The sequence below is a fragment of the Sceloporus occidentalis genome, unplaced genomic scaffold (genome assembly GCF_023333645.1).
Source record: "Sceloporus occidentalis isolate IW3139 unplaced genomic scaffold, rSceOcc1.0.p SCAF_6, whole genome shotgun sequence".
NCBI classification, from domain to species: Eukaryota; Metazoa; Chordata; class Lepidosauria; order Squamata; family Phrynosomatidae; genus Sceloporus; species Sceloporus occidentalis.
In genome coordinates this window covers 52,369,777-52,493,626 of record NW_028316986.1, presented here as the reverse complement: position 1 = coordinate 52,493,626, position 123,850 = coordinate 52,369,777, and the positions used below count along the sequence as shown (strand labels likewise).

General features: G+C 40.9%; 2 protein-coding genes across 4 annotated transcripts; one reads left to right on the top strand and one right to left on the bottom strand.

The window, feature by feature from the left end:
- The first annotated feature begins 3,292 nt into the window (after positions 1-3,292).
- CMTR1 (cap methyltransferase 1) lies at positions 3,293-91,778 on the top strand. 3 transcript variants are annotated; one of them, XR_016281702.1, is made up of 26 exons: positions 3,293-3,502; positions 9,202-9,336; positions 12,085-12,236; positions 17,448-17,606; positions 18,234-18,326; positions 19,524-19,565; positions 22,807-22,878; positions 23,575-23,669; positions 23,751-23,823; positions 24,025-24,223; positions 24,346-24,464; positions 27,390-27,486; positions 29,331-29,463; positions 30,262-30,441; positions 31,633-31,689; positions 33,432-33,489; positions 38,310-38,378; positions 39,030-39,161; positions 42,337-42,459; positions 43,076-43,167; positions 44,296-44,364; positions 45,289-45,336; positions 46,424-46,536; positions 49,684-49,792; positions 52,896-53,267; positions 91,524-91,778. XR_016281702.1 is itself a non-coding variant. In XM_089529605.1 (25 exons), exons 2-25 carry the CDS (start codon positions 9,207-9,209, stop codon positions 53,095-53,097), a joined length of 2,616 nt encoding a protein of 871 aa, XP_089385731.1. In that variant the 5' UTR covers positions 3,293-3,502; positions 9,202-9,206; the 3' UTR covers positions 53,098-55,273. The 3 variants fall into 3 exon arrangements, 2 of the variants coding, with proteins under 2 accessions (XP_089385731.1, XP_089385733.1); XM_089529605.1 differs by lacking the exon at positions 91,524-91,778 and having other exon boundaries at positions 52,896-55,273; XM_089529607.1 differs by lacking the exons at positions 19,524-19,565; positions 91,524-91,778 and having other exon boundaries at positions 3,294-3,502; positions 52,896-55,273.
- On the bottom strand, positions 58,922-109,007 carry CCDC167 (coiled-coil domain containing 167). Its single transcript, XM_089529608.1, has 4 exons — positions 108,763-109,007; positions 72,937-73,031; positions 67,221-67,273; positions 58,922-59,507 (listed from the first exon to the last, which is right to left on the bottom strand). The coding sequence occupies exons 1-4, from the start codon at positions 108,847-108,849 to the stop codon at positions 59,404-59,406; spliced, it is 339 nt and encodes a 112-aa protein (XP_089385734.1). The 5' UTR covers positions 108,850-109,007; the 3' UTR covers positions 58,922-59,403.
- Between the last annotated feature and the right edge of the window lie 14,843 nt (positions 109,008-123,850).

Genomic DNA, 123,850 nt, shown 5'->3' with positions numbered 1-123,850 from the left:
GGGACTGGTGAGGGGGAAGGGGACCAGGTCCAGCAGTTCTTCTTTCCCTCTGAGGCCTGGACCAAGGCAGATGGACTGGAGGGAGGGCTCTTCTTCTTCCAGGCTAGCCCTGATGGAGCTGGGCCTGCCTGGTCAACTTAAAAATCTTGTGCCAGATTCCTGTCTTACCACTATTGTGATGTCCTGCCAGGACTGTTTTAATCTCCCCCTGCATTTTCTTTCGTGTTGGTTCAGGCCATAGAATATTTTAGTGTAGGAAAGTTCATTGTATTAGTAGTGGGAGAAGCTATAGGATCCCCTGCATTTTTTCCAGGTTTGGTTTGCCCTTTCCCAGCATGCTATGCTTTAGCTAGAGGCTTTTTAGTTTGGAGCAGTCTTTGCTGTGAGCAGACAGAGAGCTGTCTTTTGGTGGCAAACAGGCCCAGGCAGCTGGAAAGGGCATTTCTTACACCTTAGCCATTTTAGTTACCAACAGCAAGTGAATAAAGGAATTCAGGAGCTGAAAGACCCTGCACCAGCTCCATTGAGAGAGGAGAGCAAACCAACATCAGACCCAGAAAGATGACACCCTGAAGATTGCTGAAACTGTAAAGTATCTTTTATCTAGAGCTGGGGAGGAGGAAACTATTTTTGTTCTTTAAATTAAATTTCCCCCTTTTTTGAACTTTACATTCAGCATCAGAGGCTTTTTGGGTAGAAGAGTTTGATCTCACCAGGGTACCGGCGTTGCACACCCAAACCTGCCACCACCTTTAGTTGGGTGTGTCTTCACAACTATGGTTGGCTAAAAGATTTTTACACAAACAATTATACTTTCTCAAAGGTTGTGCCCCTCCGTGCGGTCAGTGTTCTCAATCACATACACTTTTCTAACTTTTGACTGAGAGGTAGAGAGTAAATCAATTATTGCATAATAGATGTGATAAAAAATGTGGCATCATTTCCAAGTAGTAAGAGCCAACATAACTATGCTGGTGGATATTTAAACTATACTAAAAGTGTCTAGGATTGATTGTAATAACCAACTTTCTCTGGCTTTACTTCGCAAACGAAGATTCAGGAAGGACTCATCCCACGCTTTCTACAAGCGTGTTGATAACTGAAAAGGCCAATCTGAGATAAACAAGTCCAGTTGCAGAAAGCACAGCAGAAAGTCTGCTTGGCTGATGTTTTCGGGTTGTGGTTCTTTCTTCGTTGTCGTTTCTCTTCGAGACTCGTTCAGCGTGAGCTTTCAAAAAAGGCTGCAGCATCGTGGATAGTGTGTCTCCATGCCTCCCGGTGCGAGGCCAGGGCGGGCCATTGTTGGTGATCAATTTGGCTGAGCCTGAGATGTTGTTTCAGGGACTCCCTAACCAACTATAGTATCAACAAAAAATACACAGTACTATTCAAAATAGTAACACTGTAGGCTGGGAAATGTCTCATATAGCTGAAGGAAAAATCAAAATGCTTGAGAGAATAAAAACATTTCAACCAAGTTGCCTAAAATTTAATAAAGCTGGACTTTGATGGACCAGTTTGACAAATGTTTTTCACAACTTTGATGCCATGGACCAACCCCACCTCTTCTTTGATGTCCACAATGTTGTTTGTATTAGCAGGGACAGCCTAAGGAGGACGTCAGTAAAAGATCTGAATCCAGGGACAGGGGCAGAGGAGCAGGCTCTGGATTGGTTTTCACTTTTGAACCTCTTCATGGCTTGAAACTCCATGATGGTTCCAAGCCATGAAGGGATTCAAAAGTCAAAACCAAGCCAGACTTCTCAGAACTGGTGAGATGTGTTTCCAGCAAGGCACACATTCAGGGTTAAACTTCCTGCCTTCAAGAAAACTCACATGGGCAACACGCTACAGTAGTATAACCATCAGGTTATCAGAAGCAGAGTATCCTCTGTGAAGTAAGATGAATGGATCTGTCCAAGATTTCCAGGGTGTGAATGTTTTTTCTATACACTATGGCTAAATTCTCTCTCATATCCTGATAATGTGCGATTTGGAAATAACACTGTTGATCTAATTTATAAGAGATATAAGATTGGCAACTGCTACTTAAGGAACCCCAACGGCACAGTGGTTAATGCCTGTACTGCAGCCACTCACTTGTAAACCACAAGGTTGTGAGTTCAATCCCAGCCAGAAACTCAGGGTCAACTCAGCCTTGCATCCTTCCAAGATTGCTAAAATGAGTACCTAGCTTGTTGGGGACAATTAGCTTACACATTGTAAACCGCTTAGGGGGTGCTTAAGTGCACTAATAAGTGGCATAGAAATGTATTTGCTATTGCTATACTTAACCTGCGTCTTCTTGAGAGTTAAGTCCTGGTTTTGATGCAATTTGTATCTGAATCTGTTTACTCGGGATTGCAATTGTAGTGAAATAATGCACATCTAGCACTCAAAGTTGAATTCTGTACAACTCTACCCTGAAATATACCCCTGTGAGTAGGGTTGCCAGGTCGACTATACCATGTCTTGAGATTTCAAGGCCAAAGCCTAAGATGTGTGTGGGGAACATCTTACAATATGACAGGATGCAGACTGTGGTGATGTGAATGTTACAAAAGGCAACCCCTAGTAATAACCATAAACATAATAAGCATCAACCACCAGGATTGCACAGGGTGTGCTATTTAAAAAAGAAAAGCCTGGGCACATCTTTCAAGACAGTTCTCTCACCCTCAGCTTCCTCCCCCTTTCCCTGAGGATTGGAGAAGTGGGGCCAGCCTCTGAAACATATAGCATCAGGCTCTGAGACCTAATAGCTGCTCACAAATTAGTAGGACTAACTTCTATGGATTTGTGTTTGGCCCTCCACATTTGCCCCTTTGACTTTTGCAGCTTTGATTATTCACGGATTTGATTAATATGTTCTTTCTAGGAATCTCAGGGCCTCCAGGGCACACTCCACTCAAAATCTGCCAGGTGTGGTTACGGGAAAAGAGATTCCACCTCAACATTAGGAGGAACTTCCTGAGAGTAAGGGCTGTTCGACAGTGGAACACATTCCTTCGGAGCGCGACGGAGTCTCCTTCTTTGGAGGTCTTTAAGCAGAGGCTAGATGGTCATCTGTTGGGGATGCTTTGATTGAGAGTTCCTGCATGATTAGTGCTGTAAATAATACCATTAGCTATGTTTTATTTGTATGTTATAAAGGTTATAAATAAAACTATTATGATTATGATTATTGTGTTATTCAGCCTCCCGCCACCAGGGGGCGCTGAAGGGGATCGGCGCCGCCGCTCTAGGCCTCGCAGCCATCCCCGCTGCTGACGTCACTCGCGCGCGCCTCGCTGGAAGGAAGGGACTGGAGCGGCTGGGAAACGAAAGTGAAGTGTGGCGGCGGCAGCGGCGCAGAGTTGAAGGGAGTTGGTCGGCCTTCTTCGCTCGCTCGCTCGCTCGCTCGGCTTCTGGGAGGCTGGGAGCCCCTCTCCTCCTTCCTCCCTCTCCTCCTTCCTTCCTTTTGGTTCCAGCCGGAGGCCGCGCTCCCTTCCCTTCCCCTCCAGTGAGTGCCACCGCAGGCGAGGAGCCCCGAAAGGAGACAAGGAGCGAGAGCTTGGCCTGCTGCGTCGCCCCTCGCCCCTCTTCCTTCCCTTCAGACCCTTCAGACCCTTTTAGCGCCCAGCCTCCTCCACCGCTGCGTCCCCCGCTCTGGCCTCCCTCCTCGCTCCTGCCAGGGTCCTCTGTTGTGTCGTGTGCCTTCGAGCCCCCTCTGGCTTATGGGGAGGGACCCTGTCATGGGGCTTTCTTGGTTCACAGAATCAGGGAAGAGACCGCAAGGGCCCCGATCCAGTCCAGCCCCAGCCCGCCATGCAGGGACTCTCCATCAACGCATCCCCATTGACAGATGGCCATCCAGCCTCTCTTTGAAGACCTCCAAGGAGGGAGTGTGTTCCACTGTCGAACAGCCATTACTGTCAGGAGTTCCTCCTAATGTTGAGGTGGAATCTCTTCTCCTGCAGCTTGCATCCATTGCTCTGGGTCCTAGTCTCTGGAGCAGCAGAAAACAAGCTTGCTCCCTCCTCAATATGACATCCCTTCAAATATTTAAACAGGGCTATCATATCACCTCTTAACCTTCTTTTCTCCAGGCTAAACATCCCCAGCTCCCTAAGTCGTTCCTCATAGGGCATGGTTTCCAGACCCTTCACCATTTTAGTCACCCTCCTTTAGACACATGGCTCCAGTTTCTCAATGTCCTTTTTGAATTGTGGTGCCCAGAACTGGACACAATATTCCAAGTGGGGCCTGACCAGAGCAGAATAGAGTGGAACTATTACTTCCCTTGATCTAGACACTATACTTCTCTTGATGCAGCCTAGAATCACATTGTTCAGAGCAGGTTTGCCATTGCCTTCCCCAGAGGCTGAGAGAGTGTGACTTGCCCAAGGCCACCCAATGGTTTCCATGGCCAAGCTGGAAACTGAACCCTGGCCTCCAGAGCAGTTGCATCCCTAGGATTGGTGTCACCCCATTGACCTCCTCCCATTTCACACCATACAGACCAATCCTTAGCAGTGTTTTTTTTGGGGGGGGGTTAATGTTCCTCATAAAACATAATTCCTATAGATGACGCTAATTGTTTCAACAAAAAAAACTAGCCCAGTTAAAAATATACCGTCAAATTACACTCATCCCTCCATATTTGCAGCTTTGATATTTGCGGCTCTGATTATTCACGGATTTGATTAATATGTTCTCTCTAGGAATATCTAGGTCCTCCTCCAATGCAACTCTATGCTCAACTTTAACTAAAGGTTGTACTGAAAGACGTAGGGATTCCTAGAGAGAAGACTCTACTAGGCCTTTGTAGCTCCTCCAGCGCAGTTCTATGCTCAGTGTCTGTCGGACGTTGGCCACAGAGTTGAACTGAGGACCTAGAGATTCCCAGAGAGGTAAAAACATGGTGTTTTTGTTATTTGCAGTTTTTCCATATTCACGGGGGTCTTGTGCCCCTAACCCTAATGAATATGGAGGGACAAGTGTACAATATCGTATGAGCATCCTAAATGTGTTTACATACGCATAGTGAAAGTTTGGTTAAAATGTGATTTAAAAAGATAAAATTTAAAAAAGTAATTAAATTTTTTAAAACATTAAAAATTGAAATTTTAATTAAAAAACATTCTGGGGCCTCTCTGCTGTCTCCTCCCACCGGGTTTGACCCCACTCCCACCATCTTTTAAAGCAGTGGTTCTCAGCCTAATGCCTCATGTTGTGGTGACCCCCCCAACTGTAAAATTATTTTCATTGCTACATCATAACTGTAATTTTGCCACTGTTTTCCGATGGTGTTAGGTGACCCCTGTGAAAGGGTCGTTTGGCCCCCAAAGGGGTGGCGACTCACAGGTTGAGAACTGTTGGTTTAAAGCATTTTAAAGGGAGGCAGATGAATACCACAGACCGTTTCTGCCAAAAAGTAGGCGTTTGAGGAGCAGTGGTGTCACCTCCCCCCTTAGGATGTCACTTGGTACAGTCTGAACCCCTTGCACCTCCCTAGTGACACCATTGCTCTGGAGTCATAGTCCAACACTCAAACCAATACACCAGGCTGGCTCTCACAATCACTAGCCCCCCCCCCCCCTTATTATATGCCCCACTCATCTTCCCTGACAGCCCCCATGTAAGATGTCTGTGCTTCCTCCCTCCCTCCAGGACAGCGGTTCCCAAACTTTGGTCTTCCAGGTGTTTTGGACTTAAGCTAAGAAGAACTTCCTGACACTAAGAGCTGTTCGACAGTGGAAGACATTCCCTCGGAGAGTTGTGGAGTCTCCTCCTTTGGAGGTTTTTAAGCTGAGGGTGGATGGCCATCTGTTGGGGATGCTTTGATTGAGAGTTTCTGCATGGCAGGGGGTTGGACTGGATGGCCCTTGAGGTCTCTTCCAACAATAGTGGCGCAGTGGTTAAATGCCTGTGTTGCAGCCACTCACTCACAGGTTTGTGAGTTCAATACCAGCCCATGGTATTGAACTCGACTCAGCCTTGCATCCTGTACCCAGATTGTTGGGGGCAATTAGCTTACACTTTGTAAACTGCTTAGGGAGTGCTTAAGTGCACTGATAAGCGGTATAGAAATGTACTTGCTATTGCTGTGAACTTTCTGACTGTTGACCAAGGTGACTGAGGATGCTGGGAGCTGAAGTACAAAAAATCTGGAGGACCAAAGTTTGGGAATCACTGCTCTAGGAGAGTATCTCACTACACTGCTATAGGGCTATGATTCCATTTTTACTGCAATGGCTGCTTCATGAGTTTGTAGCTTATTTCTGCACAGCAGAAATAATCCAATTTGACACAGCTTTAACTGCCATGGTTCAGTGCTGTAGAATCCTGGGAACTGTAGTTTTGTGAGACATTTAGGCCTTCTCTGTCAGAGAGCTCTGGTGCCACAACAAACTACAGTTCCCAGAATTCCACAAGATTGAGTCATGACAATTAAAGTGGTGTCAGACTGGATTATTTCTGCAGTGCGGATGTTGCCCCCTTGAGGCTTAAGAGCTCTCTGGATGAAAATTCTAAATGCCCGTTCCTACACTACAAATCCCATGTTTCCACAGGAGGCAGCTATAGCAGTTAAAGTGGACTCATAGTTCTACAACTGTGTTGTGCAGTATTGGTCAGCTGCCGTTGCTCTGTGTGATAACTCTCCAGCTCCCTGTTCACCAAAGTTTGGGATTCTAAACATGTTGCTTTTGTTGTGTGCCTCCAAGTAATTTTTTACTTATGGCTTTACTTGGCAAGTTTTTTCAGAGGGATTTTTTAACACTGCCATCCTCTGAGGGTGAGAGTGTGTGACTTGCCCAAGGTCACCAAGTGGTTTTTTTATGCTCTAGTGGGGAATCGAATCCAGGTGTGTAAAGTTTTCCAGTGCTCTAAACATTACATCGTGTTGCCCCTCTGATTCTAAACATACTTCACAAGATATAAATTCTGTTGAACAAAGTGGAGTTTACTCTAGCCTAGTGCCTAAACCTCTCTGGTGAAATGCCCTGTTCTGATCCTGTCTTTAGTAATATTGCTCCCCTTCCAAGTCTGTGGTAAAAAAAGAAATAAATCTACCTTAGCTAGACATCTGAATTAAAACCCTTTGTTGTTTTGAATGCTTTGTTGTCTTCTTCTGAAAAGTGCCTAATTAAAGACCAGTTAGTTGGGTGAAACTGAGGTTCAAAACACACCTCAGAAATAATCCGGTTTAACTGCCCTGGCTCACTGGTAGGGAATTCTGGGAACTGTCATTTTGAGAGACATTTAGCTTTCTCTGTCAGAGAGCTCTGGTGGCATAATAAACTACAGTTCCCAGGATTTTCTAGCACTGAGCCAGGGCAGTTAAAGCAGTCTCAAACTGGATTATTTCTGCAGTATGTTTTGGACCTGAGTAGAAACCATGCCTATAGGGTTTCTTCACTTTCTTTTAGTTAAGCATGGCGTGGAGGACAGCATAGTCCTTCAGAATAAAGTTTTGAGGCTATATCTCAATGGCACTGTAGTATGTTTCAATGGTAATAAAGCTGAGAGCTCTTTGATTACATTAACCTGAGTTGGAATCATAAATCTATTCATCTGTGAGTGAAATGAGAATGGAATGAATCTAAGTGTGTGTATGGGTTTGTGCTGTGAAATTTACATCAGAGTGGCTGAAGAACAGTTTGTAAAATTGGCTGCAACATCACTTTCTGATACTCAGGAAAGGATAATTAGAACCTAAGAATCTTAATATTATCCGCATACATTTTTGCTTTTACTTTTCCATTTATTTAAGTTTTATTCTTTGTACAAATATTATTGGTTTCACTTGTCCCATGCAGTTCAATATAGTATAGTAGGTATTTTCTTCTGCAAGTTTTAATAACTCAGAGGATTGCAAAGTTTAGGAACAGATTGTACAGCTCTTGCTTGGTCATAGCTATTCAGCTGCACTTTTCATGCTAGAAATGATGGTTTTGATTATTAGCAATTGTATTATATATATATGAACTCATCTGTCAGGGGTGCTCTGATTATGAACACCTGCATGGCAGGGGACTGGACTTGATGGCCCTTGAGGTCTCTTCCACCTCTATGAGTCATATAGTATTATAATTTCACACTTCAATGTGTTCTGGATTCCTTATTTAAACTGGTTCATTATGTGGTTTTCAGAACACAAAAGAGATGTCAAACTGGCTATATAGTTGGGGTCTCATTTGTTTTTGGCATTCTGTGATATTGAACATGTTTACAGCTTAATCCTGATCCATATTTAGTCATAAATGACTCTACTGAATCTAGTGAAATACATAGTATTGTTTCATGTACTGTATGTTTATCCAATAATAAGTCCCACTTTAACATAACTTTCTTTTTAGAAAGTGTGTTTAGAATTGCAGTCTTGCATTGCATTTGTGTGATAGTTACTTGGATCTAAGCCTCACTGAATGTAGTGAAACTTCTGTGTTAGGCTGCATTAACACTGCAGAATGAATGCAGTTTGACGCTAATTTGATTGCTATGGCTCATTGCTATGGAATTCTGATGAGTTTTGTGAGATACTTAGTTTCTGTCAGAGAGCTCTGGTGCCACAACAAACTACACATCCCAGGGTTCCATAGGATGGATCCACAACAGTAAAAGTTGTGCCAACTGCATTCATTCTGCAGTGTGGCAGCAGCCAATGTAAATAAGAATGACGGCTGTTTTTCCCTTCCAAGTGTGGTTAGAATTATAGCCTATGTTACAAATAAGCTCCACTAAGTAAGTGGGCTGTCTTTCACATATAATGATTATTGTATAATGAAATAATATAATGAAGTGTATTCTGACTTTGCTATCTGAACCGAGAGGGGCACTGTTGAGATCATCATTCCCTTTCTTTTTTGTTCATTTTTTTTCTGGCTTATTTTCTTCATGTTTCAGACAAATAGTCTTGGATAGCTATTCTCACTCTTTTTACCCTGGAGGAACCCCTGAAATAATTTTCACATCTCAGGAAATCACCCCTATAAAAACGCTCAAAAAAGATTCCTCCAAAAAAGAATCCTCAGCAACATGTCATGGAACTCTAAGGTTCTGGGGAGTCCTAATTGAGAAACTCTGGCCATTCATATACAGAGAAAACTTTTTATTTGTAATAAACACTGTCTACAAAAGAGCTGATATTCCACACCCCTAAAGCTATATGGTGGTTTTAACTGGAAATGTATGTTCTATTTGGTTTCTTTCTTGAAGTAAAAATGAAGCGAAGAGCAGAACCTGAATATAGCAGCCCACAAAAAAGACAGAAGAAAAGGATAGAAGAGTTGGGTCTGACTCTCAGCTCCACGTCAGATGATGAAACTCAGCTTACTAATCATGCAGCTCAAGGTAATTCAAGAGGTTTCTTTGCAGCTCTCTTGTGTTCAGTATGTACTGCTGTTTTTATCCTCAAGGAGGAGAGGGATTTTTTTTAACAATTTAGAATTGTAGTTCTCAGTGAGCTGGTAAACCAGTGGTTGGCTATAATCTGCAGGTGATCCAGCCTGGATATCATTTATCCCTCCATTGAAATTGTGGTGTAAATCTTCATTTGTGGACCATTCCAATCTAGGCATTTTTAGGTCCTCCAGTACAATTCTATGGTCAACGTCCATAGAGTTGTGGTGGAGGATCTAGAGATTCCTAGAGGTAAAAAAATAGTGAGTTTTTTATTTGTGGTTTTTCCACTTTGATGGGGATCCTGTGTTCCTAACTCCAGCAAATGTGGAGGGGCCACTATATATCTAATTTTGGAATACAACATGAAATGTGTATTAGCTTTCTAAATGGAGATGCAAGATAGGAATTGGTGCTGTTACCTAGTAGTGACACCACATTTCCAGATTCCCAAGTGACCTTTCTTCTTAATGTACATGTTTAAAAATGCAGAGTAGGATGGGGGGGGGGGGGGGGAGAGGCTCTGTGGCACCATAGAACAGTGGCCAAGGTGTTAAAAATCATCCAGCTGCTGTTTCTGAAATGATTTGAAGATTAAGAAGAATATAGTAATAAGAGTAATAAAAGTAAATTCAGAAGATGCTACCTATCAGAGGAATTTACGTTCTTCAAATTTTAATTTTGTTCCCCAGTTAATGTAACATGTGAAATCAGCAGGAGAGGTTATTCTTAGTTTATTAAGTTTGGTGCCACCAGTATTCTGGTGATACTTTCCTTTCTTTCTACTTTCCAAAGTAACCCCCCCCCCCAAGTAAGCTGTTGTAGTTCAAAATCAGTATCTGATATTAATATTGGACTGAATGAGGGTGAACAAACTGAAACTTAATCCAGATAAGAGAGGGATATGCCTTGTCATGGAATAGGGATTCAATTTGTGTTTGATGAGTTTATGCTACCTTTGAAGATTCAAAGGTGTCATCCTTGAGCCTTGTTGTCCAGGTTCAGGTAGTGGCCAAGGGTAGATTTGCACAGTTATAGCTGGTGCCCCAGTTATGACCATTCCTGGGTATGTCAGCCCTCGTCATAGTGATAAATGCTTCAGTTGTGTTACATTTGAACTACTCTAATATACTGTATATGGGGCTGCCTTGGAAAAGCTTCTTGAAACTTTAGCTTGCTCATCACGCTACAGCTGGACTCTGGACTGGAGTTGTCTGCATGCATCTCTTGTTTCAGTGGCTTCAGTCACTGCTTGTATGTTTTGAGGCACAACTCAAATGGTAAAGCCAAACTATAATGCCTTATATAACTTGAGATGAAGTTTGAAAGACTGTATTCTTCCACACGAGCTTATTTTGGATTTAAGATCTTTAGAGGAAGCTCTTCTCTGGGTTCCATCATCGTCAGAGATGCATTTTGTTAGGATGCAAGATAGAATACCCGGAGTGGTTGCTAGAACTTACCATCAGCAGCAAAAGTTGTTTCTATTCAAAGAGGCTTTTGCATTTAAGATGGCTTCTTGAAAGGGATTTGACTGGTGGATGATATTGTTTTATTTGATGTGTTTTATATGCAATGTTTTAATTGTATTCTTGATTTTGTTTTAACTTTATTATTATTATTAGGTGCCTTAATTTCCATTTTAATCAAAAATCAAGATATACATTTAATAAATAAAATATAATGGATTAAAGTAAACAGTGTAAAATAGTGGATGTGACAGAAGTATGAGTCAAGAAATCTTTTGATTTTGATAATGGTGTAGAGCTGATCCTGAATTTGGTTGTACTCCCACTAAAGTAGGTTGAGCAAAGTGCAGTCATGCAAAGTGCAGTCATGTGGTTGCATTACTGCAGCTCCCATCATCCACAGTCAACATAGTCAGTGGTGAAGAATCATGGGGATTGATGTAGGGCTGCATTTTGCCCACTGATGTCCTAAAGTGACAGATGTACAGTTTGAGAATATGTCCAAAGTTGATGCTTTCTATGAAGGTGCAGGTGTTAACAGTGGCCAGAAGTGGTTTTGGCTAGCTTTGGCAGATTTAGCCAACTAATGGTTTTGGCGTTATCTGGAGAAGGCACATTTTGCTTCAGCAGTTATGTACTGATTACATTCTGGGTTACTGTCATGTGCTTTAGGTAGGGCTGTTGTTCATGACAGTTCAGAAGCTTTAGTTGGTGCAAAATAAAGCAACATAATGTTTTTTAGGATTTAGAGTGGGTTGGTGATTCTTAACCTTTTCTCTCTCAGTTGGATGAAAGATAGGAAATCCTCCCTAGAAATACATGCACTGAAAATTGATTTCATTTGCATGGACAGAATATAAAAACAAATCTTTATGCAGAACTAGGTACCTTTTTTGTTTCCCATACAAAAACTAATGTCCACTTCTTGAAAACATTTGAAGTAAATCCAGATTGTGCAAATGTTACATATAACTTCCAGCTTTTTAATGAAATCAAATGACAGTAGCCTTCGTATTGACAGTTATTATCAAGTCAAATTAAAGTTGATGTTTTGCACTTCAGTTGTAACAAAATGTCTTACAGGCCAAAGGTTCCCCATCTGTGATGTAAACAGTACTATGGTAGATAGACTTGTGTGGTTTGACGTGGTGACCTGTGTTCCTAGACTGTGAATAACAAAATATTGAGACAGTGCTGCTCAGGAAATGCTGTGTCTTTTCTCTGTTTTCAGAGTCTTCCACAAGCAGCAGTGATTCTGACACTGAGAACAATGAGAGACGCCCAGTCCTTGGCTCGTTCAGCAATAAATTCAGCGCTGAATCTCTTGTGGAGGGCACATCTTCCCGCTACTCCATGTATAACAGTGTGTCTCAGAAACTCATGGTAGGCCCAGTCTCTCTCTGGAACATGATACATAAACCAAATGGGAAAATATGTGTAGTGTCCTTGCCATATGTTTGGGAGGTTTTCCCTTTTCAAACCAAGGTAGATTCAAAGAAGTCCTTCAGTAAGGGAAGCTCTAAATTTGCATGCTCATAAGTCATGCTGCATATTGTTGAATTCCAAAAGTGTAATTATAGCTATAAGACCTAAGTAGAGCAGTGGAGGATAGGAGGCTTGGAGATGTCTCCTCCATAGGGTCACCATGAGTCAGGATCAACTTGAGAGCAGTTAACAACAACACAATTATAGCTTTCATATTAGAAGTCTGTTTCTAACTGCGGCAGATATGGGAAAATAGTTTTAAAAAATGGACATATTGGAAGGTGGTTTAGAAACGAGTGAATATTATTCTGAGTAGCACCTTCAGTTGCTACTAGATGGAAAGTACTCACTGAGCCAAACAGGTTGTATATCTCTGCCCTTCCATATGTGTTTCCTATCAGTATGCCCTTTTATCTTTTTACACATGTTTGGGCACAAGACATATGGTGTTGTTGCTGTGTGTGTGTTCAAGTTGTGTCTGACTTATGGCAACCCTTAGGTGAACCTGTCCCATGGTTTTCCTGGATAGATTTCTTCAGCGGGGGGTTGCCTTTGCTTTTCTGTGAGGCTGAGAGAGTCACCCAGTCGGTTTTCATGGCCAAGTGGGATTCAGTCTCCAGATTCATAGTCCAGTGCCAAAATGATTACAACATTGGCTCTCATAGAGATAGGTATTAGAATTAAATTGGGTTTATCAGTATAATAAACACCATTATTTTACAAGGTGTTAACTCTCTCAGCTTTGATGCTGGCATGATATGGTGCCTTAGAGATCTGAATTAGAGACATCTAATAGATGAATATAATATTTTCTTACAAGTAGTGCAGTCTTCATTATTTTCAAAGTATGTCTGAGCCCATTTCTACTGCTTACACACATGCTCACAGTGTAGGCCCCCTCATTCTTATGTTCTTTAGGTTATCAGAATTTCAAATGGATTCTGAGCTCAGTGAATCTTTGAAATAGATTTTTATATAAATGCAGTTTATTGTTTGAGGCCAGTGGGATTGTGTTGCAGTCTGGCACTGTGTGATTTAACATCAGAGATAGAGAGAGAGAGAGAGAGAGAGGAGGAGAAAGAGAGAACTTTCAGTGACCTTTTTGAAATTCAGAATATTTCCTCCTTGGCAAGCATGGAAGACTTCAGTGAAGTGTTACTTAGGTTTTATTCTCTCAGAACATCAGTTCTGACTACCCAGATTTTGTATAAAAATATAATTGTGTTTTTATAATGCCTTATAGCAAATGTAATGTCTTACTGGGCAGGTTTGAGAACTGAACATGGATCAGCAGGAAGGGAACAAAGGTGGTGAGTGATGCATGTAGAGAGAATGATACATTAAACTCAACTGGGTCACCCACATAACTGGAGCGTTCTGTCCTCCAGTTTAGGACTGACATCTTAGGCTTTGACATTTGCATAATAGGTAGAACCAGTGTAGTGTTTTGTACTCTGAATACAGCGATAAGTAAAAATGTACTTGTTGAATTTCAGCATCACACAAATGTAGTGGAAAGAGAGGAGACCTCCTTCGTGTCTGTGCATTGTAAAAACAGCTCACGGAAGACAGAAAAGCTCTGAGCTAAACCCTCCTTTTTCCTCTTCACCGAAGTGTACCATCATGAGAATAAGGGGAAAATATATCCATGTTAAAAGTTTTCATAATGATTTTTTAAGAAAAAAAGGAAGAAAAATATTTAAAAATTAGATAGAATGAGACTATAGTAGATTGATTATATCTAATTCAGAGCTTTTCTGTCTTCATGGAGCTGCTTCACAAAGACTTATCTATTGATAAATCCTTGTATTTCTTTCATAGGATGTTGAAATGCAAATATTAATTTGTTTTAGGGAAGTGAAACAAAAAGTAATTTAGTGGTACTTTGATAATAATAATTTGGCCTTCTTTCTTAGTTGCACAGGCAGAAAATTATGTTATTTTTTACATGTGATAAAAACTGAGGAGAAAAGCAATTTCTTTAAAGTCTCCATTTTCAGAGAAGGAGCTGTGCTGTAATCTGGTCTGCATCATTTTGGTTCTGAAATGTGGAAAGAACATATTGCAATCTAAGATCAGGAACAGAATAGCTGAGGTTTTGGAGAAATGGAAACTGGCTAACGTTAAAACATTGATAGTTAACCTGATGGAAAGAATAAAATGTGAGTTAGGTACACCTGATATAGATATATATCTGCTTGAAGAAAATTTTAATTTGCTGATAGCAGAGGAAGAAATTCTAGATCCGAACATTGGGGTTTTGATAACTGAGCTGAATGACTTGGAGAGGCAACTGGAGGCAGCACAGAATTACAAGATCCATATCATCACATGGAAGACTTTGAGGCATTAGAGCAATTAATAGAAAGGGACAGAGTTGTTCTTTACCTTCAGGGACAGGAGAGTCTCTGGTGATTAAACTCAGAGAGTGGATTTTTAAGAGATTTTATAGCAATAGCAGGTACAGCCCAGAATTTTGAAGCAAATCTAAAACCTCTGTTGAACAGAAGATCAGATTAGGAAAGGCAGGTAAATTTAATTTCCTAAAATGGAGTCTCCCAACAGAAAGCTGAATGAAATTTAGTCCTGACAAAAAATGTTGTTAAGCCAAAGATGATGATAGTTCGCTGAGCTGTAAAATTAAGACAAATACAGACTTATCTAGGATAGCATAAAAACTGGGCTGCTGCGTGGTATGCTGTAGCATTGAATACAGTTGCTAAAAAAATAGTGTACACTTGCTGTGATAATGAATCACAATGCAGAAGGGTGTTATGCATTTCCTCAGAAAGAAATAGAAGCCAAAGGAACCCAACAGATGGTTTATATATCTAGGAGAGGACCAGACAGTTTCAGCTTGCCCCTGAGGTAATTTTGACACTTCTGGATCTACTTTTGTCTCCACCTCACCAAAATTGTGATGGGGTAAAAGCTGGAAGTGACTAGAAATCTATTGGAAGTCTTCCTTTTCATAAAGCAAGACACTGTACCTTGCTTTAGAGCAGAGATAGGCAATTGTGGAGGGCTATGGCAGGTGGAATTTAATCAATTTTTACTGTCTTGCACTAGCTGTTGTACGTTTCTGGTGTGTGAATTTATATGAGAATGAAAAAGAGATTAAGAATCAGTCTGTAGTCATTACCATAATCTTATCCTGTTCCAATGCATTCTGTGTCATCTGCCCAAAGTTTTTAACACTTTATGACATCTTACCAAAGTGATATACAACAACAATAACAACAACAACGGATATCTGTCCTTTCTCCCAGTTCAGGAATTAAGGCAGTTTACAACAGTTAAAACACAAAGAGATGAAAATTACAACATACAAAGCTGAGATTAACTATCAAAAAAATTAAAACTTGTTAATCATAAGCCATTAAAAGGAAAAATAGCATATAGATTCCAGCACATTATGTAAGGTCCTTTCCCCTTGAGCAATCAGCCTTCTCAGGCTTCCCCAAACAAACAAACAAACAAACAAACAGAAGGATTGCTTGGGGAAAGCTAGCAAGAAGTGTTCCAATCTAACTTCTCTGGGAAGGGACTTCCAGAGCCTGGGAGCATCCATCAAGAAGGCTGTTTCCCATATTCCACCTGGATGTACCTGTGAAGGTGCTGGGACAGAGAGAAGGGCCTCCACAGAAGATCTCAAAACATGAGTAGGTTCATATGGGAGATTATAGTCCTTCAGATAACCTGGAGGTGAACCCTGTAAGGCTTTAGAGGTCATAGCCAGCACTTTAAATTGTGCCTGGAAATGGAGTAGTAGCCAGCAAAGTTGTTGCAACGTGTACCCTGTAAACAGCCCCAGTAAACCCAGGGCATTAATGTATTTATTGAATAGGATGGGGGACAGAACTGAGCCCAGAGTGGACCCCTCTGGCCAAGGGGTTGAAGTGGTTCCCCCCAGTACCAGCTTCTGGATCCATGCCTCCAGGAAGGAACAGAGCCACAACAAAATAGTACCCCAGGTCCCATACAAGCAAGGCAGCCCTTAAAGATACCATGGGTGAAAGTCTTAAAAGTTGCCAAGAGGTCCAGCAGAACCAAAAGGGACATATTCCTCCTGTCATGTTTCTGGCATAGGTCATCCATCATGATGACTGAATAGCCAGGCCTAAACCCATATTGAAATGATTTAGATAATCCTGGGACTAGATGGCCACCATACATTTGCCCACAAATAGAATATTGGAAATTGTCCACTAGTTGTCCAGTACAGTTGGATCCAGGGAGGACCTTTTCATCAATAGTCTTAGAACAGCCACATTTGTCGTGTTGGAACTCTTCTTTGTTTTAAATAGGCACTGACTATTCCTTCAGAAACAAATTTTTCATATATTCGAAAAAGGTGGATATAATCAGTATACAAGAAACTAGAATAAGGAAACAGGAGACGAAATATCTTAAAAACCCTAAATTAGGACAAGCATTATAAGTGCAGGTGGAAAGAAAAAAAGTGGTGTGTCATTATACGTTAATAATCAAACAACAGAGAAGGAAATCCCAAATGATGTAGGTGCCTGGTCATGTGGATGGAATTCCTGTAGACCACTGCGCCTCCATCCTGCCCTCAGAATTCACCTGCTTCTGCACAGAGAATGCCAGTGGACCAAGCTGAGAGAGATTAACGCGCACAGCCAGCTTTACCCAACCAGGTGTATGTGACACCTATCCAGGATCAGATCTTGAATGTCAGTGGTTTTATTAGCCACCAACCTGGCATTCATCAGCAACATTTTCAATTCAGGGAGGCTGTTGCCAAGGCTATCCAGGATGTTTCAGTTGGGGGGACAGTGAGATGCAACTAGCATTCTATTCCAAAAAGCTGCTGATATTGCACATTTGTAGCACAGTCATTGTTTTAAGATGTAGTTTTTAAATGCTTTGTGCTGTTGCTTTAGTTTCATTTTTCTATTTAAGTTGAATGAGCTTGAAGGGAGGTACAGTTTTTTGTTCTGTATATTCATTAAATATCTCCACCACTTTTTAATCACAGCACTCCAGTTACCTAATTTAGTAAGTTGGTCCTTAGCCTGAGCACAGACAGATGTATTTACATGCTTGCAGATGTTACTGAATAACTTTTTCTGTGTTGGTCCACAGGCCAAGATGGGGTTTCGAGAAGGTGAAGGACTTGGAAAATATGGCCAGGGGAGGCAGGAGATTGTTGAGGCCTCACAACAGAAAGGAAGACGAGGATTAGGGTTGACACTGAAAGGATTTGATGGAGAGGTGAACATTAACTGGCAGGATGAGCCAGAGGTTTGTATCATGTCTTCTATATTTGTATTATGTCTTTCCTTCTTGTCTACTGTTCTGCCATAATTTCCTTTTCAAATGTCCTGTTCATCCATTCTCTCAGTTTTTCTTGTATGTTGGAAAGGTCTGATGTATTTCCACTTATGTCACATGCTTAGGTAATGGCCATTACAAAATAACTCTAGGGATTTGCAGCCTGAAAACCAAAGACTAAATGTAGTATTAGTCCCACATAAAGTACCATACAATTTAATGAATGGGATTTATTAATTATAATTAATGCAAATCCCACTGATTTCTGTGGAACAAGTTCGGGCAGGACTGAAATTGTATAGTGTTTAGCTCCCACGTAAACCTTTGGCATTCTACTTCATCTTGCTTATTATTTTTTATTGTGGCCACAACAAAATGTTTTCCTGCTCATGTGTGGTGTTAAGAAATCATCAAGATTCTTAGAATCTTTATTTGAATTCATTCAGATTCATTATTTATTCAGTTTCATTGAGTGTCCAGCTAAAAAAAACCCAAAACTGTGTAGGAAATGGTTTTGGCATTTGTATCCAAGCACGAGATTATTTTTTTGCTGTAATACACAGTTCTCTTCTGAAATTTCCTTTTTCTTGTTTGCAGGCTAGTGCTTATGAGCAAGTGGATTGGTTCCCAGAATGCACCACTGAAATTCCAGATGCTGAGGAAATGAAGGATTGGATGACCATAGGGAAGGTATTTATAGTTGCAAAGCAAGGGGGGGGGGGGGAGTAAGCACTGAATGAATCAAGAATCCAAAAAGTTTGCTTAAGTCCACAGGTACTGTTGGATTTGCCAAAAAGATAATAGAATTTTAGGGTGATGTCTTTCTTCATGTGTAAGTACAAACAGGTCAAGACAAATCAAAATACTGTCTAAACATGATTAGGTATAATTAAAATTATGGAAGTATAGAGAAACAAATTAGTATGTTCAATAAAGGTAGCTGTATATTTATAAAAACATTTTGTTTAAAATTTCTGATGAGTTCAAAACTTTGCATTTTAGTACACTGGCCACAATGAGTTTCTAATGAAATGAATTCACAATTAAATGAATTCTCACTTACTGAGCATTTATAACATACTTATTCTGTCTATATTTCAAGGAGCTTGGGGTAGTTTACATGGGTCTATTTCCATTTTGTTTTCATAACAGCCCTGTAAGGTTGGTTAAAGTTAAAGAATTCTTGTCTCCCATTCATCAAGTGAACAGGGCCATAGGAATTTGAATGGAGAAGCCTAGAATAAATCACTATTTCTGTATTAACCTTAAATAAACAGAACAGCTTTTTTATTCTCTAACCAAAAGAAACTTTGCTGAGTGTTACAGCCTTGGATCCCAGGCAAGCAGATGAGTTGTATTCATTGCTTTTTGGCTCTTTCTTTTCTCCCTAAGTCCATATCTCCTAGTGAAATGGGTGGATTAATACACTTGAGTGTATTGGGGTAGCTGCCCCCATTCTTCAGTGTGAACTTGCAGTACAGTGGAACCTCGCCATACGTGGGGGCTCGTGCATGGCGGCGCGGAGGTGTGCAACAGGCGCGTGCGCCCATTCAACTGAATGGGACATGCTGCCCCTTCCGCCCCCAGCGGCTTGAGCGCGTACGCTCAAAGCCGCTTATAAAAAGTCCACGTATGCGGAGGCCCCACTGTATATATAAGCTTCATTCATTTAATTACTGCATTTGTGAAAGCTTGAGTAACTTGACAAGCTGTTTAAACATGACAGCAGGAAGCCACATTTTCTGCAGGGATGTTTTCATTTGGTCTAGAACTTTGCGTCTGGCAATGTTGCTCCTCAAAATTTACATATTTTGAAAAGCAACTGCCTAGCCCGAAGTATAAACAATAGCAGTAAAAGGGTTTTTTTCTCTCCTTTTCTTTACTCAGATGCTGGCAGTTCTTCTTAGCGACGTACTGGCAACTGCTGATGTATGCCAGAGATTCTTAGGGTGTTCATACAAAGCTGGCTTTCCCACTTTGGCTCATGTTGCACATGCACTATATTTACCACTGCTTCTGCATCTTGTGTGGATTTTGTGGCTGTTCATGCATTGAAAGCAGGAGTTAAGATAGGCACATTCTCCCTATATTTCTTTATACATGATTTCCGGTTGCTCTGAAACAGACTGAGAGTCTTGATCAGCATTGCACCAAACTTAAGCTCAAGTGGCTAAAACAAGCTTTTCTTTTTCTTTATTTTTGCACTTAGGAAGATGATTGAAAAACATAATCTCTCTGATATTTTGACTTGCTAGCAATGGTGGCTGGAATCCTGTATTGGATTTATGTATGTAATCTAGTTACAGTGCTGAGCAGCAAACCATGACCTGATACCTATCCCCCAATCCCTATTTACCAGCCACTGTGATTGATGGGGATCTGTTTCCTTGTCACTTGGGAAGCAGTTGATGCTGTTTGTCCTACCTGCTGACATGAGCACTTTCCAGTGTGAGAGGCAGAACCACGGTCCCTGAGTGGGGAGTGCTCATGTGAGAGGGATACGGGAATATCTGCCAGCTGTTTCCTGATTAACAGTGGAATAGATCACACTCGATCGCAGTAGCTATTGATTTGAAAGTGGGGTTTAGGGGACTATCCTGGTCCCTAGTTTAGGAGCTACATAGGGATCATAAATATATAACTGTCATTAATGCATAACTGTTGGTTATGCATTTGTAACTGCCATACAGGATTCCAGTCAGTGAATTTAAGAAAAGGCTCAGTGACTTTTTGAAAGTATTATTGACAAGCTTAGTCCTGCAAAATATATATTTTGCCCTCATCCTTTTAGTTTCTGTTGCCCTTCATCCAGGAACAAGATGCTGGTAATGATAGGTAGTGAAAATGCACTGGGGAAATTGTATATTTGACTGAAGCCTTTTGCCTTTGTGTCTGCCTTTTCTTGATCAAGAACCATGAGCTAAAACTGGTTGCATGTTCAGTTTTGCCCTTGATTTTTCAAAGTGTGAGAGGACCTTCTTTCTCACATTTCAATGAATCATACATGGGAAAAAGCTTGTCTGCAGTTCCAGTCCCCAAATCCTCTAATGGTGAAAGAAAATGCATTCTTCTTGAGTATAATATCCCAATCATTGAAGCCTGGCTTGCTTAATTCCCAATAATAGTGGGTGTAGGCTGACACAAGTTCACTGGCATCAGAAAAGCAGTATGCATGCACAGCCTTATCTCTTCAAGTCCTTGTTTTGCTTCCCAATATTTGTCTATTACAAGGGGGTGCTGAAAAGTTCTCGGCCCAGCCCACTTCCTAAAATCTGAGTGTTCACTGCACCCGCCCCAACCGTGGACTAGCCATCTGCAGTTTGAGCTTTCACGGATGGCAAGCCCCGGCTTTTTCAATGGGTGTGCATGCATAAGGTGGCGCAAATGGGAGTGTGCACCCATTGAAAAGAATGGGCCTTGCGACCCCATGTCTTTTGCTACCTGCAGGGGTGGGGTCCAGAATGGATCTCCGTGGATACCAAGGGCACACTGTTATTTTGTCACTGTAGCTTGAAAGAGTGTCCTTTTGTATTGTAAACTGCCAATTTGCAGTATCGTAGCTCTCATTTCTGAACTTTTTCAGATCATTAATAGTACCATGTCAATGAAAAATGTGGAATTTTCAAGTGTTGAACTCTGGGCCATCATGAAGTTCCTGTTGCTGCAGAAGAAAACTCTAAAGGAAATCCATGAGCGTATGATGCAAACATTGAGTAACAAGTGCCTGTCATACTCAGTTGTGAATATGTAGTGTGCCAACTTGAAGCATGGAGATTTTGAGACTGAAGATGCAGCAAGATCTGAGAGACCTTCAAGAATGTCAACTCCTGAGATTGTAGAGCGTGTTCATGACCAGATTTTGGCAGATCAGGAAATCTGAACTAAAACAATTGCTGAGACACAAGAGATATTCCCGGAACACATTGGGTTAATCATGAACAGTTGACTATTCAGAAATGTCTGAATGTTGACTAGAAATTAAATCGAGTGGATAACTCCAAGCTGATTTTGCAGCATTTTGAGTTATTTATTGATAATTTTTTGGATCTACTCATCACTCTTGAATAAACATGGTTACCTCACTGTGATCTGGAGACTAAACAACAATCCTTGCAGTGGTGGTACTAAAGTTCTCCATGGTCAAAGAAATTCAAGCAGGAAAGGTCATGGGCACAGTTTTTTGGAATAAGGAAGGTATTTTGATGATTATCTTTAGAAGGACCAAACAGTTATTTCAGAATACTGCTCTTGGTGTTCCGATTAAAGGAGTCATTAAAGGAAAAACAGCAAAGGATGTTCTCTTTTTTTCAGGACAGTGCACCTGCTCATAGAACTGGGAAGATGGTGGATGTTTTGAAGAATTGGGGTTTTGAGTGCATAGGACATCCACCCTACTCATTAGATCTTGTTCCATTTGACTTTTTCTTGTTTCCAAACCTTAAAAAGAGCTTGAAAGGAAGGAACATTTTGAATGATTCAGAGGTGATAGCAGCATCAGGGTAGTATTTCAGTCATCAGACACCAGAAAACTTTTTTTTGGAAGGGCTAAAGAAACTTGTGCATTGAACTTCAGGGTGAATATGTGGAATAGCATGAAAGTTCAAGGCTCTAGATTATTCTCTTATTTTTCAGGTTGATAATTTTTCAGCACCCCCTTGTATTATAGATTCTTTATGTGGTGTAAGAAACATAATACATATGATAATGTAGAATGTAATTTATATTATGAGGATAAAAGACACTGGCTTTGTTTGCCAAATTTTTATTACTAAACCCAGCCACCTCACTTACTTTGGGATAAGTGTCAGTTGTAAGTGATACTGCAAGGAATGTGCCACAGTTTCAGCCTGAGAAGAGGTATACATCTCCTATTGGTGGATTTTCTCTTTATTTTCTTGAGGCATGCCCTATCTTTATTGCCATTTCCTTTTAAGTCATAGTGATTCTTTTGTGTAGTAAAGTTGGTGGCTAGATTTCCTTATTTTGCCACTGCTGTTTCATGTGCTTGCAAAAAAGGTATGGTGAAGTTGGTGTTGGGTCTTACATTTGTTCCACTGTAATGATGACCTTCTGGTCACTAGAGCTTAAGTGTCATGGCAGGTTGCTTAATTAAGAGAAAGAATTTCAAGTGATTAATTCATTCCACCCCTTCTGCTGTTTTCTTTTCTAGAGGAAGCTAGTGATAGATGACGAAACAGAATTCTGTGGAGAAGAACTTTTGCATAATATGCTCCGATGCAAGGTACATTTTGCTTGTTAAAATACATTATACCTATCAGAAAAAAAGTATGATAGAAAGATATGGAGGCTCAGAGACGTGGCTGCTTTGAGACATTTGGGGGAAGGTGGCAAAGGCATGTAATCAGTTAGATATGAAGTGTTCATTTTCAGACTGGAATTGACTGGCTCAGATCCTGCTGAGGTACCCTTTTGTTTTTGATTGACTGTGAAATTATGATAATCTGTTCTTTCTAGCTTTGTCTTCTTCCATCGTGACACTATAGAGCAGGAGTTCCCAACCTATGCTCCGAGGAGCCCTTAGGGCTCCACATGCACTACCCAGGTGCTCTGCGGCTGCTCCAGGAAAATGAAAGAAATAAAAATTGAATTAAATTAAAGAATAATAATATATTTTATATATACTCGTAAACACCAATAACTTGTAAGACGTAGGGTAGGCCTCTTAAGGGCTCCACCATAGAAATAAGGGCTCTGTGAGTCAAAAAGGTGGAAGCCCCTGCTCTAGAGGTAGTTGTAGCATGGGGAAAATTTGCCGCTGCCACCACCTAAGCTGTGCTGTTTTGCTACCACTATTTACAGAATGATTTGTCTCTCATTGGGTTCCCTCCATAATAAGATTTGTGTAATTTGATGTTGCTTATTATAGCAATGATGAAAATGAAAAAAGTTCTGTCTGTCTGGCCCCTCCTTGTTACAGAGTGTCTTTGATGAGCTGGATGGAGAGGAAATGCGCCGAGCTCGTACAAGGTCCAACCCTTATGAAATGATCCGTGGAGCCTTCTTCCTAAACAGGTCAATGGAGGTTTTCTGATTTGCAGCCCTGAGGTCAGTAAAAGGGCAAGCTCTTAACAAGTGTCCAATTTACACTTCCAGAGCTGCAATGAAGATGGCAAACCTAGACTATGTCTTCGACTACATGTTTACAAACCCAAAGGATTCTCGTGGGGTGAGGGTTTCTCTCTATCTGTACATCTCAGGCACCTTTCCTGGATAGAGGAAGTGGGTTGGTAAAATCCTCAGAAGTTCTATTAAAATATTTAGTGATATTTAAACTATCCCAGTAGTTGGATGATGTAACAACAGTTGCTTTGGTTAGATGGGTTAGATGGGACAGTTAAGATGTTTTAATGTTCTTCCATCTTTGCAGAAACCGCTGATTAAAGAACGTGATGCAGAGCTCCTGTACTTTGCTGATGTATGTGCTGGCCCTGGTGGTTTCTCAGAGTATGTCCTTTGGAGGAAGAAGTGGCATGCAAAAGGTTTTGGCATGACCCTAAAAGGACCAAATGATTTCAAACTGGAGGATTTTTATGCTGCCTCCAGTGAACTCTTTGAACCTTACTATGGTAAGTGCACCAAGCCTTTATTGAGAATTTTCTTGGTAGGGGAAGTCTTTGGAAATGATTCTGTGCTAGGTAATTTTAATAACATGTTATCGCCAGATTTAAATTCCTTGCTTTCCTCATAGGTGAAGGAGGGATTGAAGGTGATGGGGACATCACCCGTCCTGAGAATATCACTGCCTTCCAGAATTTTGTGTTGGACAACACAGATCGGAAGGGGGTACATTTCTTAATGGCTGATGGGGTAAGTTCTTTATCTTTTTTGTTTACTCCCTGAGGTACTAAAGTCAGCAACTTAGCTTTTGTGCATTACGATATAACACTACCTATTATAAATATGATGGTATGCAGAGTTTATTGGAAAGAGAGTAACATTGGTTTACTTTTGGAAAAGGGTAAGGAATCATTTTGGTTTATTTTATTAGAATGGAAATCACTAATTGAAAATTAAATTTCTTTGGTATATCCCTTGGTGTATAGTTCCAGTGAGCAAAGGATAATTATCCGTGAACCAGCATCACACTCAAAAGTAAAGCAAATGTACCATTTATTGAAATGATAGACAAGATGGTGAAAACTAATATATGATTATAAAAGCAGTGAATAATATAAAAATATGAAGTCATAGTAATAATAATAATAGCAATAATAATGGTTGTAGCATAACAACTTAAGCAATTATAATGTGGCTAGCAAATATGAACATCAATACAACATCTAAAGCATAGCTACTGAAGATAAGAATTAAACTAGTTAAAATGTGACTAGAAGAAAGGGCTATGATGAAATAATGAAATAGTATTTAAGTCATAATGGATGGTAATTATGATAAATGAAAATCACCTCAAATATTAAGCATTAAATTCTAGCTTGGTCTAACATTTACTCTAGGCTAACAAATCTAAGCATTTTAAATATCAAGTATAAAAGAAATTCATATGTACTACTCATGTAGTCAGTTGAAGATTCTCAGACAGTTCCAATTAACAAGTTCAAAAAGAAATAAAAAATCTCTAGGCAATAGTTTTCGAAATATTTTAAAATTCAACAAAAATAAAAATATATAAAAGAGAAATAGATTTTCTCTAAACATGTAATCCAGTCTTTAAGAAAAGTTGAAATAAACCAAAAGAAATAACATAATGGCCACGGAGGATCTGCCTGAATTCAACGTAGATAATAAAGAAATTGAAATAGTTAAAGATTTGATCAAACGTTCATCAGAGTTGAGACTGCAGCCAAGAAATAACGAGAAGAGTAGGAATGGGAAGGGGAACCATGAAGGAACTAGACAAGATCTAAAGAGTAAAGAGTGGAGCACTAAAGTTAGAATCGTCCAAGCCATTATGGATAGATTGAATCAGAGAGGTCACAGGCCTGAATTTACAGGACTTAAGCAGAGCAGTGGTGGATAAAAAGTCTTGGAGATGTCTCATCCATGAGGGTCTACATGAGTCAGGCCAACGCAAAGGCAGTTAATAACAATAATAACATTTAAGAGCAAGTGGCCTCTTTCTCCATCTTGAAAGAGAGAAGACCTCAAGACAGCTGTTAAAAACAGCTTAAAGCCTCAAAATCCTAAGTAGAGATTTTCAGTAATAGTTTTTTTGTGGGCTTTTCGGGCCATGTGGCCATGTTCTAGAAGATTTTCTTCCTGACGTTTTGCCAGCATCTGTGGCTGGCATCTTCAGAGAATTCTCTGAAGATGCCAGCCACAGATGCTGGTGAAACGTCAGGGAGAAAATCTTCTAGAACATGGCCACATAGCCTGAAAAACCCACAAAAAATCATGGATGCTGGCCACGAAAGACTTCGACTTCACATTTTCAGTAATATTTTGCAGTCTGCACTGTTGTTTGTTTCAGCCACAAATATAAAAGATATTTTAGGGTGGTAACACCCCCAAACTTTTGCATATTTGACTAATTACACCATTTGTATTAAATTACTTCTGTAGTGATTAATTACTTCACTAAAGTTTACTAGACTTCATTGATGTGTCTTGTTTAATTGTGAAGTCTCTAGCTTCACTATCAAAACTCAAAAAAGACATAAATCATAGTGTTCTATTTGATCAGAGGAGAGTTATCGTGTGAAGGGGCCCAAAACAAGATTCACAAAGTCCCCCTGACTTTGGTAGTCACCCCCACATTTGTGACTTTTCTGACTCTTTTCCAAGGGACAGGCCTGTAATATTGCACTGAACTCAGGAGGCACGAGCCTCTGAAACTCAGTGCAAAGTTAGCAATGAACTCTGGCTGCACCCTCTTCTTTTCACTTCATACAGCATGAGCTACTGTTATCAGAAACAAGGGCATCCTTGCCTGTTCCTTGTAGCAGTTGTTCTAATTTGTTGTGAGTCATGTTGGGTCCCATGTTGGAAGAAAGGTGTAATATAAGTAAAATATGATTAAAACTAGATTGGAGCTGATCAGAATGGGTACGTGTGACAAGACACATGTGGCCCACATTGGTAGTATTTCCTTCCATGCTCCTTGTTTGTAAGTGTTATTGAGGAATGAGGTAAGACAAGATCTTTTTATGAGACAGATAATGCCCCCCCCCCCTTTCTTAACTTGGTACTGGGGGCGGGGGCAACTGCTGTTTCCTTCTCTTCCCTCCTTTCCATCTATCCATCTAAATGGCTGCCACTTTAGTCAAGCTGATCAGTTCTGGGAAGAAAAGAGGAATTCTATGTGTTCAGCACTTGTTCCTTTATTTGTCTGTTTTAAAAATATTTATATCCCCACCTTGTATCACAGGACATAAAGGCAGCATACAAATAAAATAAATTAAAAACAATTTAAAACAATTTAAATTTAAAGCAGCAGGAATAATTTAAAGAGTCTAAAATATACTGATGCTTAATTTAACAATTAAAACATTGTTTAAGAGTTAAACAGATTAAAACATTCAATGATATGAGCAAAACCATTCAGCCCAAATCTTTGGTAATTAAGAGGTAGCGTTGTAGGTAGATGTTGACTTGTCACACTCTCCGAAGAGGGGAAGGTCTCCCTTCATGAAGTGCAGTGGGTTGACATCTGGGCCAGAAAAGCTTGTGATGTGAAATGAAGTGATCTGTTGACAGCTAGGCCAAAAGTTTGTGAAGTGATACACAGGTCTCAGTTATGGAGAGCTTTGCACCAAGTTTCTCTCTATGTTTCAGGGTTTCTCTGTGGAGGGGCAGGAGAATATCCAGGAGATTCTAAGCAAACAACTGACACTATGCCAGTTTCTTACAGGACTCTCTGTTATACGAACAGGTAGTCTCCTACTTTGTTTTATCTATCTCCATATTTCCCTTTCTATCCCATGTAGTTGTTGTTGTTATTATTATTATTATTAACATTTATTTATAAAGCACTGTAAATTTACACAGCGCTGTACATACAATATTTTTAATTGAACGGTTCCCTGCCCTCAGGCTTACAATCTAAAAAGACACGACACAAAGGGAGTGTTGGTAGGGAAGGGGCCTCTCTAGTAGGATAATACATATAAAATACATAGCAATACAGGAAATGATTCAATAAAACAGGCAACAAAAGAACATCAAATAGCAAGTGACAGTTATGCAATGCCTGGGAACGCTGCCCTGAACAGGATGGTCTTCAACTCCGTTTTGAAGCTGGTTAAAGAGGTGATGGCTCTTGCTCGCGGGGGAAGAAGGTTCCAGGAGTGAGGGGCAGTGAGTGAAAAGGGGTGAATTCGAGATGGGGCAGAGGAAATCATGGGCTGGGACAGCAGACCTTGACTACCAAAACGGAGGGCCCTAGTAGGAAGGTGAGGAGAAATAAGGTCTGATAAGTAAGGAGGGGCCAGTCCATGGAGGGCTTTAAATGTCGACAGCAGAAGCTTATACTGAATGCGGAAAGGGAGGGGGAGCCAGTGAAGGGATGCCAGCACAGGAGAGATGTGGTCAGAGCGGTGGGTGGAAGTGATAATGCGTGAAGCTGAATGTTGGACAGAAATTAAAGGATGGAGGTGAAAAAGAGGAAGCCCAGCCAGGAGGACGTTACAGTAATCCAGTCGTGAGACCACTAGGGCATGGACCAGGATCTTGGCAGTAGAGGCGGAGAGATATGGTCGGATTTTGGCAATATTGTACAAAAAGAATCTACAAGCCTTGGCTGTGGTCTGGATCTGAGGGATACACGACAAAGAAGAATCAAAGATAAAACCAAGACTGCGGGCTTGCTGGACTGGTTGAATAGAAATGTTGTCCACAGAGACAGAAAAGGAGTGTTGAAGGGTGGGCTTAGGAGGAAAGACAAGAAGCTCCGTCTTGGACATGTTGAGCTTCAAACGCCGATGGTGCATCCACTGCGAGACAGCTGTGAGACAAGACGAGACTTGTTATCCATGTTCTGTCTAGTCTCTCGGTGCTGGTTTTTCTGTCCCTCTAACAATTAGGTAACACATTCCTCAAAATTAAATTTGGATCTGGAAACTGCCCTTTTGCCTATCAGCATATCTTCAGTTAAGGCAGTTGGCTTATTTTGAAATTCTTGTAGCAAGCTATGGTGATCTTAAGCTGTAGGAATTCTCATCATACTCTTGGGGATATTCATAAAGATAGCATACAGATAACTGTATCCATCTTAATTGGCAGATATTCCCAACTTCCTCCTTTTGGATCCTATTTTGTAAGAAAGGTGGGATATAACTTCAAATAAATAAATAAATAAAATTTGTTTTTAGGAAACTGAATCCAAGTGGTAAATGGGATTAACATTGTCTGCCTTGAGTGAATGAATGATTCCTGAAAATGTGCCTTGAAATGCTCAAGGTAATGCCCTGTGAGATCTCCTTAACATGGTCCCCCCAAGCCCATGATCAAGGGGAGCTACTTTGATAAATCATGTGGTAGAAATCATATGTTCAGATCACTGTTCAGCGACAAAGCTATTGTCTAGGACCTCTGGGCCAGCCACATTTACCTCAGAGATGTTTTGAGCTTAAAATATGATAATACATTGAATATGTAGTTTTTTTAAAATAGAAAATGGGGTACAATTTAGTAAGTAATAAAATTGTGTGCATGTATCTTTCTTTCTAAAACACTAGCTTTCTTTCTTCCCTTTTTTTAAAAAAAATTCTGCTCCAGGAGGTCACTTTCTCTGTAAAACTTTTGACCTGTTCACACCATTCAGTGTTGGCCTTGTGTACTTGCTGTATTGCTGCTTTGAGCATGTGTCAATCTTCAAACCTGTGACAAGCCGCCCTGCCAATTCTGAGAGGTGAGTCAGAGAAGTGTGACAGCTGAAGCACTTGGGAAGCACTTGCCTCTCTGAATACTACAGTTGCACGCTAAAAGGTTTGAAGTAGCTGGAGTTTTGGTGACAAGCTCTGCAATATGCTTCACCTGGAAACATATCATTTTTGGAAGAGGAGAAAGCAGAGGAGCTGCACTTGGGGGGGGGAGCTATGGGGGAAAAGAATATCTGACAGTTATGGGGCACTGTTGTCCACCTAACTTCCGGAGAGTTTTTTTGCTCTTTTTTTTTCTGTATAGCACATGTTTTCCGGGTTCAGCAAACACTTTAATGCAAGACAAAATATAAACATATGTTGGCCCATCTTACTGAAAAGTGAATCAGTTTATTTTTGTAGTTAGAGAGTCACTTGTAATCCTTCTGCTTTCACCAATTTTAAAACAAAATCAACCAAACAGGAAGTGGACTTCCAGTCACTTTTAGTTTTATGTTTTGAGGTTGGTATGGCTCAAAGCAGATCCCAGGATGTCAGATTAGTCCATGCTCTCTCAGAGCTTGCCCATCTATGGTTTAAGCTGTACCTTTCAACTTTGATCCCTGACATGTTAGTCTGAAATTTCCATCATCCCAAATTAGCCTGTCTGATTGGTGTTCTAAGTTGTGACTTAATAACATGAAAGGATTCAGGGTTTCAAGTCCCTGATGTTTAAGGCTGAATGTGATAAAATGATAATGCACTTTGTGCTACTAGTATAAATAGCCAATAAATGTGTCAAAAGATCATGATGTTACATGAACAAGCAGAGCCTGTCTTGCCTGCAGGTATGTGGTGTGTCGTGGATTGAAGTCTGGAACTGATGAGGTGAGAGACTACCTTTTCACAGTGAACATCAAACTCAACCAACTGCGCAACACAGACCAGGATGTAAACCTTGTTGTCCCCCTGGAAGTCATCAGAGGTGACCACGATTTCTATGATTACATGGTCAGATCAAATGAAAGGTAGGTGGGAGAGCAGCATTACAAAAAAAGAAAACCCGTAAGAGAAAGCACAGGATTTTGATGGCTTTTATAGTATTCTTTCTGCAAGTGACTTTTCTCAGGCTTACTTTCAAGGAATATTTCTCAGAGAATCCTTTATTTGGACATTGTTTGCAAGGGGGAAAAACCTGGCTGATGAGGCTATTAGACACACTTCTCTGTTGTTCAGACTAAATAGATGTGTGCGTTTGTCAATGGGTAAATACTGAAGTGGCATTTCTCATGTTAACTGCATCCCTTCCCTTCTACTCTAGTCTTATAGTCCAGGATTTGGGGATTTAATTACTGCTCCCCGAAAGTAATGTTTCCCAAATTCTGACCTCTGTGAGCTGAGTTGGAGACAGTTAATTGCAACATACACGTTTCGTTCATTCTCAGCTTCTGCATTTTTCTTAGTCCAAGGAAGAGGGGATAGGATGAGGCTGACTTTTTTCTGTACTCTGTGGTGCTGTTTTATCTTAGTAGAATTATGACATCATAAGAAATCATGCTGAGGTAATGACACCTTTGCTTTTGGATGGTTCAAGGTACATAAACTTTGTTTCATGCACAAAGTTATTACAAATATTGTGTACAAAATTATTTTCAGGCTATGTGTATAAGGTGTATGCAAAACATAAATAAATTTCATGTTTAGACTTGGGTCCCATCTCCATTATGTTCAGTACAGGTAAATATTTCAAGATCCAAAAAAAAATCCAAAATCCAAAACACTTCCGGTCCCAAGCATTTCATATAAGGAGACTCAGCCTATACTGTATTTTACCATGTGTGTCTTTATCTTATCTTGGCTTCTTGTCCAAACAATAATAGCCATAATATTTTTTGTGAGCCACTTTAGGTCTTATTTGGGAGAAGGCGGCATATAAATAAAATAAATAATAAATATAACTACTACAAAATAGGTTTTCTGAAACTCCTATTGTGAAGGAAGAGTGTAAGTGAAGTGCTTCCAAATGTTTCAATTATACTACTGCACTGTGGTTAGTTATAATATATCAGACCCCATTACTTTGGGTAATTCAGTCTTAATTCAGTATTGTGTATTATTTGCTTGTTTTTCATGCTTTTTTCTAATTCACTAAACCTTCAGATAACAAGTGTGGCTGGATGGCGTGTAACCTCCTCTAAAATAAACATTCTGTCTTCCAGATTCTGTGCTGTTCAGATCAAAGCACTGGCCAAAATCCGTGCCTTTGTTCAAGACACGTGAGTATATATATATATATATGTATATTAAAAACTGTTCTTAATTGGTCTGAGAGCAGTAATTAAACATTTTGCTAGGACATCGTTTGTGTTGCTTGAATTGGTATAGAATCAGTCTTACTGTGTACAACTTGCACTTGATGATAGGAAATTAAACACGGGATGAACAAACTTATGTACAGTACATGGAAGGCTGCAATCTAGAGAAAGTTAGTAAAATTAAATGTCTTTGAAGTCAGTGTGATCCAGTTTATTATGGTCTACAGTCTCCATTCATTTTACTTTTCTCTAGACAAATGCCAGTGTTTTCCTATGTTCACAGTCTTTAATTACTTTGAACTGCAGGTATCCCTAAGTTAACAAAGTGGATGTATTTCTGGGCATTACTTCTTTAACATAAAATTTGCTGCCAGAGTCAGAAATAACATGGAAAGACTAGGAATAAATGTATACACTACAGTAAAGAAGAACAGTACAACATGTTTCAGCAAACTTTTTATTCCAGAATAACAGTATGCACAACGCCCTGTGAGTCTGTGTTTCTCCAGTTATTCACCAACTTCCAATGCCCATACTGCTGAAAAGTCCTTCCAGCTAGACAGAGAACAAGGATGAAAAGGGAGGTGGATGGGTGTATAAAAAAACTTTGTAAAAAAGAGCATCACTATCAGAAGGTTAAACCTTGCATAAATAAACAAAAACGTTCAGAACTTTTGAGAGACCTCCTGAAGGCTTTTTTCTAAAAACAGTAGGCCCTTGGTATCTTCTGGGGTTTGGTTCCAGGACGAACCCCCCCCCCCCCCCCATGGATACCCAAATCTGGGGATGCTTAAGTCCCATTAAATACAATGGCATAGTGAAATGGTGCCCCTTATATAAAAATGCAAAATCAAGGTTTGCCTTTTGGAATTTGTATTTCTTTTGAATATCTTCAAGCTGTTGAAGACTGAATCTGTGGATAAGGACTCCATGGATATGGAGGTCTGACTGTACTGTACATCCAGGCATAAGTTTTCTTTCACCAACTTGCATTTTTCTTATTCTTTCCATTTTGGTGAAGAAATATCTAATGTAGTGGTGGGCAACTGTGGAAGACTAAGAGTCCACATTAACCCTTCAGGATTCCTTGGAGGGCAACACCCCTCACTTTACCTCCCCAAAAGAGCAGTTTTTTTAACATGCTGGGAAGCTAGCTAAAACATGCTGTTTTTTTTTAACATGCTGGCAGTCTTATTTGGTGTCCCCACTTTATACAGGTACAGTAAGGGATTCTGGAGTGACTGTTTCCTTTGCCTGCTGTAGGCAGACACACAACTACAGTAGGATCAGCTAGAGTAGAATCCCCTTCTTTCCAAGCTCAGGTTTTATTGCATTTATTACGGACTTGCTGCTGTAGGACTAATACTAAAAGTCTGTGTTTCTCCAGTTATTCACCAACTTCCAATGCCCATACTGCTGAAAAGTCCTTCCAGCTAGACAGAGAACAAGGATGAAAAGGGAGGTGGATGGGTGTATAAAAAAACTTTGTAAAAAAGAGCATCACTATCAGAAGGTTTGTTAATTTAGGTATGCCTGTAGACTGTGTCATTGCCATGAACAGTGCCTTTTCAAAGATAGAAAAATAATACTTGTTATGCCAAAGGAATTATAATCTAGTATGTGAATGGAGAGCTAGAATCTTTGTTGGAGGTAGGAGGAGTCCTACTATATTACTTTGCTGGAAATTTGCCTTATTCTTTTAGGACCTTGAATGAACCACGGCAGGCTGATATCCGAAAAGAATGCCTCCGGCTCTGGGGAGTGAGTACCACCATGGAATAGAGAGCTATTGTTACTTTTTCTTGCCCTCATCCTTTTTTTAATACAAGAAGAGGTTGAAGGTCCTTGCATTCAAAATATGGGCAAAATAGACTCTATCAAAGAGTTCTATCTTACCTGCAGAGATCTTGGGGCATGCTATGACAGATATTTCACTTCATTGGATTTACAGCTATTGGAACTGCCCAGCCAAAATGGCCAGTGACTATGATGGCTGGGGAATTCTGGGTATTTCAGTCCAGAAAAGAAATTTCCAAGCTCTGCGCTGTATATGGAGACCCTTGATAATCAGATGGTGTCAGTTATAAGAATGCAAAAAATGAATTGGATCAATAATCTACCTAGCTTAGCATTTTATTACTTAGTTACTTAAATGAAGTCAGTAATTATGAGTAAACAATCTTGGTGTGGTGTTGTTCTTGATTGATTAACCTAAATTATGAAATCAAGTTCTCAGCCAGCAGAAAAGGAGCCAACTAAGAAAGGGTTAATTCTAGTTGTCATGCAGGTGAGGCAAGGGATCATGTATTATTTTTGAAGAGCATTTCCTATTGGATACCTATCCCCTCATTTTTTTTCTCCTTGACTTACCCAGGAAAAGTCATAGACTTGTCCTCTGATTTTCTTGACTTTACTTTTTTTCCTCTGTCTTTCTTGGGAAGCAAAACTAAAAACTAAGGGCACCTGTGGCCTCAAGAGTCCCTCTGTGAAGCATGTGAGAGTTGTCTGGGATTGTGGCACTCCTAACAGGAACCCTGGTGGTGCAGTGGTTAAAATGCTGGTACTGCAGCCACAAGGTTGTGAGTTCGATCCCAGGGTTCGAAGGGTGACTCAGCCTGCCTTTCTTTTGTAGGTCAGTAAAATGAATAACCAGCTTGTTGGGGGCAGTTGTCTTACAGATTGTAAACCGCTTAGAGAGTGCTGAGTTAATTGATAAGCAGTATAGAAATGTAAATGCTAAATGCTTAACCAACCCACCCACCCCCGGTGCTGTAAAAACATGCACTCACCTATAGCCCTCCCCTACAGCGTCTGACTCCTCTGGAACCACTGTTGCAGTTCTGTAGCTTGAATTGATTGAGGAAGAAATAAACCTTGGTGAAACTGAAATTTACTCTGCCTCCAACCTCACTGCAGCTTAGGTTGCCGAGGTCACTATATTGCCCCAAATCGCATATCCTAATGGCAAAGTTACTGCTGTTAGCATGGACAAGCAGTCAGAAGGGGTGTAGATACAGAAGAGAAGGCTATCCTTAATTTTCCTTCCCCTTCTCCAACACAGAGGTTAGTCCACTGAGGAATCCTGATAAACACAGAGAAGGGTCACATTGCTCCCTCTCCAGAGAGAATAGGAAAAAATCAGAAGGGAGACTCTTGTTTGCAGTAAAGAGGTCTGCAGACCCAGTGACACTGACACATCTATTGGGGTTGATGATTTCTTGCTTCCACTTGGGCAAGGTTCCACTCTCATCCATTTCAGTGCCTACTCTGACTTATTCATATCCTCATAGCAACATGTCAGCATGTCAAGATTTGTCTAACTAGGCATGTTTAAGCATCCCTCCTATGGTGGACAAATATAACCTATCTCTGAGAGTCCCCTTACAAGACCCTCCTAAAGTAGTTATCACTACAGATGTCAGCCTCGTGGACTGGAGAGCTCATTTCTGGGGCCTTCTCAAATCAGGGGATTTGGAATTAAATAGAAAAGCAGCAAGCATCAACTGGATAGCTTTGTGCCCTCAGATTAGTTTGTCTTCTTTTCCAGCAAGCCCTTAGAGGAACACCTGTCCTAGTCCGAACAGACAATGAAATCACAAAATCGTATCTGATCAGATAGGGAAAAGCTCGCTCCCTCTCCCTATACAACGAAGCATGCCACCTCCTTTCCTGAACAGATGGAGATGCACTCTCTATCTCGCACCACAGCACTTCCAGGGCACTGTGAACACAGAAGCATACTTCTGCCACACAATAGGGAATGGAGACTGTACATGTCAGTCTTTTGTCAAATATTGACATGCTTTGGGAATCTGCAGGTTGAATTCTTTGCAGTAGACATAAACCACAAACTCACCAGGTATTTTACCAGGTTCCATTCTGTCAGAGCAGAACCCCAGGATGAACTGGCTGCGAGACCTACTGTATGCCTTCTCCCTGACTCCTCTAATCTGCAAAGTTCTCAGGAAGATCAGACAGGAAAAGGCAGCAGTAGTTCTCCTAACTCCACATTGGCCCTGCAGGCCTTGGATCTCCCATCTGCTGGCCTTAGCAACCTGGGAACCTCTTCTGTTTCCAGTCCTACCAACCTCCTCTACACACCTGACAACTGAATGGAGGTCTTATCTGAGAGCAGACTATCTGGAGAAGGTGATAAAAACACTTTCAGCTTCCAAATGAAGTTCCACCCTCCAGATGTATGAGACCACTTGAAAAAATTTTCTCCAATTGGCTTGGAGAAAACCTGTCTCCTGGTTCTGCTGGAGTGAAAGAGGTTTTAGAATTTTGGCAAGCAAGCCTTGACCTAGGTCTTAAACCTAACATTTTATGATGCCAAACTTCAGCTTTGGTCTGCATTTTGTCACCTAGCCAGAAGCACCATATTTCTTCCCATTCTCATGTAAAGATGTTCTTACTTGGGAAGGGGTGGTATTTCTCCACTCATTCAATTGGTAGCTCATTGCTTCCCTTCTTGGGATCTCTACAAGGTGTTGCAAGTTCTTTCCAGTCTGCTGCTTGAACCTCTAAAAACTTTTCCACTTTGGATTCTGTCCCTCAAGAATTCTACTTTTCACAGTGGCAATTATTTCAGCCAGGAGGGTCTGAGAACTAGCAGCTCTTTCTATGGACACTGTTTGCTATAAATTCAGTACTCAGACTGTTTCTGACTTGGTCTGTGTTTCATAACTAAAATAAATTCTCCTTTTCATTACTCACAGCCCATTGTTTTACCATCCTTCTGCCCTCATCTAGTCACCCTTTAGAGGAGCAATAACACAAGCTGGATCTTAGGGGAACCCTGAAGTTGTATATTAGGTGCACTAGACCATTTGAGAGAACAGAAATTCTCATTGTCTCCTTTTTGCCTGCCTCTCAAGGCAAGAGGGTGTCCCCATCTGCACTAATGAGATGGATTAAGGTATGTTTCTTCCAAGTATCTGAATCCTTTGGCTCGGTGTGACAGCATATTCTACTAGATCAGCAGCCACTTCAGCAGTCTTCTCAGCTAATGCCCCCTTGGAGGAAATTCGCAGAGCGGCAACTTGAGTGATCCCTTTTGCTTTTACAAAGCATTACAGGCTGGGTAAATTTGCCTCTGTTTGGCAGAAGGTTACTCCAGCAAGTCCTGTAGGAATACAGTGGACTTCTCCACTTTGGGGACTTTGACTTTTACGGATTTTATTAGTATGTTCTCTCTAGGAATCTCTAGGTTCTCCAGTGCAACTCTGTGGTCAAGGTCCACCAGAGGTCGTGCTGAAGGACCTAGCAATTCCTAGCGAGAATACTTCTCTAGACATTTGCAGGCCCTCCAGGCCAATTCTCTGGTCACCTTCTGGCAGATGTTGACCAAAGACCTGTGCTGGAGGACCTAGAGATTCTTAGAGAGGTGTTCTCTCAGGTAAAAATAGTATTTTTTATTTGTGGTTTGTCCACTTTCACGGAAGTCTTATGCCCCTAACCCCAGTGAATGTGGAGGGACCACTGTAATTGAATTTCTTGCCAGTTTCCCTCCTGGGATATACTAGATAATCCCCTTTCTTGAATGGTTCATTCTCAACTTGGAGAGAATGGCACCAGGAGAACTAACTGTAAAGGTCTATTTTAGTGAAGAAGGAGCCACTTCACCTATATGCAGCAAGACTATTTTTCATTTTTTTCTGAGGGTTCTTTCTGTTCATTCTTTTTTCCTTTTACTCAGCTTAGGAATAAGCTGAGGAGGAGCTAGGCATCCAGTAGAAAATACTTTTAAAAATAACACATGATCCCTTGCCTTGCCTGGGCAGTGGCTGGAATTAACCCTTTTTTGGCTAGAATGGACCTTCATGGTAAGTTCCCTAATGTGCCAGTCTTCTTTTAATATGATTATACTGTTTGAAAACTAAGACCAATTGCTTGGTATACTTCAGAGAACTCTCAGATATCCTAAAGATTTTGAATCCTATTGGCTTGAGCAATTTTCTCCACAAGAACATGAAACTTACACGGACATTATACTGCAGATGGTGCTACAGGATTAAATGAATATCACAGCTCAGTTTAGAAAAACGGTGGGGATGGGGATAAAGGTTCATACTATAATTGCTGTAGACTGTGCAGCTTGACACAGTATGAGGCTTGGATTGTGTGGGTTGTTTTTTAATGGTAATATATTTTATAGGCTAATTATTTTCATTGCATGAAAAAATATTTTTTTCTTTTTTGTGTGAAAAGGAACTGTTGATTTCATTATTCACATTTAAATGAACTACCAGAGTCTACTAGGTATTTTAGAGGTGTGTACAAAAGCAGCATGGGTAGCTTGTAATAATACTTGAAACCCCCTTCTGTGCATTGTATTCTTAAATTCATGAGGAAGAAAGAACGAGGATAACAATACTGGTGGTAGAGGAAAGTTTTGATCCAACAATAGCATGAGAGAGACAAATTCCATTAGATTTTTTCTTTATTATAAAATTTGAATCTTTCAGCTTGTGTTTGCTTCTGCTTTCTTTTCTTTTCACCTGTCTATGATGAATGTTGAGGAAAATTTAATGGAAGAAACAAATACTTCTAGATGTTAATTGCTTCTTTGACTGTACTAGATACCAGACCAGGCCCGAGTTGCTCCATCTTCTTCTGATCCCAAGTCCAAGTTCTTTGAGTTAATACAGGTGAGACATTCAGCTTTTGTTTGTTCTGTATGGTCAGATGAAGTGCTTGCATTTCATAATGAACCTGGACAAAGCAAAAATGCAAAAAGTTGCAAGATTTTGTTTTGGTTGCTGTTAGGTTGCTTCCTGAAGTGAGGTTGCTAAGGTTGTTTCTCAAGTGAGCTCACGTTGTCCTTTTGCAGTTGGATATCAACGTGAAATGTATCTGCTGTTTAAACCCTTCCTTAATCTGTGCAAAACTTGAGATTCCTCTTATTTTTCTCTTCCAAAGAGTGTGCTTATTTATTTATTTTTGCTTTTTACTATAAAGCTCACCCTGTATCCCCAAGGATCAGTGGGACAATTTTGCAATTTCTCACTTTGGGTATCTTAAGTGCAAAGGAGGCCTTTTTCAACTAAGAGGTAATCTGGAAATTGACATTTACTTTACTTCCTGAAACAATCTGGGGAGGCCCTCCAAACATGGTGAAATTGTCCCCATGACTCCCAAGGGGTGTAGGGAAGGCTTTTTAGTGGGGGGAGGACTTAAAAAATGGGGGTCCAGAAGGGATGGTTGTTGCCTTCCAAGGTCCCACAGATGCAAAAGTGGTCTCCTAATTCTCCACCCTGATGTATGTGATAAAGTCCCAGTCTTATATGTTTGTGCTTTAGGGTGCTGACATGGAGATCTTCAGTTACAGACCAACCCCTCTCATCTCAAAAAACTTGGACAAGATCCGCCCTGTATTGGATTACAGATGTATGGTATCAGGAAGTGAACAGAAGTTCCTTCTGGCTCTAGGGGTAAGTAGTGATAATTAAACATATCAGCAAGTTTCAGTAGGCCCAAAGCATTCTAAGCAAGATGACGGTTCAGTTTGGAATTTCATTAGACCTATGCTGCTGCTCTGTATGCTCTAGAATAGATACATTTTACCTTCTGGCTAATTTTTGTGGCAGTTCTGTCAGTGGATTCATTTCACCAGTCTTTGGCTAAGCCCACACCTGTAAAATAGTACTTACCTTGATCCTAATCCTGTTTGAACATACAATCATAGAATCATAGAATAATAGAGTTGGAAGAGACCACAAGGGCCATCCAGTCCAACCCCCTGCCATGCAGGAAATCTAAATCAAAGCATCCCTGACAGATGGCCATCCAGCTTCTGTTTAAAGACCTCCAAGGAGAGAGATTCCACTACACTCCGAGGGAGTGTGTTCCATTATCGGACAGCCCTTACTGTCAGGACGTTCTTCCTAATGATGAGGTGGAATCTCTTTTGCTGTAGCTTGCATCCATTGTTCCGGGTCCTAGTCTCTGAAGCAGCAGAAAACAAGCTTGCTCCCTCCTCAATATGACATCCCTTCAAATATTTAAACAGGGCTATCATATCACCTCTTAACCTTCTCTTCTCCAGGCTAAACATCCCCCACTCCCTAAGTCGTTCCTCGTAGGGCATGGCTTCCAGACCCTTCACCATTTTAGTTGCTCTCCTTTGGAAATGCTCCAGTTTCTCCACATACTTTTTAAATTGTGGTGCCCAGAACTGGACACAATATTCCAGGTGGGGCCTGATCAGAGCAGAATATAGTGGCACTATTACTTCCCTTGATCTAGATACTATACTTTTATTGATGCAGCTTAAAATTGCATTAGCCTTTTTAGCTGCTGCATTGCACTGCTGACTCATGTTCAACTTGTGGTCTACTTGGACTCCCAGATCCCTTTCACATGTAGTTTCATTCAGCCTATATCTGTGCATTTCATTTTTTTGAATTTCATTTTGTTAGCTTTGGCCCAGCTTTCTAGTCTATTCAGGTCATCTTGAATTTTGATCCTGTCCTCTGGGGTATTAGCTACTCCCCCTAGTTTGGTGTCATCTGCGAATTTGAAATGTATGCCCCCAATTTTGTCCTCCAAGTCATTGATAAAGATGTTGAATAGCACTGGGCCCAGGACAGAGCCCTGTGGGACCCCACTGGTCACTTTGCTCTAGGATGAAAAGGAGCCATTGTTGAGCACCCTTTGGCTTCGGTCAGTCAACCAATTACAAATCCATGTAACAATTGCCTTGTCTAGCCCACATTTTACAAGCTTGTTTGCAAGAATGTCATGGGGAACTTTGTCAAAAGCCTTACTGAAATCAAGATATACTATATCCACAGCATTCCCTGCATCTAACAAACTGGTAATTTTATCAAATGTTCCTTGGGATTCAAAGTGAAAGCATGTCTTTTTGATGCCCGAGGGTTTTTAAGTGCTATATATATATATTTCCATGGTTCTTTGGAAAAACTGTTGTTTTTTTAAATGTATGCCCTGTACTCTGAATCCGGATAGAATTGGGGGTAGGGTGGAGGCTGGGACAGATTGGTGGCTGGTTATATTTGCATCCTGATCCAGCAAATGTGGTGTTGCCATTTCCCCCCATTTAGTGTATGTGTGAGGTATGAGATTCTGCTCGCTGTGGTGTGTGTGTTACATTTTATTAAAATTAATGGGAATTTAATCCAGGGTTCTAGTAAAGATTTCTTGGATCAGGTTGCACTTCTAAACCCATTTACATTTAGTGTATGTATGCAACTAACTGCATATTTGAATGTCTGAGATTCTCTGCTTACTGGGCTGTATTTGTTACATTTTAATACATATTTATTGTTTTATTAAATTTTATTTAATACAGTGATCCCTCCACATTTGCAAGGGTTAGGCATGCAAAAGCAGCTGCCATATGCTAATTTTAATAGGGACTTTGATCATGCTGGTGAAATCAGTGGTCAGATCTTAGGCTGCTAGGAGGAAATCAAACTGGTGGGTAGCTGGGGTGACTGCACACATGCTTGCTTGCTTGCCCCCTCAGGCAGGCGTATGGATGAGGAAGAAGATGGGACAGGGGAATAGAAGGAGGATGGGTGAGTGGTGTGCAGATCTCTGGGCAGACATAAGGAGCAGGAGGGGAGGAGGAGTGAACCAGTGCCACAGCCCCTTCCTGCTTCCCTTGCAGTGTTGGCCTTGATGGTTCTGTATAAGGTGCAAGGGAAACTAGAAGGGGCTATGGTGCTGTGTTTCTCTCCTCCTCCTCTTCCCCCATCTTGCTCTCTTTGTCCATCTGGGGATCAATGCACCACCACCCTGCAGTCCCGTGGGTGTATGTGTCTGCCTGTCTGTCAAGAGTATTAAACACCTCCTCATTCAGTTTAGGACTCAACGGTTTAAAGTTTAAAGTCCCTTCTCTTGCTTACTCACCCAATTGGGAAGGGGGAAGAGGATGGAATTGGGGGAGCCATCCAATGGGAGTGTTGTTGGGTGGCCAAATTGACAAGAAAACAAAAAAGGCTATTAGTTGATATGGATATGTGGATATGTGTCTATTCGCATGCATTCTGGGAAGGAAAAAAGTGCACCTACTGTGGTTGTGTGACTCAAAATAATTCAATTCATTGAAGTCATGATCATGGAAGAAACACTCCTTTATACGATGCGACTTTGGGTGGAGGAAATGTATGACTTTCAAGAACTGATTTGAGTTAGGATTAAAACGGGTGTGTGTAACCATAACATAGTCAAACTGGGACAGGATAGTGTGCACTGGAGCTGGATTATAGCCCTCATGTGGGTTCAGCCCCTCTTTATCTTTCGAGCACTTATGCCTTGTTTAATAAATGAGTTAACCACATGTACTTGCCTACCTCATATTTTATTCTAATAATCATTTTTTTCTTTTGTGGCATTTATTGTGTCACTTCTGAAGAGGAGAAGCTTGTTTTAAACAAGCTGAATAATGCTTTGCACTCCCCCCCCCCCCCCCCCGCTGCTGAAAGTCCTTTTGGATACTTCATTGTAAAGCACATCCCACTGTGGAAAAGACTGTCTTGTCTCTCTGTCATCCCAGTACTAGCCACATTCAAGACTGTGTGGCTTCCTTGGTGAATTTGCTTGCTTCCTGATCTTACTGCCTTCCTCTTTGTTTACATGCAGAAGTCTCAGATATATACTTGGGCTGGTCGCACATCAGATCGCTGGAATAAACTGGACCTGAAAACAGAATTGCCACGGGACACCCTTCTGTCTGTGGAGATCGTTCATGAACTGAAAGGCGAGGTCAGTTTTTCCTTTAGAAGGGGATTGTTTTCTTCCAAATGAGTGCATTTGACAGGCTAGGGCTTCCTGTAAAGAAGGTTGCATTGAATGACCCTTCTTCTTTGGATGAACTTCAAGTTGAAATTAAGACCATGGATACTCTGGGACATAGTAAGTGCCTCTAAGCCAAAGATTCAGAAGGGGAAGTCCACCAGTTCTTTATCTTGTTCTGTTGTAGATTTATTATTCTGTGAAGATACCACATAATAGTTTCTTATTTAGTAATAGGGAATTATTTTAAATATCTGAAAAATTAAGTATATAGCTGAGGGCTACGTAGGCCAGAACTGGGGAACATGGGGCTGTCTGAAGTTGTTGGGCCCCACCTCCCATCATCCTTTACCATTGGCTATGCTAGATAGGGTTGAATTGCAGTCCAAAAGCATTTTGAGGGCTTCATACATGAGAACATGTATAATCCATAGAAGGTGGTTATTTTGTGGGGAGAATTTGATAGAGGTACTTTTAAAAAAATTCTGCAGTTTCTGTCACCAAAGAAGCAGGCATGCTCAGATACATGTGTCCTACTCAAAAAGTATGGTAACATTTTGTGTGGTACCCATTTTCCTGTATTTAGGGGAAAGCACAGCGAAAAATTAATGCCATACATATCCTGGATGCCTTGGTACTAAATGGCAGTGATGTCAGAGAACAACATTTCAATCAACGGTAAGTAGAGCTTGATGAAATAATATAGCTGCTTATGGCCCATTACAGACCGGCTAGAAAGTACGCGCGGAGCGCGTACTAGGGTTAGAAAGGGGCGATGCTTCTGCACCCCCCCAACCCTAGTGCGCGCTCTGCTTGCACAAAATGAGGACATCACGGCTGCGCTGCCCCTATACAGGGTGGCGCGGACGTGACGTCCTCGCTCCGCACCAGGGCGCTTAGTGCGCCCTTAGCGCGGAGCAGGAAGGAGCTCCGTTTCGGAGCTCCTTACAGGTTTGGTCCGCTGGGCGCAGCCTTCACACAGCTGCGCCCAGCGGACCAAAGGAGAAAGGGGCCAAGTGGCCCCTTTCTCCTCCTCCCCGCCTCCGCGGGGTGTCCTTGGGGCTTGAAGCCCCAGGGACACCCCTTTTCAGGCTGCGGGGAAGGGGCCTTTTGCCGCTTCCCCGCAGCCCGAAAAGCGGCGGATCGGGGCCTCAGCGGCTGCCGCTCTGGACACTGAGGCCCTGATACAGCGGGGAAAGGGGCGGGTGCAGCCCGCCCCAAACAGGCGGTTTGTAACCCGCCTATAAGTATTTTGCAAAGTGATAATAGTATTTGTGCTGGTTAAACAACTACTGTTTTTTCAGCAGAGTACCTGAAGTAGACTGGAAGGACTTGTGAGAGGAATCTAGCTTCAGAATGTGACACACCAGCTTTCCCCAACCCAACATCCTTCAGAGATAGGGACTGTAATTTCCACAATCCCTAGTCAACATGACAGTGATGACTGTTATAGTCAAATATCACTGGAATGTGCCAGGATGGGAGAAAGTGTGGTACAGATTTTCTTGGTCTCCAGTCACAGTGCAGGAAACTTAGTGGTGATGAATGCAATTTTTTCACAAAGCAAATCTTAAAAATTGGGCATAGATCAGGACCAAAGGAAGCTTTTTACTGAGAAAGTGCTAATAGCCCTGCTTACTTTGCCCCTAGAGTTTTAATAAATGAGTGGAATGGTTACATTACTAAGTCTTCAGAATTGTTACTGAATAAATATACCCAGTAAAAGCTAGGTAGAACTATTCCATGGGGTATAATGTTCTTATTTCTAGAACCACAAACTGTAGAAATCTTTCTTTTTGTTTTCAGAATTCAGCTAGCAGAGAAGTTTGTAAAAGCTGTATCTAAACCTAGCCGGCCAGATATGAACCCAATCAGGTGAATAAAATCTCTTGGATACTTTATGGCTTCTGGGACTTGGGGTGATTTGGGGTGGGTAGAGCCATGATGGGCCTCACATATTAATCTCAATATTCAAAAGCTGGCAAAGCTGATTGTTAAGGCTGCTTCTGAGAAATACTGTTTGAGATCAGTTTGTCAAGATACTGTATTAGTGACCCAGGTGCTGCCTACACAATTCTATTTCTGTGTCCATGGGCTGTAACCTCTGCAGAGGCCAGAGGAGGTAGATGAGCCAAGCCACAGGAAAGAGTAATCTGTTCAGCACCAAATATCACCTTTGAAGCAGACTGTGTGCTGTAGAGAGGTTATGCCTCTTCAGTTTTTATATTTTTCTTTTCTTTTTAAATGATAGGCAATTTAACTTGTGTGGAGCTTGCTGATTGCTACCATATTTTCACAATCCAGTTTAATTTTCTGTATAGGAGCTACTTTAGATTTCTATATTTTTCTCATACTTAGACTGACTTAGAATAAATTTATGGCAAGATAGCCAGTAACAGTTCTGTTCTCACCCAGCTGACCATCAACCACCTGAAGTCACAAGTGGTGAGGCTAACCCTAAATGTTCTGTTCAGAGCTGTAATTCCTTAGAATGCTCTGATGACTTTAAAATGTTTTAAGATTTGAATGTATAACTAATGTAGCATAATTTTAAATTGATGTCTAATTTATTGGTCTTTTCCCCAAATCTTCTCCTCATGCATGATGTCTAGTAATTTCATTTTTAAAAGGATGGGCTTTTAGGAGTCTGGCAACCAAGTAAGGACTTTAAATGCAGTCTCAGCAACAATTTTGTAGCTTTCCTGTCATTTTGGAATATTTAGTTTAGAAGACCATGTATACCAACTCTAGTTCCAGCTAGACTTACACGTTAACCATATTTTGAACTTTTCTTGCCAGAGTTAAGGAAGTATACAGACTAGAAGACATGGAAAAGATCTTTCTGAGGTATGTTCTCAGAAAATGTGGACTTCTTATTATACTTATTCATAACTTACATTCCTGCCCCACTTTTTCTTCAGTGTGCTCAGGCTTGTGTATATGGGCTTGTCCTCTCTATATGTTATCCCTGCAAAAACTGTGTGAAGTATGTAAAGCCTGAAAAAGGGTAGTTGGCTCAAAGTGACATCCAGTGGATTATTCTGCCAGTTGAAAAGTGGGGTGATTATAACTATGCTGATAGCAAAGATCCACTCTTTTAAAAAAAAATTACTACTGGAATAATGGTTTGGCTATTGAAGGGAAACGTACTTGGTTTCCTGTATCCAACTCTACTAATGCTGCAGAGCATTTTATTTTTCTCTTTATTACATGCAACAGTGCCTTTTAGTTGAAATAATCATGTTTTACATTATGGGATTCATAGATAGTACTAACATACTCAGCCATTTTTAAACTTGCTGTTTTTTAGACCTTAAAATCTTTTTAATGGTAGATTTTCCCACTTTGCAAAGCTCTCCACTGAGTCTTCTGATGGGTTATGCTACATTCTTCTAAATAGTTTCTGGAGCTCTTTATCAAACTGAAAGTTCGTGATCACCTTTATTCAAGGCTTCGTTATTTCATTTGCCACTTGTCATGGCAAGCATTGAAACCAGCCTTTGGCAAGTGCCTCCAGTCCCAGGAAAGAAGTAATCCCTAGGACTTGCTTGGGATCTGCACTTTGTGGGTGCCTGGAATACACAGTGAGTGGATTGGCCCAGATGTCATACTGGTGTCTTGAGGTGCAGCATTAATCAGAGACAGCAGCCTTTCCCTTCAATGGTCCTGGCAACCTAGCCAAAACAGGGAAGCTAGAATGCCCACCAAAACCAGCTAAATTTTTTGGATCCTCTCCTTTTTATCTTGGTTGTTTTCTAAGGGTGGATCACTGTTACTATTGAGAGAGAATTAGAAATTGTGCTAGCAATTTGAACAAACCTGAGCTGATACCTGAACAGAAATTTGAGCTGGACCAGTTGCTCCAAGTTTCTGACACCTATGGTTTATGAATGTACTGTTTAACACACCATTTCTATATTTTTTGGTCCCTCAGGTTAGAGATGAAGATTATTAAGAGCTCAGGTGGAATACCCCGGCTGTCTTACACTGGGCGTGATGACCGGCACTTTGTACCCACAGGGTTGTACATTGTTCGGACAGTCAGTGGTAGGTCATATTCTGTCTGCTTTGACATTCAAGTTCATAGTCTGGAATACGCACACTTTGCTTGTAGCAATGTTACTGAAAATTATTGGGAGACTTTTAAATTGAAGCTTTTGTTTTAAGAAAAAATTAAACTGAGCTTTTTCTTATTACAAGAATATTTGTTCAGTTATAATAATAATAAATAATAAAAGGTCTATTTCTAGCCCGCCTTATCACAGAGAATCTGGGCGGGTTACAACAGTAAAATACATCAAAGTTACAATAAAATCCAAAAAAGAAAAACAAATCAATCTCTATGCCCACCCAACAGTCAACATGAATTTTTCAGGAAAGGTAAGTGAGTAGGGAGTAGTTTTTAAAATGCTCTTCTCTATGGATAGTTCCTCTATGCATTTCTCCGATTGTAAATGTGATATTCGAGTTGGCCAAAGCAGCAGTAGTTTGCACATAGGATCTTTTGAGGGAAATAATAGGAAAAAAAATAAAATAAAATGTGGGATCTTGTTTTAGTGTCCCTACAATGCATGAGTGAGGATGTTGGCCTGCATACACACATGCACACACACACTTATTTTGTGTTTCTGTATTTTGTTTCTGGGCATAATTCAAAGTGCTTTTTAAATAATAAACTAATAAAACTTTTATTTATACCTTGCTTTTTATTAAAACAATCAAAGCGGTTTACAACAGTTAAAATAGTACATCCATGTATACAAAGCATCCCCCATTAAAAAAGACTAAACAATATAAGATTTAAAATTACTGTACATAACTTAAAAACCAATAACCATGGCAGAGTCATCACATATATGTGGGAGAATCACCACATGGCTGAGTAGTGTGTTTTGGAAAAGTCTGCCCGAAAAGATCCATCTTGACAGCTTTCTTGAAGCTGTCTAAGTTGGTAATTTGACGGATCTCGTCTGGCAGGTGATTCTATAGACTGGGAGCGGTTGCAGAAAAGGTCCTCTGGGAAGTCACAGTCAGTCTGGTTTTTATAGGTTGCAATAAATTCTTCCCAGTCTGAGGATCTGAGTGTACGGAGCGGATTATATGGAAGTAGGCAATCTCTTAGATAAGTTGGGCCCAAGCCATGTAGGGCTTTAAAAGTGATAACCAACACCTTGTACTGTGCCTGAAAACTAATAGGCAGCCAGTGGAGTGACTTTAGTATTGGTGTTATATGGTCACTCCTGGATGTTCCAGTAATCAACCTGGCTGCCACATTCTGTACCAGTTCAAGTTTTTGTACTAGGCACAAGGGTAGCCCCATGTAGAGCGCATTGCAAAAATCAAGTCTTGAAGTTACCAGTGCATGTACTACAGTTTCGAGGTCCCCCGGTTCTAGGAAAAGGTGTAGCTGGCATACCAGCCAAAACTGATAACAGGTGCTCTTGACCGTCGCATTCACCTGATTTCTCAGGTGAAGCGACGAATCAAGAAGCATCTCCAGATTGCAAACACAATCATTTGAGGAGAGCGTGAACCCCTCTAGGATTGGAGGTTGCAACCCGATATCTGGTTTGGGACCCCCGACTGTGAGTACCTCCATTTTGTCTGGATTCAGCTTGAGCCTGTTTTCCTTCATCCAGTCCATTACTGCTTCAAGAGACTGATTGAGTGGAGAAATGCCATCTGTCATCATCGCCGATGCCCAAGACATAATAATAAATAATAAAATTTTATTTATATACTGCTTTTCCAACAGATCAAAGCGGTTTACAAAGATGCATAAACAATGACATAAATAATTACATTAGCAAATATACAACTAAAATTCAACCCCTTACCTTAACTACTGTTAAATTAATCAAAATACAATTAAACTAAGAATATTAAAGTCTATTAATATATACTCCCACCCCAATATCAAATATACAAATACAATAACAGCAGCAAAAAACTCATTACAATACAATAAAATATAAAAAAGATAACAATTAAGACAATACTATTAAATATTATCAAATACTATCAGACAATGCTATCAGATTCTAACAACCACCTTGTACTACTATATCCTCCAGCTGTTATAATATTAGTTCATGTTGACTTGGAGGCTTCACTGGTGAGCCGGCTGTGAAGGGTGCTGCTCCCACCAGTCCCTGCCTCCTCACAGCTGCGCATGATTTTGTTGGCGCTGGGGCTGGAGTACTCTTGTGTCCTGGCTGGCTTGGAGGCTTCACCGGTGAGCCGGCTTTGAGGGGTGCCGCTCTCACTGGTCCCTGCCTCTTCACAGCTGTGCATGTTGGTGCTGCTGCTGGCACTGGTCGTCTGGGGATGCAGCTAGCAAGGTGGTTTTAAAGGAGCCGCTCTCACCTGGTCCCTCTCCCTCCTCAGTCACCTCAGCCGCTCTGGTGCTGGCACTGGTCTTCTGAGCCAAGTGGGGATGAAGCTAGCAAGGCGGTTTTAAAGGAACTGCTCTCACCTGGCCCCTCTCCCTCCTCAGTCACCTCAGCTGCTCTGGTGCTGGTGCTGGCACTGGCCTTCTGAGACAAATGGGGATGCAGCTAGCAAGGTGGTTTTAAAGGAGCCGCTCTCACCTGGCCCCTCCCCCTCCATGGAAAAATATATTTGGGTATCAGCGTACTGATAACACCCCGCCCCATGTCCCATTCAGCCCTACATGGCTCAGGTCCAAGCTATTTGGCAGACTGTGTATCTCCCTGTATGAGTCAGCTCAGCCTCTGAGGCCATCAGGAGAGGCTCTTTTCTCAGCCCCACCACCATTGCAAGCACGAGAGAGGGGTCTTTTCAGTAGCTGCCCCTAGACTCTTGAACTCCCTTCTCAGGGAGGCCAGAATGCCCACCCCCTTGTTGTCTTTCCATCATCAGGCTAAGACATTTTACTCATGCTTTTAAATCAGAAAGTATTTAAAGAACAGGCTGGGGCTGTTGTACTCTTTTTAACTGCTTTTATCTTTTCTAAACTGCATTTTATTAGCAAGTGATTTCTTGTAATACTATAATTTAATTTATTTTAATACTCTGTTTTGTATATTTTTAATTGTATATTTTTAATTGTACTGTTCATTTAAATTGTAAGCTGCTGTGAGTCCCAATTTTGGGGGAAAAGCAGGATGATGGTGGTGATACACGTTTTGTTTGTGTTCTGCTCCCTTTAATTTCTTTAATTTTTCTTCACAGATCCTTGGACCATGGCATTTAGCAAAAATTCTTACAGGAAATTTTTCTACAACAAGACAACACAGAACGCCACATATGTGCTGCCTCCAGAATCTGTTGCACCATTTCAGTGAGTACTATCTAGTTGATACTGCCAGGTTAATCCAGGAGAACAGGCCAGTAGTGGCATAATATCACTACTGTAGTACAGGATCACTTTCTACTCTCATTTTAACTGTGTAGAGGTAACCTACTGTGGTCCACAGAATTGACCTTTCCAGGCCTTGCACTTTAAATTATGAAAATATTCTGAAATCTTTCACAGTCACATCTGCTTTGAAATCACTGAGGGGAAGAGGAGGCTTACTCTCCCAGAAACTCAATGGGGATTCCTGCTTTGGTGTCATGAAGCAGCACTCATTTGCTTTTGTGTCTCAGTGATGTGATTGGGGTCATTGCTCAGGAGCTGTCATTAATAGCACTGAAACAGTGATTCAAGGAGATGGAAATAAGGCACATGGTTTTGGAAGAATGCATGTGTCATGAGGTGAGCATAATGTTAGATGTGGTATGATAGCCTTCACAGTAGGAATGCTAGGATAGATCTAGATTCTTAGTCAGCTTCTATTCTTTTGTAGCAAAAGATGAAACAAAAGTAAACCTTTTACATCTGTTTGGGAATAGTTCTGTCACATCTCTACTGTCCCTTCTTCTTTGGTACCCTGCCCCATGAGCTATAAGCTTGCTGTTTTATCCATTTTAATAAATAATAAATTTAATAAAGCTTTCCCCGTCTATAAAGGGGACAATGTCCACAGGACTGTATCACAGTCATAAGGCCTATCAGTAATGTTTGCTACATTGAATACAGAAGAATTGTAGTTTATCCGAAGCTAAGAGGGTGAAGAGGAGGATTAACAGCTTTTGTAAAAATATGGATTGGGCAGACAATGAGGGTCTCATTCTCAAGATTTTTTTTAATCCTATGAAAAAAGCCAGCTTAGTTCTCAGATCTGAAAGTACTTGAGACCTGGGAACTCCTATCAACTTGCTTCTCATCTCCCACTTCTTTTTCACTGAAGGATTTAGAGAGAATCTGTGGGAGCCCTATATTTAAACTTCCTTTTGTCAGCTTGCTATGCAGGCAGCAAACAGCAGCTCCCCCTTTCCCACATTATCTCATGACAGCATTTCAGCAGAAATCTCAAGGATGACTCTAAAAATGGGAAGGAAGAGGCTTATGCGTGACTTTGATAATGGATGTGTTGCATTATCATTTGGGAGCATTAATGTGACTGTAATTAGACACTGATCTATTTTCTTGTCACAATGCTAATACAGCTCTGTTAGAATAGCGTAGCAAAATAGACTGTGAATATTAAATGCCAGTAATTGTTGGACTCGAAGGCTGCCATGTCTGTGGGCAATTAGGTACTCAGTATTTCTTCAGAGTGATAGCACTTTTAACTAGGAGGAGAATCTGAGTTTAACAATCTGTCACTGACCAATGGAACAGATTCAAGAGAAGGATTTTTAAAATAAGAACTGAATGGACCAAATATCTTTATCTAAAATTCTAAACTTCCTGAGCAGTCAGGAATTACTGCAGCTTCTGCTGTGCATGTTCTGTTTGTTTTACCCTTCTGAAGTCTCTAGTAGGGTCTTTTATAAACTGTTATGAGATTATTTTTCCATACCATCTCAGAAGCCTGAAAAAATGTTCTGTTTTCTCTGTGTTGGTTTTAAATCATATAGCTAATGGGCACTGACTTTTAACATTTGCAGGCTATGGTACATCTTCAGTATGACGACTATTCCTAGTCTGTAATTGGCATACACCCACCCAGGCACAATACAGAGGCATGGCCATAGTACAAATGAAATACTGTATGTTATTTGCTGCATCTCAGTACTAAGAAGCAGCAGAAGTTGAACATGTGTGGGTTACTTGCGTAGTTACCTTGGCAGTAAGTAAGGAGACTTACGCCCAGTAGAGGCTGGTGCAAAGCACTGGCCTGGGGCCGATTTTATGGTTACGGAGGGCTGGGTGTCCATATGCACCCAGCCCTACTAGCAGTGCCTGTGCACCATCTTGTCATGGTCCTGCCCACATGGGGCCCGTGACGACGAGGCACGGCTGTCCGTGCACCCAAATGGTGCTTGCCTGAAGTGGTGGCGTCTTGGCGTGTGAGCACCATTATGGGGTTCCTAAAAAGAAGCCGCTCTAGGCAGCTTTTTTAAAGGGAGTGCGTTGGTGCCGCCCCGTGCGTTTGGTGCAGTACCGACAAGGGACAAAGACGGGCGGCATGGAGCTGTCCATCTGTATCCTCCCTTAATGATATAAAAGGGCCAGTAGTTAAAGATGTAGCCTGTAGGTCTCAGATACTTTCACCTTTGACTGAGCTTTAGCTGGGCCACATTCTAGTAGATTTTTTGTAGAAAATTCCAATGGAGAACATCTTGCACTGGCCTTATTTTAAGTGTTCAATTGAAAAGGGTAGTGGGATAGTGCAGTAGTAATTAAGGTGAGAAGTCAATATGCCCACCTCCAGTTTCCTTGCTCACCCATAGTGGCAGCAAAAGGACAAGGGAATCATGCTTGAGTACCATTGTTACTAGAATACAGTATGACCCTTATATCAGCAGGACTGGTACCTGCGGTTTCACTGACTTCTGTCTCAGAAAATATTGTTTCTCTATGCATTGGGAGGTCCTCTAATGCAATTCTCTGGTCAACTTTCACTGAAAATATGGGGTTCACTATTACTGTGATTTTCACTATCTGTGGTAAGTTTGGGAACATAACAACTGTGGTTATGGGAGTCGTACTGTACTAGATTTTGCAAAGTAACCAAACATAATAATGTGAAAAAGTGTGCATGGTTTTTGGGATTTGTTGTTATCAGTCAGGCTTTGTTGCTTGCGATTTTTCTGCACATAATCTAGGTTTCTCAGAGACCCTCTTATATTTCCTGTGAACATGAACATTCTGCCAAATGAAGGTTAATTATAAAAACTGCTTTATTCTGTGAGTCAGGATAATTTAATCTGACACCAACCATCCTGATCTGCAGTGCCTCTCTAGCAATTCAAACAGAAGCCTTTGCCTGCCTGCTACCAGGATTTGTTCAGCTGGAGATGCTAGGGAGCGAAGGGAATTATTTGCAATCTTATGTACCTCTTATTACCTTGGTCATGGTGGCCGTCCTTATTTCTGTCTGCTTTGTCCACAGCATTTGCTACTTCAATCGCCTCTTCTGGGAATGGGGGGATGGTGTCAAAGTACATGATTCTCAAAAAAGGGAAGATCCAGAGAAGTTGTCCAAAGAAGCTGTTCTGTCGTTCATCAGGCAACATTCGCCCTATGACCAGTCTGTCATCAAGTCCTGGGGGACAGGGAGTGAACCTGGATTGGAATCAGCAGCAGCAGATTAGCATGAGTTTCTCCAGCCACTTACAGTGATCCATGGAGGACTGTTGCCAGAGGAAGCTGGGTCAAGGGGAAGGAACTCAGTGGGAAACAAATGAGACAAGGCGGCCAATTGCAAAACAGCACTGTACATATGCACCTGCTCCTGGCAGTTTTTGCTGCTGGTATTACAGAGGTAAGACTCCTGTATCAGTGGAAGTTGCTCTGAATTGATGCCCACCATACCTTCCTAGGCTCCTTCCCACCCCTGTGCTTTGAACACTTTGCATTTGGATTCCACATAGCAGATAGCACAGCAAAACTAAAGAAGCATATGCACACAACTCCACAGTGTCATCTGTAAGGCGTGAGGACCACATGGCTGCTGATGGAGCTGCTGAAGGGTGGGTGGGAATGTGGACAGAAAGGAGAGGTAGCTTTTAATGACTTCATTTTGCTGCTTGGTTTCTTCCCCCCCCCCCCCCCCCCCCGGGTATGAGCCAAACATGAGTTTACTGGGAAATTTTTATTCTTGCCCTGTCTGTGGACATGGCTCTGTTCTTGAGAATTCTAGCGATGTCTTGGCAGGAAGAAAACAAACAGATGGAGTTCTTGATTGTTATAGTTTGGTGTACCTACTGCCAGCAATGACATGTAGGTCTGGTTTTATGTTTCTATGCAAAGTAAATGTGTTATGCTCATTCCCACTGTTCACCTTCCAGTTTGCAACTCCAAGTAGTTTTCTTTAATGGAATCCACATACTCTCACTATATTGAGACCCTTGGTCTGTGCTTGAGGCATGCTTAGCAGTTTTCTTTTGTTCCGAGTTGGGGAACTGCAGAGCTGAGAACAATGATGGTCTTTGAGAGATGTGTGGTTTAGGTTGAAAGAAAAAAGACTCTTGCATTTAAACTAGCCAACCCTCTTGCAGAGAGGGCATTTTCATTGTCGTTTTTAATTCTTAAAATAAGCATAGAAACTTCTATGTGTTTAGATTGAAAATCCTGTCTTGGGCAAAAGCACATAAACAAGTGTTGTCCAATACCCATGATATATCCTCTGCTTTTGTATTTCAGCATTTGGTTTCTTGGGTGCAGGGAACAGAGTGTCAGTAGGAGCAGGACTGTGCTTTTCCCATATTGTAACTTCATTTAGAATGGAAAGAAAACATACATTCTGTGTTTTCTAATTGAGCCAGCCAGTAACAAGCTACAAAGGGTTGACAAGTCAGTAGAGATACTAAAGTATTTGTCCATGTTGGCAAGAAGGGATAATTTATCAGTGTGTGTGGTGTGGTGAGGCTGAGTTGTCTCAGTTGTGCCTTAATGAAAACCATGAGGACTCCTGTTGCAGAAGGCACCATCCAAGTCATAACTCCCCTCATATGAAAATGGAGAGCCAAAGAGACCCAATGTTCAAATGTGGAGAAGTACAATCAACTGAGTAAGGTGCAGCTTCAACCAAACTAAACTATCCATTTTAAAGCCCATACAAACCTCTTTGTAAGTAGTACCTGTATCTTGTTTCTGTTTGTTGTATTTAAGAAAACTCAGGCAAGTTAAATTGGTCCATCCTTTTATCCTACTGTACTTTGGGCACAAGGTCAACATGCATCCAGACTTCATTTTTGCCAGTGTTTTGCATCATTGGCCCATTTCATTAGAAACTGGAAAAATGAGAAATGAAGGAATTCTACTTTGAAATTTAAACCTGCCCTTTTACAAGTGCTGAAGTCTGTGGATCAAGCATGGGGATATTTTATATTAGAACATGGATGGGCCAGCCCTGGAAATCGCAGTTGCATTCCTGCCCCTGCCCCAGACCTGTAGGCTTCACACTCACCACAAACTAAAACTGCCTGGATGTAAACTTCTGTTTTTATAAAAACACTCTTGGGCCACACTTTATTTATCTCTACTGTAACTAGTGTTCCTTGCCTGTAGGACTGGGAATCACAGTTAAATCCCCAGTATAATTTTGGAGTCAAGATACGTTCATTGTAAGGTATATTAGGGTCTGACTGTTTCAAAACCTATTTATTTAAAATCCATGTACATGAAGAGGACAAAATACATTAATGAAAAGCAGAAACATTTAATTTCAGTACTGAAGATGGCTTCTCTCTGGTAATTCAGAACAGACATGGCCATTGTATGGATAGAATATTAAAAAGACTGGGTCTGTCCCTGTGGATAATCTAACCTGTTCTCACCTGTCTTTTTTTAAACTAGCCTGTGGGGGAGAAGGTCACACTCAATGAGATGCATGTTGACAGAACATGTTTTGTGAAGTCCTGTATCATTTGTGGTTATTCCCCTTCTCTTTTTGTCTGTGCCTTGTCAATACCTCCATTATAATTCCAAAATATCCATTCTTGGCTCAAATGAATTTCCTGAACTGTTCTAAGAAAAACGCAACTCTGGCCTGAACATTTTATAAACAAATAGTGTGACAAATGGGACTCTGCCCCTCTAAACTATGTGTAGTAGGACAAACTAAATACTGGATTTATCAGACCTAGATTAGCGTAACTCATTCTTTTTAATGCCTGTCCTGCACATGCAAGGATCCAGACTTAGAGGTCTTTTTTAAAAAAAGAGGATAAACCAGTTTTCTATAGTTGCTTTTTAGCTCCTTAAAAACAGTGTAGTATGTAGCAAGTAGGTAGTCAAGACCAATTTCAGCCTAATTAAATGTGAATAGTATATTTTTAGTTTCAACTTGAGTATTTTTATTCACAAAAACTGAGCAAAAATTAAAAAATGTTTTGTTGCTTTTAAAATAAACGTGAAACATGCAATTAGCCAACTAAAACTTCCTTAGCTTCAGGACACCTGGGACTTTGCAGCATGGCTTAGCCATATCATTGTCAACTACTCTAAGGCAAAGCAAGATTCAGAAACAAAGGTATTTCTTTAGAGAAATAATGAATTTTTGAACTTTTTCTTTCAGGCCAGAAAATTTGCTGACAGGGTAAATTAAAATTAGTACCAAAGCTACAACTGCAATGTTTCTACCTTGAAAAGCACACTTTGAGTATAGCAGCATCCCAAGTTATATATGAAATAGATTAATGAGCCTACTGTTGGTTAAAGTGTATGTTTCCAGACATTAAAGCACAGTGACACACATTTTAAAAAAACATTGGCTTATAAATGATTTGGATTATATGCAATCCAGCAAGACTAGATTGCACTTCCAAAAAATCTAAACCAGTTCTATTAATGTATAGTAATGTAGATTTTGATGCCTCTAGTGATTGACCCCATCTGTGCATGTCTAGTAGTTCAGATGGGAAAAAAAAAGACATGTATAGCTGAGAAGCATCAGAATGCAGTCAAAAGGATGTGGCCAAGCAACAAGAGGGCAAACATTTTTAAAGATGAAGAATATACCAAACCATTTTAAGCAGAGAAATCTTTGAATTTTTGTGTACTGAGGTTAAAGGAAGTCTGAAAAGGGGGATGGGGTGGGTGGGGAGAAAACCATTTATACAATACTCAAGTGAATGAAGTAGGCACACACGGAATGATTAACAATACATGTAATTGGCCAATCAAAATGCCTTTATTAGACTTGCTCAAAATTAGTGCTGTCTCAGATCAAAAGTCACTACATGAACTCTGTGTTTACACCCACCCCTCTGCCCAGTGTACATTATAGATCAGGTCAAATCTGAGCTTCCTCATAACAGTACTCTAACATATTTCACATAGTTATTGTTAGGATAAAATGGGGGATGCTGGGTAGGGAAGAATAATATACAATGCTGTTACCCCCAAGAGATAAATGAAATGAAATTAGGAAAGATATAGTTGAGGTTCCATGCATTCCAATAGCCTTTTAGAAGATCTCAGGCTGCAATTTTGTACACATTTAGTTAGGTGTAAGTCCCACTGAACTCACTGGCAGTTACTTCTTTGTAGATATATGTGTGATTACATTGTTGGTGTATATGGAACAATTCCCTGCGGAGGGAGGAAAAACCCTTTCACGCACAGAAGATTACTAGTAGGATGGAGAGAAGGAAACCAGTAAAACTGTCTTTAAAATGTGTAGATCATGCAAAGCTCAATAAAATGAAGGAGAAAAAATATTTTCAAATCATGAATGATTTTCTGTAAGAGTGATCCTATTTTAGGGAAAACAAAAATGAAAGGATACTCTGAAATTCATTTAGGCAGTGAAATCTGTGTATATGTGTAAGAGAGCTCACAATTTTGCACATTCAAAGAAAACCCCCTCAAAAACTCTTAGTTGTTAGGGCTCTCCCACCTTTCCACTTTGTACAAACTGTGTATTCCTTTTGCCTACCTACCATGAGAAACAATTCACGATCACTGAACACAGGCAGTTTCACTACAAAATGGCTGGCTTCCATTTTTTCCTTTTGACTGGGAAGGGAAAGAGTCCACTCTTTCAATTATACAGGCTATCTCCCTGCTGAGTTGAGTGCAAACTACTTTTTACTCTGAGAGTCTGCAGCAGTTTAAGCAGTGAGAGAGGGAGGGAAAAACAGGACATTTTAAAAGCAACTGAAAAAGTGAGAAGTCAGAGAAACATGCATAGCTGCCCTGGTTGAACTAAGAGTTGTAGGTTATGCAGCTACCATTTTCATAAATGGGCAAGAGGAAATTGGGAATTCACAAATGAGAAGAGTGATCCAGTAATCTGCTTAGCTTTAACCATCTTGGAAGCTAGATAAACCCTGCTGTAAAACCTAGAAAGTTTGTGAATGTTGTCAGCTTCAAAAACTTGTATGGTTATATGGTGATAAACATTATGCCATACTATGCCAGCAATGCCCTTCAGCACTGTACACGGGACAATCCCTGTGCCAGAAGATAAATGGACATAAATCAAACATTAGGAATGGGAATACACAAAAAACAGTTGCAGGACACTTCATTCTTTCTGAGCATTCCATCTCAGACCTCAAAACAGGAAAATTGGAAAGAAACAGCAGCACTGAAATGTATCCACAGACTCGAGTCCATCAGCAATAGGCTGAACAGAGATAATGGTTTCCTGGCACAATATGCACATTTCAACACAAACCCCCATCCTCATGAGGGTGCCCTTGACCCATCACATCACCCTCTGTTCCCTACACTACACTCCTACACTCATTCATATGGTTATCTACTCTGCCTAGCTGTAGGCAACAGCTTTATTATTGCCTTTGCCCCCTAACAACCTTCATTAAAACTCTACTTGCCACCTCATCTCCATACCTGCAAGGTTTTGAATTTAATTTGCACAAATGACTTATATAGGTCTGTCTCTGGATTCTCCACTCCAACAACATGCATCTGAGGAAGTAGGCTCAAGTATACAAAAGCCACCAACTTCTTTCAGTTAGTCTCAACGGTGCTATAAGATCCCTTTGCATACTAATATTCCTGACTATCGGCTATATCTTTGAATTTTATGGCATTAATTACTGTTTTACTGAACTTGGTTTGCTCTGTAGAAGGTGGACTATTACACTGAGTTCCATTATAGACCTATATATACCAACTCAGCATTTGTACATGACACTATGATCAATTAAGGCAGACACAGAAGGGAGCTGCATCCCTTTTCAAGCTTAGGGGCAGTGTGTGCTTAACTTGTGCAAGCTTGCTCTCTGTCTTGAGAGCTCTAGGAAGTACTCATGGTCTGTGTTGCATGTGGCTTTTGGTGATGTATATGAGCAGGGAAAGGTGCAAGGACTCGAAATGAGAAGAGAAGGCATTAAGAAAAAAAATTAGCCAAGGGAGAGGATTTCAGCTTTCAAATGACTAATGCTGGAACAGTTAGAGGCATTTATTACAGGTTTCCTAATAGCAGGCAATTCACAACATTGATTACTAGAATAAACTGTATTTATTAACTGTTTCTATGGTTGCTCTGTAACAGAAATTCTCTGACTGGATCATAAAGAGACAACACTATTAAAATAAACACAATACAAAAAAAAAGGTTAATTAAAAAATTGTGAAGACCCCCAGAGTAAGGCCTATGTGTACAACAATGACCACATTTTCACCTCTGTGAGAACAGACAGTAAAATAACCTCCCTCTGTCTCTCTGCAAAAGCTATTCCATAACTAGGGCTCTCCTACCAAAAAGCCTCATTCCTTAGTGGTCAGTTGGAGGATATCAGCTAAACCTCAGCTGTTTCCTGAAAACTGCTCTGTTAAATTTTCTTCACTTGTCAGCAATGAGTTGCTTGTGATGAATTAGATGTGCCAAAGTGATTTGAGAAGATGGCCATACCCTTCAATTAGTCTGGTAAGGGGAGGAAGAGGTTACTGTTAAGTGATTAGGAGATCTCAGCCAAAGGCTGTTACATGGTCCAGCAGGTGTAAATAACAACAACCAACAGCACAATGGCTGCTGAGAGTGCAACAATCTTGCGGTTCTCCTGGCGAAGGCCTTTTAGTTCTTTCTCTGAAAAAAAAACACAGCAAAACCATAGTCATGATGCCACTTTCACTTAAAAAAAAATACAACTTCCACCAAGGTCTCTTCCTTAAGCTTTTTACCAATATTAGTAAACCAGGATTATAGGCACCCCTTAAGCAGTTCAAGATAGCTGTTCCACTGCCACAGGCATATTCTATTGCTTTCAATGCCTCATGTACCAACTACTGCTGTAGACCTGGCAGTGTATAAGCCTTTCAGTGTTCCTTAAGCAATTCCTTCGTCATCCTTTGTAATGTGATTATATTTCTCTTATTACAAATACACACCCTACAGAAGGATAACTTTTTGAAAGCAAAACAAGTAGATTACAGGGCCTGAATCATAACAATAGCTCTGAATAAGGGTCAAGCTGGAGTATAGAAGCCTTGGTCTATGCACTGTGTGAGTCTTTACTTTGCATTTGATGTACATCTGCCTGAAGTTTTCAAACCATTTTATGAAGATGGAATAAATTAATTCTTTCCATTTTGTGGTGGGATGGGAGCAAAGTATCCCTGCACATTTAGACCTCCTGTACTGATGTAATTTTTATGGTCAACCTGTGGCTTCTGCTTGGTAATTAATCCTCTTAGAAATAACTAGAGAACAGAATAAAGAAAAATTGCTCCTGGACAACCACAGATGTGGTGTTGTAATTTAACTCCTGGAGTAACTGCAGGAGGATTCTGCTGGTGGGATTTGCTCTGGCATTTGAGAATAAAACGTGTATTTCTCAGCAGCACAGTGGTTCAAGTTTGGAGCCCAAATTATTCTTGTTAATTTTATTTATACCTTGCCTTCCCTCAGAAAACTAGGAGTCAAGATGGCTATAGTTAAAATGTAATCTTTTGTTAGTCTGACTGCTTTGGAAACAGAGGGAAGTGGCCACAAACTTTTAACATACCTAAGAATCTTTAAACCCAAATCTGTGTGCTGCATATTAGAAAAGCTTGGTGCAACCTAAAAGCTTACCTTTAAGTCACAGCTGATCCTAGACCAGAATGTGGAAAGGTTCTTGGGCTACATCCCCTCCAGCATGTCACACACTGACCTACTCTTACTGACAAATATAAGGATTGTATTTATGTGCTGTAGAATATCTTGAGCTAAAGTAGACCAGTCAGCTCAAAAGTAATTATTAGATGACAGACGGGTGGCTGCTGGACTAGTGAACTGCATGAATGGTCTGAATCCTGTCTAGGCTCTTTTGCTCAGGGGCCAGCATGTCTTTGCTAACTACATAAATTGGACTCTTCCATGCTAATTTAATTGCCTGCCAGCCCAGATACTTTACAGAGAAGACTGTGCTCCTTTGCTAATTATTTAGAAAACAGCTGCCATGAGTTCTCGGCAATAGCTCAGCAGTTCCCCTTAGCTGCAGATTAAACCTGTAAGTCGCCACCTCAGTCTAACATCAATCAAGGATAAAACGGGATAATCCTAGATATTATTATTATTATTATTATTATTATTATTATTATTATTATTAACCTTTAGATATTCCACCCTAAATTCTTTGGTAGAAGGTTGGAATATAAATGTAATAAAGCTGGCTTCAGAATAAGTCAAAGGCTGTTCAAGGACTGCACTGCAGTTGCTTTTTCACACCTGCTTTGTGGCACTACTCAGCAATCAAGCCTTTTCAGAGACAATTTCAGTGCTTTTGTAATTCCTGGGAGAGGTTAGACTGTGGGGACTGCTTATTTGACAATAGAATTATTGTTGCTGACTGCTGCAGTAGTAGAGGTCAGAGCGCGGCTCTGCGTGCAAGTGCCACAGGAGTATGATTTTAATGGGAAGTCTTGGGTGTTAATACAACAGTTCAGGCGGATGTCCCTTTATATTTGCTAGCTTCCTGAGGGAGGCAGCTTTAGTGAGATGAGCCCTTTGCATTAAAACATGGGCAAAAGGTCTGGCCTTTGGCTGGCTGATAGTTCTCATTTCAACCAGGTGGCTATAATTTCTCTGCAACAAAATGGCATCTAGCTCCTTTCCCTGTGACAAGAGACACTGAAATTTCCTTTCTCTGATACACTTAAGAGCGTTTCATAGACATTTATCATGAGTAATACTAGAGGCTGGAGAATATGATCCAACAGCCCCAGGAGTTCTTTCTCATGCCAGGAGCAAATTTACACATCAACAACTCTGGATTCTACTTTGGGAGAAGTACATTAAGTACATTAAATAAAAAGATTTTCCAAAGAGCCTCTAAAGGAGCCCTTTCAGCATACAATCACATCTTCCTCCTGAGTTTACTTGCATATAAATATATCGCTTTGTAAACTTTAATATATTGAATGGTGTGAAAGGGTGGGAAATAAGACATGATCCTTAAGTTGTTTCCAAATCCAGAGAGCCGAAGAAAAAGAAAATACCTTTTCTTTTCTGTACAAATAATCCAGCAGGTGGCAGCCCAACCTAAATAGCCAAGGATAGGTAATAGGCAAAGAAAGCAATTAAGTACTGTATTATCAGAGCCTTAACAGACATAAGGGAAAAGAGCAGGCATTAGGGTAGCACTGGCTCTGTCAAGGCTAGTATAATGTTGTGTCTGTCCATGAGTGGGAGCAAGTCATTTTCCTGCAAATGAGGCTGCTGATCTTCAACCATTCTTTGTGTTTTGAAGAACATTGTTTAGAACGAAAACCAAAGTTTATGACACGGAAGAGCTATGGAAAGGACTACTGTCTTATTTGATTTTCTGTGCATATTCAAAAACTGTATAGTGCACTTAGACCAGGAGTAGGAATTGTACGGCCTCCTTGATCTTGTTGTTGAACTGCCATTCCCAGCAACCTTACCCAGTAAAGCCAGTAGTGAAAATCAATGGGAATTGCAGTCCAGCAACATGTGGAGGGCCACAAAGGTCCCACTTTGAGATAGCTTTCATGTAGGAACTAAAAGCATAAAACCTCAAATAAAAATCTACAGAGTGAAAGGGTCTCACAAAACCCCAGTATCTTGCTACATAGTCAAGTCTTACTTAAGTACAGCAAACAAAGTGATATCAAATGTAAAGGGTGTGCCTTATGGAGGAAAGAGTATTTTTTTCAGGCTGCATTCACACTTCAGAAATAATCCAGTTTGACTCTACTTTAACTGCCATAGCTCAATGCTATTGAATTATGGGATTTCTAGTTTTGTGAGATACTTAGCCTTCCCTGTCAGAGAGCTCTGACAATTCCCAGAATTCCATGACATTGGACCAAGGCAGTCAAAATGGTGCCAAACTGGATTATTTCTGCAGTGTGGATGCAGTCTAGGTTGCAGAATACTGAAGACTGGTTGCTCAGAAAATTGACTTTTCTGGCTATGAAAGCCCATCAAGGTGAGCGGAGTAGAGGGGAGGAGACGTTGTCATTCCCTGTAGTTGCTAATGACAGTGCATTTCTTGATGCCATTGCTTTTGAGAGATGTTTCGACTCTAGTAATTTTCTTTTTCTCAATTAGGCTCTATTGATTTTGTTGGTGCACTCCTCACTGCTGTCTCTACCAATTACTCACTGCAACTCTATAAATCGCCTCTTTCACCTAAGATGCTGCCATGTACCAACATGGGGCAGGTGTTTTCAACCACAACCTGAAACAGTCACCTCCACCATCCTGTTAAATGTTTGGAGCCTTCTTGACCAACAATTTAAAAAGGATGTTGAGAAACTGGAACGTGTCCAAAGATGGGCAACTAAAATGCTGAAGGGTCTGGAAACCATGCCCTGTGAGGAACGACTTAGGGAGCTGGGGATGTTTAGCTCGAAGAAGAGAAGGTTAGGTGATATGATAGCCCTGTTTAAATACTTGAAGGGATGTCATATTGAGGAGGGAGCTAACTTGTTTTCTGCTGCTCCAGAGACTAGGACCCAGAGCAATGGATGCAAGCTACAGGAAAAGAGATTCCACCTCAACATTAGGAGGAACTTCCTGACAGTAAGGGCTGTCCGATAGTGGAACACACTCCCTTGGAGTGTAGTAGAATCTCCCTCCTTGGAGGTCTTTAAACAGAAGCTGGATGGCCATCTGTCGGGGATGCTTTGATTTAGATTTCCTGCATGGCAGGGGGTTGGACTGGATGGTCCTTGCAGTCTCTTCCAACTCTACGATTCCATGATTCTATAACTTTATCCAAACTGTTTATCTGTGTATATACTCTGATTACCTTGATGGCTCCCACAAGAAAGAATAGAGTCCATTTCTCAAAGGCCATTTTTGGATCTAGAAACTACTCTAGCTGTGTTTTCTTGTGTTTGATGCAGAACAGATTTAATGTGACTGTAAGCATCTTTTATTTTCTCACTAGGGGTATCCAGAAGTTGGAAGCTTAGCCGCTGCAAATTACTACAGCTGCTGCTTTACATACTAAACAGAACAAGCCTACAGTATACAAACCTGCCTCCCAAAAGAGATCACTCTCAGTGGTCTATAAAGGACAGGAAAAGTGTTGAGATGTGGCAGAGTATTTTATATGCCCTTTAAGGGGGTAGGCAACAGCACCAAGGCTGAGGCCATTTTTTCCCTCCGAGACTCCCCCATGGGCTGCACCCTCCAACATGGGTTTTCTTCTACAGTCCCTGTCACAATGGCGGCATCAAGTAACATTGCATCACTTCCTTTTGCCATTTTGAGAGGGATCTCAGAGAAAATAGAGGTACTGGGGTTTAGTATGGGGTTCTGTGAGTAGGGCTATTTTCACAGGTTATCCTCATGGTTTGAGGTCAAAAATTGCCTGAAAAATCATGTCAAAAATTGGGGAAAAACCTGTTTGGGAGGGATGGAGAATTTGGGGGGGGCATAGCAATGGGTGCATGGACTGCATGTGGATCATGGACTGCAGTTTGCTCATTCCTGCTTTAGAAAAGCACAACATGGTGGGTTTCTTTGAGATGATGCTCCCAACAAGACTTTGGCCTTCTGCTTCTGCAGCTACAGCATATAGCCTGTTTTATTAAGGATTGTCAATGGACTTAATTTATATTGATTCATTAAATGAAAATTCTCCCCTCCCCCAAATGTAAAGCTTTTAGATGTGCTTTACTTTTTGTAAATCCTGGAACTAAAACCAACTTAGTGGAAAAGAGGCCAAGAGCATCTGGTGGCATTTGGTAGATGTATGTGTTTGTGTGCTGTTTGCCTTCAATTTTTTTCCGACTTATGGTGACCCTGATGTGAATCTGCCACAGGGTTTTCTTGGCAAGTTTCTTCAGAGCGGGTTTGCCACTGCCATCCTCTGAGGCTGAGAGACTGTGACATGCCCAAGGTCAACTAGTGGGTTTTTGATATCAGATGCTGAAGTAACAGGAATGATACCAGTCCTATGCACGTGAAAAAAAAGTCTGAGGTATATTTGAATTCAGAGTAACATTTTGCCTGAAGTACTGTAGTGAAGTGATGGGTTAAGGGAATAACCAGACAAATATTTCAAATTATCTGCACTTACTGCATTCATGTCATGGGTAAGCATTCATGTCATAGGGATACGAGACCATGCAACTAGATAAAGCAAAACCAACAGGGAGACACACACCCTTTCCAGATGCCAATGTAGGCCATTCACTAAGGCTGTTTCAGTCCTCCAAGCAGGCCTGAACTCAGATTGGTAGAATGCAGAGCTCAGCTTCACACAAGAAAGCTTGTAATTGCTTTGCAGCCAGCCATTTCATTGGTTTTTCAGTAAGATTTGAGACTGGCTGATAGTTATTTAGCATAGCAAAACTCTAATCTAATGATGATTTCTTCAATAATAGTCTTAATAACAATTTCTTTAGAGGAATGGTCACACAGCTTTTATACTTTTCATAACCCATAACTGGCCAGCTTCCTTCTGACAGGTCTTACCCATCAGGATGAGCAAGGGGCTGTGAAAGAAATAGTTGGCTTCACTCCTTCAAACAATTTCTCCACATCCTCTCTTAAGAAGATAAAACTCATCCATAAAAAAAATACAGGGAGATGTCTTGGTCATCACCCTAGAATTGGCTCTTAATGGAGAAACTTCCCTGTAGCACTGCAAGCTATAACTTCCATTCTGGGCAGCAAAACCTAGATCAAAAAATGCACCACACAGGACCAGATATTAAATGAGACAGGTCCATGATTGCCATGTAATTCTGAATTCTTCCAGATAAAAGGGCCTTAGTGTGGATAGTAAAATCTCCCAGAACAATCAGTTGGAAAATCAACACTACTGCCAAAACCCTCTCATCTCAGTGAAGGAGACAATTAGGCAGGGTGTTAAACCAATAGATTTCTAATCTCATGTTTCTATCCATTTTACTCCAAACACCTGGTGCAAACCCCCAAATTTTGGAGGTTGTCAGACAAGGTATCTTAATACAGATGTCTATTCAAATAGATCATTATGACTGGAATTCCTTTGGTTAGTCCTGACTAGAGACGAGCTATTGAAATCAATTGTTGAATGGTGAGTCAACACACAAGTAAATTCAATTGATTCAGTGGGTTTACTCCAATTAGGAGTAACAAGAGGATTTTGGCCTATGAGTCCTATATCCCTGCCTATATGTTCTTGCCTGTAGCTTCATTCCAAATCTAGTGAGGACGGTGTCAAACTGAGCCCATTCTTGCCTAACCAAGCCTCAGTTATACATGCCAGGTTGAGCTCTTCACTCAGGATTATTGTCCTGGATTGTAAAGCCCTTCCCAGTTATTAACCTGACATTATGGACCAACATCTCACAACCAGATGTCACAGCTTCCACTACAGCAGTCTAGAATCTGTTGGTGTGATTGTAAGTCAGGAAGATTTACAGCCGCAAGAGGTCTCTCTCTTCAATCCTTTCTTCACTGGCCTGTTCCATGGTCAGATGTCCTCTTGATTTATATAAATGTGTGCTCCTGCTCTCCACTCTGAGCCTGGAAGCCCAGATTTCAACAGTGGCCAGGAGTGCATTTGCACAGTTAAAACTTGTGCACCAGCTGCAACCATTCCTTGAGATGTCAGATCTGGCTACAGTGACACATGCCTTTTGGACTACTGCAATGCACTCTACATGGGGCTTCCTTTGGAAAATGTTCAGAAAATTCAGCGTGTGCAAAACATCACTTCCAGAATGCTGACTGGGGCCAGTTATAGGGACCACATAACTCCCTTGCTGAAACAGCTTCACTGACTATTAGTTTGTTTCCAGGCACAATTTAAAGTGCTGGTTATGACTTATAAAGCCCTACACAGCTTAGATCCAGTAGCTGCTCCTGCCCTCTGGAATGCGCTTCCATGAGAAGCAAGGTTGGCCCCTTCCTTGCTGGCATTACGTCAGTAGGTAAAAGTGGCTCTGTTCAGGCAGATTTTTAATGGGTAGTTATGGGATATATATATATATATAGATAGAGAGAGAGAGAGAGAGAGATCACCCACTGTGGATTTTTAGTGCTGAATTCTAATGCTTACACTCTCGCAAGGAGCACTCCAGTTTTGACCTGCAGAAAACTTCCACACCCATCATCTTTCTTCATTGTAACTCTAAAGAAGCGATATGTAGAGCGATACCAGACCTGGTCCCTACCATGTTTCAGAAGGCATCAAGGATACATCCTGTAAAACACATTCTCCAAACTAAAGCATGGTTGAATTAATTATTTTAATTTCCCTGCTCCTCTGTTTCCTAAGTCTACCATATCAAATGGTGGATGCATTTTATGTGATAGCAGTTTCAAAAGAAGTGACCATGATGCATTTCTTACCATATGCTTCAGCTTTGGTTACTAGTAGACTTTTCTCTTTCTCTAATGACTCTCTGCAAGAACATGAGAAAGATTATTTAGATACGTACTCTGGAAAAAGACATAAAATATAAGGAAAGGCTTCTCATCCTTGACAGAGAACGTAGTCTTAACTAGGCTAGATCCACTGAATCACTGAGATTTAGCATTCAAGATTTGGGTCTATTCTATAAGGCACTACCAATACTACTAATACTAATACTAATAATATTTATTTCTGTCTCGCCTCTCCAATAAGATCGAGATGATGATGATGATTATAAATTACTATAAATTTGCACAGCACTGTACAGAATAATCAGATTAATTAAAATAAATAATTTAAAACATGCAGGAGGCGTACATTCATGCTTAGGGCTGATCCTACAACAGATTAACACTCCTCTATACAAAACTGACATGTTTGAGAGAAGAGACCTAAGCTACCCATATCTTTCTAGCACTTTAAAAAAATGCATATAGCATCTAGCACTTTAAAAAAATGCATATAGGAATGAGTCAAGTGATAGCTACAGCTACATTCTGAAATTGTACAGCCCAGACATGAATTCACTACCTTATCTGCTATTTATAAAAGCTGCACCAAAGTCTGCTCCTTTTCATCGATTTCTGAGACAACCTTAGGGTGGCCCGGTCTATGTGCTTCATGAACAAACAACTATCCTAAATTGAATCATCTTCTATGTACTAAATTGTATGGGAACATACATGTAAGATATCACACAAAAAATGTGTACGTCACTTTCACCATACATCTGCCGATCATGCCTCATTTCAAACAAAGTTTTAGCAGCTAAACAGTTACATGACATTTTCTAAGGAGAAGAACAAATCCAAGGCTTGTATTGTTAGCTGTATAGCAGATAATTAATTAATCCAATTTTTAAAGCATGAGAACAAAACAAATTGCCTGAAAGTAGCACCTGCAGCAATGGCTCCATTACAGCAGGGAGGACAGAACAGCTTTGGTGTGGCTAGAAATAAACATGTACCAGCAAATTATCTGCTGGTTCCGAGCAAGCTCTGTGGTATAGTTGGGAATGGCTGTGAGCATAATAGGGTTTTGTTTCCCTGGAGAATAAAGCAGCAGCCAGAGTGGAAAGAGAGCCAAAACAGACTGCAGAGTGAGTTAAGGAAAGTGTATAGGATGTGTTAACATTGGGAAAGGGAAAAGAGGGACTCTTAGAAGCACATCAGAGGATAAAGAAATAGAGACATCAGCCTGCTAGAAAACAGACACATTCAGTGAATTCTAAAGCAGCAACTCAACAGCTCCCGTGGAAAGAAGAGACTGGGAAAATTACAGTGGAAGCTCTGGAGATTTGAAAGAAATGAAGCAAAATTCCTCACAATTCGTTCAGTAAGCAACCAAACTTACCATCCAACCAATCCACCCATGTCCCCACCCCCACAGACTATATTTTAGGGCTGGGTAATGTGTAACCTTCTAACATTGGTATGTCCAAAGTCCCATTAGCCCTGGTCAGTGTGTCGGTGAAGTATGGTGATGTAGTCTAACAACTCTGCAGGGCCAAATATTTCCCACTCTTGAAGTATGAGTTCTCCTAGGATGGAAACAGATTTTAATGATGCAGCTGTCACTTAGTGGCTGGTATCCTGTTAGCAACTTACATGGGCCTAGGTGCAGCTTACACATGCATCTCTTTTTGGATGAGGTGCAGAGGGCTACTTTCTTGCCCTTGTGCTCTGTCCAAAAACCAAGTCCAGCAGCAGTCAAGCCCCAAGAGGGGCAGTTGCTGCTGCTTCTTAACATAGGGAAAGGGATGTCATTCAGCTGATGAAGATCTGGCTGCTCTGGGCTCCTGGGGGAAGAAAACAGATGCTTTCCATCTGAGAGCACACTCTCATTTCTTTCCCCCAACCAAGCTGAGACCAGCTAATTTACTATGGTCTCAACTGCCTGTCCCCTCCTTTGTTCCCTTCCGCAGAGGTAAGCGACAGTAGCAAGGGTGCTTGCCAGGATTTCACAGCTGCCAGGTGGTGGAAAGACACAGAACGTCATGCACATAGCTAAACACGCATGTAAGATTTTGGCCACTGTCTCTTTTCCTTTTCCTCATCACAGAATTTAATAGAATGTGCAACATGAAGTCATTATACTGCTCTGCCCCAACAGACAAGAGCTGGGTGCTGAGCAATGTACAAGGCAGTGGCCATCACATATGCTAAACTAATGCTTGGGAAATAAATAAAGAATTATGGCAGCCCCATGTTTCATATTCTACTATAAGAGAAGGGTGTCAGTAAGTGACTCATATTGACAATTGCTGATTAGATTCTCGAGACACTATTGGTGTGATGAAAGAAAAGAGCAAGGAATCACAGGAAGAAGAAAACAACAATCAAAATAAAACCCAATTCTTCTCCTTAGGCCTACATCTTAAACACTGAATTTGCTGTGGATCCAATATTAATCAGAGCTTGGAAAACACTGCTCTTTTTTTGAATGGCATCTCCTAGCCAGCTGTCAATTCTCAATCTATACATGTGTTTTGAATAATGTAGATCCAGATTTTGACACTGGTAAAGGAACAGCTATTCCACTGGCTATGCCTGTGTTTCCAAAATAACAAAAATGGGCAGTTATAATGTTTTGACACCATTTTGACATATCTTTTAAGATTTGGCTGAGGAGGAAGCTGGTAAAAGATTTACAGCTGGAAGAAAGATATAGGTCTAACTCCACTTGCTAGTTCCAATTTCAGCAAGACTCTACTTAATTTATTTTTCAATAGTAAATCAACACATAGGTAAATCATATGGGTCTCCTCTAGTTGGGATTAAAGAATCAAATTTAGGCCTTAATATTTGTGAAGTAATTTCCTGTTAATGTTTGCTTCAGTTTTTTTAAAAAAATAATATTTCTAGTCCCTGTGGTAGCAAAACCAGGCATGAAAGTGCATAGAAATTCTCATATATAAGGTCAAATTTACACGTCTATCAGCAGAACTGAATCTTCATTAAACAGCTTCAAAGCAAGGAAGAAATTGAAGCAGAGAAGTAGCATGTAAAAGGTACAGGTTTCCCCTCTGATGTGACTGTCTAGTCATATCTGACTGTAGGGGTGGTGCTCATCTCCGTTACTAAGCCAGGGGAGCCAGCATTGTCAAAGACGACTCCATGTCATGTGGCCAGTATGACTAAATGTCGAGGCGCATGGAACACTATTACTTTCCCACCAAAGTGCTACCTGTTTATCTACTTGCATTTTTACATGCTTTTGAACTGCTAGGTTAGCTGGAGCTGGGACTAGTGATGGGAGGTAGCAAGTACTGCTTAATCCTCCTCCTGTTGCAATTGCCAGCCATTCCTTTGAGGGAAAGCAGCTGTGGGAGGGTTATAAAAGACGCTCAAGAGAAGGGTCAAGTTGATGTTCCTGATGTTTTCTCAAAAACTTCTAAGGGAGCCCTAGTGGCGCAGTGGTTAAATGCCAGTACTGCAGCCACAAGGGTGTGTTCAATCCAAGGCAAGGCTCCTAGGTCCACTTGGTCTTCCAACCTTTTGTAGGCCAGTAAAATGAGTACCCAGCTTGTTGGGGGCAACTGGCTTACACATTGTAAAACTGGTAAAACAGAAAAGTAAACTGCTTAGGAAATGTTTATTGATAAGCGGTATAGAAATGTACTTGCTGTTGCTATATTGCTATTGTTATTCTAGTGATCAGCAAGTACATATTCAGTGCTCTATACAGCTCCTTGATGCCCCTCATATTTAGCAAAGCCACAAAAAGTGCAAAGACAAAACAAAACAAACCCACAAGCATATGCAGAATACACACAGCCCTACCTGCAAACTGAGAGATTGCTAAAAGACTTGAAATGCATCATCCTACTTAATCTACTCCTTCACTGCAGTCTAACTCAGAAACCTGGTCATGAGAAATAATGGTTCCACTTTATCTTACACTAGACCAAGCTAATAGAGAATGATACATCCAGATCTTCAAGAAGGAGGCAGACAGATTAGAATGAGTACAGAGGAGGACAACAACAACGGTGAAATAAAGAGAGGTGAAGAAAACAAGTCACTTGTGGAAAGGTGGAAAGCACTAAATGCTGGAAGAGAGAAGATATGAAATTCTTTTCAAACATCTCAATTGGGGTTGCACAGATGAGGCAAAGACTCATTCAGCCCAAAAGAGAGGGCAAGCATAAAGGAGCTTAAATGATATAGGAGGACATATTTCAGTTGAACTTTGGGAGAAACTTCTTAATAGTAAGAGCAGCTTGACAATATCAGCAGGTACTTAGGGCTGCTGGAGGCCTTCAAGCAGAGGCTGAGCAGCTACCTGTTGTTAATTGGTACAATTGGAATAAACTGCTCCAGGAACAATAGCAACAATTTCTCCAGGAACAATAGCAACAGATGCTACTGCTGGCACTGTGCACACATATTTCTTGTACTGTGTCGCTGTGAAGAGAGAGACAGCCCTGAAGAGAGGAAGAGTAATGACCATTTTCTCTCCCATACTCCCCAGGGGTAGGTATGATTGCTACCCAACTTGGCCCCATTTTCCAACTATAAAAAAAGGGAAGGATGGGTGCTTCATTGGCACAGCTATCTCTGAAACTCCCATCTTCCCCATCATGACAGCTAGGTCCCATACAAGAAGTGACATCCAGAGCTGCCCTTCCCTGGAATCCTAAACAGGTGCTCACACGTATGCTATAATGGGACCATGCTTTGGAAACTGTTTCCTGGGACCCAACCACTTTAATCTGGCCCGGCCTTTTTGGGATGCTCTAGCTCTAGACTTCTCCATCAAGCGGGGGATTGAAATTGATATAATACCTCCCCACCTCCATGAGGCCTGAAAATGTATATTTGGGATACAAATTCAAGAATCCCATAGCCAGGAAGACCAGCTTGTTGTTGATGCTCCCTCCCCCTCCCCCCAAAATAACTTTTCCAAACTGTGATTACAATCAACTGTAGATCTGAAGAGTGAAAGCAGTTGTTTCATTTGGAAAGGACAAAACCACAACAAAATAAAATCCAGAAAACGTGCATCAAGGTTTGATATGGGAAGATAAAACAACTACAAACATGAAATATTTCTGCATATAGGCCAACTTCAGTCACGGGAACTGAAGCTGGCATATGTGTGGACACATTTCCTATTTGGGCTTATTTTAGAAACTCTTGGTGAACACATGCTGGTCCTTATTTTGTTTTTGTTTAGAATACTAGATGTATGCACACTGCATTGCCAATGTATTGATTTATTAGAAGATAAAGCTCAGCACAAAATCTGGCATTACTAAGCAACAGGTGGTCAGCAAATCTAGGCTAATTCCCCAAGCAGTTACAAAGCAGAGAGAAATTATTTTTGTGGTGCACAAGCTTTAAACAATCGTCAAATATTAAAAGGAAGAAAACTGAAGTGAAAAAACCTAAAAGTATATTAAGGCTCAGAGTGCATTCACAATGGGCAGATATGAGACAGGAAGAACAACAAAGAGGATAATTCAGTAATACACTGATTTCATTTTTCTTATTCAAAACTGCTTCCTTTTAGAGCAAACTTTTTGGATGGAAAAGTGTATTAAATCTCTGCTCTGGCATGAGTTGTTTATCATTAACAAACCCAGCAGTGGCTTGCAAGAGCTACAGACACTTGCAGCTCTAGAAAGAGGAATATATTCCCACGAAGTACCTTCTCTCAGGAGTCAGTTCTTCTCTCCGTAGCTTAAAATCCACCTCTTCCAAGGCCTCTCTGCATTGGGTCAACTTGTCCTCCAGGCTATCTACCTGAAACACACAAAAACCACACAAAGAATGATAGGCTGTTCAATCACAGCTCAAATGCTCAACCCCAGGAAACAAGATGCAATAATTTAATTAAAGATCAGAAAGACACGGGTTCCCATTTGATCTTGGAAGCTAAACAGGGTCATCCCTGGTTCATACTTCGATGGGAGGCCACCAATGAATACCAGGTGCTGTAGGTTATATTTTAGAGGAAGGAACTGGCAAAACCATCTCTAGCCTAAGAAAACTCTATGAAATTCATGGGGTTACCATACGCTCACAGGTGACTTGAAGGTGTGTGTGCACGCACGCACACCACACACACACACTCCACTTATCCCTCCTTTCAAGCAGACATAAGTATAAGGCCCAAATTCAATTTAGTTTTTGTACTAACTCCAAGGCAAAGCTAGGGAAAAAATACTTTTTTGCACTGTGATTCCCTGAATCTCCCAATCGGCACTGGCAGTGTTGACTGGTAGCCCTGCTGCTGAAAGTATTCTGGAAGCTGAAATGCAAAAAAGTAACTTTCCCAAGCACTCCAAGTTTTTTAAGCAAAACAAGTGGAATTTCTTAGTTGGCAACCAGCAGCCTTTTGAAGAAAGGGGACCGTTTAGACAAGAGATCAGTACCTTGAATCCCCAGGACACTATCCAGCCACCTGAAAAATACCACTTCACCCCAGAACCTAATTACCAATCCAGAGGGATAGAAATGTATGAAAGGAGTAGTTGCCATGGCAATTAAAACTGCTGGTTGTCTCCTCCAGGGATAAAAGGAAGGCTTACCCATTGCTCAGCATCTGTTCCTCAAAGTGGGCTTTCAGTAAAATAGGTTGCTGACTAGGGCTTCAGATACTCAACCTAGGCATGTGACTTTCTTTTCAGATCTAGTCATTTAAATGCTGTTGGATTACAACTCCCACCATTAGCTATGCTGGCTGGAGTGATGGGCACAGTAGTCCAACAACATCTGGAGGTTCACTTCAGTACCTAGCATGTACTACGATATTGGAACACTCCAAAGAATCTGTCTCTGTTTTAAAATGAGGGAAGATGGCAGAGGCAGAGGGCACATAAATAACAAGGCAAGTTTGTTTTGAGATGGGATTGGGACCAATACAATACACAGGTCAAGGAATAAGTGAGCCTCACATTAATTATAATTATTGCTCTGCATGCAGTAAAACATCCCACTAATCACTGCCTGAAGGAACTCTACAAAAAGAGAAAAAATAACCGGTTCCCAACAAAAATAATTTCAGGCTGGCACTGAAATGTTATCTGTAAATTCTTTTAAAATAACATGTTAAGGGCTGCTATACATTACAGAGACAATCCATCTTACGAAAGGCTGTGAAAACCATCTTCTCAAGCAAACAGAAATAAGTCCCAATCCAACAGCGGCTTAGACTAACAGCACGTGGTTTACACAAATGCACAAGTGATACAGATATATATCTACTGTATACTCATGTATAAGTAGAAATTTGAATAAAAAAACTGACCCAAAAAACCTGGGTCAACTTATCCATGGGTCAATGCAAGTGCTATGCCTTAACTCAAAATAGGAACCCTCTCTGCGTAGAGTGGCAAAAGGTGAGAGCTTAGTCCCTCCTGGGACAACCCAAAAGAAGTACCAACACTCTTTTGTCTTCACTATGGTGCTGCTTCTGGCCTTTTTGAATGCTTGGACAGGAAAACAGCAGCATTCTCTGGCATCATTTTCCGTTCATTCATTTTTTAAATCCTTTGTTGCATGCTTCTAAGTTTTACCCTCGACTTATACATCAGTCATATCAAATTTCATAATTTGGGCCCCAAAACCTGCCCTCAACTTATACACGAGGTAGACTTATAGTTGAGTATATATGGTATGTTTCCCAAAAGTGGATCTTATGGTGCAGACATACACCCTCCATCTCTGAACCACTATTAGCTGAGCATGACTAGAACCAGATGAAGGCAAGAATGTTCATTTGCCAACAGTACACAGATTGGAAAGCAAATGGCATCTTGTGCTGGATTTCAGGAGTAGTGTATCTGTGTGTGTTTATTCATCTATTTATTTCAGCTATTTACAAAGCAGAAATATTTGAATATTATGGCAAGATGTTTGGGTTTCCCCCTTGAACTGCTCTCAGTACAACTTGGGAATAGAGTGACTGAAGAAGAAGCCAGAACATCTTGCCATAATATTTCTGTTTCAAATACTCTGTTTTGTTAGTCACTCTAATAAATTTATATTCTAAATAATTAACTGTATCCTTCTGGGATCCAGGACAGACTTGTCTGAACTTGCTTGATGCTGTAAAGATTGTATCTGTACACAGAGAGATAATTTAATTGCTGCGCCTTATATGATCCTTTAACGTCACATATAACACTATGACAAAATGTATGAAGCATCAGGCAACTAACACTACCAGCATCTGCCCATTTCTTAACTGAAATTCAGCTGAAACAAATTTGGAGGCAGATGTACAGCTCCTTGCATTTTCCTCAGGAAAGGAGATCAACTGTACTACCTTTGTCACTGTTTTATCTCATCACGCAGCCACACATAGTCCCCCAAAACTGACTTTGGAAGTGACCCAGGGACCTGCCTCAGGTGGAGCAGGCAAATTAACTAGGGCAATTCTGAGTCCCAAGTGGATACTCTGAATGCTGTGATCATCTTGTATTCAGCTGGAGTTGTGGCAGGAAGCAACTGCTGGCTGCTTAAGATAGTCATCTAATTAGTCTGCTAATTTATTTTCCAGTAAAGTGGAGAGACAAGAGAGAGAAAGGGAGGGAGAGAGAGGGAAGAACAGCTAAAGCACAAGAGCTGGAATAATCAAGGATGGGAAGAATGCCTCCATGCTGAGACAGTTCCTATGGGGAAATGCATAGGGAATCCTGCTCATTCTGAACCCAGGGGGCAGGGACGTAGCCAGGATTTTAGGAAGGGGGGGGGGGGGTCCAGACCAAGTACCACCATTATAATGGTGCTTGGGTGCAGCAGCGCAGCAGCACACACCATTCATTTTTCTAATGGAAGGGGGGGGTCCGGACCCCAAGATCCCCCCCCTTGGCTACGTCCCTGCAGGGGGAATGCCCTGTCTTGCTATCCTATGGGTGAAGCATCAAGAAAAAGTTCCTATCTAGAGCCTGGAAATACCTCTCTTTCAGGGGGTTTGGGGAGTTCTAGTCCAAAAAAAGTAACATTTCCAGGCTCTGGTTCTATCCATTTTGGATAGAAGTGATGTATGATTTTGCTTAAAAGAAGTAGCAACTTTAAACTACTGGAACTACTGATCCATATAACCCAGTGCAGCTCCCAAGGATGTTTTTATGGCCCTCAAAACCTCCAGGATCCCCAAACTGGCCTTTTCCTGGCTCCCAAAAGAGAATGAACTGCTGTTTCAGGAAGCCTCTGAGCGCAGCAACAGGCTGCAAAGCTGCTCTTTACAGTTTAACATAAAAATAACCTGTTTTTCAGAACCAAAGTAGACTTTCCATCCACCAGAGTGTTCTGGGGCATAAACATGGCTCCCAGACTTGATAAAGTTGCTCTCTCCTGATTTAGCCATATGCTACACCTTCACCAGCCCAGGTACCTGACATTCTTTACCAGGAGATTCTAGAAACTGAAGACAGAAAGATCTGTATTCTAAACTCTGTCACTGAGCTACTGCTATGGGCATCCATGAGCACTGGAAGGGGAGCCTATACTGTCTGATAAGCTAGTGAAAAAGCTTTGTCAATCAGTACCTCCTCCCTTTCCCATTCCTTTTCGGTACTCCATGTGGTGTTGTGTGCAAACAGCAAGAAACCAGGCTGAGACTGACCAAGCACCCCATCTAGATTGGCTCTCCCATTAGAACAATGAGATGTATTGATTCCAGTTTACCAGGAGACATTTCTTCCTACAGTATGGATGCTAGTTGCCCATCCCCGGGAGAAAAGAAACAACCTGGTAAGAAAAGTTATCCTTTCCAATCATTACGCTGGGAAATCAATTCTACTGATCCTGTGATTAACCACTTTATTGCTCAATTTTCAGCTAATTAGCTATTCTTACATTTGGGTGAAGGAATGCAAGTAAATGCAGCCTCAGGCAAGGCACAGAGAAGGAAAAACGATATAGCAATAGAAAGCAGGATGGCATGAGGAGCATGGTGGTGGATGACCCTGCACATCTGTTCTAAGGATTAAGTATATAAAATAAGTGAATCACTTTAAAAATCTAGAGTGTGCTATATAAATATCTATTATTAGAAAACAGTTGCAGTAGTATTCTTCCATCGCTTCAAAGTCTCTAGCTGGAGGAAAAAAAGAATGGCAAACTGAATCTGGAGGTTCCCTATAGCCATGATGGCTAGCAGTCTTTCAGAGATCTCTATTCAGAATTTGAGAAGATTACTTCTTTGAATGATAGTACCCAGAATTTCAGTAAGCATGGTCAAGCTTTGTCTCTATCAGTCTCCCAGACAACTTACTATTTTAAGAATAAACCTGGTTGTGGATGCAAAGGTTATCTGTGGCCAGTAAGATGAGGAGATTTGTGTTATGAAATGTGGAGTCTGAAAAAGGTAACCTTCTAAAGCAAGGAAAATAGAGCAAGAACCTTTATTTATTCAAAGTATTTCTATAGTCACACAGCAGTGTCCATAAAATAATTTTAAAAGTTCATCAAAACAATCCAAGTGGAGCTGCAGGATAAAAACAGGCAACTTGAAACCACCTATCAAAACCAAGGCACATGAAAACATTAGTCCACCTTGCATCTTCTGTCTGAGGTGACTGTCTCATTCTGTCCAACAGAAGCACTCCTTTGATCCATCCCTCCAACCCATGACCAAACATAGAGAGAAACCTATGATTCATTTTATACCTGGGTTCAGGCAGAGCATCAAGTCAAACCTCTAGCTTCTTTCTTTGGCTTTCAGGTAAAGACATGGAGCCTTCTGTGTTTACCAGCTAAGCAGCTGGAGCTCCAGCTTACCTGGTAGAGAAAGCTGATATTTCTCCACTACTTATCATAGATTTCGAGCTAGAGGAGAGAAGTGGAAAGTTGTCTCTACACCTATAATTGAGAGACTAATTGAGAGAATGAGTTTTGTAACATAAGCTTTCATAGATGGAGTATCCTTCATCAGAGGGAGAGAGTAGACTGTCTATGAAAACATATACAAAACTCTTTCTCCCAGTTAGTCTCAAAGGAGCTACAATATCCTTTTGCATGCCAATCCAGACTAACACAGCTACTGTCTTTAAGATTACTGTTATTAGTAGAATAGCAGCATCAGAAAGCCCTCTAAATACTCAATTTGCTTTTCCTTGAGATTCCTAAGAGATTAGTAACTCTGCAGCTTTTAAAATTTTCATTGGTTGAAATTGGCTTTCCAACTTCTTCTAGATGAGCACCCCACCATGGGTGGGACAATGGAGGCTCATTACCTTGTATCTACTCTTGCCAGGTGGCTGATGGTTGAATTAACTGGCAGGAATGGAAAGTGGACACACGTTTGCTGCTTCTCACTAATTCCAAGTCGAAGAAAGACAGTTGTTTGTTCCTATCTTCATGCTACATTTCAAAGATGCAGAATGAGGTCAGGAACAAGACTCTCAGAGCTTTGACATGCAACCATACATTTTGGGTTACTCATTCAAAATATGTTGCCTGCTGTATTTTGAGTCTTGAAGGTTAGAAACAGTGTTTTGAATTGAGCCTGGATGTGCATTGGGAGCCAGTTCAGCTGTTTGGCAAGACCTCAGTCCTTGTTAATAATCTAGTTGCCATACACTCTCTCTCTCTCTCTCTCTCTTTATTAATAGAAATACAGAAGTACAAAATAAGTAGAAAAAAGAAAACAAAAAGAGAAAGGAGGGGAAAAGAGGCAAAGAAAAGATTTTTTTTAAAAAAGGAACTTCCTTTCTCCACCACAGTTCTGGTATATCTTCTTGTTTCATAAATAATGTCACCGTTAACAATAAATTCAAAGATCTTCACTTAAGTCTCATAATCCTAACACTTAACTACCTATACTTATAGTAAAATCTTCTCACAGTAACTACTTTAAATTATTTAAAACATATTCAATCTTTAAATCCCCAACACATTTTCCACCATATTTCTTGCTTACATATGTTATCATCTGTTCCCAGCTTTGTACAAAGATATGCTTATTATTCATCCTCAAAAGACATGTCAGTTTATCTAAATTAGCCAATTCCAATAATTTAATTAGCCAGCCTTGCAGTGCTGGAGTAGAGGGATTTTTCCACATTCTAGCGTATTCTAACCTTGCAGCTATTATCATGTAAAATAACAATCTTTATTTTGATTTGTTCATATTTATATCATTCTCTATCATAGTTAGTAAATATAATTCTGGGGTCATTTTTATTTTCACATTCAATTTTTTTTTCAATCTCTGCATGTATTATTTTCCAGAAATTTTTAGCTTTTTTACAGGTCCACCATTGATGATAAAAGGATCCAATTTCATTCTGGCATTTCCAACAATTTGGGCTCATTTTTTAATACATTTTTGATAATTTTGCCAGCGATAAATGCCATCTATGATGCAATTTTAAAATGTTTTCTCTTATATTTTGCACCAATGAAATTTTACTTGTGCTTTTCCAGACCTTTTCCCATTTGTCTATATCTATATTATAGCCAATATTTTTTGCCCATTGAATCATGGTCTCCTTAATGAAGTCTTCCTCTGTTTCCCATTTTAATAATATTTTGTATATTTTTGAAAGGGTTTGATATTTTTCATTAACTAAGATTTTTTTCTAATTCTGTTAGATTTCTTTCTATCCCATTTTTAAAATTGCTATTTTTAATTTTTCCCTTAATTGTCTAAATAATAACCAATGGCCCTTAAATCCTTTTTCTTCCAATTCTTCTTGCGTTAGAATTTGAATTTGATCATTCTGCTATTTAATTAAATTGCCAAATTTTATCCATCTATTCTCTATAAAAATTCCTTTACTATACATAGCCTCATGTGGAGAGATCCAGATCGGTGTTTTTGGTGAACATCTTTCCTTATACATCTTCCATACTTTTAATAAGAATTTTCTAATAAAATGATTGTTAAAATCTCTATTTACTTTTTCTTTTTCAAACCATAAATAAGCGTGCCATCCGAATCTTAACCCTTCCCCTTTGGAAAATAAATTTGTATTTTCCAAATTCATCCAGTCTTGAATCCAAACTAAGCATGCTGCTCTGTAATATAATTTTAAATTTGATAATCGAAATCCTCCCCTTTCTTTGATATCTTGTAATGTTTTTGATTGATTTTTGATTGAAATTTTATTTATATACCGCCATTCCTGCGATCACGGCGGTTTACAAAACAATAGTAGAAATACATTACAGGACAAGTTACAGATTATAAATAAGAATTAACAGCAAAAAAAATCCCTCATATAAAACCATACACTACTATACATCATTAAAATCCGTCGTTAAATCCAATCAAAATCGATAAAACAGTCTAAAAATACGATACACAATACACAGGAGAAAAAAACAATCAGGACATGTGGGGGAAGGCTTGACAAAATAAGTAGGTCTTAAGGTTTTTCTTGAATGACTCCAGGGAGGGGGCTAAACGGAGCTCCTCAGGGAGAGCGTTCCAAAACTGCGGGGCCACAGCAGAAAAAGCCCTTTGCGCAGTCACTGCGTATCTTGTCTTGGTAACACTCAGAAGTTTTTTCCCACCTGACCTGAGAGTGCGGGGCGGACTGTATGGAGAGAGGCGGTCCTCCAAGTACTCTGGGCCCAAGCCATTTAGGGTTTTAATTTTATTTTAATTCTTGGTTTTCTTCCTGCCCAGATATATCTCAAGATTTCTTTTTGCCAATCATTAAAGACTTTCTCATTATAGATTACGGGGATCGTTTGAAATAAATATAGAAATTTCGGGAGTACATTCATTTTTATAGATGCAATTTTCCCATTTAATGACAATTTTAAATCCTTCCATTTCATTAGGTCCCTTTTGATTTCCCCCCAAATTTTCTAGTAATTTATTTTTGAATAAGTCCGAATTTTTCCCTGTTAATGTAATCCCCAGATATTTTATTTTTTTACTAACAGAGAAGCGCGTCCTCTCCGCCATTTTCCTTTCTTCTAATTTTGTCATATTTTTAGTTATTATTGTCATTTTATCTTTATCTATCCTTAGGCCTGAAATATTCTCAAATTCCAACAAATACTTATTTAATGTTTCCAGATTTTCTAATGGATCAACTAGAGTTAAAGCTAAGTCATCGGCAAATGCCCTGATCTTAAATTCTTTCTTTCTAATTTTGATTCCTTTAATTTCTTTCTCGTTTCTTAGATTTCCAATTAGTGATTCAATCACACATATGAATAAAAGCGGAGATAACGGGCATCCCTGTCTAGTGCCTCTGTATATTATTATTATTATTATTGTTGTTGTTGTTGTTGTTGTTGTTGTTGTTGTTATTTATATAGCGCTGTAGATTTGCACAGCGCTGTACATAAAAATAATAAATATAAAAGAGTAAACCTGCCTATGGCATACAATCTAAAAAATAATAGGATAATACATATAAAATACATAGTAATACAGGAAATGGTTCAATAAAACAGGCAACAAAAAGAACATCAAATAGCAAGTGACAATCATGCAATGCCTGGGAACGCTTCTCTGAACAGGATGATCTTCAACTCCGTTTTGAAGCTGGTTAAAGAAGTAATGACTCTTGCTCACGGTGGAAGAAGGTTCCAGGAGTGAGAGGGAGTGAGTGAAAAGGGGTGAATCCGAGATGGGGCAGAGGAAATCCTGGGCTGGGATAGCCGACCTTGACGACCAGAGCGGAGGGCCCGAGTGGGAAGGTGAGGAGAAAGAAGATCTGATAAGTAAGGAGGGGCTAGCCCATGGAGGGCTTTAAATGTCGACAGCAGGAGCTTATACTGAATGTGGAAAGGGAGAGAGAGCCAGTGAAGGGATGCCAACACAGGAGAGATGTGGTCAGAGCGGTGGGTGGAAGTGATAATGCGTGCAGCTGAATGCTGGACAGAGATTAAAGGACGGAGGTGAGAAAGAGGAAGCCCAGTCAGGAGGATGTTACAGTAATCAAGTCATGAGACCACTAGGGCATGGACCAGGATCTTGGCAGTAGAGGCGGAGAGATATAGTCGGATTTTGGCAATATTGTATAAGAAGAATCTACAAGCCTTGGCTGTGGTCTGGATCTGAGGGATACACGACAGAGATGAATCAAAGATAAAACCAAGACTGCGGGCTTGCTGGACTGATTGAATAGAAATGTTGTCCACAGAGACAGAAAAGGAGTGTTGAAAGGTGGACTTAGGAGGAAAGACAAGAAGTTCCGTCTTGGACATGCTGAGTTTGAAATGCTGATGGCGCATCCACTGCGACACAGCTGTGAGACAAGACGAAACTTGCTGTTCAAGCCTTGGAGAAAGGTCGGGGGTGGAAAGATACAACTGGGTGTCATCGGTGTAAAGATGGCAGGAAAAACCGAAAGTAATGAGTTTACCTAAGGGCAGTGTGTAGAGAGAAAACAGAAGGGAACCCAGAACAGAGCCCTGGGGAACTCCAACAGATAAGGGAACAGAGGACGAAGTCTGACCACCTGTGACCACTGCAAAAGATCTGCCAGACAAATAAGATCTAAACCAGTCGAGAACAGAGTCTGAGAACCCAAGGTCAGAAAGTATATCAACTAGAAGACAGTGATCAACGGTGTCAAAGGCTGCAGACAAATCGAGAAGGATGAGAACAGAGTAAAGGTCATTAGCCTTGGCCCGTAAAAGATCATTCGAGATCTTAGTGAGAGCTGTCTCTGTAGAATGCCTTGGGCAGAAACTAGACTGAAAGGGATCGAGGATGGAGTTGGCTTCAAGAAACTCCAGACAGCGAGAATAAACAACCCGTTCCAAAACCTTAGAAAGAAAGGGAAGAAGAGAAATTGGACGATAGCTAGACAAAGAGGAGGGGTCAAGAGAAGTTTTTTTTTCAGAATTGGGGAAATGAGAGCATGTTTGAAGTCCAAAGGGAAGGAGCCTGTAGAGCAGTGGTTCCCAACCTGTGGGTCGGGACCCCTTTGGGGGTCGAATGACCTTTTCATGGGGGTCGCCTAAGACCATTTGAAAACACTTATTTAATTACAGTTATGAAGTAGCAACGAAAATAATTTCATGGGTTTGGGTCACCACAACATGAGGAACTGTATTAAAGGGTCGCGGCATTAGGAAGGTTGGGAACCACTGCTGTAGAGAGAGAGAGATTGAAGATATGGAGAAGCGAGGGCAGAAAAGAGGGAGCTATGGAAATGAGAAGACAAGTAGGAATTGGGTCAAGAGAACAGGATGCAGGTATATGGGAAATTGCTCTGTCTTTTCTCCATCTATTACAATTTTGGCAGATTGAGAGTTATATATTGCTTGAATCCACTTTGTAAAATTGTTTCCCACATTCATCTTCTCTAGCACCTTCATCATAAATATCCAATTTACACAGTCAAATGCCTTTTCTATATCTAAAAACATTAAGGCTATTTGTTTGACTGGATGTTTGTCAGCGTATTCTATAACATTCAAAATTATTCTCAAGTTATCTCTTATATATCTACCTGGGAGAAATCCGCACTGTTCCTCTCCAATCCAGTCTTGTAATATTTCTTTAAATCTTTCCGCCAAAATATAAGAGAAAATTTTATAATCTAAATTTAATAAAGATATGGGCCTATAATTTCTTGGTTCTAATTTACCTCTATTTTCTTTTGGTATTAAACAAATGTTTGCATCCTTCCATGTGTTTGGTATATTTGAAAACAACAGTGAATTTACTACTTTCTGCAATGGGGAACTAATCTGTTCCGAATTTTTTTTGTAATAAATGGCTGTAAAACCATCGGGTCCAGGAGCCTTATTAATTTTGAGCTTTTATATGGCCTCTTTTATTTCCACTTTACTTATCGGTTTATTTAAGTTTTCCCTATGATCCTCTTGAATTTCTTTAGGATTCCATTTGTTTAGAGAATTTTGTATGTCCTCTAAATTAACTTCTTTTTCTTTATATAGATTTTTGAAAAAATCACAAAATAACTTTTTAATCTCCTTTTGTTTAGTTACTATTTTGTTTCCTTGTCCTTTGATTTGTGTAATCCTAGATTTTTCTGTTTTTTCCCTTAATCTGTATGATAACCATTTGCCTGCTTTGTTTGCCTGTTCAAAATACTTTTGTCTTGCCATCACTAATTTCTTTCTAATTTCTGTTGTTAATAGTAAATCTAATTGTTTTTAAGCATTTTAATTTCATTTTGGATTGGTCCCTTTTTTTTTGTTGTTTCGTCATTTCTAGTTTCATTTCCCTTTCCTTTATTTCTTTGTTCAAGGTTTCTATTTTCTCTCTTTGTTTTCTTTTTAATTCTGAGTTCTTTTTTTTTTATAAAATACCCCCTCATCACTGCTTTACTGGCTTCCCACATTGATTCTACTTTTACATCTTTTGTTGTATTTTCTTTGAAGTTTCAATCTTTCTTTGGCTTTATTGATGATTTGTTCCTCCTGTAACAAATTGTCATCCAGTCTCCAATACCATTCATGCTTATTATTTTGTATCTTAACAATCATTGAATTGTGATCTGACATATGTCTTGCTTGTGATTTCATATGCAATACATTTTTACATAGTAATTTAGAGAGAAAACACATATCAATGCAGGAATAGGAATCATGTCTAGGTGAATGAAAAGTAAATTCTTTGGTGTCTCCATATTTAAGTCTCCAAATATCTTGTAATGAAAAAAATTCTATTAAATCAAAAAAACTCTTAGGTAGTTTTCCCTGCAACACTCTCTTTCTTTTACTTGATTTTCTGTCCAATTTTGGATCTACCACTCCATTCCAATCTCCAGTCATCAGTATTTTATCATACTCATATTCCATCATTACATTTTTCAGCTTTCTATAAAAATTATTCTTATTTTCAGTAGGAGCATATATTCCAAAAATCATTATTTTCTGTTCCTGTAATAAAATTTCAATTCCTATGAAATGTCCTTCATTATCAGAAAATAATTGTTTGGTCATAATTGTTGATTTAACATATAAAACAACACTTTTTTTCCTTTTCTGATTGGTTGATACAAACTCTTCTCCAAATTTTTTATTTTTCAAATATTTTTCCTCCCCCTTCTTAATTTTTGTTTATTGTAAACAGATTATATCATTATTTAATTTTTCCAAATAATGAAAAATCTTACTTCGTTTTGGTGCCGAATTAATTCCTTTTACGTTCCATGAAATAATATTCATTTTTTTTGGTTTTAAATTTTTAACTAAATTTATTATTTCAATTTTTTTTTGTTTTCTATTTTTAATTTTAATTTCCCACCAATTCAAATTAAATTATAACAATTATATATTTCTTATTTTCAAATTTGTATCAACTTTAATTCAGAGCTCAATGTCCTTTAAATCGTCACTTCTTCAATTCTCTCCCCCAGTTGCTCCTTGTGGATCTTCTTCAAAACTTTCCTCTCCTCCTGTATCTACTGGTATTGGACTTTCATTACTTCTTTCTCATCCTCTGTCACCTCAGTCATTCTTTTCCAGTTCTTTTCTATGTCTCGCCCAGAAGTCTTTGTCTTTGTCTAGGGAGTTTATCTTATACTATCTATCCTTGTATTGGAATGATACTCCCTCTGTTTTTTCCCATCTGTAAGAAATTCCACATCTCTTTAATTGGCTGACCAAGAAGCTGTAGTCCGGTGTTTTCCTCAGTAGTGTCAAGGGAATATCCCTATAAATTTTTGACTTGGTAATCTCCAATTTTTAATTCCTTTTCAAAGTCTCTTTGCAGAATCATATCCCGGAGTTTTCTACGCCCAAATTGAATTACGATGTCCCGTGGCAATTTTTTTTCCGTAGCCCAGGATGAGGAGATTCGGAAAATTCTGTCGATCTCCCATTCTATAAGATTTTTGTCTAAATCTGTAATTTCTTCCAAAAGAGGGATAATTTTTTTATACAAGTCCTCATCCTTTTCCTCCTTCAAACCTCTTAATTTCAATGAGCTTTCCCTCATTTTCAAATCCATTAAATCTCTTTCATCTTGTGCTTTTAATTGCTCATATCTCAGTCTATCTGTCTTGTCTTCCAGATCTTTTACATTCCCTTCCATTTTTTCTGTTCTTGTGTCCAGCTTTTTAAGAACATTTACAATCTGGTCCATAGTTTTATTCATCTCTATCAATTCAGATTTTACATCAGTCTGTAAATCTTTCATTTCCTCCCTCATTTCCTTTTGCCACTTGGCTGTCATATTTTTAATTTCCTCTAGAACATTTGACTGGTCATCCCGTCTATTATTAAAGTCCATAGATGGTCTCCTATATAATTTGGACTGATTTCTGGTATTCATCTTAAGATGCTAAATGTCTTGTCTTGGTAGTAATTGTTTTGTCTTTCTTATCAATCTGAATCCACAAATTTGACCTTGAGTTTGTAGTCACCCAGCTGGAGACTCTTACAACAGTCCTTGTATCTCAGCAATGATTTCCAGATATATAATTATAATAACTTTAGTTTCAGGATCTGATATATCTTTTATGACTATAATTAATTTTCCTTTTTTGTACTTATTTATGTCCAAGAATTAACATTAGTTCTAGTCCATACATAAGAGAGGGAGAGAGGTTTTGTAAAATATTTATAATCCAAATCACAAGTCACAGATTTGTCCAATCTTGTAAGAAGAAAGAAAATTTCCCCCCTCTCCTTTCCTTGCTGCTAATCTCCTTGCCACAAAGTTATATCTGCTTCAAACCAAAATCGCTTTTTCCCAGCCCTCTTTCCTCCACTTTAACTTTCACTCTTTCTTTTTCTTTGTGGGAACAGTTCAGGTTCAATGCTTCTCTTTTTAGCAAATATCTATTCTGATATACTATTTCAGTACTACACACTGTGAGATCCAAATTTTTAAGACTGGACTTTTGCCCAAGTAATTTTGATAGAGATTTATTAGTGCTGGCGGCAGTGCTTCCTCCGCTCTTATGGTTCACTGCAATTTAATGCGCGGCTAATCTTCCCCCGGTCTCCACACTCCCAAGCCTCAGATCTCTGATCCCCTTTGCCTTGCCTTTTCACCTTCTTTTCCTTACCCTTTCTTCTGGGTTTTTCGGCTGGGATTGACCTTCGTGAGGCTCTTTGTGATTCCTGTGCCAGGGATCTCATAAATCAGGAGTCTCTGGAATTTATGACTGCCTTTGATGCCGCACACAGTGAGAAAGTTTGCAGAGTCCTGTAGACTTCTCCTCACACCACCATAGCCAGCACCGGAAGTCATCTAGCTGCCATATTTTAACTAACTGAACTATCTTCAAGGGCAGCTCCATGTGCTTTACCAAAGACTTTATTAACATCAGTCTAAGGATGAATGCAGCTGGTAAACTAGCTGCAATTGGCTTCCTGCCACTGAAGCCACTTGGGACTTCAGCAATGTCATAGGCCACCACCCTGTTAGTGACATACATGCACATTTTGGATGGAGCGCAGATCACTTTCCATTGTTCTTCATCCAAAAACCTTCCACCACCCCAGGCAACTGTCACATACTGGTGAGGGTCAGAAGTGGAAAGCTCTTCAGACCATGAAGATGCAGCTTTTCTAGCTCCTGAGGGAAGGAAAAGGTGAGTGCATTCTATTGAAAACACACCCTCACCCCCCCCCTGCGCCAACTGAGCTGAAACCAGCTGCTTTTCCATGGTTTGAACAACCCTCCTCCCACCCCTCCCCCACTGGTACACAACAAAAAGGACCCCTTCTGGTGTTGGCAGCTGCCAGGTGATGGGAGAACATGGACTACACATCCAGAGCCATGTGCTGATTAGGACTGTTAATCTAATTTTTACGCGGAACTGAAGCTTCATCCTGAACAAATAACAAACTATCCTCTGGATCAGGGAGACCCTCAACCAATAGCATCTCCATCCCATCAGGATTAAGGTTCAGTTTATTGTTGTTGTGTTCCTTCAAGTCACTTCTGACATGGAGACCCTATCACAGGGTTTTCTTGGCAACAATTATTCAGATGGGGGAGGGGTTCCCTTTGCCTTCCTTTGAAGCTGAGATATGGTTTCCATGGCCAACCAGGGATTTGAACCCTGGTCTCTAGAGTTGTGCTCCAACTCTCAATTCACTACATCATGCTGGTTGTCAAGGCTCAGTTTACTGGATCTCATGTGACCAGAAACTCAGATTCTGTTTCACTGTCAGGTCTCAAGATCCAGAATACTCTACTGGTGTGGACCATGACAGTTTAAAAAAATCAAAAATTAAAAAACAACCACAACAAACATTATTCTATATTACATTATCCATTTGTCACTTTGTGATTTCTTATGTATGAATGAGTTTGTAGCCTTTCAATATTAAAACTCATGCCCCTTTGATGGCTGTGCAGATGAAAGAGTTTTGGTAACAGGAAATTTTTCAGACATCTTCACAGCGGAGTTATATACCTGCCCTCATCTTCTCATTACCTGCACAACTGTGAAAATATGTGAGCCTTAATGCTAAAAAACAGGCTCATCCCGGAGTGTATGTTTCACCTCACCTACCTGTGGTAGGTAAAGAGGGGGTGGGCAGCAAGAGAAAGAAGGAATCAGAGAGGAGTGGAAAAATTCAGTCAGGCAAGAATTGCCATTTATTCTCAGAGTTGCTGAGGAACTTCCCAAGGGCCTCTTCCTTGTACAAGAACCACAGACTCTGTGAATCCATCCAGTTTCCACAGAATCCCTAGAGGAAACTCTCCACAGAGTGCTCTTTGAAAATGCTGCACATCTGAACTCTACTGTAGATGTAAAGCATTTGCTTCCACTAAGGCATGCTTAGAAAAGACAAGTCTGTGTGGACTGCTGTGAAATGAGTGGGGGAGAAGATAAGACAAGAAAATAATCATGATATATCTTTCCTACAAGATTTGGTTAGCTTTCAGATTTATATCCCACCTTTCCAACAAAGACTGGAAATGATAAAAGTCAAGATACAAGTACAAGTAAGACATAAAGCATTAAAAAAAAATCAAGCAACCTATTTATTTATTTATATTTATTTATTTTATTTTTATCCCACCTTTCTCCCAAAATGGGACCCAAGGTGGTGAACATATATAAACACAACAGTTAAAACTGTACAATTAAAATCATAAAAATATAAAAATTACAAATATAAAATTTTAAAACATACAGAGTTAAAATTAAACAGTCCAAGTCCAACCCTCTCATCTCCCAATAAAACCAAGCCTGCCAGATCTCAAAAGGCCTGTTTAAACAAAAATGTCTTTGCCTGCCTACGAAAGGCCAGCAGTGAGGGGGCCAGCCTAGTCTCCCATGGAAGGGAGTTCCACAGGGAAGGAGCAGCCACTAAGAAGGCTCTCTCTCAGGTCCTCACCAGGTGAGCCTGGGATGGTGGGACCAAGAGAAAGCCTTCTGAAGATCTTAGGGCTCTAGCTGGTTCATATGGGGAGATACGGTCTTTCAAATAGTCTGGACCTAAGCCATGTAGGGCTTTATAGGTCATAACCAGCACTTTGAATTGTGCTCGGAAACGAACCGGTAGCCAGTGAAGCTGTTTCAATACAGGAGTTACACGCTCCCTGTAACTAGCTCCGGTCAACATTCTGGTTGCAACATTTTGGACTCGCTGAAGTTTCCGAACAGTTTCGAAAGGCAGCCCCATGTAGAGCATGTTACAGTAATCCAAACAGGATGTAACCAAAGCATGTGTCACTGTAGCCAGATCTGACATCTCAAGGAATAGGTGCAGCTGGCGCACAAGTTTTAATTGTGCAACTGCATTCCTGGTCACTGCTGAGACCTGAGCATCCAGATTCAGACTGGAGTCCAGAAGCACACCCAAGCTGCGAGCCTGAGATTTCAATGGGAGTGTAACCCCATTCAGCTTAGGCACAGCCCCAATTTCCTGATCTGCCTTACGACTGACCAGGAGCACCTCTGTCTTGTCTGGATTAAGCTTCAATTTGTTTGCCCTCATCCAGTCCATTACTGACATCAGATGCTGGTTCAGCACAGAGACAGCTTCCTTGGAATCAGATGGAAAGGAGAGATAGAGTTGGGTGTCATCTGCATACTGATGACACAGTGCCCCAAAACTCCGGATGACCTCTCCCAGCGATTTCATGTAGATGTTAAACAACATGAAGGACAAAACAGAACTGTGAGGGACTCCACAGTCCAGTGGCCAAGGAGTCTAACAGGAGTCCCCCAACACCACCTTCTGGGTCTGCCCTTCCAAGAAAGACTGGAGCCACTGCATAACAGTACCCCCAAGCCCCATCCCAGAGAGGCGGCTCAGAAGGATACTATGGTCCATGGTATCGAAAGCCGCTGAGAGACCTAACAGGACTAACAGGGACACACTCCCCCTGTCCAGTTCTAGTCCCCCCTGTCTAGTCAAAAGCAACACTATCTAGTTAAAGCCCATTTTCACAGAAGCCCAGTTTAACTGTTACAGAGTCTATGAATAAAGCAGGTTTTGACTGCTGGTAGTACAGATGGGAAACATCCTCTGAACAAATTTTGCCAAGAAAATCCCATGTTCTCCTTAGTCACCATAAGCTGGAAATGACTTGAAGTAACACAACACACACACACAGGACAACAGGGAAGGTGCCAGGCTAACCTCCCTTGGCAAGAAGATGCACAACCTAATAAAGAACAGTGTGAAAGACTTCTCTTGTATAGTTTTTTGTGGGTTTTTCGGGCTATGTGGCCACACACACACACACACACACACACACACACACACCTTATATCTTTCTCAAATATAACTTTCTCTAAGGGAGAAGACATTGAAGGCAGGACCTCACCTGAAGATCTTAACGCCTAGGTAGACTAACATGGGAGATATTTTTGTGGCAGCTTCAGCCAAAGACTGAATGGGATCTTATGTGTCTCCAATCAGAGATGTTTCACCAAGGGGAGTGGGTACAGGACTGCAGTCAAAGACTGACCAGACCCCATTCTTTAAATGGTGAAAGATATGGAAAGTAGGCACTATTGACTTCTGAACTCTTATCACCTTCCTCTCAGGTGATGTACAGCTTTGGTGTAGGAGAAAGGCTTATGCTCTGGGATTATGACCACTTTATCTTCACCCTTCATGTGGTCAGGAAAGTTCCTCCTCAGTCAGGTTCACTAAGATTTTGAACATCTTTTTAAAAAAATCTATTAACTGTCGACCTTATCACACCAGGGTCATAAGCACCACAACTGTGTTGTCTAAGAAATGCAAACGCACCAGCATGGTGACAGTCATTATTGCCCAGCTGTTCCAAATGGCCTGGTGCTGCTTCTATCCCAGCCTCTGTCTTCTGCATGCCAGCCTCCACAGCAGCACCTTCCTGCCCTGTGCACTTTCCAGCATGCCTTTCAGTCTGTATTTATTTTAATTTATTTTTCTTTTTAGGCCAATTGTGTGATCATGGCAATTTGTTAAGTAAAAGAAATAAATCAAAGAAATTGGGGGAAGAAAAGAAAAACAGCCTGGGAATAATGAAAGTGAGAGGAGCAGAATCACACCCACTCACAACATGTAACTGCCCTGATATCAGAACTTGTATTATTATCTATTATTTTATATGTATTTTGTAGAATATACGCCATTGGCAGGTTTCATTTTTATCGATTTTATTGTTTGTATGTACAGCTATGTGTAAATCTACATCGCTATATAAATAAAGTATAATAATAATAATAATAATAATAACAACAACAACAACAGCAACTGCTTTGGGTAGCATTTATCACATGTGCATTAACAGTGGAAAAGCAGGGCAATTGCAAAGCACTGAAGGATTTTACCCATCAATGAGAAAAAGCGCTCCAGCAGCATATGGACTACAGACCAGCTACTGGACAGACACAGCATGGTATGATAAAGTACAGCCACAGACACAACTATCCTGCTCTACTTCCACTTTTCAAGCCTCATGTAATAAAGTCCTGTACTTAATAAAGCCTCCAAAGCCTTCTGTCTACTCTGCCATTCATCTCTAAAGGTACTAGAAGATTGTCTTGATCAGGGGACTTGCTTGTTGCAAGTCCCCTGGTGACCCTATGAATGAATCTAAATCAGCTTAGATTTATGGTGACCCTATTAATGAAAGACAGTCAAGACCCCTGGACTTCACTAGAAAGCAGTGGACTAAAGGGAGACAGATTACCTGACCAGGGTATTAAGAGAAACGGGAGAAAGATAATTGGATGCTGAAAGACATCTATAGAGTTGGGAAATTTTAAAGAATCAGTGTTTCCACACTTTTATGCAGCACTCAGGCTTGCTGCAGATACCCCAGTGTTAACACCAATGTTTCTCACAGCAAAGCAATGAAATATAAATGAAAGATAAACATAGTTAAACATCTGTGTGGTCATGCATGAGGTGGCCTACAACACCCTCGCATACAACTTCAGTACTTTATGATGCATGTCTGTTACCCACACTTTATGTATTTGGTGATGGCAACATGGCGTAACATCAATAAAACGACAAGAGACACAGTGTCCACAGTTCGATGTGGAGAATTTTGCATCATTCCATGAAACCTGTAACACAGCCTCCTAACAGGTAGGTAATAACAAGTGCCACTTCAAAGAAATGAGTGCTGTCCCCATAACCTACTCTGTTAATACCTTTCTGCAGTTCCCCCATTGCAGCGCTACAAGAGGCACTTGAAGAGAGGACGGATGGAGCCTTTATATATGACAAGCAAGCTGTGAACTGCCAAAGCCAGCAGCATCCCCAACCAGCAAGTGAACCATCAAGGCACCATGCCCATTTCTTCCGAAATCTGGATTCACTTGAAGGAATTCTGGAGACCTCCCAAAACACAGAGGCTTAGAGTGAGGAACAGACCGCAGGCCAAAGAGACCTACATGCTCATTTTTGATATTTATTCACACAGTCTCTGGGCGACAAATCTGAGAAGCAGGCTTAAAAAACCCCAGAGGGATGGCATTTGATGTTGCTGGATTTCTTGGGTTTGTTTTTAAATAAGCAAATGTTGTAATGAATTAATAAAAAGTATTCTTCCTTGCAGGAAGGCTACAAGCAGTTTTCAAGAAGTGGCATCCGACCTCTGTCTTTATAGATTCCCTAATTAAGATCCTGGCATTCTGCCATCACACACATACACATTCACACATCCAATGGAGTTAGATAATGAGGTTTTATGCCTCCTGACCCTAATAAAACAGATCAGAGCCAAACAAAAATGGTGGGGGCATGCAAGTAGAAGACTAATGAAACTGCATTCCTATTAAGTAGATTTGCCCCACATGGCTGGCCAGGAGCTTTTTCCTATTGTCTGGGCACTGGTTTCCCAATTCATCATAATGTATACATTATAGGGACACTCAAAAATTACACTTGGAGGCTGAAGTCAGACAGGAAGGGCCCGAACAGACAGGCCAAAATAAAGTTGCTTCGGGTCATTTTGGAGGTATGCTGTTTAAATGCTGCATGAGTCCTAAGAGGCCAGAAGCCATGCCAAAGCCACACTCCAGACCTAAAGACTGGAGTGCGGCTTTAGTGCAGTTTCTGGCCTCTTAAGATGCATGTGTCATTTAAACAGCATACTCCAAAGTGACCTGAAGCAGCTTTATTTTGGCCTGTCTGTTCGAGCCCGAAGTTACATTAATGTTTCTCGCTTTAACCAACTGGCCTTCTCTATCCAAAATCAATGCATATTTAAGCCTGGTAAAAAGCTAGTCATTTGGGCAAGTCTTTTAATTATCCGAATATTGCAGAGTATTCCTTTTAGATGTGAGCAATGAAATTACCACCTGCAATACACATACTCCAAAAGCTTAGCGTACAAGTTTCTCTTTTGTCTTACAAGCGTCTCTTGTACCATCACACCAAAGCAGTCTCACATCATATGAAGAAATAAATTTATCTGCTATTTGCATCCCAAGTGAAAAATCCATTCCTATTCTACCATACATACCCATCTGCCTCACAAAAATTGCTTTTGAAGGGCCACCTATAAAATTCCAAGAAATACTTGAAAGCTAGACAACAGAAATGTATTGCACTTCTCTTTTTCACACCAGCAAAATTTTCAGTAGATTCTTTAAAGAGGAAGAGTGGGAGGATATTCAGCCAAAAACAGACCAACAAACTGCAACAAGCCCATCCAGAAAACTAGTAAAATTTTCAGTGGTAGGCATTTTGGAAGGTCATATCTACCAAAGTCAGAAAGATTTAGGTCCACCATACCACTTTAGCTCCACTATAACCAACATGGTATAGTGGTTTGAGCATTACTGTAGATTATGATTCTGGAGACAAAGGTTCAAATCCTCACTCAGCTATAGAAACCTACTGAATGTCCCTGGGCAAGTTACATTCTCTCAGCCTGAGAGGAAGGCAATGGCAACTCCCTTTGAACAAATTCTGCCATGAAAACCCCACAATAGGCTTGCCTTAGGGTCATCATAAGTCAGAAATGACTTGAAGGCACACAACAACAACATGGGCCATTAAGTCTTTCTCACACTACACAATTATAACATTTTCATTTCATGTTAACAGTCATGGCAAAATCCTATGGAATCCTGGGATTTGCAGTTTAGGTTGGGGTAGTTTAGGGAGACCTCTAGTGCCCCCCAAAACTACAGATCTCATGATTCCATATGGTGTAGCCAAAGCAATTAAAGTGGTATTGAAGTGCTGTAACTGTATTGTGAAAGAGACCAATGATGTGTGCCAATGTGTCACATCCAGTCACCACTATCTTGAAATCAATGGAAATATTCAGGGCAAAAGGAATCAAAGGATGGAGAAACAATGTACCATTTACCAGTACTAAACCAGAACTAGTTTATACTATCAATTCCTGTAATACTGTATATGAGAATCATGCAGCAAACACTCTAAAGGCATTCCAGCCAAGGCATGAATTTGGGGGTATGCAATGCAGGCATTTTGCTGATGCTAACCAGATCTAGGCCTGATCAGTGCCTGGGAGGAAGGCCATCTAAAAAACAACAACAAAACTACTTGTGAAAAATTCACAGGCAATAAGTTCTCTTCTGGAAAAGGGGAGATAGCTCTATACCATGTACATACTGAAATAAATGTGAACCATTATTATTAAGCATAACTCTGAATAACTAGATTCATAGGATATTTATCCAACCCATAAATGATGGAGAAACATTCATGATTTGTCCCTTTTGGATCCACTGTAACTTGCAGCAATGGCTCTAGGCTTCTCCATGTCTCCTTAAATTTCAATATGATTTCAGTATTGGTTACAGATTGAGTCTCCCTTAACCAAAATGCTTGGGAATAGAAGTGTTTTGGATTTTGGAGTTTTCAGATTTTGGAATATTTGCATATACATAATGATCTTTGAGACGGGACTCAAGTCTAAACATGAAATTCATTTCTGTCCCATATACATCCTATACACATAGCCTGAAGGTTATTTTATACCCACTGTATATACGGTACTCATGTCTATGTCTATTGATTTTAATTAAAAATTGACCCCCAAATGCTGTGTCAACCTATTCACAGGTCAATGTAAGTATTGTATTTTCTAATCAAAATAGGAACCATCCTCTTCTCTAAGTAGAGTGGTAAAAGGCAAGAGTGTAGTCCATCCTCGTAGCACCTAAAAGAAGAACCAGCCTTTACAAACAATTATGCCTGCCATGAGTTCTTTGGCATGGTTTTCTTTTGCTTCTTCCTTTTTATCCTTTGTTACATGCCCCTAAGTTTTATCTTCGACTAATTCATGGGCCATATCAAAATCCATAATTTTGGCCCCAAAACCTGGCCTTGACATATAAATGAAGTCACCTTATACTCAAATATATACAGCAACATTCTTAATAATTTTGTGCATGAAACAAAGTTTGTGTACACTGAACCATCAGAAAACAAAGGTGTTACTATTTCAGCTACCCATTTGGACAATTTTGAATTTTGGAGTATTTCAGATTTTATACTCAACTTGTATAATATGTGCACGACCTATTATGATTTGGATAGGTAGGTAGAATATGTGCCACTTTTATTCACTTAAGCATATATCACAGGCATGCCCTTACAGTGGCTGATTAAAATAGAAGTAAAAATACTTGCTATTATTACTATTACATATAATATATATATAGCATTATTAATATGCATGATACTCTACAGACTAGATGAGGACAATTCTTGCCCCCAAGGAGTTTACAATCTAAAATTTGACCCTGAGGAAATACAGAAAGGGGAGAGGAGGGGAGGTCTTCTTCAAATATGGGCAGATTTGTCCTGGATTTTTTAACTTTACATTTGTCTGTTCTTATTGAAACTATTCACCTAGAAATGAGTGCTGCCTTCTATGTAGCTCTAGCTAAGGCTAAGTAGAGCAGAAAACTACTAAACACGCTGTTCCTGTTCATGAATCTTAATACAATAATGTATTTTTGGTCACAATACTACATGGCCCACATGCGGCAGCCTCAAAATCCTGCGGCTGGTGCTCCTGCTTGGCAATGCACGTTAATTTTTAAGTACTCAGTCATGATGCTGTCACTTCCTATTTTGCTAAACCTTTTCTTGTTTGACTGCCTTTTAAGAAAGCAATAATTTCAACCCCTTTCTCCAGTGTATCCTTAATCTGTAGGCACAAGCCACAGTTTCTCCATGGAATCATTATAAATATTAACTTTAAATATTAGGACAGTCTCTACCTTTGGATCAGTGCAAACATACACCATCCACTGGAGTTAAAAAAACAGGCTCTGACAGTAAAATAATGTCCTAAATGATAGATAATACCTTTATGAATACATTATTACTGCAAAATGTCATCTTCGGCCATCTGCCTTTCTGTTTTCACGTCTCAAACTTTTTACAAATATCTACTTAATAATACTTCAGCAGATGAAGGACTATTATTAACTGGACCAGTTACTGTTGAATTACACAGATCATTTTACATAAAATGTAAGAAGGCATCTATCTTTTATCTCCACCACACTAATCTGTTACCCCTGGTTGGTCACTTATTTTGAACAGGTCTGAACTATTAATCATTTTGTCATTTAGTCGCCATCTACTTGGAACAATTAAAACTGTGTGCATGAGCATTTTACAGTGATGTCTTTACAAATACAAAATGAGATGCCAGTTCATTCTCTCAGCCTTAAGAGGATGGCAATGGCAAAACCCCACTGTGAAGATGATGGCCACTATCCCACCAATTTTTTGAGACTCGAACTCAGGACTCTCTTAAGTGTCTCCTGCACAATAAATCTCTTTAGATCAACTTGTGGGTTGTGACCCCTTTGGGTGAAGGGTCGTCTAAGAAAACCCATATTTCCAATGGTCTTAGGAACCAGACGAAAATAATTTTATGGTTGGGGGTAACCACAACATGAGGAACTTTATGAAAGGGTTGCGGCATTAGGAAGGTTGAGAATCACTGCTTTAGATGCTAGCCCTCTGGGTTACTAATCCCCCTCCGCCAAGCTGGCACCAATTATTCACTGACAGCCACACAACCATTATCTAATGTGTCTCAAACCTAAAAGACTATTCTCTTTGTTGGTAGTGGTTTTAATATGTTTCTGAAATCATTTCAGACAGCTGGCTGTTGAAACCAAGTAAGAAGTTTATTTGCAAGTCAGGCTGAATACAGCATCTCTTTTAGTGGATGGTGTTCACAATGGATATGGTGTACAAATACCTTATATAAATATCTGGTGGTGCAGTAGTTAAATGCCTGTACTGCAGCCACTCACTCACAAACCACAAGGTTGTGAGTTCAATCCCAGCCAGGGGCTCAGGGTCAACTCAGCCTTGCATCCTTCCAAGGTTGCTAAAATGAGTACCCAGATTGTTGAGGGCAATTGACTTATACATTGTAAACCGCTTAGAGAGTGCTTAAGTGCACTGATAAGCGATATAGAGATTTACTTGCTATTGCTTATTAGTTACACAGTTTAACAGTTTCTTTAGTTTGTCTTTGTAATTGTTTCTTTATAGCTTCATATATGTTCCCTTACAGACCAAGTTCTCACAGAACCTTTATTAAACTTTTGTATCTTATAACCCTTCTGGTTACCTGTGACTCCACTAGTCACCAAACACTATATCTCAGTCTCGCAGGACGCAACAACAATTTAATTAAGGACACTCCTCTTCCCTTTCTTGGGTACCTAATACCCTTTCTAACTGCCCCTCACAGCCACCTAACTTAGCCTCAATGGCTCTTCGTCCCACTTTCAAACCTGCTCTTCCCTCTTATATACTCAGTCCTGGGAGCAGCCTCCACCTTTGCCTGGCTCCCATTGGCTATTGGCAAGGTTTTAATCTGCCTGTTGCCATGTAAACTCAGTGGGTGACCATGGACAAGTCACACTGTCCCAGCCTTAAGAGGATGGCAATGGCAAAACTCCACTGAAGAAACTTGCTAAGAAAACCCATGATGGGTTCACCATAAGCTGGAAATGACTTGAAGGCACATAATAAAATAGAGTTACATAATCTGGACTAAAAGAACCCGGTCCAATGGAGTCTTTCTGTTTCATGTCTCATATCTTGTTTGGCCACTAGAAATCAGCTCACACTGAGAACAAAAGCAGGAAGATTTGTCCAAACGCATCTGAAGAAGTACATTTAAGTCTAAGAAAGCTCATGCTGCCAACCTCTTCCTTCCAGTTAGTCTCAAAGGTGCTACAAGTTTTCTCTACATACTGATTCTACAGACTAACACAGCTATATCTTTGAATGTCAGTGCTGTATCCTTCTTTCAACCATCCCTACGTAACTGACATGTAAACATCATGCATATTCTTAAAACACACAGGTCCTTGCTAGATTTTTTTTTTTAATTTACAGTTGGCCCTTCGTATCCATGGATTCATTGTCCACGAGCTCAAGCCTCCACAACTTGAAAATATTTTTAAAAATAAAAATTCCAAAAAGAAAATCTTGATTTTGCCATTTTATATAAGGGACACCTATTTTATTGTGCCATTATATTTAATGACGCTTGAGCATCCACGGATTTTGGTATCCACTGGAAGTAAATCACAGCGGATACCAAGGACCCACTGCAGAACACTATACACATCCACAAAGAGAGCTAGTGCAGTGCAGTGGTTCGACTGAGCATTGGACTACAACTCGGGAGACCAGGGTTCAAATTCCTACTTCGCTGTGGAAACGCACTACTAGTGACCTTGGGTAAGGCACATTCTCTCAGCCTCAGAGGAAGGCAAAAACAAATCCCCCTTGAACAAATGTTGCCCAAAAAAACCCCTGTGATAGGGTCGCCATAAGTTGGAACCTACTTGGAGACATACAACAATGCTCCTGTATAACCGGGCAGCTCTTCAAATGTGTAGAAATCACTATTCATTTGCAAACCAATAGCTAAGTTTATTCAAACTACCTAGAGTAGAAGTGTAGTTATGGGGGAAGGGCAAAATGAAGGCATTAGCCCCAATGAATTTTCCCCTCAGTCCCCTAATTTCTAACAATGCAGAGAGTGAGACGCTGATTAGCCTAAATACTTAGAACTCTTTATATCTACTATATTTGCATTCCCTTGTTTATTTTGCCTGCCCCTTTCCTTTAGATCAGTGGTCCCCAAATTGTGTTCTTTAAGGGATTTTGGACTTCAGCTTCCAGAATCTCAGACTGTTGGCCAACATGGCTAAAGTTTCTGGGAGCTGAAGTCCAAAATCTCTTAACGGACACAGTTTGGGGACCACTGCTCTAGATGCCTAGGGGTTTTTCCCCTCTAAATACAGTAATCAATTTTTAAGTTTCTGCATTGCTAGAAATTTAGGGATTGAATGAAAATTTCATGGAGGCAAAATTCTTATTGGGGGGCATACTCCCATTTTGTCACACACACACTCCAGTAGCTATACCTTTGCTTTGCTACTGGAAGGTACAAGCAGGAGAAGGATGGGAGAATTAACGTGATGTCTGGGTTCAGTGAATTCTGACAGATGTTTAATAACAGTCATCAAGATCCATTCTCACGTTTTACTCCCTGACTGTTCTCTGGAATTTGGTTATGTATAATTTATGATGAACAGCACTGTGGTTTTTTTTTAAAAAATAAAGAGCTCATATTCCAAACAAAAACACAGGTTCTACCTTACTACTTACTTTGTGCAAACTGCCATTGGGCTTAACTTAGAAATTTTTACCATTGTTTGTGAGGGATATTACCAAAAAAAAAAATTGCATCAAAGGAGGATCAACCCAGTTCACAGCATGACAACAGGTTGACTGCCATGCAAAGAAGGAAAAGGTGTGCTTTTACTCTCAGAGGCTAGAGCTACTGCAGAACAGGCTGAGCCACCTACGACTAGTCGAGCTTGAGGTCCTACTTCCCAGGATTTCTCATTTGCAAATATCTTTGTTGCACTGCTCAGATCAGCAGATACTTTTGATTAAATCAACACATCACTGCCTCTGAGCAGGGGGAGTTTTAATAAGCTCAAAATAACTGCAGCAAACAGAGCTGAAAGCTTCAACATGGTGAAGGAACAGTAATGAAGTGCTTCTTCACATGTTGAATGTATGGAGTGTGAAAGGGAGGAGGGGTTGGAAATATGGAAAAGGGCAGAACGAGGAGACTGCAAAAGCTGTCTCTTATGTTGCCTTCCCAAGCTGCAGTGGAGGGAGGGAATAGTGGTTGAGCCAAGCAACAAAAAGGAGGGGGGGGGGAAATAAAACCGTGAGAAAAAAATCTCAGCCATCGATTGTCACCCAGGGATTGATTGAGATATAGACTCCTGGCTCTTCACTTCAGACACTGCTGCGTATGAAAGCTTCAGTTCTTTTTTCTTTTCATCCCTGGCTCAGGCATAGATAAAACTTTCAATATTATTGTCTCAAATTATCTCATTACACAGATAACACACTGAAATCAAAGCCAAGGGACAAGACAGCAGAGGTGGAACATGTAAAAAGCTTAGACAGAACACCTTCAGGGCCAACTGCAAAGATGGAACAGATCTGGTCTACAGAATAAAGGACAGCTTTGCAATTATATAGGCAATATGGAAAGCGTCTTCAATAGGGGAACAAAGCTGGCCAGGAATATGTAGTGAATTTTATTCTAGTTACCCTTTATTCAGTGGTGACTTATGGTTTGAGGCACTGGTACTCTTACTCCTCCAAATTAATAAAATGCAAAAAAGTTTTTTTATAAAGAGACACTCATTATTTCAAGGATACTTTCCACTCTCTTCAAATAAGCAGCGATTACCAAATAGGAGGGATATACTTTCCAAAAATAATTTAGCAGGCACATTCCAGTATGTTGGAAACCAGACAACAGAATATGTTAGAGACATGAAAGCCAAAGTAGTAGTAGAGTAGTTAGATCGGCCTGCCCCAACCTGATACCTCCCAGGTGTTGATTATAACTCCCATCATTTCCATACAACATGGCCACTAGGTTAGAGAAGACTGGATTACAAACTAGGGCCCGTTACAGGGGCGGTCTTGGGCCGCTGCCGGTTGCAGCGCGGAGGAGCCACAGCAGCCAAACCGCGTGACTCCTCCGCGCTGCAAAAAAGGAGTGCAGAAATCGCACTCCTTCTGGCAACCCAGAAGAGCCGCCGCAAGTGCCAAAGCGCGCACTGGCGACGGCTCTTCCGGGTTTAGACGTCTGGACGCTGCGCATCCATTACGTCAAGATGGCCACACCCGTCTGTATAGGGCGCCACCATCTTGCCGTACGGAATACGCGCGAGGGGCAAGGCGCGTCGGGAAGCGCTGCCCCTCACGCGTATTCCTGGCGTAACGACGGCGCCGCTTAGGCCCGTCTGTAAGGCTCCTAGGATTGCAAAGACTGAGTCATCTTTTGGTATCATCTCAGTTACCTCACAGGGTTTTTGTGAGGATGGATTAAGAGAAGAGAACCATGTATATCACAGTTAGTTTCTAGAAGGACAGGCTAGAAATATACGGACTAAATACCCAAGGACATAACACCAGAAGACTTGTTCATAAAGAAGGCATGAGGACCTGTCTTCCTACCAAGGGTCACTTTTACTCAAATACTATTTATCATAGCTCAGATGCAAGTGGTGGGCAATGATGGGACCAGAGCCCCAAAAGCATGTCACAAAGAGCACATCTCTCTATATCTGGCCCTGAACAAACAGGCACCCAAGTACGTACTCTGTACGTACTAGGGTTGCCTGGGGGGCGTCTCTTTTAGACGCCCACAACCCTAGTATGTATGGAGTACGTACAAAATGGTGGCGCCCTGTTCACATGGGCGCCACCATTTTGATGTAATGGATGCCTGGTGTCCACACGTCACGGCATCACTTGTGCGCCGCAAAAAGAAGCCACTTTTTGTGGCTTCTTTTTACGCCGCTGGGAAGCCTCATCGTTTGGAGGCTGAGGCTTCCCACCGGTGGAAATGGAGGCAGCGGCAGACTGCCCTTTTTGGGCAGTCTGTATCCTGCCATTGACATCCCATTCTCTCTCTTTCTCCTTTCTTTTCTTCCCCATCCAGCAGGCTACTGAGGGCATAAACATCCTCATCTGGAAACACAGAGAAGTGGATGCCAAGCTAAGCTTGATGGCTCAGGTTGTGCATGTGTGTCTGTGTGTGTGCATGCGCTTACAGATTGCAAAGATCTCGGATAGGAGAAAAAAGCAGTAAGTTATCTTTAATCTTGTTTCAAAGTTCTACATGTTGTTCAGATACTAACTACAAAAATGAACTTCCATCAATTAGCTTTAAAGCATGTTCCTTTTACAATTTCCAGTTTTAATGTCATTTGCTCTAAGTATAAATAACCAAAACACTATTTTACTTTCCTAAAGTTTACAAATCTGCATAACCCACACAACTTGGCTACAATGGAAATCTGACCAGGGAAAAGCAAAGCCACTTTCCTCACCCCAAGGACTATTTATCCAAAAGACAGCTCTGAAAAGAGAAAGGACAGATCATTGTTACCAGAGGTTTGAAGGATGTTGCACAAGTTCCTGATAGGCTGAGGCCTGTCAACTGCTCACCTCTGCTGTAAAGGCTGTTATTTAATCACATTTTCACTACTCCAAGATCAAAATCTATATTCAAACAAAGATACCTTGCACTCCCAGTATTGTTTAGTCTGATGAGTGACAGCACTCTAAATTTGAGGTTTTCCCAGCTTTTACCTAGAGATAACAAAGATTTAACTAAGGATTTTCTGCATCCTAACATATGATCTAGCACTGAGACTAGGTGGTCAGTCTGCATGAAGTGGAATTAAGGGGTACAAAGAACAGACTCTACCACTTTAAACTACAGATGGGAAAAATAGTTCTTTTATATTTCCAATATTATACATGTAATAGAGAGTGTGGTATAGTGTTATGGGTGCTGGACTAGGATTCTGGAGACCAGGGTTCAATTCCCTGCTCAGCCATGAAACCCACTAGGTGACCTTGTGTAAGTCACATGCTCTTAGCCTCAGGCAAGCCTTCTCTGAACAAATGTTGCCATGAAAACCCCATGATAGTGTCACAGTATGTTAGACATTACTTGAAGCCACACAATAACAAGGAACACAACTAGGGATGCCATAACCCGGTGGCCCCCGTGACAAACCCGCTTTTGGGGGGCCCCTCCCGGTCCCGGTCCGGTTTGGCCCCTAGCCCCCGGTTCGAGCTTCCCCTGCCTCCTCCCCGCCGTCCTGCGCGCAGCTGTGCGCCACTCTCCCCACCTGGTGCACTGGCGTAGCCTAGAGAGCAGCTCTTCAAAACATCTGCCACTCAGAGCTATTGGCCAGCCCACTTGGTATATAAACCTTGCAAGAGGCATTACTTTCCAGGTTACAGTGAGAAAAGAAAAAAAGGCCATAAATCATTCATGTTGTCTGGGAGTTTAATTGCCTCATCTTTTAAATGTATACCGCGTCAGTATTCTTGTAATTCTTTATCACAGGATCGTTTTTGAGGCCCTAAACACCTTTACTTGTAATATGCAAATTTCTCCCGAAGCTGACCAATGGGAAAGAAGCAATCAGCCCTCCATTTGGGTTGGTTTTCAATGGCTTGGTGAAGGAAGAGCTTTTGCCTTGCTTGTAAATAGGAAGGGCTTTGGGGTAGCAAAAGGCTGCAGAAATAGTTTGACCCCCCCTTAAACATCCATGGCTCAGTGCTATAGGATTCTGGGAATTGTAGTTTCTTGTGGCACCAGAGCTCTTTTGACAAAAGGAAGCGTTGCCTGGGGGCAGAGCGGTGGAAGAGAGGAAGCTGCGATGATGAGGAAAAGCAGGGGCTCCTCCGCATGGTCCTGGCACTTCCCTTGGCTCCCTCCCTCCTCCTCCTCCTCCTCCTCCTCCTCTCAGAGCAGCCCCACAGGCAAGGTGAGCTGCTCATTCACACTCCTTGGCTTTTCTCTCCCCCCCCACTCTTCACTTTGAGACCCCTTTAACTGCCAAAGCTCAATGCTCTGGAATTCTGGTGTCTGTGAGGCATTTGGCCTTCTCTGTCAGAGAGCTCTGGTGCCACAACAGACTACAATTCCCAGGATTCCATAGCACTGAGCCCTGGCAGTCCAAGCAGTGTGTTTTGGACACAGAGATCCTCCAAATGAATCCAGTCCCTAGCTTTTATATCTCTCTCACACACTGCAGGAATAATAACCCACTTTGAGACTGCTTTAACTCAATGCTAGGGAATCCTGGGAATGCTAGTGTTTGGGAGACATTGAGACTTCTCTGTCAGTGATGGCTCTGAGGCCACAATAGACTACAATTCCCAGGATTCCCCAGCACTGAGCAGTCTCAAACTGGACCATTTCCTCAGTGGGGATGCACCTGGTGAGGAATTCTGGGCACTGCAGTTCAACTAAGTTTGGAGGGTTATGGGACTCCCTGTCAGAGATAGCTCTGGGGCCACAGTGTACTACAATTCCCAGCATTCCCCAGCACTAACCCAGGACAGTTAAGTCACTCTCGAACTGGATTATTTCCTCAGTGTGGATGCAGCTTTGGTGAGGAACTCTGGGCATTTCAGTCCAGCATTGTTTTATTTCAGCAGTATATTTTGGACCAGAGACAAGGTGACCAGGCATCCTCCTCCTTTTCCAGGACATGCCCTCTTCTGTCAAATTTCAAAATGTCCTCCATTTGGATCATGGCTAAGAAGCATGAATTTATAATTACATGGGTGTTTTTAGCTTTTATTTTTGGCCATGTCCTACATTTTTTTGCTTGGGTGCCCTACATTTTGGGGTGAGGGCATTGGTCACCTTGGTCAGAGAGCTTTCCAGGGGTTAACTGCCATTCTGCTGTGGAGCTGGAACAGAGCACCATTCCCAGAATTCCATAGCATTCAGCCGAGGCAGTTAAAGTGGTCTCAAACCAGATTATTTCTCCAGTGTAGATGCAGCCCAAGCCTTTTGCCTCTCTTATGCCTGAGATTTCAAAGCCCAGCCTTGGCACCACAACAAACTACAAATCCCAGGATTCCATAGGATGGAGCGATGAGCGTGAAAGCAGTGTGGCAGCAGCCTAAGTGTGCTTAATGCAGTTCTTAACATGGTGCACCTCTTGCCTACAGAGTCTCCCAGGCCCCAGCGGGGCTTGGGAGAGGCTGTCTCCCAGGCCCAGCGAGGCCTTGGAGAAGGTTTAAAAATGTAGGACCTTTTTTTTGTTAATTTCCTGGCCAGGAAATAAATAAATAAAAAAGTCCTACATTTTAAAACCTTGTCCTACATTTTTCCCGGTTTTGAGGTCCTCCGGGATGGCAACCCTAAACACAACAGAAAAGCTACAGGTTCCCAACTCTTCACTTTCAGTATCAATTACTTCAAAGCCGGGGTAGAGAAACTGAATCTAAGTTTGCCTCTCAATATTTATGCCATTATTTTACCCCACTCTGGGCTGTTCTCATTGTTGCATGGTTTTTTATTTTATTTTATAAAGACAAACAAATATTTTGTGGCATCTTCAAAATGAACATGTCTGGCACAAGCCTTTATGGACTTCATCCAGTCTACCTTTTTTAAAAAAATTACAAGAGTAATTATTGTCATTGAAACCGACTAATATGACTATCTCCTTGAAATATTTTATGCAGAAAAGTGGCAATATATATTTTTTAAAAATTCATAGTCCAATTATCAGATGCTAGGACATCTGATGGCAATTTCCTCCATGCTCTGCTAGAGACTTTCCAAAGGACACTGACTACCTTTGTCCAGCTACCTCCCTGGCATATTTCATTTAGTCCATTCATTACTTCTTTCCACAGGCTGTGTAAGTAACTGTGGCATTGTATATTCACCCTCTGTTGCTCTGCAGCTGCAACAAACATCTATAACATCATTTAACCCTCTTTGCAGTCTGCTTAACTCACAGTCCTTCTCTCTGCAAGTAAAATCATACCCTTTTAATTCAGGAAATATATAAATAAACCAGGACAAATGTAGGACAAAATTTTCAAATGGAAGACACTTTTTTTTAAAAAAAAATGGAGGACATGCGAAAAAATTTGCTGATTTTTAAAAAAATGTTAATATAAATGCTTGTTTCTGAGGCTTCTATAGACAATTGCCCCCCAAAGGCCCCGGCGGCAATCGGCGGCAAGACCGGGCTGGGGCCGGTCCCAAGGCCTCGCCGGGCCGCATCCGACCCGCAGGCCGCAGGCTGCCTACCCCTGATCTACAGAGATAGACTCAACCTCAGTGAACTTCAAGTGTCATTTGAACTTAGGTCCTAAATACTCAAAAGGCACCAATCTCATCTGATATTGGAAGCTAAGTATGGTTAGTACTTGGATGGGAGACCGTCAATGAATACCAGGTGCTGCAGGCTATATTTCAGAGGATGGAACTGGCAAACCACCTCTGAGTATTCCTTGCCTAAGTAAATCCTATGAAATCCATGGGGTTGCCATCAGTCAACAGGTGACCTGAAGGCACATACACAGATACTCCATAGTCTTAAAATGTTGGTAGAGGAGCCTACCATAAAATTCAGTGGTTTCATTCCAGATTTTTATGCAGAAGTACAGACATCCTCATTGTCCTTTTGTAACCCCTTTATTTTCCTACCACTTTTTCTGTCTTATCTTCCTATACACACACACACACACACACACACACAAATCTGCTAAAGAAATAACAACAGAGTAATTGCATGATGCCTTTTGACTGATAGTACTTTGGGGTATTCAGCATTTGGACAGATGAATGTGACACCTAATCTGCACTGCAGGATTAATGCAATTTGATGCCGTCTTAACTGTCATGGCTCCATACTATGGAATTCTGGGATTTGTACATTTCCTGTCAGAGAGTTTGTTGGTTGGGGCCTCCAAGTCTTTTCCAATTTACGGTGACCCTAAGGAGAGCCTATCATGGGGTTTTCTTCACAAGATTTGTTCAGAGGAGGTTTGCCATTGCCTTCCCCTGAGGCTGAGAGAGTGTGACTTTCCCATGGTCACCATGTGGGTTGATAGCCAAGCTGGGAATTGAAAACTGATCTCCAGAGTTGTAGTCCAACACTCAAACCACTACACTACGTTGGTTCTGGTGCCACAACTAAATACAAATCCCAGGATCCCTTGGAAAGGAGCCATGACAGTTAATGTGCATTAATCCTGCAGTGCAGACCAGACCCTAGTTTGTACACTTCATCAGTGACTCTTAAAAGTCCCATGATGTTAGGGGACTGTAGAAGATGAAAAGGGCAAATCACCAAATGTGGTGATACACAACTGAGTAGAGATCTGTCCTTCGGCTTCTGTCCCAACTCAGCTCTGGAAAAGTGGTGGCTTTCCAGGTTCTGGGCTCCAGTTCCCATCAGCCACAGCTAGGGTTCCCATAACTGTCCACTAAAACCTGGGACAAAATGTAGGACAAAATCTAGACCAAACTGTAGGACAACTGCAGGACAAAACTCAGCCCTAGGATATTTAAGGTCCTCCATTTTTCTTAAATGCCCTACATTTTGGGCTGAGTTTTGTCCTGCAGTTGTCCTACAGTTTGGTCTAGATTTTGTCCTACATTTTGTCCCAGGTTTTAGTGGACAATTATGGCAACCCTAGCCACAGCCAGCCTGGCCAAGGTGAAGGGATGGAGGGCATGTTACAAGGCCTGCAGACTTCACACAATGAGCAAGAGAGGGGTTAAAAAGGCCATCTTCTCAGCCAGTATCGTGGTTTGAGTGTTGGGACTGCTGAGGCTCTGGGTTCGAATCCTGGTTCATGCCCAAGCCACACTCTCTCAGCTTGAAGAGGATGGCAATGGCAAACCCCCCTCTGAGGAGACTTGCCATGAAAACCCCATGATAGGGTCTCTATGAGTAGGAAAGGACTCGAAGGCTGGGTCCACACTGCAGAAATAATCCTGTTTGAGACCACTTTAAAGGCCATGGCTCCATGCTAAAGGATTCTGGGAATGGTAGTTTGTTGTGGCAACTGCACAACAAACCCCACAACGACTCCAAGTATTGCTTCCCTTCCCTTAACAAGCCCCAGGCTTTCCTTCATCCTCCTCAGTTATGACTGAGCCACCCACAAGCCCCGCCCCTATTCGGAGGCCCCGCCCACCCTCCGTTGCCATGCAACCAACGACCCCCTCCCTGCTCTCCCCTCCTCGGTCTCCGCAACTGCTGCCCTTGGCCTGCTGGTTGCCACGGCAACGCGGCCTCCCTCTCACCTGCTGAGCCACGCTTAGGCCTTCGTGCTGCAGCCGTTTCTCGGACATTTTGCTCCCGCCACGTTGCACCGAGGGGCTCATGCGCATCCTTCTCCGCTTCCCTCCTCCTCAGGCGCGGCACACTGGCGTAAGAGCCCGCCGGGTTGACAGAAGCGCGACTCCAGTAGCCGCCGACGCCATTTTTGTCACTGGCATTTTTTGGGCCCGCCGCTGCCCGCTTCGGCTTCACAACAAAAGTGTCGCCATTTTTGGTTTGGGCAAATGGAACGGGTCAAAATGGGGGCGGGGCTAAGGGCGGGGCTTCTAAGAGTATACAGTACTGAAGTTTGAGCGATGCACTATGACTCTGGAGTCCAGAGTTCGAGTCTTGGCTTGTCCATTTGAAGCCATTGGGTGACCTTGGGGAAGTCGCACTCTCTCAGCCTCAAAGGATGGCCATGGCCTTAGGCAAGTCACACTCTCTCAGCCTCAGAGGAAGGCCATGACCTTAGGCAAGTCACACTCTCTCAGCCTCAGAGGATGGCCATGGCCATAGACAAGTCACTCAGAAGGCGGCCATGGCCTTAGACAAGTCACACTCTCTCAGCCTCAGAGGAAGGCCATGTCCTTAGACAAGTCACACTCTCTCAGACTCAGAGGATGGCCATGGCCATAGACAAGTCACACTCAGAGGAAGGCCATGGCCTTAGACAAGTCACACTCTCAGCCTCAGAGGATGGCCATGGCCTTAGGCAAGTCACACTCTCTCAGCCTCAGAGGAAGGCCATGGCCTTAGACAAGTCACACTCTCTCAGCCTCAGAGGAAGGCCATGGCCTTAGACAAGTCACACTCTCTCAGCCTCAGAGGATGGCCATAGACAAGTCACACTCAGAGAAAGGCCATGGCCTTAGACAAGTCACACTCTCAGCTTCAGAGGATGGCCATGGCCTTAGGCAAGTCACACTCTCTCAGCCTCAGAGGAAGGCCATGGCTTTAGGGAAGTCACACTCTCTCAGCCTCAGAGGATGGCCATGGCCATAGACAAGTCACTCAGAAGGCGGCCATGGCCTTAGACAAGTCACACTCTCTCAGCCTCAGAGGAAGGTCATGGCCTTAGACAAGTCACACACTCTCAGCCTCAGAGGATGGCCATGGCCTTAGGCAAGTCACACTCTGTCAGCCTCAGAGGATGGCCATGGCCATAGACAAGTCACACTCAGAGGAAGGCCATGGCCTTAGACAAGTCACACTCTCAGCCTCAGAGGATGGCCATGGCCTTAGGCAAGTCACACTCTCTCAGCCTCAGAGATGGCAGTGGCCTTAGACAAGTCACACACAGCCTCAGAGGATGATCATCATGGCCTCAGGCAAGTCACATTCTCTCAGCCTCAGAGGAAGGCCTTAAACATTTTTTAGAAGGGACACCATTTTGCTATGTCATTATATTTAATGGGACTTGAGCATCCACGGATTTTGTTATCCATGGGGGATCTTGGAACCAAACCCCAGTGTATAACAAGGGTCCACTGTACTGAGTTATGGTTTTGGCCTCTTGTTTAAATTTAATTGGCCTCTTTCCCCCAAACCTTTTAATGTGTAAAATGTACACATACGTTGAGTTAAATATCGAATTTACTTAAATAAATCTGTTCTAATTTGCATGATGTCATTCCCTTATAAAATGTTAAATATGAATATACATGAATGTGCTAATGAAAATATGCACAATAAATAAAATATTTTTACTGTATTCACATACTGCATTGAGTGGGGGGAGCATGACATCTGCATGTAGATGTAAGGATGCCACAGCTACATATTTCACATCTTCCTATGGTCTATAATATGAATGAGGGGAGTTTCAGATGTGGGATGTTATTGGAAGAACTTGCCTGCTAAAATTAGCAGAATAAGTGTCTTGAATGTGATACACAAATCATTAAAATATGTGGGAGGTTGTGATTTATATTGGAAAGGGCAATTGCGATTTGTATTTATGAGATACATTTGAACAGGGGGCTCTGAATTTAGCCATGCTGTGTACACAGTTTTGCAGCACAAGGCACTGAATCCCAGATTTTTAAAATGCTGTCAAGAGAAGATGCAAATTTAGAGGATGAATGTTTGCAGTATGTGTGCAAAAACAGGAATCTGCATCATGCAGACCAGTATGCCAGGGATCTAATATTTGGAGTAATGGAAGCAGTGTGAGTCACAAGAACCACTGTTTCTTTCATGTTGTTGGAGAAAGATTGTATGAAAGACACAAATGATTTCATGTGCTATTCAATTATTAATCCTCAGAGTCACTGTGAATACAACTTTGACCAAAGCTTGTAAGGACTGGCTGCAGTGCATGAAAAACTGAGGAGAAACTCAAATTCCTGTAACATTTTTTTAAAAAGTCCAATGCATTTTGAAACAGAATTCTTTCAGGGACCTTTGAAAATGAAATGAAAAAGAAATAACTTTTTTTGCCAGCACACAAGAAATAAACTGATCTATCTCACTGCAATAGCTATATGTCAAGAATTCTCAAAATGGGATTGAGCCATAACATTTTGTTTACATATAGTGGAATTATGTTTGGATGTAATAGATTTGGAGTTAAATTACTGGTAAGGTATTTCCCCCTTATGGACATGTTTTATGTGTGTTTTCAAATGTTTTAATCTAAATGTTGGTAATTTTGTATTTACTTGCTTTTTATTTTTATTTTAAGGGCCCAGAGGAAGTAATTTATACTCTGAAATGTGTTGGGCTTAATAAAACGAAACAAGCACTTGAGATTGTTCTCTCCTTGGTTTTTCTTTTTTTATCTGTGTTTTCCTTCTTCGTGCTGTTTTATGGTACAGTTCAGTCAATACTATTATGTGCCATAACAATAGTATCAGATAGGTGAATAGAATGGAGGAAGAATGTTGATGAGTACCAACTGTAAACATTCCAAAACTCATTCCTTAAAAGTCTCCAGATTGTATTGCAATTCTGAATTTTTAAACAACAACAACAACAACAACAACATGGAGTTCCATGTTTGTATTTTTCCTTCTAAGCCTTCAGTATGTGCTTCATGCACCCCTACTCCCCCAAGTTACACAGGAGAATTCTGAATAGAATATCTGTTACAAGAAAGCCGAATTCCCCATCATCTTACAGCAGATTTCTTATAATTTCAGGCACCTAGAAAATTCTTTAAATTATGGATCTTATAATTAAACTCGACAGGTAGGTACCTCTGGGTAAGTCTGGGAGATCTATCCAAAACAACACAAGCTGCTGCTGAAATACAACCATCTTGTGTTCTTGGGCGAAACATAATCATCTGTTATAACAGAGGCAACCTGAAATGAAAATGAAGGTAGCAGTACTGCTTAGGGTAGAGTGCAGTAAAGGAAAAACAGTTTATTTTATATTGCAGAAGTATTTGTTAATCGCTTTTCAAAGTGATGCACAATAACATTCTTAAAAAAACCCTAGATTTAAAACAATTTGAGAATTGAGATTAAAAACCAAAGTTCATAAAAAATAATACTATAGTTTTTTGTGGGTTTTTTGGGCTATGTGCCCATGTTCTAGAAGAGTTTCTTCCTGACGTTCCGCCAGCATCTGTGGCTGGCATCTTCAGAGATGCCAGCCACAGATGCTGGCGAAATGTCAGGAAGAAACTCTTCTAGAACATGGCCACATAGCCTGAAAAACCCACAAAAAACTATGGATGCAAGCCATGAAAGCCTTTGACTTCACAAAGATAGTATTTTTTTTTATTTATATACCACTATTCCAAAGATCATAGTGGTGAACAGCAATTAAGCTAATTAGCAAGTAAGCTAATTTGCCCCCAACAGTCTGGGTACTCTTTTTAGCGATCTCGGAAGGATGCAAGCCTGAGTCGAGCTTGGGCCCTTTTGCTGGTCTTGAACTCGCAACCTTGTGGTTTCGAGTAAATGGCTGCAGTACAGGCATTTAACCACTGCGCCACCAGGGCTCCAGTTCTTGTCACCCACTGAAAGCTCAGCAAGGACCAACCTAATTTCACTTGGGAGGAAGTTGCACAGTCGGGGTGTGATGGCAGAGAAAGCCTTGTCCTGTGTATTCACCAAGCTAGCCTCATATGGTAGTAGGATATGCAACAGGGCCCTGCTGAAGATCACAGATTCTAGAAGCTCATATTGAAGAAGATATTCCTTCAGATGTCCTGGCTCTAAGCCGTTTTAGTCCTCGTACATCAAACCTAGCCCTTGAATTGAGCTTGGAAACAAATGAGAAGCCAGTGCAATCAGTACAAGACCTGCAATATATGGTTTATAAAGTACACAACACACAGTATTGTTTGACCTCTGAATTTAGTTCTGTAGGTTACAAACAATTTCATGGAGATTTCCATGTAGAGTGTGTTACATTACTTACAGTAACAGTGTTACACTAGTCTAATTGGTAAGTGATTAAAATTTGGATCATTGTAACCAAAGCTACATCCCTTTTGCAAAGACAATGCCACTTGCAGCAGCCAGTTGATTTCCCAGGAATAATACTGGGTCTAACAATACCTTGGCTCTAACCTGCAGCACTGGTTTAGGCAAAGTGAATTGATAAGTGGCTAGATATTAGCTGACCCTACACACACTACACATATATCACACTATGATTCAATTTTGGCTGCTATGGCTGAATACTATGGAATCCTGGGATTTGTATTTTGAGAATGCAGTGCTCTCTGGCTGAGAATTCTAAATGCTGTAGTTCTATATTTGTGGAGTGTGAAAAGACAAGGGAGATTATCAAAAGAGTCTTCAAATCTCTATTAAAGGTAGAGAATAACACTTTTAGCAATATTTATTGCACCACGCTATTTCCATTTTGTTGCTGCTTTGCTATGAGGTGTTGTTAGAACATCCATTTTCATTGTCAGGGAAAACCCATCAATAAGCTTGTAATTGTGCTGTTCTCCCATTAGTCCTCAGGTGTGCAATGTTGCTGCCACAGTAGTTCCAATATTGGCAGTCATGTGGTGCTGATAACTCCCCCTCTCCCCTGTCCCACCTGCTATTCCCAAACAAGCTGTTTTCCTTCTTTTTTTTTTTAACCCTGAATTGTATTAGGATAACTCCAGAACTGCATTACAAATAAAAATTTAAAAAACCCAGGCACTCTGAGTAGGGCATAGAGCAGGAAGGTGGAGTTAAGGGGGATTGTGGAAGAGAGTGCAAGTGACCATCAATAGTGGAAACAGCCCCAGTCGTGTTATTACAGAGACATGCAATAATGAAGCTTCCAAATTGGTATGCTTGCATTTCCATTCACTAAAATTGTGGTGAGAACCAGACTCATGTGATAATGTCCTACGAGGCCTACTGAAATGTGGCTGTTACTACAAACTCTTAAAACATGGATGTGCAAACTGCTTTGAGGAATGTATTTTCAAGTTTATTCATTCATAAGGGCTGCATTGCTATGTTACCACTGAAATCACATTTTCCACATTTGGGTCTTGTTGCATCTTTTGTCAATTTTTCATTAATATTTTTCCTCTGCACCTCAATGTATGTTAACTCTCCTCTGCTCACTCTGCCTTTTCCCTCTGCACTTATACTAGTCTGTCTGCTCTAAATATGTTACAAGAGTCTTTGAGCTCTTTTCTCAGTTTTTGCCCTTTTTCTGTTTCATATGAACACTTCCAGTTAGTGAGAGTTTGAATCTATCTTTTTCTAGTCAACATCTGGACATTGGTTCATATCACCCCACAACTGTAAATACACATGATCTCATCTGATTTTGAGCAGGTTAGTATTTGGGTAGAAGATCACCAGGAAATACTGGAAATCTCCAGGTCGGCTCAGAAGAAATCCTGTCTGGAGATACACTACCAGTAAGAGTGGACAGTGTACTGGATTAGATGGACCAAGTGTCAGTATCAGCCAGCTTACTATGTTCACAGTGCCAGCAAATAGAGGTCTAACTTATTTCTCATGTACCTTCATTGGGCCAACCAAATACTATTTCAATAGCAATAGAAATTTAGTAGTTGGGAACTGTAGAGATATAGAGTCAGCCCTCCATATCCATGGATTCAAGCAACTGCAGCTTGAAAATATTTTTAAAATATATAAATTCCAAAAAAGCAAACCTTGATTTTGTCATTTTATATCACCCGTTTAGAATGCCATTGTATTTAATGGGACTTGCGCATCCATGGATTTTGGTATCCACAAGGGGTCCTGAAACCAAACCCTAGTCCTAGTGGATACCAAGCGGCTATTTTATATGGTTAGCACACCATGTTGGGGAAAAGAAGTGGCACCACTTTGTCAAAGTGATCTTCTGTAAACTAGTTGCTGACCAGGGGTTCTGTTCTCTACATCTCATTGACCATGTATGTATAGTATGTAGTGTAATGAGTGGCTAAGAATATGATATGTAGTGACAATTTTATGATCAAAGGCTAAAGGAGCTAGGTGTATTTCATTGGGGTGAAAGATACACCAGGGGTCTTATCATTGCCATCTTTGAACATCTGAAGGATTGTCACATGAATGATGGACCAAATTTGTTTTTCTTTGCTCCAGATTGCTAATTCATCTATCCCAGAATTGTCAAAACTGACTGCCAGCAATCAGTCTTCTAGGGCCTAATTGCCATTTACCTGTTAAACCAGGTTCCAACAAACCGAATCTATGATTTGGTTTGGCCCCAATCATGGTTCCCACTATCTTTGCACTGGAACAGGGCTGATGCGGGAGAGGACACAGGAAGGCCTGGGTGGAGAGGCCAGGCTGCGTGGCAGGGAAGGCCAGGTCACGTGGCGGAGAGGCCTGGGGGATGGAGGAGGCAGGCTGGGCTGGGAGGACAGCGGAGGTAGGCCAGGAAGAAGGCTGGGGATGGAGGGAGGCATGCTAAATGAATTGATTCAGCCCAAAAAAACAGTGTATTTTGGATGTGGGTTAAATGAGTAAAAACCATGCCCCCCCTTTCTGAATCGCTTCAGCGATTCAAATTAAGTGGGAACCATGGTGGTTTAAACCGAATCATTTGGAGTCATGATCCCATTTAAACCATAGTGGAAATTAGGCCTAGGATTTCAGGAATGAGTCTGGCCTAGTTCTGCCTAGAGACACCAGATATTGAACTTTGGACTTTCTGCATATAAAGCATGCACTCTGCTATTGAGCTAGTTAGCCCGTCTGCAAACAACAACAACAACTACTACTACTACTACTACTTTGCCATTCTGGATGTATGATGTAATCAGAGTTACAAAAGGGTTTTTCAAAAAGTGGTGGATCCTTCTTCAATGGAAATGTTTAAATAAAGGTTTGATGATCACTGAAAAGGGACACCATGGCAGCACATTTCCTATATCAGCAGGATGCAGTTCTATGAGCTGTGAGCCAGAAAATCCCTTGATCAGACCTCATGTCAGCCTTGACAGATGAGGGCCTATTAGCTTCCCTTTCAGCCACATCTATCCCTTGAGTAACATAAGGATCATAGTATTGGTTTATTTTACAAGAGTTGTTGTAATGCAGCCTCCCCCTACCTAGTTATGTTGGCTGGGGATGATGGGAGTTATAGTCCAAACTCATCAGGAAAGTGCCAGGATTAGGGGAAGCTGTTGCAAGGGTTAGCAGAATCAGGTAATAATAATAATAATAATAATCATCATCATCATCATCATCATCATCATTTATACCCTGCTCTTCAACCAAAAGGCTATCAGAGCCGCTTACTTTTTTTAAAAAATTAGACATTTCCCTGCCTCAGGCTTACATGAAGCACTTTGAGTAACCTGAAATATGTTATATGAATGGTATGTTTTACAGTACAGATTGAATCTTCCTTATCCAAAATACTTGAAACTACAAGTGTGTTGGATTTCGGAGTTTTTCAGTTATGGAATATTTGCATATGCTGTTGGTGGTGCATGCCTTCAACTCATTTCTGACTTATAGCGACCCTAAGGCGACCCTATTGTGGAGTTTTCTTGGCAAGTTTCTTTAGGGGGGAGTTGCCATGGCTATCCTCTGAGGCTGAGAAAGTGTGACTTGCCCATGGTGGGTTTACATGGCTAAGCCATGATTAGAACCCTGGTCTCTAGTCCAATGCTCAAACCACTGCACCATTTGCATATACATAAGGCAGTATCTTGGAGATGGGACCCAGATCTAAATATGAAATTCATTTATATTTCATATACACCTTATACACATAGCCTGAAGGTAATTTTATACACAGCATTTTAAATAATTTTGTGCATAAAACGTTTTTGGGCATGTATACTCTGAACCATCATAAACCATAAGTATCAGCCACTCATATAAACAATTTTGGATTTTGGAATATTTAGGATTTTGGAAGGGAGACTCAACCTATAATCTTCTTGCCTTTGTATTTTTCATGGCATACTTTCTTCCACATATTTTTGCAAACAATTGCCATTCCTTCATCCTCACCCCAGCATTACATGAAGGCACTAGAATAAAAATCTGTTGGGACCAAGATCATGACTTGAAGCATGGCATATCTCCTAAAAGTATACTATAGTTGAAAGGTGATCTGAAAGCAGCCTGAGGCTATGATCCTATGCATGCAGGCTTGGGAGCAAGTCCAACTGAACTCAGCAGGACATCTGACAATGTAAGACTGGGCTCTGAGACTTCAAAAGTGAGCATTATTTTTTACAGAACAACTATAGAAGAAAAAGGGGGGGATGTAAAGTATAATCATGGAATGGACATAAACATTAATATAAGTTGACTCTGGAGTTTATGAGACAAGGGAAATTGGAAGTATAATCCAATGGCAATCTGAACGCAATCATGGGGTTTAACGTTATTGTGTGATAACCCACTACATGCAAATTCGGGCAATGGGAAGTCAGTCCAAACGCAATCATGTGATTTCACGTTATTGCATGATAGACTGCCACACACAAATTCGGGCAATGGCATGCTATTTTCGGGCAATGGGAAGCCAGTTCGAACGCAATGCGCATTCACGTAATTGCGCTAAATTAGCAACTTTAAGTGAACTCATTCTGGCTCCACTTTCTTTTCATTTGAATTGAAGAGAAATTCCTCCCATTTTAACAAACTCCCCTGTCTCCAAAAAAGATATTTAATCAAAATTGGAGCCTATAAAATACACATTAAAGTATAGATAACACCATAAGGTATCGAGATCATTGGAGGATGGCTGCTGAATGTCACTCCAGTCTGATGTTACTTGTTATCACAAAAAATTAACAATGCTACATTTAACAACATATTGCTAAATAAGTTTAAGAACTGGGTATACAGCTGATTCAAATTTGCACCTTGCTTTCTAGTTAATAAATAACGAAAATCAGTAGTTCTGTATTTTTTTTCAGCCTGGCAAAAGCTAGGCTAGAACAAAATAAATACCAGAAGAACTCAGCATGTTCAAAGCAAGAACCAAACGAAGGCTCCCAACAGGGTTTTTGAAGCACAGCATGCAGAGAGGGAGCAGGCCATAAAAAGAGAAGACAGGTTTGTTTCAGCCTCTCTTTGTGCTTGTTTAGTGAGTGTAAATGCAATTTTAAAATGCATAGAGGTCTGAACACAACCCATCTGTCATGGTTCTCAATAGGTAGGAATATTTATCAATGCTGCAAAAAGAAATTTCTTTGAAAAGTATGCTGATGTATGGTGAGTGAGAAATCCTGTGCTGACCTCTGTAAAAATGCACACCAGGGACCTTCAGTGTCCTGGTTTTTGATGAATAGGAGCCCCTTGTGTTGCTGTTGTCATTTGCTGGCAAGTAAGCTCCAACATACAGTGATCCTATGAATGCGAGCAGGGTGCAGGGGATTCAGAGTGCACTAGGTGACACCCTTAGAGGGGGTGACACCACTGCTCCACAAACATCTACCTCCACTGGCTGCCTATCAGCTTCCGGGCCCAGTACAAGGTGTTGGTTATCACCTTTAAAGCCCTAAATGGCTTGGGTCCAAGCTATCTCAGGGACCGCCTCCTCCCGTACAATCCTCCCCGCGCTCTCCGGTCCTCTAGGAAGAACTTACTACAGCCTTTAAAATCTAGGCTTGCGGCGACCTTCCAGAGGGCGTTCTCTGCTGTCGCCCCCAAACTCTGGAACGACCTGCCGGATGAGATCCGTCAGATAACATCATTAGACAGCTTTAAAAAAGCGGTCAAGACGGATCTCTTCCGACAGGCCTTTCCAGATTAACCATCCCGGCCCAGGTTCCCTGATTCCCTCATTCCTCCCGTGGCCCCATCTTAGTGATGGTTGAGGATCAGCAGAGGGATATAAGGGTTTTTAGTTTTTAATTGTTGTTTTTATGCTTTGATATTGTGTTTTAATATGTTATACTGTTTAATACTGTCTTAAGGGGGGAAGGGATAAAGTGTTTTTAATTGTTATATTTTATATTTTACTGTTGTCAACCGCCTGGATTGGTTTCCCATAGGGCGGTATACAAATAAAATATTATTATTATATTATTATTATTGTCAGAAACAGGCTGTGGCATTCGCCTGTGTCTCATTGAAATTTTGAAGAGATGGGGTGAGGGGGTGAGGCTTAGTGGGAGGAGAAAGGAGCTGTTCCAGGTTTGTGGGTTTTTTTAAAATATTCAAATTTCAAAAAAATTTTTTAAATTAAAATATTTTCATTTTAAATTTTCTTTGAAAACATCACATTTTACCCAATTTTCACCTTAAGCACATTTAGGGTGTGTGTAGGATATTGTAAATATAATTTTAATTTTGCTAGTTGTTGATGTCACACCTATTACCATTACCTTCAGTGATAAAATATGGTGTATCATATGGAATTGTGATTTCTGAGTAATGTGAGTACAAAAAACACGACTAAGGATTCTGTATGATATGGTGATGAATTACTGCACCAGGTGACAACAACCCTAGTGACACCATTGAATGAGAGACATCTAAGAGTCCTGGTCTTCAGAAAGCCTTGCTGAGATCTTGCAGACTCAGGACTATTCTTTATTGAATCAATTCACTTGGAAGTCAGTCTTTGGCATTTTCTATTGCCTCCATTTGCCCCAGATTATCATACTTTCCAAAAAGTCCATGTGATCTCATTATGTGTCCAAAGTACTAATTGATTAACAGTTTCTGTCACTGCCTCTTTAGGAATTATCATACATTATGCTTATGCCTATTCTGATACTTCCAAAGATTAGTTCTAAAATGGAATTAATCATGTGAAGGATACTTTTTGCCTGAGGATAACATGGCTTCTGTGTTAGAAGTTTGTTTTTCATTGTTGTTCATGTTTTTAGTGATGTACCAATAAACAAGGATGGTGTAAGTTTTGTGATTGTTACAGGGCTTTTTGTTTGCTGTGGAATACCTGTCACTTTTCATTACGATCCTTGATTAATAGCTCTCAGTCTTGGGACACGCAAGGGCCTCAAAGTCTGTATTTAAAAATGTATAGATGTACAACATGAAAAATGGCTAAATAACCTCTCAGTGTTGGCAACAGGCTCCCAATGGCAAGAATTTTAATACAGCTATATTGGGAGCTGTATAAAGATATGTGTAAGAAGAGATGTGGGCAGCAGCAGATGTAGGTCCTTGTGTTACCTAAAATGCCAGGATCCCAGGGGGCACCCACAACCAATATTTAATAGGGGGAATATTATTAGCTCATGTAAATCTGCTGAGAGGGCTTTGGGCAACTAAAAGCAGGGATCAAAACTGTGCATACTGGTTCTGAGAAACAGAACTCCAGAACGCACAGTCCAAAATGTAGTTATATATGTAGTATATATAGTATACATGCAAAATGTAATATAACAGCAAAGGGAACTCAACTTTCACACAAAAACACACTCACACACATATACAAGAACTAACAATGTAAAATGTGGTAGCAGATAGTGATTTTCAGGATTGCAGAAGGTGATACTGTACCTGATACCAGAAGCAGAGGTTCCAGTTGGTGGATTCTGTAAGAAGAAAGTGGCTCAGCATGCTACCTGTGGATCTGAGTTGGCCAGCAGTTGCTGAGGAGTCAAGTGAGATACTGTCTGAACTCAAACAAGACCAAAAATTGGTAGTGCCTCAGAAGGTATAATTATAGGGCAAAATGTATCCCAAGGCAGTTTGGGGATTATGGTGAAGCCTAGACCTGGAAGTTTGTAAATGGCTAGGCAAGTGCTGTGAATGGCCCTGGACAAAGAATCTCTCTCTGAGCGGGAGGTAATCTTGGACTTCTGTTCATGTGTAAGCACCAGGTCTATCACCCACCATCACACCTATCAGGGAAGATTATATAGATTCTGATATTGATTGATCTATCTTTGGCTAAGTGTGCTGGCTTTCTTCATGCTGAGCCACCAGGCTCTCCAAATATGACCACAGAAATAATAGTATAGCCATATGTCATGGCTAGTTTCCTGCACTGGAAGAGCCCTCTTGGCTACCTGCCAAAAACATCCCTTTTGTTATCAATTAGATGTTAGAAGAGAGGAGGGGTGCAGAAGGCCAAACCTCTGGATAACACTTGGTACCTAAAATATTTTCCATGATCTTGTGGAATCAAAGCTTAGTGTATGAAACAGAAGGCATTTAGAAGAACAATCACAATTACAAATAGCAAATAGTCCAGGGATGCTTCCACAACAGGCTTTCCCCTTCAGAACAGAAATAATGTCCAAACTCAGTTATTATGAAGAATTTAGGCAACATCAGTACCAAGCTGTTGTATTCCAAAGTTTGTTGTTTTGCTCTGCTATCTTCTTTTGTTTTTTAAGGCCTGGTTTTGAGGCATTTTTCCTTCTGATGTCAGGCAGAATTTCAGTACCAGTCTGTTTAATCTGGACTGGCAAACCAGTGTTGGGGCACTTAGCAAAAAGAATGGTCTATGAAATAGTATTAGGTTGCTGGTCAGAGGCTGGAAATGATAATTTTTAGACTATAGTTCCCAGAATCCTTTAGCTAGTATGGTATTGACTATGTTGTTTGGGAGATGAGAGTTAAATTAAAACAAACAAACAAACAAACAAACCTTTCCCAGGCTCTGCTGTTAATGCTCTACTTTTGGATTTTATTTATTACGTATATTCATTTGTATCCCACTTTTCTCCCAAAATTGGGACCCAAAGCGACTACCTTTTAGCATGCCTTTCCCTCAGTTTTTTAGTTGTAATGCTATTGATTCCCTGCTATGGGTACCCTTCCTGTATAGAAAGTCTCTTCTTTTTATATGTACAGCAATAGTCTCATTATTCCAGTGAAGCAGGAGCATCCCAACATGGTTTTGTTTTTAAACATTCAACAGACTCCAATTTGACCCATAGCATTTTTAAAAAATAAATAAGCATAAAATAAACAAGCTACTATAAAGATATAATAGCATTACTTGGGAGCACCATTTTAGTTTTCAGTCAGTTTTAGCTGATTGTGGAATAATAATGCCTAGTTACTGGAACAATGCAAGAGGGTAGTTTTTTTAATGCGGAGAGGCAACATGCACAACAATTGGGATGTCATCTGGGGATCAGATAAGATCATTACGAAATTTTTCTGAGACAGATAAGTTTATCAAATGTCATTTCCAGCACGATCCAGGGAACCAGCTGGGATCACAATGGAACGGGATGGAATGGGGGAGAATGGGTGTTATCACATGGATTTTGCTGCTGGGAGTCCCCAAGATGTTCCTAAGCCTTTCCCCAGCTGTACTATGGCTGCCAATTTTGAAGAATTGAAGCTTTCCATTATCGTCCAGTTAGTCTGACATCAATACCAGGAAAGATTCTAGAGCAGATCATTAAACAGAGAGTCTGTGAACATCTAGAAGGCAATCCCATAATCACAAAAAGTCAACATGGGTTTCAGAGAAACAAGTCATGCCAGACAAATCTGATCTCTTTCTTTGATAAAATTACCAGCTTGGTAGATGAAGGGAATGTCACACCTATTACCATTTCAGTAAGGCCTTTGATAAGGTTTCCCATGACATTCTTGCAAACAAGCTTGTAAAATGTGGGCTAGACAAAGTAACTGTTAAATGGATTTGTAACTGGTTGACTGGCCGAACCCAAAGGGTGCACAACAATGGCTCCTTTTCGTCCTGGAGGGAAGTGACCAGTGGGGTCCCACAGGGCTCTATCCTGGGCCCAGTGTTATTCAACATCTTTATCAATGACCTGGATGACAGAATTGGGAGCATACTTATCAAATTTGCAGATGACACCAAATTAGGAGGAATAGTTAATACTCCAGAGGACAGGATCAACATTCAAAATGTTCTGAATAGACTAGAAAGCTGGGCCAAAGCTAACAAAATGAATTTCAACACAGAGAAATGTAAGGTACTGCACTTAGGGCAGAAAAATGAAATGCACAGATATAGGATGGGGGACACCTGGTTGAATGAAACTACATGTGAAAGGGATCTGGGAGTCCAAGTAGACCACAAGTTGAACATGAGTCAACAGTGCGATGCGGCAGCTAAAAAGGCCAATGCAATTTTAGGCTGCATCAATAAAAGTATAGTGTCTAGATCAAGAGAAGTAATAGTGCCACTCTATTCTGCTTTGGTCAGACCCCACCTGGAATACTGTGTCCAGTTCTGGGCACCACAATTCAAAAAGGATATTGAGAAACTGGAGCGTGTCCAGAGGAGGGCAACTAAAATGGTGAAAGGTCTAGAAACCTTGCCCTATGAGGAACGACTCAGGGAGCTGGGGATGTTTAGCCTGGAGAAGAGAAGGTTAAGAGGTGATATGATAGCCCTGTTTAAATATTTGAAAGAATGTCATATTGAGGAGGGAGCAAGCTTGTTTTCTGCTGCTCCAGAGAACAGGACCCGGAACAATGGATGCAAGCTACAGGAAAAGAGATTCCACCTCAACATTAGGAAGAACTTCCTGACAGTAAGGGCTGTTCGACCGTGGAACAAACTCCCTCGGAGTGTAGTGGAGTCTCCTTCCTTGGAGGTCTTTAAGCAGAGGCTAGATGGCCATCTATTGGGGATGCTTTGATTTGGATTTCCTGCATGGCAGGGGGTTGGACTGGATGGCCCGTGCGGTCTCTTCCAACTCTATGATTCTATGATTTAAAAGTGGTGACCAAAGCACAGCTGGTGAAT

Coding starts and splice junctions, on each gene's coding strand:
- CMTR1 (XM_089529605.1), top strand. CDS start 9,207: ATGAAGCGAAGAGCAGAACCTGAATATAGCAGCCCACAAAAAAGACAG. Junction 24,224..24,345: donor ACTCTTTGAACCTTACTATG/GTAAGTGCACCA, acceptor CTTTCCTCATAG/GTGAAGGAGGGATTGAAGGT. Junction 30,442..31,632: donor ATGGTCAGATCAAATGAAAG/GTAGGTGGGAGA, acceptor TCTGTCTTCCAG/ATTCTGTGCTGTTCAGATCA.
- CCDC167 (XM_089529608.1), bottom strand. CDS start 108,849: ATGCGCATGAGCCCCTCGGTGCAACGTGGCGGGAGCAAAATGTCCGAG. Junction 73,032..108,762: donor GCCTAAGCGTGGCTCAGCAG/GTGAGAGGGAGG, acceptor TGTGTGTTTCAG/GTAGATAGCCTGGAGGACAA. Junction 67,274..72,936: donor GAACTGACTCCTGAGAGAAG/GTACTTCGTGGG, acceptor ATGTTCTTGCAG/AGAGTCATTAGAGAAAGAGA.